General features: G+C 37.8%; 8 protein-coding genes across 14 annotated transcripts; 7 read left to right on the top strand and 1 right to left on the bottom strand.

Annotated features, from left to right (window-relative positions):
• Nucleotides 1–13,595: 13,595 nt before the first annotated feature.
• LOC110938240 (protein ALP1-like) lies at nucleotides 13,596–15,326 on the top strand. Its single transcript, XM_022180697.2, has one exon. It carries the CDS (start codon nucleotides 13,719–13,721, stop codon nucleotides 15,054–15,056), a length of 1,338 nt encoding a protein of 445 aa, XP_022036389.1. The 5' UTR covers nucleotides 13,596–13,718; the 3' UTR covers nucleotides 15,057–15,326.
• Nucleotides 15,327–17,325: 1,999 nt separating this feature from the next.
• On the top strand, nucleotides 17,326–18,019 carry LOC110938239 (40S ribosomal protein S16). The gene has a single exon (XM_022180696.2). It carries the CDS (start codon nucleotides 17,402–17,404, stop codon nucleotides 17,837–17,839), a length of 438 nt encoding a protein of 145 aa, XP_022036388.1. The 5' UTR covers nucleotides 17,326–17,401; the 3' UTR covers nucleotides 17,840–18,019.
• Nucleotides 18,020–22,718: 4,699 nt separating this feature from the next.
• On the top strand, nucleotides 22,719–33,339 carry LOC110938238 (O-acyltransferase WSD1). The gene is made up of 6 exons (XM_022180695.2): nucleotides 22,719–23,572; nucleotides 31,150–31,222; nucleotides 31,327–31,394; nucleotides 32,273–32,488; nucleotides 32,767–32,904; nucleotides 32,985–33,339. Exons 1-6 carry the CDS (start codon nucleotides 22,847–22,849, stop codon nucleotides 33,129–33,131), a joined length of 1,368 nt encoding a protein of 455 aa, XP_022036387.1. The 5' UTR covers nucleotides 22,719–22,846; the 3' UTR covers nucleotides 33,132–33,339.
• A 1,616-nt stretch (nucleotides 33,340–34,955) lies between these two features.
• Nucleotides 34,956–45,335, bottom strand: LOC110938237 (polyadenylate-binding protein 2). The gene is made up of 9 exons (XM_022180694.2): nucleotides 44,683–45,335; nucleotides 40,375–40,493; nucleotides 39,590–40,246; nucleotides 39,048–39,125; nucleotides 38,102–38,191; nucleotides 37,710–37,844; nucleotides 37,455–37,613; nucleotides 37,111–37,311; nucleotides 34,956–35,364 (listed from the first exon to the last, which is right to left on the bottom strand). The coding sequence occupies exons 1-9, from the start codon at nucleotides 44,918–44,920 to the stop codon at nucleotides 35,128–35,130; spliced, it is 1,914 nt and encodes a 637-aa protein (XP_022036386.1). The 5' UTR covers nucleotides 44,921–45,335; the 3' UTR covers nucleotides 34,956–35,127.
• Nucleotides 45,336–53,226: 7,891 nt separating this feature from the next.
• Nucleotides 53,227–63,247, top strand: LOC110938236 (phosphatidylinositol 3,4,5-trisphosphate 3-phosphatase and protein-tyrosine-phosphatase PTEN2A). Of its 4 annotated transcripts, none has more exons than XM_035988863.1 (14): nucleotides 53,264–53,471; nucleotides 54,204–54,310; nucleotides 55,684–56,108; nucleotides 57,001–57,102; nucleotides 57,210–57,266; nucleotides 57,993–58,058; nucleotides 59,181–59,357; nucleotides 59,436–59,522; nucleotides 59,614–59,678; nucleotides 59,834–59,910; nucleotides 61,452–61,498; nucleotides 61,677–61,807; nucleotides 62,367–62,436; nucleotides 62,514–63,247. In XM_035988863.1, the coding sequence occupies exons 3-14, from the start codon at nucleotides 55,701–55,703 to the stop codon at nucleotides 62,913–62,915; spliced, it is 1,689 nt and encodes a 562-aa protein (XP_035844756.1). In that variant the 5' UTR covers nucleotides 53,264–53,471; nucleotides 54,204–54,310; nucleotides 55,684–55,700; the 3' UTR covers nucleotides 62,916–63,247. The 4 variants fall into 4 exon arrangements, with proteins under 4 accessions (XP_022036383.1, XP_035844756.1, XP_022036385.1 ...); XM_022180693.2 differs by having other exon boundaries at nucleotides 53,264–53,430; XM_022180691.2 differs by lacking the exon at nucleotides 54,204–54,310 and having other exon boundaries at nucleotides 53,227–53,430.
• Nucleotides 63,248–79,778: 16,531 nt separating this feature from the next.
• Nucleotides 79,779–83,478, top strand: LOC110938235 (cyclin-D3-1). 4 transcript variants are annotated; one of them, XM_035988865.1, is made up of 7 exons: nucleotides 79,779–79,967; nucleotides 80,547–80,663; nucleotides 80,898–80,979; nucleotides 81,652–82,040; nucleotides 82,121–82,322; nucleotides 82,665–82,795; nucleotides 83,073–83,478. In XM_035988865.1, the coding sequence occupies exons 3-7, from the start codon at nucleotides 80,958–80,960 to the stop codon at nucleotides 83,223–83,225; spliced, it is 897 nt and encodes a 298-aa protein (XP_035844758.1). In that variant the 5' UTR covers nucleotides 79,779–79,967; nucleotides 80,547–80,663; nucleotides 80,898–80,957; the 3' UTR covers nucleotides 83,226–83,478. The 4 variants fall into 4 exon arrangements, with proteins under 4 accessions (XP_035844758.1, XP_035844757.1, XP_035844759.1 ...); XM_035988864.1 differs by having other exon boundaries at nucleotides 80,898–82,040; XM_035988866.1 differs by lacking the exon at nucleotides 80,547–80,663.
• Nucleotides 83,479–90,031: 6,553 nt separating this feature from the next.
• Nucleotides 90,032–95,754, top strand: LOC110938234 (sodium/proton antiporter 2). Its single transcript, XM_022180689.2, has 10 exons — nucleotides 90,032–90,450; nucleotides 90,917–91,090; nucleotides 91,850–91,978; nucleotides 92,186–92,362; nucleotides 93,255–93,361; nucleotides 93,454–93,574; nucleotides 93,712–93,773; nucleotides 94,511–94,813; nucleotides 94,900–95,194; nucleotides 95,472–95,754. The coding sequence occupies exons 1-10, from the start codon at nucleotides 90,178–90,180 to the stop codon at nucleotides 95,586–95,588; spliced, it is 1,758 nt and encodes a 585-aa protein (XP_022036381.1). The 5' UTR covers nucleotides 90,032–90,177; the 3' UTR covers nucleotides 95,589–95,754.
• A 2,347-nt stretch (nucleotides 95,755–98,101) lies between these two features.
• On the top strand, nucleotides 98,102–99,149 carry LOC110938233 (transcription factor MYB73). Its single transcript, XM_022180688.2, has one exon. It carries the CDS (start codon nucleotides 98,277–98,279, stop codon nucleotides 98,976–98,978), a length of 702 nt encoding a protein of 233 aa, XP_022036380.1. The 5' UTR covers nucleotides 98,102–98,276; the 3' UTR covers nucleotides 98,979–99,149.
• The last annotated feature ends 45,030 nt before the right edge of the window (nucleotides 99,150–144,179 follow it).

Genomic DNA, 144,179 nt, shown 5'->3' on the forward strand with positions numbered 1-144,179 from the left:
ACCCACGATCTACATATCATTTAGTTGGGTTTTGAAATCCTTAAAGGATTATTGTATAAGAATGACGTGCGTGATTATAACGAATCACATCTGCCATGAATGTTAACATGCGTACAGAGGTTAACAGGGAATCAGAATCTTTTCAGTTAGGTCGTACCATCTTGACTAGATCTTAACAGACCCCAAGCTAGGTTTCACCTTTTAAGATTCTTTATTTAGGCAGATCAATATAAAAGGAATGGTTTTGATTTATTTTTATATATATTAAAACAAAACTCATAACATACATTCCAAAATCTCAAATACAATTACATATTGCCCTAAACGGGTCTTTCAAATAATACATACCTCCATAGAGGTTTTAAAATAAGTGACAAGTCCACGCAGGGACTAATACAAGGTAGGTGTCCATGCAAGGACGAAAGATAAGTCCACGTAGGGACTGAAATACGATAAGTTGTCCACGCAGGGACTTATTTCAAAGTAGAAATTACAGTAGTACTACTATTAAGGGCTAGTGGTCACGTTTCTTCTTTTTGCCCTTTAGTAGATTCGCCAAGCCCTTGAGAAATCCTCGGTGGCTTTTCTTTTCTTCCTCGAACTCTCTCTCCACACGATCTAGTCGATGGAGTATTTCTTCCTGTTCAGGAGGAGAAAATCGTGGTTGTGGCGCTTGATGCGAAACTGGAGGTCTGGGAGGTATTGGATACCCATGAGCTGAGTAGTCCGGTGGTCCCATGTTTCCATGTGCTCCGTCAGGGTAGCGCGCATTATATCTAGCCGACACCACATATGGGTCGCGCTCATAGCCGTAGTTGTATTGTGCTTGTGACGGTTCAAACGGGTTGTAAGCCGTTGGACCCGTATAAGCAGGTATGGGTTGGTCATACCCAAATGGTGGCGAATTTCGTGCAGTAGGTGCGGAGTTCGCTTCTTGTATAGGACTTGAAGGTCCTTCTTCTTGTAGCGGCGGATAGTGGCTGCTACTAGAATGTCGAGGAGTGCTGAAGTGGTTACCCCCTCCTCCTCGTGTAGACATACGAGCATTGGTCCTCCTACGCCTCGGCGGATCAGGTATAACTGGTTGTGCCGGTGGCGGAGGTGGTGGCGTAACTGCCTCAAAGCGTGAATCCTCAGAGGGATCCTGTGGATGTCTCGGTTGCGATGTCTGATGAGATGGTGTGTTGTACCACTCATGTCGGTCAAACAAGGCCATAAAGCTGTCTGGGCCTTGGTACTGCGGACCATGATATGAAGATCCATCAGATACTTCTATCGGATGCGTGGGCGTACCACGAGCTGGTTCAGTTGGATCCTCATCTTCCTCCATGGGATCTTCCGAAAAATGGTCTTGTGGCCCTAGTGGAACAAAACCTGAAGGTTCCTGTATGTAGTCAGCCGGATTGAACTGACCTACGTAGTATGGACTAGGGTCATCGTAGTTTCGGTGCGATACCGAACGTTGTAGAGGTATAAAGGAAGGTTGTGGGTTGTTGGGATTATTTTCTGAATCTGGCCCAAAGGAGTGCCGGTAGGATGGCGTTGAGCTGTGCGAAGTGGAATGCCTCGCTGGTTCGTAAAGATCTCTTCGTCGTTGTGGCTCTTCGCTTCGTGTCATCGAAGGATGTCTTGTACCAGATGGTCCAGCTTCTTGATCGTGATGTGTCACGATTTCTCCTCGGCCTCTTCGTCCCCTTCCTCTTCCTCGGAATATAACAGGTGGCATTTTCCTGCTCCAAAACTTATTAAAAATCAAATTGAAAATAAAGACAAAAAGGAGTAAAATCCGAATTTTGTCCTAAGTTATTGTCTAGACTCAAGTATGTGCAATTGTGTCACTGAGATTAAACACAATAGGATAGTGTTTAATTCACTCAATGTTGGCTCTGATACCAACCTGTCACACCCCGATTTCCACGTGTCTCACCGGTGGGCCCGGTGGGGGATTACCGTGACGATGTTGGCAACAATATAGTCAAACCACACAATTATATAATGCACAGCGGAAGCATAATTTAAATATATAATTTCAACCTCTGATTGTAATATCAAAATGTATTACAGAAGTTGAATATCCACAGTGGATCGTAAATACAGATAAAGTATTGTTCCATCAGATACTGCAATCAAGCTTGCGAGGCTTATCCCGACGCTAGGGAGCTAATACCAGTCAATTACGTTTAGGTACCTGCACTTAATCTTTTTGGGGAAAATACGTCAGTTTACACTGGTAAATACATTCAACTGACACATTTGAAAATGTTTATTAAAATTGATTTGAATGCACAAGGCACAAACTCTTTTATAACTTGGGAAAATTCATAATGATCTTGTGAACGTTTTACATGTTCTTTTATGCGTTCAGTAGCCCGGGTCGTGCCGGGTTAAAGATTTATAGACACACCACGTTTGCGTAAAACCGTAGTACAGAAACCAACGGCTACGTCTTTTAGTTTTAATGTCGACACTTTATACCGGGTGTACGCCTACACCGGGATGTCGATGGTCGTGGCCATTTCGTAAAATGATGCCGAGGATATCCGGGACAACGGTCATTAAACCCCCCAAAGGCTTATAAGCAACAAAACTGTTTAAATGAGCCAATCATATTTAATCAATTAACCACCTAAGCGATGGAATTATATAATGCTCAATCAAGCGGTATTAATATACCGTAACCCAAGCCCATATAGGGGAAATAAGTTAAAGTATTTACCTTTGCAAGTATTAATCCTTAATTTAGATCAAGTCACCGATAGCTTTTACTGGGGCTCCTAATCTGGAACGAAGGTTTTAATTAACCTCTTAGAATCCTAACGGTCCTTATATTAGCCGTAGCTTAAACCGGTTGATTCCGATATATAGATATGGTTAATTCGCACGAAAAGGCGAAAACCGAGAATGGAGTATGATTTGGACCCAACAAGTTCAGAGACTTGTTTTATATGGGTTTATAGTTCATACTCTGGATTTTGGGGTTCAAATAATATAATTTGACCCATATCGGCTATTGCACGAAAACTAGTTTCATGAGCCGTACCGTGTGCGCAAATAGGCGAAACGGTTAATCATAAGAGTCGTACGCTTATTTCCTAAGTCAATATGCCTTAAAAGTATTTTGGTATCAGTAGGATACCTTCCGTGACGCCCGTAACGAGTTTAAATTTATATTATGCCCCGTAGGGGCTTTTCGGTCATTTTAAAGACTTTAAAAGGGCTTTTCGAGTTCTACAGGAAATCTGAGTTTCCCGAACAGCTTATAAAGCTTAAAATACTTTATTTATTATTTAAAACCAGTAGCAACTGGAATCGGGTCAAAAGACCTCGTAGAACTCCCGTTTTGGCCAAAAAGGGCATATTCAGTATTTACCGAACCGTAGCCATAACCGCAGGTTATGAGCAAGGTAAAAATTATTAAGATCTTTAAAATTCCCAAAATATTATTTTACCACAGTGGGTAAAAGTTTTGGTGACGAAAACTTGGGTTAGATGGGCGTTATGCTAATTGCGCCGTGAATTACAAAACTTTCTTAAAAGTGCGCCTTTTAGCATAACTCTCATTCTAGACCTCGGATTGACGTGAAACTTTAAGGACATGCTTATAATTTAACAAGCAAGGTTTTGGTCCGTTCACGTGTCCGAAATACTCGTTTTAATTTTAAAAGGCCGTTACGGTCAACTTTTAGGCGAATGACGGAAATACGTAAAAGACTCGGATAACTCATGAACCGACCACAGAGGCTTATACCAACATGTGACCTGGTCCTAAGAGAGTCCTAAGGTATATTCATACCTCACTAAAACGGGTCAGAACTGAAGTCAAAGTAAAAGTCAAACTTTTGCGACATTCGGCTCCGAACCGGTTCTATACAGTAAATGATCGATTCAAACGAGCGCAAACAGGTTTATATACTTATCATCAAGTTTTATGATTGTCAAAACAGGTTCCATAACATATACATTACAGATTATGCTTAAATTGCTAAAATGGCTTTCTGTTGACTTTTTAACCGCACGTTTGACTCGATAATTGACATAGTTAGAGTGGTGATCAGGGGGAACCATTTTAGAGGTTTAATACCCACATAAATACCAACTCATAACCATTTTTGGTTCGTCCTAAGACTGAATCATTAATGAGTTATTGTAAAGTCAAACCGTACTTACGACGGTTTGGTTTTTAGCTAAATACTAAGCATAAACTGAAGTATGAATGATCAAGGCAACTTACAGAAGTTAGGACTTGAATATGGAGCAGAGAAGAACACTTGGGAGCACTTAGAATGATCAGATGGAAGTTGTTTGAGTTGTGTGAATGTTGTAACTACAACATGGCTATTTATAGCCAAATGCCAAGCCATATTGATCATTGCAAGCACTACTATCAGACCAGAGGTGATGGTAGGTGTCCCCTAAGTGTTATGGGTTGAGCATAGGGTGCCCATGCCCCATAATTATGTGCATGATCGTTCACAAGCTCCAAAAGCCAAGTAGTTGCAAAGTTTCTGCATCTGGGCACTTTACGCGGCCCGCATGGGAGTTCCCATGCATTTTAATGCGGGTCGCCTAAAGTTCAAATAACAGACGCGAAATAGAGGAGGCTCGCGGCCCGCCTCAACTTATGTCCAAACCTTACGCGGGTCGCCTAAGGTTATATTTTCTGAATTTTTAAATCTTTTTGTAATTATTACAGAATCTGGCCATTAATAACGAAATCTTTCGTAATGATTCGCCTGACCTTTCGGTTTTGAAGGGATAACTTTGCGGTTTGGCCCTCGGTTATTTACCGATAGGGGCCTCGTGTTAATTACCCGCATTATTAAGTCCCCGGTTTATTTATTTAATTGTTCAGAAAGCCTTAACTTTCATGATTGACGCTTTTAACCCTTCTTCTACGAATTCGATCGTATCTTTCTCGTTTCATATCGAAACTTCACGAAATTTATATATATTATTCTAGTGAGGGTATAATACCGTTACAAAGTCTTTGGGACGTTAAAGGGTCACTCAGAGGTATTATTAAACATGTTGACACAGTTAACCCCTGTAGTTTGTAATCTCTCACTTTCTTCCGCGTTTTATATTTGTACGATCTATAATTTATTCGTTTGAAGGTTTAAGCATTATTTAGGGATACTATACAGTATATTTACCCTTGTTGACATTTATAACCCTCGAATTTATATACTTTCAAGGTTTGTCAAAATTAGTCCTTTATTTATTATAGATGCCACGTGTAAACAAATGACACGTGTTAACACATCATTGGACACAAAAATTCGAGGTGTTACAATTTTAGCTAAGGAATTTATGGCCAACACTCTACCCTCTCCTTCTCTAGCTTTCCCCACCCCCTCCACGCTTTTATCTTAAGTTTTAGACTTTTTAGAAACTCCATAAAAGCCTTGTCACATGTTTTGTGTGTCGTCTCAAACTGGACCGTGTCACGTACCAAATCATCGAATCCTTACAAATCCATGCAATAATTAAATAGTTTAAAAGGCGTTGGCCCAAAATTCGTTTGAGAACATGACAATACAATGGGGTTATGGTCAGATAACTCGCGATTAAGTGCTTTCAAAGCGGCACTTGGCCATCTCGCCATGAAATCCATACTCACCAAGACACGGTCAATCTTGCTAAATTTAGAACCGTTGTTTGTAACATGTGTGAAACGACTCCCACCCATCGGGTATTCCTCTAGCCCCGCCACACTAATAAAATGATTAAAAGCCAACGCCCCATTTTCATCAAACACACAATTAAGACGTTCGTTACTAGATCGCACCTCATTAAAATCCCCCAATAAAACGAACAGACCTTTAAGCTTTCACATATACCCCAAAATATCTTCCCAGACTTTTTTTCTTTTACATAAAGTTCGCGACGCATAAATATTGAAGACATTTAGCACATCTCCACTATCCATAACGCCACTAACAATTCAGAAATTACTCTGTTTGATAACCATCGTGTCTCGAAACTTATTTGGATCCCAAACGGCTATATGCCATCTCGACCTACCAATCGCGTCCACTGCACAACCAAGCGACTGAGTTCTACCCCCAAACTGAGAAATAAAAAGATACGACAAACATGACATTTGAGATTCTTGAATTGAAGTGAACTGAATCTAGGACTCACAGGATATCCTTCTAACCCAACTTGTTTTTTCTTCGTCACCGCCCCCTAATATTAATCGTCAAAAAATTCATTGGGCTGTTGTTTCCACCAATTCTCCCTCCACGGTTGCTCTAACAACTTCTGGAAAGTTCGACAAAACAACTCCAATCCCATAACCTACGAACACAGTGTCCGCCACCTCCTCTTCCAAATTAAAATTCGGGGTCACAGAAACCTTTTTCACCTCTCCTTTGGCCACTAACAGATCATTGCTAATTTTTAATCTTTTCACTAATTGATCTCCAGATAGGAAAGGGATGTCCTTTACCTTTTTCCTCTTCTTCGCAACTTTATTCTTTTCTCCTTCCCAGATAATTTTATCTAGGTCAAAGGGATTATTAGGCTTTAAATTGAGGTCTGTAGGTAGGCCATTAAATAACAGATCGGTATTATTACGGACACCTTTATGATAGGCTTTATACACCTTAGTGGATCTGGGTTTGTCCTTGTCAGTACTAGGGCCCACCTTTTGATCTTCCATATTGTTTCCAGAAGTAAACCAAAAGATGGGGTCCACCTCCTCTGCAGCAGACAATGGTGGCTGCCTGGGGAAACTCCCAGCTTCATGCACGTTACCCACCTCGACCTACTCACCCCTAGACTCCCCATGCACCTTAACGGTAACCTCCGCCTCTTCTGTAACACCCCGTGTTTTCGAATGTCAAAGTCAAAGTCCAAGTTAACTTTGACTTTCTTTGACTGTAGATAGTCTATTTTCAATTTTATTTGTATTATGTGGAGTAAGTGTTGTAATCAGAAAGAATCGAAGTAATCGAACGTTTTAACGCGAACCGATTTACGACTGTGAATGGTAAGAAGTAACAATGGATAAAGTTAACTAATCAGAAATCAAACCGATCTAACTATCATCGAACTCGAATCTCGAATTACGCGAACTTTGGGTGTTGTTATACGTGTGTGTGTGCCTTATGTGTTATATGTGCGTGTTTACCTTATGTTTTGTGCTTTGTATGGTGATCAATCGAAACTCGAATCGAAAACAATCGAAATCGAACTACGACAAATGGTAACGTTAGGATAAGGTGAATTATAGATGATTGTATGTTAGATATAATAGTTGGGACTGAAAGTAATTTGAATAGGAAACTCTATCGTACTCGTAACGCCTTTGATCGAAACCGAGATATCGAAAATCGTCGCCCGAACCCTCGAACCAGGCTGTTGATCGAACAGGCTATCAGCCGATCGAACAGCCCAGCCGATCGAACAGGCTGTTCGATCGAGCAGTAGGGGTGTTCAAAAAAATCCGAATCCGAAACCGAATCCGAAATATCCGAAATTCCGAATCCGAATTATCCGAAATTTCGGATATCCGAAAATTCGGATATCCGAATTTCGGATATCCGAAAATTCGGATTCGGATTCGGATATCGATTTTGATAATTTTCGGATATTTCGGATATCCGATATCCGAAATACTAAATAATACTATTTTTTTAATTTTTTAATTAGTAAATATAAATACCCATCTTTCCCCATTTCCTTGTAAACCCTAGACATAACTCAACGCCCCCTCTCCCAACTGACCCTTCAACGGCAAACTTCAATCAGAGATCTTCACAGCAGTGGTTATTCAATCGATCGTTCCTCTCCTTCTCGAGTCTCAACAACACTTAATCGGTCGTTCATCGTGAATCGGTCGTTATTCTCCATCGTTCCTTTGATAATCGCTCCATATAATCTTCTGCTTCAACGAGTTACATTGAACCCTCTGTATCGACTTTTGCAATACTCTTTAATCATTATTTAGCAGCCTTAGTTTGATTACACCAGCTTTGTATGAAATAATGAATATATCTTCTTAACATACTATGGCATTATTCACAGGACATTGGGATTTTGAGATGATGTTTTATTTATTCTATCATTTTTATGAATATTTTATTTTAAATTTGAATTTAAAAACATATTGCATACCTGCTGTACACTACTACACTTGGGCTTATTATTTTTTGATTCTATTTTCTTCAGGTGCTAGTTTGGAATTGTGTTTATTTGCCTTTTTATTGTTGATATCTTGGATTTTGAATGTTATGTTATAAAACTGGTTGTGTTAGAATTTTGATTCAAAAATCTTTTTTTTTTCTGAGTTTGGATATCCGATTCGCTATCCGAATGGATATCCGAAAATTCGGGTATCCGAATTTCGGATATCCGAAAAATCGGATACGGATTCGGATAGTAAAATTAGGTATCCGAAATTTTCGGATATCCGAAATTCGGATATCCGAATTTTCGGATATCCGGTTTTGAACACCCCTATCGAGCAGGCTGTCCGATCGGGGAAGCCTGGCCGATCGGCCAGCCCTTTCCTCTTTTGGAGCCTATAAATAGGGCTGTCATTGTCACTCTTTACCACTTTTGGAAAGTTCTGACCGACCAGCTCGTGCCACTCTTCTTTCCTCAGATTCCTTCCGATTTCGATAAGTTTCCAACCTAAATCTTGTACTTTCTTAATCAAAACATGCTCCTACACCTTTCTATCTTTCGATTTTTGATTTCTAACCGTGAAATCACCAAGATCTAGGCATTCTTGGGTGATGTCATCATGGTGTTCTTCAAGAACACCATGTTTTGGCTTCAATCCACCATGAATGGCTCGGATCTAGCCGATTTCCACATAAACAAGCTAAGATCTACCGAAGATCTAAAGATTTACGCGATGTGAAGGATTGAAAGGAGGAATTCCAACTTTCTTTCAACTCTTTTACACTCAATGCCTTAAAACCGATAGAAACGGAGCTTGAAACAACTCACTAATCATCTAACAGTGATGTAGTTCAAGATTCGGATTCTATCTACGAGGTTCACCGACTCTGGGTTAAACGTTAAGCTACCGATCCGAACAGTTCACCGGCCGGATTTGGGTGATTCCTGTCCGAACCAGTGAAGCAAGTAAGAACCCACGTCTATGGTTCAACTCGTTGTCAGAGTACCTCGAAATTATGTCAAAATAATCAAAACAGCCAAATGTTAGACGAAAGGCCGACCAGGTCAGAATGCTGACCGAACGGCTAGGTTGTTCGAATGAACAGCCCAGCCGATCGGACATGCCAGTCGATCGACCGGGCTAGCCGATCGGCTAGCACAGGGTCCCATATTTCACAACTTCATGAAGTATGGTATTGAACGAAGTGATGCCCGGTCGAACATGTTATTCGATTGGTAAACATTACTCTTCGGATCATGAGATACTATGCTTCAACACCGAATCGATTTTCAACTCGTTCGACGCATTGGAGTGCCACCCGATCGAACATGCTATCAGAACGAACAGGCTGTTCGATCGAATATGCTGCTCGATCGAGTGACACCCTGCTGAGAACTACTGCTGAAGTTCCTAACCGATCGGTTAAGTCGACCGATCGAACAGACCGTTCGATCGATCGACCTGAAAGGTAAGTACACTTCAGTGTTCTCAAATGCTACAACGAAAACTTCAAAAGTTTAAACCATCATACACAAACACATCCTACTCAAAAGGAAGAAACAATCCACTCGAACAGTCCAACCGATCGAGCCTACCGGCCGATCGAGCAGGCAGTCCGAACGGATTGTCCCGCCGAACGAACAACCCACTCGATCGAACCTGCCGTTCGATCGACCAGGCTGTTCGACCCACTTACACTTGTTTCCATTCTACGTGTATTCATCGTTATACTATCGAACTGTTCAGGCTAACCCTACTCTCAAGCGCTCCCTTCAATCCATCAATCAACCGCTGTGAGTATACTCGATCCTTTTTTGCTTTTAGCACTTTTTGGTGTTACATATGTTACTTATCAAAAACCACTATCAAACACACTACTCAATTGTTTGAACGCTAACCAAATTGCATGTATTACGTGAATAATGAATGCTCGTTGATTGTGTTTACACGTGGAATACTGTCTACCTGCCTTAACGACGTAGTACTACAGTTTGGACTCAGCACCCGTTCACACGGGGGTTGTTAAGGACAATTACTTGCATGGATTACGGTGGTAATCATGTATTGCGAACTGTCTCGGACAGTCAACCCGCAGTCACTGGTATTGATAGGTCCATGTCGATAATTAACATGCTTCGTTTTCCTCTGTGTACGTGCTGGTTATGCGTAAACTATTTCGAACTCTATATGCTATTATTAAACTTGTATGCTCACCTTTACATTGTATGTATTGCCTTTATTTTAACGTATGTGACAGACAATTAGGATGCTTACCTGCTAGGAAGGCGAGCTAGGAATAAGCGTCTAGAGCATAGTTGTCTGTAGATCTTGCAGACCGAGTCTCTAGAAGCATTTTGGACAATATTCATTTTATTAAAATCTGAGTTGTCGGAACAGAATTACTTGTTTGGATGTTATCTATAGTAATGTATTTGTTTATTCGGGATACGGTATGGGACGTATCTTTAAGTGGATTATATAAATAGTTGTTATGGAAACTTCTGAACAGTTTGTTTCGCTCAGTGCCATGCCCCGATGATTCCGCCATCGGTTGGGGTGTGACATCTTCGTTGCCCGAACCTCCCTATGGCGCCGATTCGAATTTCTCTGACGTTTGAGCAAACTCTGATTCTATTTCCGGCTCGCAATTGCTTTGCTGGACTTTTTGCTCCATCTAAACTACCGACTCCCGTTTCACAAAATTTGGGAACCACTCACCCTCTTCTTCATAAACCCAAACCCTGATCGATTTTCCTTTCCACACATGTTTTGTCATTGGCCCAAAAGTTGATGAGTTATGCACTTTATCTTTCAAAATCTTGTATGATATGCCTTTTGAGCTTAATTCAATTATTTTTTTGGTTGAATTTGGTCATGTGCATTGCACATAAGGGCATTCTTGTCATTTCATCTCTCTAAGGGCGATTGTGTAAAACGACTTATATTAAAGGACTATTGTGTAAAAAATAATAAAATTATGCATGGAACTTATATGGTTAAACAAGTAAGATGAGTAAGATGGTCATTAGAAATATGAGGTATATAAACGAGTATTTAGATGTTGTTCATTTATAAGAATAAATTATATAGTATCTGGACCTACTCTGTTTTTAATGAAATTTGGATCAAAATGTAGAGAAAAATGAGCTCGTTCTAATAATATGTTGATAACCTTACAAAACATTATATTTTAAAGGTTACGAGAGCAAAACGAGTGAAGTAGATAAATTAATTATAATATATGATAATAATAAACTTAAAACTTGTAAATTGTTCATGTATACGTATGATACTTAGCGCATATAAGTTATGTGACGAATAAGTATCTACATGGTTACACTTCATAAAATACATGTTGGACGTGTGTGTATGTGAAGTAACCTTTCTGATTAAGTAAATAAGGAATATACATATGAGGGTTGCAGTTATAAATAGAGGGTTCAGTTGTATATTTCAAAGTTAACGTGAACATAATATGAGGGTTCACTTGTAATTTCAAAGTTAAGTGTTGAATCAGTAAGAGGTCTGAACCATTAAGAGCTGAAACAAACAATCCCCTATACTTTTTTATCTTACTTTCTAGTTTTTGACCCATTTACTTCTACCGTGTAGTTTTAACATAGACAACTACATACGACTCGCTACAGCAATACTTACCCTGGTACTTACCATTACCTATACATTCTTACATGATTCCCTATATTCAAACATCAAACTTCATCTATAATGTAAGAAGTGACTTCGGGAAATACTTCCTTAAAGCGTCCATAGTCGTGCTTGTTTCCTTACCTCCCCTTGACCCTTTAGCCTCCCGTGCTCGAGTCATTTTGACATGTTGCCTATCCTTATATGTCATCACATTCTCAATCTTATCAGTATACGATGATCATACATATCAAATCATATTCAACTAATACCTTACATTGACCTTCATTAGTCATTTATAACAATCATAAGGCATAGATTAACAATGTACCATTCCAAACCACACAATTCTTCACATCATCAAGTTTAACACATAATAATCTATCATGCCTCACATTATTTTTCTAATCTTAAAATCATGTTAGAAAATCTAACCATATCGTTTCCCTCATTTGTTGACTTTTCAGAAAAGTCAACTATCGAGCATGCTAACTTCCCATTTAGGCACATACATTCATCCTAACATGCTAGAGCATAACCACCATACCATACACATCTCATACTCATGTTGTATGACTCATACAACCACATGATCAACTAGTTACACACATTATTCCGATTGGTAGCGTGTCCACGACAAACCGAATGTTAGATCTTCAAATCCCTAACTTTTTTTTGCCTTTGTTCTCGATCAACAACACTAAAACAACCCCATTTTCGCCTTCACATTCTTCTAACCTCTATATTTAGGGTTTACAGTCATCACCATCTATTTATTTATAGCGAGTTTTTTGGGTTTCGATCAGGGTATGGGTCGTACGCCAAAAGTGAGTATGAGTCGTACCCTTTTTAATTGGGCCGCCATTAGGATTTGGTCATCATTATGCTGGCGGCTAGGTACCAAGTGAGTACGGGTCGTACCCTGTTCATTTTCACTATCTTGCTAGGGTTTTGTTATTTTAGCTCGTTTTTACCCTTAGAATCCTTCATTTCCACTCGTGGGACTTGTAAATCATCAAAATACAAACAATTAACCTATTCAAGGCGAATATATGACAATACAACTACAAATATGGGGAATTTAGCATATGAAAACATATGTTGTTTCAAACACATCACATCCCCCCACAATTGCTTTCCTAGGTTACATGAGTTGGTTGTGCCATTGAAGCTAAATCTTTGAGACTTCAAGTCGAGTAGGTTAGGTTTCCCTATTGTTTCCTTTATAGCGACTTTAATCTCATTCTTCTAAACGACATATAAACTGACTTTTTGTTTAGGCCTTTCCTTTGGCATTTACATACCACAATAACAATTGCTAGTTCTATGTCGCCCTCACAAAATATTAAACAACATCGAAACACAAATGTATCTTATATGGGTAAACGTGAAATTTGATAATTTATAAGTGTACTAAAAGATCACAACCTCATATACATATACATGTATAGAATGTATAGATCAACTCAAATTATTTTATCAGTTATATGTATTGTATACCCTTGTAAGTTCATATTAACATAAATATCAAGAAAATACATCAATCATATAATCACAAGTCAATTATAAATGCTAACACACATGTTAAGCTTACAAAAAATCAACTAGTTTTAGGTGAACCAACATATAAGAACCATTATACATGGCAAATCAAGATTGAACTCTGACTTAAGTTCATTTTACCTACCACAAGAACTTCAAATAAATAAAAACGAAAAAAAAACATATAAAGAAAGCAAGACCACTTAATAAAACTACTTTATAAGTTTTGATATTAAATATTAAATATTAAATATTTATTTATGGTATAGTCTGTCTCTGACTCAACCCCCTCGTGTTGAAGATTCCATTGAGTTCAACCCTCCAATCATCACCCCCCAAATCTTCCTCAAAACCCTGACAACAAAATCATCCTCTGACAACAACAACAACAACAACAATGGATAACAGGGCCCTGTTGGCCCTACTGTCTTCCCTCTTGTCGGAGCTCCTCCTCCTCCTCTTGTTCGTCATCCCCTCTCCGGCCGCCGCTGACCACCGTTCTCCGGCTAACCCTTTCATCATCCACTTCCTCTCAATCTCACAAACCGCCGCCACCCTCTCCCTCCTCGCCAACAAGCGTAAGCGACGCCAATCACCCGAATCCGACTCAGCATCCGCAGCCGAAACCGGCCCATCCAAACTCCGGAGGCGAACCGGAGAACTCGACCCACCCGATGAACCCGGTTCGCCGATACCAAGAAGCCCGGATGAGTTTAAGTTATGTTTCAACATGAGTTTGTCAACGTTCGAGTGGCTGTCGTCCCTCCTCGAGCCGTTGCTCGAGTGTAGGGACCCGGTCAACTCACCTCTAAACCTCCCAGTCGAAACCCGGCTGGGAGTCGGGCTGTTCCGACTCGCCACGGGTTCCGACTACCCTGAGATATCTCGGCGGTTTAAAGTGTCGGAACCCGTGGCGAGATTCTGCGGCACCCAGCTATGCCGGGTGCTGTGTACGAATTTCAGGTTCTGGGTCGGGTTTCCGACCCAGAACGAGCTTGACCCGGTTAGGGAATCGTTTGAATCCCTAACCGGGTTGCCTAACTGCTGCGGGGTTTTGCATTGTACGAGATTTATGGTTTTGAAACCCGGATCGGGTGATGATCAGGAGCCCGTAGCAGTTCAAATTGTAGCGGATTCGTCATCGAAGATTCTCAGCGTTGTCGCAGGATTCAATGGCAAAAAGGGTAATCAGCTTATACTCAAATCATCCACTCTGTATAACGATATCGAATCGGGTAGTTTGCTAAACTCGCAGCCTATAGATATAAACGGTGTATCTATACCTCAATACTTGATTGGTGACAAAGGGTACCCTTGTCTTCCTTGGCTAATGGTTCCATTTGATCAGCCAGTGGAAGACCCGGTGCAGCACGAGGCTCCCGCATGCAAACTGAATTCATATGAAGAAAACTTCAATTCTGCACATGATTTAATGATGGTTTCTGTGTTTAGAACAGTTGATAGTTTGAAGAAATGGGGGGTTTTGAGTAAACCAATTAGGGAAGAGACTAAAACAATGGTGGCTTACATTGGCGCGTGTTCGATTCTGCATAACGCGTTGTTAACGAGGGAGGATTACTCGTGTTTATCTGATAAGTCGGATGATTATTTACGACTTTACCAGCGCCCCGAATATGATGTTGGTGTTGATATTAGTTTAAAAGACGAGTCACTTGAGCAAAAAGGTTTTGAAATTAGAAATGCATTGGCTACAAGAGCAAGAAGATGCCAGTAGCCATGAGGTCAATTTGCTTTTGATTAACATTCTTGAAATAGGTGTATTTTAATTTTGTTTTGTCACTTGATATTGTTTTCGGGTGTATGGTGCTTGGTATTTGATCTAGTTTGTTTAGTCGAGTCAATAAAACGATACACAAAAGGATTGATTGATTGATTACATATGATTGGGGTTGGGTTTGGATTGATTTTTCTTTGTAGAGTTGTGAAAGTAACCATCAATGTTAATGTAAAAGTGAGACTCTTAAAAATGTATGGATAATCTTAATGCAAATTCATTTATTTATGAGGACAAGGGGGTGGTTCGGTTTGGTTTGGTTTGGTTTGGTTTGGTTTTGAGCCCCCAACTGAAACCGAAAATTCTGATGATTTGAGTATGGGCTGGTTAACTGATAGGTTTCCCGTTTCTGCTGAGATTTTTGAAACTGTTTTTAAAACTTGGATGTTGAAATGGGTACATGAATTTGGGCTCACTATCTAAAATTGGGGTTTTGATTTGATTAATATCAGAAAATCTTCTCGTATTTAGGGCCTTGGTATTTTTCTTTTTTCATAACCTTGCAACGTGCTCTAAAAATAAGTATAAAATAATAATTTCAAAACACTTTTTTATTTATTTTTATATCTGTTAGACCATGTGTAGTAGGTCTTGAAACTAATGCCTCTCCCTTGGGCATGAATTGATATGTGACATATGAGGCATTATGGGCCTTGAAATTAAAAATGGGTGTAGTGATATAATGTCCAACAATAATTACCCAAATATTATCTTTTAAAAATATACAACAAATAATATTAGTTGGAAGCTTCTTATTGGATAAACAAAAGTGGAGGAGCGTGTTTAAAAAAACGCCAGACACATTTTTTGGACAAAAAACTCCCCAAGGGCGGTGTGCGGGCGTTTTATGACATTATTGGTGAAAAACACGCCCAAACTCTTACCACTACGGGTGGTCTTAGTGGTTTACAAGACCACATACTCCGAGAATGTGGTGGGGATGTTTTAGACTCCGATTACAGGAGTGCGTTGGACCTTTTGCATAGTTCTCTTCCCGACCTTGATATTGGCGGTTTCTACATTAAAGACACCGCCCCTCCTAAATCCTAGAAAATTCTGGCGAATGCCTTATATGGCGAAATTGTCAAGAGGTTTGAAGAGAAGTTTGTTTTATCCCCTTGGCAAAGAGCTGTGTTTGAATGTCTACGTGCCCCACATGCTCAGGATTTTCTGTCTGTCGCACCTATTGAAGGCTTGGGGCAACACATGCCGGCTGTGGAATACCGTGCTATCCTTAGATACCGACTGATGATTCCTTTGTTTCCAGTTGACGAGCCATGTCCGGTATGACGCAAAGCGTATTTGGATTCTTTCGGCGAGCACGCGATCCACTGTAAAGAGCTACCGGGGTTTAAATATCGGCATGATTGGGTGAGAGATGTGTTATGTGATGTTCTTAAGCGGGCCGGGATCTCTGCCAAAAAGGAGGCTCTAGTAAATTTCCTGACTGACCCCTTAGAGGGGAGGTCCACTTTACGCCCGGCGGACATCCTTGTGTTTGGATGGGAAGGGGGAAACACGCTTGTGTAGATCTAACTGGAGTCCCCCCCCTTGTCGGGCTCAATGACAAGGGCTTTGTCGTAGGGCAAGCGGTGCTCAAGGCAGAGGCAAGCAAAGTGGCAAAACATGAGAAAGCCTGCTAGGAGAATCAACATGTGTTCGTCCCGTTTGCGTTTGATACCTTTGGTGGTCTCGCTCCTGACGCTGTGCGACTTTTGAATCGGGTTTAAAAAGTCGTTAATAGTAATTCTTCGTCGCTAAAGGTTTCAAACTTTGTATTTAGTAGAATTGGTTTTTCTATTCAAAAGGGGGTGGCGGCGCAACTTGTTGCCCGACTACCTGCCATTGCTTTGTAATTGTCCTTTTTCATGTGGAATGATATTGTAGTATTTTCTTAAAAAAAATATTAAATTAATTTAAATTACTTCCATAAAGGTTGTATAACTTTCTATATATTGTATAAGTTGCAACGACAATATAACTTTAACTTTCTTTTTTATCAGTTTCTTTTATTTTAATACCAAACAAAATGTATGTGTTTGTTTGTTTCTAGGCCTAGCCTATACTCTTTGATAAAGTGGCATGTGTAATGTGAAGTTAATAAACGGGTTATAGCGGCCAGCCCAGTTAATTCGTAATGGGCTTTGGTTTAAAACTCAATAAAAAAGCCCATTAACCCAAACCTAAAAGCAAACGCCCAGCTTTAAGTTTCAAACTCCTCACAAACCCTAACCGCCATTCCTCTCATTTCTTCAATCACTCTCAAAAGCTAGGGTTTCAACAGCATGGCGGCAGCTCCACCAAACTCCGTGCAATGCTTCGGCCGGAAGAAGACGGCGGTGGCGGTGACACACTGCAAGGCCGGCCGCGGCCTCATCAAGATCAACGGCGTTCCGATCGAGCTCGTTCAGCCGGAGATCCTCCGCTACAAAGCCTTCGAACCGATCCTTCTTCTCGGTCGCCACAAGTTCGCCGGCGTCGACATGAGGATCCGCGTTAAAGGCGGAGGTCACACCTCTCAGATCTACGCCATCCGTCAGAGTATCTCCAAAGCGCTTGTTGCGTACTACCAGAAGTTTGTTGATGAAGAACAGAAGAAGGAGATTAAGGATATTTTGGTGAGGTATGATCGGACTCTGCTTGTTGCTGATCCGAGAAGGTGCGAGCCGAAGAAGTTTGGAGGTCGTGGTGCTCGTGCTAGGTTCCAGAAGTCCTACCGTTAAACACAGAGTATTCTTATTGTTCTTCGTTGAACTGTTTTTTATTTTCTTTTGTTGCGTTTGAAAGAGTAAGTTGCGACTTGATTATGATGTTTAATTTTGGTTGAATGTTGTTTTGGTTCTCTATGGAGACATATTTTGGTTTCATATGAGTTCTGGTAGTTTAAAGTTGGTTATGTTTAATAATGTTGCATTAATTAGGGATTTGCTTTTCTTACTTCCGTTCACATGTTATGTGCATACAATTATAGGTGTTAGTATAGCTGATTGTGTTTTTAGTTGATATATCTATTGTTTTTAATAGACTTAGTGATTTAGGAAGTGTGGATAGGTGCTTGCTTTCAAAGTATATAAGGATACTCGTTTCTAGCATACCTGAAAAGTATGATTCCATGGAGCTTTAGCTCGAACATAAGGTTTGGTTGAGATCATGGTTTTGAAAACGTGCCTGAACTGTACCTGGACTGTTGGACTTGCATTGGATTAACTCTACATTTGGTTTAGTTAGAACAATTTGGTATGCTATCTTAGATCTCAACAGTGATGGCATTATGTGTTTCAACATATCATTGTTGCTGTTTGTTAGTGGCGTCATCTAGTGTAGGATACTCTGGGTTTAAAAAGCCGTGCCTATGCGCGAGGCGCAAGCCTTGGCGCTCTAGGTAGCCCGAGGTGTGCTTTTTACAAAAAGCCCCAAATGCGCAAATTTTGAAGGTTTTTCCGGCCGGAGGCGCGCCCCTCATGTACATAGGGTGTTTTTATCATAGTCACATGGTTCACGGTTCGTTCCGGTACGGGAACGTGAAATGGGATCGCAATTCGCTAGATCCCTAAAATCCGGTTCGAGGGGGGGGGCTCATTTCGGATCGCTCTGGTACGATGTACCATATAATGTGGTACGATGTACCGGTTAAACTTTGTTCTATTTTTATAGATTTATAAGTTTAAGGAGAAAATGTAAACTAGTGAAAATAGAGAGAGTTATGTTATAAAACACAAACTAATTTTTCACTTTTTATGTAAAGTTTACAAGTTTTAGAGATTAAGTGTTAACTAGGAAAATATAAAGGGGTTAAGTGTTAAAACACCAAAAGGTAATTAAACCCTAGAAGGCTTAAACGCAGTAAAGCGCCGCTGCACTTCCTGGTCTCCGGCAAGCGGCAGAAATTGCCGCTCTCCTTGCTTTCCGCTCGTCTCCTCTAAATCAACAGGTAGGAATCGAATCGATTAGCTGTTCGGAACGCTAATTTTAATGCCGAATCCGCGATTTGTAGCTTTCCCGGAACACATTCGTACCGCAAATCGGTACGGACGATCCGGATCGTAGATCGTGGATATCCAGCGATTTATGTGACTATGGTTTTTATACTGTTACTAAGCATCAAACGGCTGTACAATATGATTTTTGGCTTGTACTTTTACGTAAAATCATATATAAACCTTTTTTATAGCTATATTATAAATAAGGGATGCTAAAATCCTATGGCTATATATAAAAAGTTATATAATCCCTTTGCGCCTTGGGTATGAAAAACCAGTGGCGGAGCTTGACCAAAAGTTCCGAGGGAGTGGAAAGTCATGTGACCCAATTTATATATTTTATAAATATTTAGGCAAAATAATTGGGGGACAATCCTTTATAATTTTAAAATTTTCGGACGAAAAATAGGAAATTTTACACTTCTAACCGAAACATTCAGGGGGCGGGTGCACCCCCCACTTTACACTAAGCTCCGTCATTGTGAAAAACCTGCCGGTTTTGCGCTTCGCGCCTCTGTTTTAGACCCCGTCGCCTTTGTGCGCCTCTCGCTTTTTAAAACCAAGAGGAAGCTAGTTGAGTTGGTGATTTAATGACCTGGAAAGGGAACTTATTTTAACGGTTAGCATGCCCTGCAGCATGTTCTTTATAACCCCATTCTGGCGAGAGGTGTATTAATCCTGTTTTTTTTTTTTTTTTTTTTCACATTTTATTGTCGAATGAAAGTAAACTCGCTAGCTTTATATGTTCTTGGACATCTGATGGACTATTCTGATTTTATCCACCTTTTCCTTGAAGTTTTTGAGACGCTCCAAAGCTTTTGGTTTCTCATGCAAATACTTACAGGTGTGCTTTACATCTATATAGTAATCAATAAATAGAATATAATGAATTACTTGGGGATCACAGTTTGATATTGATTACCAGTGAAACAATCAGTGCACGCTGTTTTGAAGCTTCCAGTTCTTTTAAGTACTTGTATCATCATAGATTGCAAATTTTTTAATCGTTTAATTGGTGTCAAAAGTTATTCTGCTAAAGTACACTTTCGTTTACAGTATAAACATTGATTTACATACCCTTTGTTGTGCAATTTGTCTGGTTTTTAATAGCACAAAACGCTCCCAAGTACCGGGACCGTCCCTGTACCATACCGAACATTTGTATAGCTACCCATATTGGTGATTTTTGGTACTGATACTGAGGTCATCCCTACTTCTGTTCTAATAAACTCTATTTTCACCTGGCGGATACACATTTAAACCAACCTCTATCTTATTATTCCTTGCAACAAAAACTCTCTTTTCAAGAAGTCAATAAGTTACAAGGAGGTAAAATAAACTCATTCAAACATGGCCTAAGTGTAGGGACATAGTAAACATCAACAAAGCTTATGTTACTAAGGCCAAGGGGTGTGGTATACCGCCCCTTGCCAAATCAGCAAAATTAATGCCCCAAAGTGCCCCTACCCATCCCCTGGGTGCCAAAAGGGGGCACCATCGATGCTCTGCCAGCCCAGTAACAAGCGCCAAACGGCTAGTTTTGGTGGTCCCCATGCTTTTTGACTCAAAAGGTGGACGATCTAGAAGGCACTGTTAGAAGGGTGAGAAGGAAGAACGTGCTCCTAAAACTATCGAGAAGTGGACGCCTACCGAAGAACTTGCATTGTCACAAGCATGGCTTGACGTGTCGAACGATCGAGAAGTGGACGCCTACTGAGAATCCGCACGCCAAGCGGGCAACGTCATGCCCAACGCTTAGCCAGTGTAGTGTAGCCAGCGTTAAATCCAAACCGCCGCCCAATCGACGCCTCACACCCCATAGTCTTGGCGTTTGAGTCATACACGAATTTCTAGCCAAAATACGCGAATAAAAAGTCTTAGATGCGGATGTCTTCTTTAATTGGGATAATATTTTGTAGGGGATGTATCTATGGCCTATAGATAAGCGTTGTGAATAACGTGAAACACGTGGCTTTGTCACTCGAAAGAAAAGCTCGAAATCAATAGAAGGTGAAGGAAGTTGAACATCATGCATCACATTAATTATTACAATTTTATCTTTTTTTTTTCTTTTTTAACGGCAAATGGAAATGTATCCAACAATCATCCAAACCTATATATCAGTTGTAACTTGTAAGGGTCTGTGGTTCGGGTAGGCCACTGAAAATCCTACTTTCCTCTTATGCAATGTTAAGACCTTGTCTTACGTGACCTTCAGGGCCGTCCCCGAGAATGATAAAATACTTTTGGGCCCCGTGCGAAACAAAAAAAATTGGGCCCCTCCCTATAATATAAACTCATCAATCATATATTATAAAACCACAATACGACTATGTTTGTTATAAAATAAACAAAATATGAGTAGCGTAGCAAAAAGAACTGAATATATGAAACATACCCATAAAAAAAATAGAACTAGATACTGAGTTCTTTTAAGTTTATTTTGTAAATGGTTAATCGAAAAATAAAAAACCTACAAGAAAACATGTAAAGTTTGTTACATAAATGATTAAATGAGAAGAAAAAATAAATGAACTTGCAATTTGTGGAGGCCCAAATATAGATGTGAAAAATCAAAATGAAAAACAAAAAGTGAAAAAAACAATAGGATTCGAACCTGGAATTCCAGCTTTAAAACCATTTGCTGCATCCACTGAGCCAACACACCAATATGCATAACCTTCCTACAGCATATTTATATATTAAATATATATTAACTTTTATATGATTTTGGGCCTCTAAATATTTTGGGCCCTGTGCCATGACACCTCTTGCACAGGCCCAAATCCGGCCCTGGTGACCTTTTAGAGGTATACCAAAACTCACCCACTAAAATGGTAGCTGACATCATAAACGGAGGCAATATAGGTGGTTTTATACCCGTTCTAAGTCTATAGCTTTGCACTTGTTTTGACTGATTTTTAGCGATTAATGAAGAAAGCAATACTCTAGTTTACTAAAAACGCCTGACCCATGTGTCTGGGTTATTACTTATTAGCAATTTAGCACCCATTGTAACATATCGACAACATCACTCCTACTTGTTCAATCATCGGCTCATACTAGTCATTCATAATATTAATAATTTTAAGTTTATAAATTATTATTTTTCAATGTAGATTTATTGTTTTTGAAAGCCCATTAAATAAAAAAACTTTGATGGATGTTTTTAAGGCCATCAAGTAAACAAATCAATGAAAATAACCCTCACAATTCATAAGAACATAAAACACAACCAATTTCTGTTTTAGTTTTCAAAACAAAAATACACATAAGTAGGGCTGTTAACGAATCGAACGAACACAGACAAGATTTTATGTTCACAAACTGTTAATGAACATTTACGGAACAAGATTTATGTTCGTGTTCGTTTGTTAAACTAATGAGCACAAATGATACTAATTAAACATTTTATTTGTCGCAATTTCAAAGATTTTAAATAAAATATAAAAATTACAAACACTAACTAAATATGGAACACAAATTAACATATTACCGAACATTCACGAATATAAATGAACAAACGCGATCTTTGTTCATATTTATTCATTTAACTAAAAGAACGAAATTTCTTATTCGTGTTCTTTGTAAAGAAACGAACATAAACGAACTTTCAATCACGGTTTATTCACTATTCCGTTTGGTTGATTTTGTAGCCCTACATGTACTTTTTCTACTTTAAAACCTATAATATTTTAAGAAGAAACAAACTTAAACCGTACAAACAAACCAACCACCCCAACCGAAATAATGAACGACGAACCATTATCACCGGCTGGGCGGTTATTCGTACAACCGGCGACTCACCAGATCATCAACTGCACTCTAGGCCTCGAACAACCGCTCAGTTTGGATGCCGCTAAACACGTCGTCTCCAACTCTCTCATGATCCAGCACCCTAGGTTTTCCAGCCTTTTGGTCACAGACAACAACGGCCGCGAGTACTGGCGGAAAACCGAACTCAACATCGATCGTCACATCATCCTCCGTCCAGATCCCATCGGAGAAGCTGTTTCCGATGAAGCAGCGATCAACGATTACGTTGCGGATCTCACGGTTTCATCGCCGTTGAGTTATGATAAACCGCTGTGGGAGATTCATCTGTTACCGGCGCATAAGTGTGTGGTGTTGCGTATTCACCACGCGCTCGGTGACGGAATTTCGCTCATGTCGTTGATGTTAACGCTAACGAGGAAATTAGATGATCCGGATCAAACGCCTGCGATCGAACCGTTAGTTTCCTCGAAACGAAAACGGAATGAAAACGAAACCCTAGGGGAGTTTATAAAGGTGTTGAAGATGATTTGCTTTAGTTTGATATATGTGATTGAGTTTATAATGAGGGGAGTGTGGGTCAACGACGGGAAGACGGTGGTCAGAGGCGGCGAAGGGGTGGAGATGTGGCCGAGAAAGCTTGTTACGGCGAGGTTTAGGGTGGAGGATATGAAGACGGTGAAGAACGCCGTTAGTGACGCGGTAAGTTTTTTTAAATATCTGTTACGGTTTCCGTTAAGTTTTGTTAAGCATGCGTTGGGAGTGTGTTGTGGTGTCCTGAAAAATCGTCATATTGGTTGGCCAACTAAACACCACAACGCATGTTATTTTTGGATTTTGGATACGGATATAATTTAGCAACTACGGTTTTATTGGAATTGATCATTTCCCCAAATTGGATTTTAAAAATCAAAACTATTGAATTGCGAGTTTAACTAGTGAAAATTTTTATTTCTACTGCTTAGATTCGGGCATGAAACAACTTTCATGCCCGAATCTAAGCAGTGGCGGGTCCAGAAATTATTTGCTGGGGGTGCGGATGAGTGGTTCAAGCATATTTTCAGAGGGTGCGGTCGGGTTTTTTGCCTAAAAAATACACTAATTTTTTTTTCAAGGGATGCGCCCGCCCACCCTGGGCTTCACCTAGGTCCGCCCATGAATCTAAGTAAGCCATCATGGCATCGGTATGTAAAAAAATGGGGGTGGATGGGACGTGAGTCTAGTCACGCGCATGGAGAGAATATGGTGAGTTTAGTTGATGTGGCTTGGTAAACAAGTTTAAATAAGCTCGGCTCGACTCGTTTACAGTAAGGCTTGATAAGCTCGACGAGCCTAACGAGCTTCACATGTGAGGCTCGAGCTCGGACTCGATAAACAAACGAGCTTTATTTTAGGCTCAAGCTCGGCTTGTGCTCGATAAGGCTCGGCTCGTTTCGGACTTTTTCTCGAGCCGATCTCGAATAGCTTGCAAACCGCTCGACTCGCTTGCACCCCTAATTATTATAAAGAAAATCACAAATCTTGTTAACTCTAGAAACATTATCATATCTTTATAATAATAAAGAACAAAATGTACCTATGGCCATAAAAGTCAAAAATATTTTGTGAGTTGTCAAAATATGAGAGAACATAACTTTTGGCCAACCTTTTGATGTGTATTCTACAAAATCATCTTTATCGTGAATTTCATTTCGGATCATATAGGTGGACTTTTTTTTCACGTTTTTCAGCTACAAAAATATATTTGTATTTTTCATAGTTATATATAACTAGAAGCCTTTGAGGGTTAAAATACTTAGGTAGCGTTCGTTTCATGGAATGGAATGGAATGGAATTAGGAAGTTTTTCTTTGTAAAATTGATCTTGGTTGGGGGAGGGAGGAATTTGAAATCCCATGAATTTCTTTAATCAATGAAATTTGTGACTATTTCAACATTCCATTCCATTCCTTCATTAGAGTGAAGGATTTCTAAGGAATGTTGAAATAGTCACAAATTTCATTGATTAAAGAAATTCATGGGATTTCAAATTCCTCCCTCCCCCAACCAAGATCAATTTTACAAAGAAAAACTTCCTAATTCCATTCCATTCCATTCCATGAAACGAACGCTACCTTAGGGTTAACGGGGCACTCCCCTCTTAGGAGAGTCCCATCTCTTACGCTCGGCAAATTAGCATGCGCCACGTCAACTCTCCTCTTAACTCCCCTCACACCCTCAATTTGATGGCGGCACTCCCCTCTTAGGGGGGAGGGGGTGGTCATCACTTGCAAAAATTCCATCACTCACAACATCCAATCAAATTACACAATGTCACCAATCATTATTTCATCACTCACAACCTTTTTAGTAGCAATGGTCATCACTCACAACACCCAACAATAAACCCTCACACCCCCTCACATCCATTTATCACTCAATACTCCATAACGCGTGAATTTTATCACGGCTTAAACATCATCACGCGTTATCATTTTGGTGGCGGTGGTCAAATGTATTCTCCACACGTTGAACATTGCTTTATCTCGGGAATAAAAGCTTCCACCCCCACTGCCCTTAGGGGACTTGTTTTTTTATTCAAAAAGAAAAAAAAAAGAAATGTTATGATTGGTTGAAAAAAGGGTGGCCCACCATCTCCCTCCCTCCTTCATTCGGTAACCTCTCACCGATTCCATTCACCTAATTGACTCCCCTCGTTGATGACGGCGGTGTTCCCTCTAGGAGACTTGGGTCACCGCATGCCTCCCCGCATGGTGCCACGTTCACCCTTAAAACAAAGCTCTCTTAGGCTGAAGTCTTAAAAAAGAAACATAGCCTTTCAAAAAAAGGTATATATATAATTAGCTCCTAATTACTAGCTATTTTATTTACTTTTATTGATAACGTTAAACCATTATCTTATTATAGGTGTAATATAATGTGTTTTTAGAGATGAAATTATGGCCACTTGGGTTATAGTCCAGTAGTAAGGGGCAACGCTGGTTTTTTTTTTTTTTTTTTTTTTTTGAAGAATACCCAAAGTAATTTAAGAGTAGTGTGATGAGTTTGTAGTGTTATTCTTAAAAAAACAGATGAAATCATGAAAGTAACTATTTTTAGTATATTGATAGAACCCATAACTCAAACAAAAGTAACTGATAGATTTAATTGCTGAAAACTGAAATATTACAAGATAAAAGACCCAATTCGAGATGGGTTAATCTCCCGAAACAAAGGTTTAGAACCCTAATTTTATATAAAACATCAACCTCCTAAAACTACCCCTATTCTGCCCTATTTAACATAAAATAAAAGAAGGGAATTAACTGCTAAAAAACTGCCCATTACTTGCTCCCAGAACTGTTCTCCCCAAACTAATTCCTGCTAATAATTAAATGGGTCAAATACCCATCTGGACCTGCCCATGAGAAGTGGGTCGACCGTAGGTTCGTATCAATACATCCCGCCCAGACAAACGACTTGACCTCAAGTCGAGAGGAAGGGAATTGGCCTGCTAAGTCCCTGCATTCCAAGTCGGCTTGTACATCTTTATTCCTAACATGAAATTCCTTCCAATTATCCATTGTTTTCTGTTTTTTAAGATTCGTAGCTTTTGATGACGATGATACATCCATATGTCCCTTCTCATGTAGTGGCAAACCATCCTTCTCATTTACATCAACATACATAATCTCTCTGTGATGCTCTGTTGATTCCTTCTCAAATTGATGCATCCACATTTTAGTTTCAGACCTCACCAGTACATCATCAGCAACATCAACAGCTAAAACCTCCTCTTGATGAACATTGGATCCTCTGTTTTGTCCCCTCTTTTGTCTATTGTTATACTGTTCTGTTTCTTCTTCCAGCTCTGGAATCCTTTTTTCTCTAACTTGTTGTAACCCTTTAACAGCATCATCAAACACGGTGTTTCTCGGGTTGTACCCACAATAATCCACTGATGAAAACGGGTGATGGAAGGTGATTGCTTTGGCGGTGGTAGAGTTGGTAGTTATGGCGGCCGTGATGACGGTAGTCCCGTGTTTCGATTCCACGGGGACATCCTCAGTTTCCTCGTCCTTGACCAGATCTGCCAATGGAGCTTGAGGTTCATCCTCGGTGTTATTTTCATCCATCCAAGCCATCCTGATCTCTGCGATATCCTTCCGTATAGAGTCTATGCTGGCTGCAATTGATGCTAATTGAGAAGCAAGCACAACCTGATCGCAGGAACTGTACCGGGTCTGCACCAGCTTCGAATTTCCCGGCAATGGAACCATTCGTAGAACCCATAACTCAAACAAAAGTAATTGATAGATTTAATTGCTGAAAACTGAAATATTACAAGATAAAAGACCCAATTCGAGATGGGTTAATCTCCAGAAACAAAGGTTTAGAACCCTAATTTTATATAAAACATCGACCTCCTAAAACTACCCCTATTCTGCCCTATTTAACATAAAATAAAAGAAGGGAATTAACTGCTAAAAAACTGCCCACTACTTGCTCCTAGAATTGTTCCCCCCAAACTAATTCCTGCTAATAATTAAATGGGTCAAATACCCATCTGGACCTGCCCATGAGAAGTGGGTCGACCGTAGGTTCGTATCATATATATTCAGGGCATTGAACATGGCCGACAGGTTTATATTGTATACCTCTATATGTCTACGGTCTACCTTATTCTTTTGCAAGCGTTCTACTATATATAAAATTGACCTGTTTTTATTCAAGAAAAGGAAGCTTACATGTAAAAATATAATAGTTGATACACAAATAAATAAATATATACACACACTTTAAAGTTTTTTTTTTTTTAACTATAGTTCATTATTATTTCATTTCAATCATCAGGGCAAATTACATAAGGATAGCGGGTAGACGAGCAACAAACTGCACCGCTATCCATTTCTGAATAGAAAACCCTAATCTACTTTAAAGTAAAAATGTGAAGAAAAAAATGAAAATAGATATAAAAAAGGTGAGTAAAGTATTATACTTTCGAAATATAACATTATTATACATGAAAACAGATGCATAGAATTCATAAAAGTTATTTTACATTTACACAAAAAAAAATTAAACAACAATTATTGGATTTTCTAAGATAGATAAACCACAACTAAAATAAAAGATCACTTAGAGTGGGCGTGATATATTGGCATGGAAGCCTCTCCACACAGGGCACCTCGGCCCACGTATCAGCGTATGGCATGGAGGGCGGCGCGATGATGGAGCCAAGTGAAATTTCACCGGCGTTGGGGCATTTGGGTGGTGAGGGGGCGGCTTTTAATTGGTTGGTCGAATTTGGTTGGTTTTGATTGGTTCTTGTTTATTTTTATTTTTTTATAAAAACACCACTTTCACGCCCTTCCTGCTCCGTGCTTTTTTTACTACACCCACTTGCTGATGTGATTATAACGTTTAATACCCCTCTTCATGCCCTCCAACTCCGTATAATCTAAACTTTTAACCATAACACACTATTTTACCACAAGGGATGTCCATTTGGAGACTTACATTTATACAGATGTATATAAAAGCACTATTTTACCACAAGAGATGTCCAATTGGAGACTTACATTTATACAAATGTATATAAAAGTTTAACTGCTATCGTTGTTAAATGCTTTGATATTTTTTTTTGAAAGGCAAACTTGGATCACTGACGGACCACTGGAGTATCATCGTGCCACCAGCGGAACCACCAGATCATATTCATATCCACTAGGCATAATGCCTATACACCAATTCAGGAGAAATCCAATAAATAATGGAAAAACCATCTTTATAGGAATCAAACCCATAAGGCTTATCGCACCTCTAAAATACCATTATGCTATGAAGACATGGATAAACGCTTTGACATAGCCTGTAGGTAATAGACCTTGATTGGTTCTTTTTTTTTTAAAGAGAGGGGTGTTCATGTTTATCAGCCCAAGGTGCATCAAATAGTGTGAAATTAATGGATGGGGTCATGTCATCTAATCGGGTGGTGTGATCAATCCCTTTAAGGCATTCATTAATGAGTACGTGAATGATAGTAGGATACCCAACTTGCGTTTACATGGTCCACCTTTCAACCATTACCCACGGGTACTTAGACCATAGGGTATGGTGGGGCTTGGCTTAGGACATTAGTTGACACGTGGAAATTCAAAATTCAAGTCTTCAACCCACTTTGAAGGGGGTATGGTGGGGCTTGGGTTCAGCTTTTTTTTTTTAAATATATATATATATATATATATATATATATATATATATATATATATATATATATATATATATATATATATATAGTGAAGGGTTCAAATGAGAAGAAATTCTTTGTAAGAAGAAAGAAGAAGAAATTTCAACCAATAGGAATGCTTCATTAGACTTCATTTAATATTTGTACTTAATGTAACTATAAGGGTATATTAGTAAATTTACATACATCATTAATTGGTAGTTTCATCTTTAATAACTAACTATATTAAATTTGTAACTTATTTTTAAGATATATATTTTTCACAAAAAATAAAAATAAAAATTCATTTATAATGTAGGATAAATACGAGGCGTGTAGGATAAATTATGAGTTGCGTAGGATAAATTTCAATATGTGTATGATAAATTTCAAAATGTGTAGGATAACTTTTGATGTGTGTAGGCAAAAATATTTAGTGTGGAGGATTATAGTATTAATGAATAATTAATTAGTCAAACATAATAATAAATGAGATGAGAAAAAAACTATTTAATGTTTTACAATTGTACCCTTTTATTCTTTTTCTTCTCAATAAAATTTTCTTCTCAAATGAACCTTCCCCTATATATATATATATATATATATATATATATATATTTATAACCATTCACAGCCCGTCATGTCAGCTTGCTTCCCCGTCCCACGCCCGGCTTGAAACTCAAGCCCCAAGGGCCACGCCCCAACCCAAGCCCACCCGGGGTGGTGGCTTGGGCGTTTTCCCCCAACCCAAGCCCCATACCCCATGGCTTTATCGTGGGCCTGGGTGAGTTTTCCCCTCAAGTTCGAGTCTTGGTGATAGGGGTTTCTCATTGAGGGGTTTAAATTGGGGATCTATTGTGCGAGGGGGCTCTCTAGCGCGGACCCGATTAAGACAACGTATGTTATACCACCCGATATTCGCGAATAATTAAAGTTTGGACTTGAGGATAGGTTGTCAAAATTCAAAAACATTAATTGAGGATAGGTTGTCAAAATTCAAAAACATTAATTGTTCTTATTGTAAAATGCAAGGATATGTTAAGTATCATGGTTTTTAATTTTTTTCCTAAGAATTTCGGTTGAGTCATGTTGCTACCAAATCTCGTGTAGCTCTGTTTCGATCTTGATAACAATGCGGGATCGGTGACCTTATGGAGCCGCTCTTCGTGTCTCAAACAGAGCTTCAAGATGTCAGCATCAAATATTTTGTTAAAAAATGACCGAGTTTAAAGTTTACGCTTAAGTCAACATCTTGCTCACGGATCTAAATGTGTGTATGTTGTTATATGTTTGTAGATTTAAACATTAGCATGTATGAGAGAGAAATAGGTGTGTTTTGTGTATGTATATGATACTATTGAGAGAAAACTCTTCCATTGTGGGGTAAAGTCCCCCAGTGGCGGATCCAGGATTTTTTCACCGGGTTTCTTTTGCAAGATTTTCATTAATTCTCACTATTTTTTTTTCTAAATCACATAAAATTTCCACTATTTTTTTTCAAATCGAGGAGGTTCCTGGGAACCCCAAAACACTCCTGGATCCGCCACTGAAGTCCCCTACATAAAGGAGTGATTCGTCCTTAATGGACAACATGTGGATAGGTCAATAATTGGTCTATCCCTGATGAGTTGACTAATGGGCTTAAGCCCAATTTCAGTGTATCATGTGTTTAGCATTTGGCCTGATTAGTTTGATACAACTTTGGATGCAACTCATGGCTGTGGTCTTGAAAGACGGCAAATAAACCGTCCGGCTTGGTTGTGTCAAACCAGGCGATGTGGTCCGGTTTGACAGTTTTAACCGCTTATAAAGATATAATCATTAGTTTGTGCTAAGTTTATAAAATGATAAAGAATAATTCATAAGTATTATAGACATGTATTAAATGCATTTTTCCAAAATATGAATAGATAAATAATGAAGGTAAACGCCTGATCCGGTTTGGTTTGTAATTTTCCGAAATCTTGTTAGCAGTTCGTGCTAGAGTTTTCGTTACACCACAACTAGATAAATGTAAATGTTGAAATATCAGAAGTTGAAAACGTATAAACGTAACATATTATTGAATGCAGACGATAAATGATGTACTTTTTGGCGTAATATCACTGGGACTATCAAAATATTTGGGCAAGCGATCGCCAGATTGTACGTTCTTTCTACATCTTATATTAAATTGTGATAAATCAAGATAAAATTTCTGGCTTGTTATTCAAATTTAAAAAGTTAATTACTTGTCTTTTGTATTGTAGCTCTTCAAGAAGGCCTTCGAATCACCGGTGTCGCTTTGGTTAATCTAAGACCATCACCCGGACTCCAGGTTACACATCTTAAACCATCAAACATCGTAGTGGTAGCTAGGGTTTGTCATACCATGAGCGTGTTCAGTTAGGAAACATAGAAAAACTTTGAGAACAAGACAACCAAACTATGACAAATTCATGTTTTCTTGTCATTGTATGTAATGCTCAATATGAGGCCAAAAACTTGAAATGCTGAAACTGCGAACTTGACCGTATAGTATAGTATAATATAGTATAGTATCGGTCCCCTAAAACAAATATGTCACTTAGAGCCGACTTAATAATTTTAGTTTTAACTTTCAATATATAACCGGTTATGTTCCAAAGGGAACTGAACTGAAACTTTTTGGTTGGTAATTCAAACCCAGATACTTACCTAAATGTTGTTTCGTTAAATGAAAGAAACGATCCGGATGTAGAATCCAACCATACTAGACCAATAACGGACTTTTTACTGGTCCGGTAACAGAATCAAAGCTTGTTACAACATATAAAAGGTCATCGCACTTTTGGTGAATCTTAATCAACTTTTTTATGTCTAAGATAAGAGTTAATTGCCCGGATAGTCCCCGTTGTTTCACTTTTTTCACATTTAGTCCCCACCTTTTGAAAACAGCAGGTATGCTCCCTATGGTTTGTTATTTTGTTACTCGGATAGTCCCCTGAGTAGATGTCAGTTAGTTTGGAAATAGCAGGTATGCTCCCTATGGTTTGTCATTTTGTTACTCGGATAGTCCACTGACATCTACTCAAGGGACTATCCGAGTAACAAAATAACAAACCATAGGGAGCATACCTGCTATTTTCAAAAGTTAGGGACTAAACGTGAAAAAATGTGAAACCACAGGGGCCATCCAGGCAATTAACTCTCTAAGATAATTTGTAATTTTGGCAGGATATAAAAGAATTAATGAAGAAAAATGCAGCAGGGACAGGGTGGGGAAATAAAATTGGTATCATCCTGCTACCAGTTTACTACCATAGAAATGGATCAGATCCACTTCAATATTTGAAGAGAGCCAAAACCATGCTTGATAGGAAGAAGCTCTCTTTGGAGGCTGTTCTATCACACCAGATAGGACACTTTGTTATGAAGTTTTTTGGAGCAAAGGTGACCATTTTTTATTTTTTAACTATCATATAATATCATTAAAAATTGTGTTTTTTAAAACTATAATAACAATATATTTTTTTTGTATATATCAAATTAAATGCATAAAAATTACACTATGAACAACATTTTGACTAGTTTTTTTTATCTGTTTCACTAGTAATTTATCTGTTTGACTCGTTATAGATGAAATATAACCAACTCATTTTGAGTCATTTATAAGTAAATGGTTCAAAATAATGGCCTCCATTTTCTAGCTAACAATCTTATATTTGTAGGTTGCGAGCATGCTTAATTACAGGGTAGTATGTAACACTAGTTTCACGATTTCGAATGTAGTGGGGCCAAGAGAAGATATCACTATTGCAGGCATCCCGGTTACGTATATGAGGACAACATCATCAGCTTTATCACACGTACGAATGTCTAAAGCCTATTAAGTAGAAATAAGTAATGAATTTGTGAGAAATTATGGTTATATTGAATTTGGATGCAGGCAATTACAATGCATATGCTGAGTTATTCTGGAAAAGCTGATATGCAGATTCTAGTAGCTAAAGACCTCATTCCTGACCCTGAAAATTTGGCTAAATGTTTTGAAGATGCACTACTCGAAATGAAAGAAGCCTCACTACAAATATGACCAAATTCTTTTCAAATTTCCATATAAAAAAAGTAGTCGACTGTGAAAGATCCAATATTCTTTGCTATATCCCTGTCAAAAAAGTTTGTGTAATATCCGAGGTTTGATTTTGGATGGGGGGTGTCTTATCATTTACGGATCGTCAACCTGTATAATGTTGGTTTGCGAATTTAAATAATACTAGTGACTTAGGCGGTGTTTGGATTAACGTATTTTGGAGCTCATTTTGACTTATTAACTTCTCGAAAGCTAAAAGGAATCCCAAACATCCCATGAGAAGGACTTTTAGGGTTAAAAGGAATCCCAAACATCTGCTTGAGAAGGACTTTTAGAGCTTGAATTGGCTTCAAAAAGGAGAAATTGAGAAGTTAGAAATTCTAACTTCTCACTTTTGAGAAGGACTTTTGATAAGTCAGAAGTAAAAAAAGAATCCCAAACACCCCCTTAGTAACAACTTAATTAACTAATAACACTAGCTCAAATGCAAGGCCGTCTATCAGAGGGTGCAGGAGGTGCCTGCGATCAGGGCCCAAATCATATATATATATATATATATATATATATATATATATATATATATATATATATATATAGGGTAAGGATAGTGTAAAAAGTGCTCAAAGTGTGAGAAGTGTAAGAAGTGTATTATAACACTATATATAATACTATATAACACCATATAAACACCGTATAACAATATGTAACACCATATAATACCATATAACACTATGTAACACTATATATCATTGTATAACAAATATAACACTATAGGTTGTCTGATAGCATGTCTATGATAGATGTATAGTGTTATATTTGTTATATAATGATATATAGTGTTACATAGTGTTATATGGTATTATATGGTGTTACATATTGTTATACGGTGTTTAAATGGTGTTATATAGTATTATATATAGTGTTATAATACACTTCTTACACTTCTCACACTTTGAACACTTTTTACAGGATCCTCTACCTATATATATATATATATATATTTAAAAAAAATTCTGGATGTTTGTATAATAAATTAGGGTCTGCTAAAAGACCCAATGTTTTTAAATAAGGGCTTGTTTAAAAATTTTTAAAAAATGGCCCAATTAACAAGCCCAAGTGACTGGTCTAAACAAAAATAAGTGTTTGCTAGAAGAACCACACTGTTCGCTTAGCAAGTAGGTTCGATAATTTGATCATTTTTTCCACCTATTTTTGATAATTTCTTTTTATCTATTTCATAACAATTATTGTAGTATTATGGGTTTTTAGTATTTATATATTTGATTAAATGATTGATCAGTTTATATTATATGAAGATTTGCGAATAGGGCCCAAATTTTTTATCTCAAACAGGGCCAAAAATTTTTTTGTGATTTTCGGAGACGGCCCTGCTCAAATGTATTATGTAATTGGCGTCTTAATTATTATATCTCATTCCCAGTCGATAAATTGGTTATACATATTTACTTCAATGTTAATGAAAATTTTCAATAAAGCTTCTCAATGAAGCGGTAACTAAATCGAATGAAATAGAAAATTACAAGTCAAAATAGAAAAATTTGAACACAATTCATCTCTAAAAATGTGATTGTTGGCCTTCTAAAAATATTAAACGAGTAACACACTTATTTAACGGGTCGTATTCAGGGTAACTCATTATGTTGGCCTGGTTAACAAACGTGTGGGCTAATCTGTTTTACAAGTCGTATCATGAATTGCTACACCTAGAAATAAATACGCCAATTGGCGTAGCTCTTCATAACTATTATGTCTTTTAAGTTTTGACTGACTTTGCAACGACATGTCAAAGTAGGACTGAAAGTAAAAAAATAAACAAACCAGCAGAATTTATATAAATCCCAAACAAAATAACCAACAATCTTCAAATCATAAAAATCCACCTAGCCAAACACCCAAACCAAATCAATTTAAATATCTTACTGCCATAACATACTACATAAAAAGTCATACCACAAACCATCCCAATAACAAGTCAAGATCATTCTATTGAGAGACCCGCCAATTGGTTAGCGGCACCACCAGCTGCCGCCTGCTGCTGTTGAGAAACATTCCTCAAAACCTCCTTAGCTTCTGCAACCTTTGCTTTGAGAGCATCAGGGGATTCCAGCAAGTGAAGAACTTCAGTTTGATCCATTTCCAGAAGCATCCCTGTTATCTTTGCTGCTGACTCCGGCTCCAGCTGTTCCACTAGTGGATATAGATTTTCTCCCAACATCTATATATAAATAATCCATCACTAACATATTGCAAGTGAACCCTAAACTGGGATTTTGATTTGTCTAAATTTGACTAACACCCTTAAAATGATGATACTTGCAATGACCTAGGTAGAACATACTAGGGATATCCTGGTCTTTTTTAGGTAAATGATCATAATACTCCTAAAATCATGATAATTACAAAAGTAAATTCCTTTTTGAGTCCCTTTATTTTAGTGGTTTTAACCACTTGAGTCCAAAATCCAAAATTTTAACTACCTGAATACCCATATTTTCATTTTGTAACGTTTTGAGCCCAAATTTTTAACCCCGTTAGAATATTATGTTAGTTTTTCATGAAAAGACTAAAATGCCCGTCTTTAAAAAAATATAAAAATAAAATAAGTAATATATAACCTTATCTCTCTCTCACACACACTCAACACCCCCTCCCCCTCCCTCTAAAGACAACCACCACCACCACCACCATACACCACCTCCTCGTAGCCACCACAACCACCTCACCTGCAACCATAACCACCACAACCATCACCTCAATACACCACCGCTGCCACCACCACTATGACAACTCCGGCCGTCAACACCACCACCACCACCACTACCACAGCTCCGGCCTCCCTCACCTCACCGGTCACCACCTCCAACTGGTACAGAAAAAAGTCAAATCCATAAACATAACCGCTTGTGCAACTCCACAACTCCAGATTCAACAATGTTTTTGTTCGATTGGTTCTACGGCATCCTTCCTTGCGTCACTCGCTCTATGGCAGAAGGGAGCGAAGATCTTGTTCCTTGGCTTCGGCAACGCTGGTAATACAACGTTGCTTCATATACTGAAAGATGAGGTTTGTTTTTGTTTGATTTGTGTTTGATGTTGTTGATCGAGTTGTTTTTGGTTTGATTTTGACCTAGATGTGTGATTTGATGTGAAATTGTGTGTTTTGATTTGGTTGATTTGTTTAGAGACTATTTCAACATCAACGGGGGTGGTTCAATTACACAGTGGTGTTTCGTTTCCGGTTCACGGTGGTGGTTGCTTGTGGTTCGTTTTTAAACTGGTGGTTTGTTTCCGGTTCACGAAGGTGGGAGCTCGTGGTTTGTAATCTTCGACATTGTTTGGAGGTTCACGGTTATGGTGGCTCTTGGTGGTGTTGTTTAGTTGACTGAGGTGAGAGAGAGAGAGGTGTAGGTTTGTGTGTGTATATAATAAAATGGGAAAAAAATTTTTGTAAAAACCTTATGCATTAAAGGGTTGTACCTAAGTGTAAAATGACTGAAATACCCTTTTAGTTAACTAGCTTGGTGGACGGAGGTAATTAATTTGGACTCAAATGGTTACAAAACGAAAAAAACAGATACTAAGGTAGTTAAAAAAAATTTTGGACTCATGTGGTTAAAACCAATAAAACACACGGACTCAAAAAGGAATTTACTCTAATTACAATGACCCAGGTAAATCCGAAATAACAAGTTTGAAAATGCCCATTTTAAACACGGACTATTCTTGGTATACTCAAAATTACAAGTTTACCCTTAAGGTGGAATAAGTTGTTATATCTTATAAAATAGTCTCGTTAAATAAACAATCCCAATTAAATCCCACAAATTTGGCCGTCTCAAACACACCAAGACGGCTGAGGGGCTGAGTGAAGCTACATTCATTTCCATACCAGTATACCACCCATGGTGATTCTTGACTACAAACCAAACGCTAAAAATGATCAGAGTATAGAAATGCATACCGTCCTCTGCTCAGATGGGGAAGCATTTGCAAGTGCAGAAGCTAAAGCACCGATAGGAATTGGTTGGGAGATTGCAGCGTCACGCAATGGAATGACTCCACTCATGTCATATGGAACAGACACCATGCCTGCACCACTCATGGAAGGATCAGGTGCATTGCGTCCTGGAGGGTACCGGTACACCCTTCCCCGTGGCATCATCTGGTTATAATTGTAAAGAACGGGAGCAACAATTAAACACACTTTCACATAAATAAAATACATATATTAATATGTCACTGAGATTTAACATTAATACACATATTTGGAGAGAAAATGGATATGATTGGAGAGGTGCAACAAACCTGCTGATGCATAAGGGGAACAGGCTGCTGGTTTTGCTGAGCAGGACGTCTGCCAGCTGGGCGTTGACCTTGCTGAACCATTGGCATAAAGAAGTTGGGGATTGGAGCCCCGCCAGGCCTCATACCTGGTACAAGTTGCTGCTGATACCCAAATCCAGGCTATCCAAAATAAAAAGGTGAAAACCTTTATTATATAGAGTGAACAAGATTTAATGCAGCATACAGACGAGATAAAATATGTAAGTGGGATTTTACTTGGGGAGGAATGAATGTAGGCTGTTGACCATAGAATATTTGTTGACCAAGACCTGGGCCACCAGGGGGGTACATTGGCATACGAGGAGCTACAGTAGGTGCCATAGCAATTGGCCGCATTTGTGAGAACTGTGCCTGCATAGAATAAGGTCAAAGTCAAACCACCATCAGCCTACATGAACATCGATCGTTTTTCATCACCCAGTTTCTTATGAAGCATATGCCTTTTAAAAGTGGATTTTCTTCTTTAAATCCAATGTTTATGTTAGAAAGTACATGTAGTAGCATGTAGGCCACCGAACAACCTAAGTCTTAGTTTTTTTATTAAAGCCAACCGTATATCAAAACAACTCTATAGGGCATACTGCATAAGAAAGATAGTGAAATCATACCTGCAACCTTGCCCGTCTATCTTCCTTGCGTTGTGCAAGTGCAACATAAAGAGGCTTGCTACCAACCATCTTTCCATTCATCTCAAAAAGCTATCACACCAAACAAATTTGCATTATACACTCAACTTAACAAAATATTAATAAAAAGAAAGCCATAATGAATAGGCAAATTGGAAAATAATAATCCCATCTTTTTGAAATTGGCCGATAATAATCCCAAGTCAGTTATTAGCCAATAACAATCCGACCTTGTCCAATTTTTTTTGTAAAATAGGCCGTTAAAATAGTTTAACGGAGTTAAGTGTTTTTCCGAATTACAAACCGATGTTTTAGAGCTTTTGATCAGAACGAGGATACGAGTTGATTGATATAAAACTTACCTCGAAATACTGCCCCCAACCCACGAAAACGGTGCTTCAATTCGGGTGTTTAACTTCCAATTAACAAAATTCAAGCCATTTCGAACACAATTTCGAGGTAAGTTTTATATCAATCGACTCGTATCCTTGTTCTGATCAAAAGCCCTAAAACATCAGTTTGTAATTCGGAAAAACACTCAACTCCGTTAAGCTTATTTTAACGGCAAACTATTTTACAAAAAAATTGGACGAGGTCGGATTATTATTGGCTAATAACTGACTTGGGATTATTATCGGCCAATTTCAGAAAGATGGGATTATTATTTTCCAATTTGCCTAATGAATATGAAGGCCATCCATGAAACTGCTTTATAGGCCACAAAATATACATAGTGTCTTTTGTCATTTTGCAATAATCCATGGCACATTTTTATCAACATTTGGTATAGAACAAACTGGATGCATACTTAGGTGGCCTATAGGGTAGTGTTAATATACATGTCTTCTTAATGAAGAAAAGTAGAATACTTGAGTGGCCATCATGTGCAATATACCCAATAAAGATTGTTCAAGTTTTGTTTACTTACTGCTCTAGATGCTTCTTCAGAAGTTGAAAATGCAACAAAACCTGATCCTTTGCTTGCTCCATTAGGATCTCGCATAACCTGTTAAAATTAAACAAACATATTGCGACCACAAATCAACATATCAATCACCAAATGTTAAGTGTGCCAAAATTCCCGACGCAACATGTCAATCACGGCTAACCTGTTTAACAACCGGCCAACGTTCGGGTTGAACTGACCAACATTTCAACCCATTTATAAATTACAATAAAAAACAGGCTGGATTTGAGTTCAACTGATCTTGATTCTAAATAATTATAAGCTAAACTGATTGAAAATAAGTGCTTATTTTGATCCTTTTAGTTATTATATAGTAACTCATTTTAATTGCATTATATTTCTGTAGTTGAACTATGGATATCTATGGGCTCTGGCACTAGTCAAACTAACAGGTCGGGTTAGGGTTAGAATACGTGAACTCACCAACCCGAACTGATAAGAATTGTCAGCCTACCAAATGCAAGGTATATGTAGGATAAAAGATGTTTTTGGGACGCACAAACCTTGCATGAAGTTATGGTACCAAAAGAAGAAAACAATTCCTTGAGGTTTTCATCATCAATCGTGTCATCTAAATTCTTTATGTACAGATTTAGCCCTTGTGATTTATCAACTGCCTCCTTCATACTCTGCTCAAATCTTTGCTTCAACTCTTGTTCCCTTTCATGTTTTTTCTGTGCTTTTCCCACATACCATTCTTTATTATCAAACTTTTGACCATTTAAAGCATCAACCGCTTTAGCAGCATCATCAGCATTCTCAAAATTAACGAATCCAAAACATTTGGAGTTCCCATCAGCATCTTTCATCACAACAGCACTGGTAACAGTTCCATATTCACTAAATATTTTGTTTAAATCCTCATCAGTTGTTGATTCTGACATATTTTTGACATAAATATTTGTGAACTTTGACTTGTCAACAGCCAATTCTCTTTCTTGCTTACGCAAAAAGGGCCCCACGTATACTTGTTTGTCATTTAGAAGCATGCCATTGAGCTTTTCAATAGCTTTTTGTGCAGCTTCTTCACTGTCATACTGCACAAAACCATAGCCCTTTGATTGACCAGCTGAATCTGTGGCTATCTTGCATGAGAGAATGTTTCCAAATGTAGAAAAGGTGTCATGTAGTGCTTTCTGGTCAATCGCCTTATCCAAATTCTATTTATTCAAAATAATTTAAAAAAAAAAAAAAAAAGCAAGTCAGTAAAGAAGACCATAAGTTTTCTTCTTTTCTTATTTTTCTTCTCATATAAAACTTGAAAAATACATTATGAGGATTTAGATACCTTGATAAATATGTTTCCAGAACTACTTTTGCGTACACTAGGATCCCGATGGGAATACATTATTCTGATTGGCTTTCCGTTCAGAGGTGTGAAGTTCAGCACCTCCATTGCCCTTGCAGCTGCCATCAACATAACAATAAAACAAATGACACTGCTTTCAACTTAAAGCATTATACCCAAAAAAAAGATTAATGAGCTTCAGCCAACAAATCAACAAATAATGTCGATGTGTTTTCGTCTCTCACCTAGGCTTTGTTACTAGCAACTAAACACAATGTAACTAAAAGTGACATGTTCTACTGCATTACTTTACCAAATGATGACATGGATTACTTTTTTGCCACTCGTAGAATTAATACTAGTGCAAAAGAACTTGAAGTTAAATCCAAAAATCTCATATACTTCCCACTTTTAAGAAAAATGCATCACAAACTTCACATTCGAAGCCATAAGTGTCTTCTTCGGGTGGTTCACTTTAGGTATACTTGCATTTTTTTTACCAACAAGAATATCAGTTACCCTTGCCTCAACTTTTACCTAGTTGCTACCTCTAAAACATCAAGGGTTCTTTATTAATACAATTTTGTACCTCACTTTAATTTAATGTCTTATTGTTTAGGCCTCAGGGTCATTCAGCCTTATGCACTTAAAATAAAAATAAAAAAAATATAAATAATTAGTGTAGGAAACAAAAATAAAACACTTATTGTAAGGAGAAGCAGAAATGCAACATAAAAGTTACGTCTACAAACTGAAATTAAAACTATAAGTGTTATCAGCTTTTGGATGCTTAACAAGAAGAAAAACAATGGCCCTCAATCCAAGTAAGTTAAGTAACCATTCTTAAAAACGACTAGAATCTAAAAATACCTAACAAGAAGCATGTACTATGTAAATTCAATTTATTTTATCAAAACAGCCCAAGGCCCTAGTTCTATTTTCCATATACACATCAAAGTAGCCTAAAATTTCGTTTATTCACCAAAACATCCCTACACGGCTAGGCCCTTGTTCCGTCTTCCAAATAGACATTAACATATACCATATCTAGCTTCTAGGTCCTTTAATCCTTAAATAGATTTCAAAGTAAACTATTGCAACTTGCAAGTTGTTCTTTCTAGCCAACTACCTAAATATACAAGCTATAACATTAATTCTCAATATTAATCAAAGACACGAGTTGGTCTGTAGAGCTTTAAGTTATGATTAGTACATACTTACATCACTGACAACACGTAAAAGACCCGACATTTATCATCAACATGTCAATGAAGCAAGTTTCAGCATCTCAAGCAAATCTACGATACCAAACACCCTAATAAGCAAGGCTGGCTTAAGGGTAGGTGTAATAAGGCAGTTGCTTTAGGCCACCAATCCTAAAAGGCCTCACTTTTATATATATATATATATATAGGGTAGGGATCCTAAGAGAAGTCCACCCTACTTGAGAAACTTGAGAAGCATTCTGGACCACACATTTCCCTAAGCTATCCGTAATATACGTATATGTATAGTTTAAACTTGACTATATACATATATGTATATTGATTTATACACATATGTATATAGTCAGTTTTAAACTATACATATATGTATATTACGAAAAGCTTTGAGAAAATGTGTGGTCCAGAATGCTTCTCAAGTTTCTCAATTAGCTTAGTGCTTCTCACATGATCCTAACCCTATATATATATATATATATATATATATATATATATATATATATATATATATATATATATATATATATATATATAGGGAAGGGTTTAAATGAGAACGCTAAATATTTGTGAGAACCGTGAGAACAAATGAAAAAACCATGAGAATTTGGTCAAAAACAATTCAAATTCAAAATTTTTTTCTACACTTATCATTATTATTCGAATACAATGTTAGAAATTCAATTTACACGTTTAAATTTACGTGAATTCATAAATAAAGAAAATTTACACATGTGTAAGTTTGCCATTTACACATGTGTAAATCTGCTATATTTACACATGTGTAAAAAATCTAAAAAGAATGATTTTGAAATGAGAAATGAATTATTTGATGTTATAAATTCTTGTTTTGATGTTGTATCTTAATTACAATGAGGTTTGTATAAAAAAAATTGGTTTTGATTGGTTTTTTCATTCGTTCTCACGGTTCTCGCAATATTTAGCGTTCTCAAGATAACCCTCCCCTATATATATATATATATATATATATATATATATAGGATAAGGATCATGTGAGAAGTGATAGGCTAGTTGAGAAACTTGAGAAGCATTCTGGACCACACATTTTTCTAAGCCTTTCGTAATATACACATATGTATAGTTTAAAATTGACTATATACATATATGTATATAGTCAATTTTAAACTATACATATGTGTATATTACGAAAGGCTTAGAAAAATGTGTGGTCCAGAATGCTTCTCAAGTTTCTCATATAGGGTGGACTTCTCTTAGGATCCCTACCCTATATATATATATATATATATATATATATATATATAGGGTAAGGTTCATGCGAGAACCACCTTTATTGCGAGAACCAATGTGAACACAACCTAAAATAGCTAAAAAAAACCTACCCCCCCCCCCCAAAAAAAAAAACCTAAACACCCCCCCCCCCCAAAAAAAAAACTAAACCCCCCTCCCCCCCCCAAAAAAAAAAAAAAAGCTAAAATGCTAAAAACTAAACCCCCAAAAAAACTTTAAAAATCTAAAAAAAATAAAAAATAATCTAAATTTTTTTTTTAATATTTTTTATGTTAAAATCGCTACTTTTAGTAGCCAAAAAAATAATAATAAAATAAAATTTTGCCTACTAAAAGTAGCGATTTTTTTATAAAAAATATTAAAAAAAAAATATTGTGTGTGTTTTTTAGCTATTTTTAGGCATTTTTGGTTGTGTTCACATTGGTTCTCGCGGTTCTCGCAATAAAGGTGGTTCCTAACGGATCTTTGTCCAATATTAACTTCTAAAAGGCTAAGTAGGGCATAAATTATTCCAACCGGGTAATCTTAATCAAAAGTGAAGCAATGAAGGCCACGCTTGATCACTCTTAAATACTTCCATGTTATTTCTGTATATTTATGTTTGCCTACATACCAATAATGCATTTGTTTAAAGTTAATAATAATCATTTTAAATGGGAAGGAGAAAAGCTTGGAACGTTTGAGTTTTTGCAGTTGTTGGTTAATGAATGATTACATAAAATACTAATGGCTATCATATTAGGAGGAGGTGTTAGCATATTCAAACCGTAAGGGGTTATTGCATATTAGGTGGGTTGGACAATTAGTAGAAATGGTCAAATTCTTTCGCTCAAAATATGTAAAATTTGTAGGATTGAGAACAATAAAATTTGAGAAGGCCTTATTTTTCGAGTTTGCTTTAGGCCTCCACAAAGGTTAAGCCAGACCTGGCCCTGCTAATAAGAACCAGAAAATTGATATATAAATAACGGAATATCAATTACAAGCTAGTGCCAAAATTCGAGAATGGGCAGGTCTCCGATTACAAGCATTAGAACCCTAATTCTGATAATAAAACAACTACCTAGAAACAAACCAGAAACAGGCTACTGATACTAAACCTAACCAGCAGTTATTGATAGACTCATAGACCCTCCCCACTAGTTTCCCCCTTGTGAATTTTATGGATTGATTTGAGTTGGACGGGAATCAATAGTGAGAATGGGAATTAAGTTGGGTTGGGTACATATCACAGTCATAAACTCGTACCATCTGATCCCTAAAGAGCAATTTTCTTCGTTCATTGAACACATAGTACCTAAAGTCATATAAGCATAATCTTTAATCTAATAAAAGCTATCCTAAAAGCCATCTAGCAATCAATATCATTTCCATCTAAAAGTCAACTACCACCTTATGAACATTAAATCATCATCATCATACTCGGTGAATCCCACCAATAGCAAAGCTAAGGTAGGGTCTCCTGGTAAGATGATGTAGATAGCCTTACCTCTAACCGTTTACCTCTACCCACAGGAATAGAATAGAGAGGCTATGGTAGCTTTGCATCAAGCCTTCGACATAAGGCACATAACATTTAGCAATCGGGACAAAGACCGAATAGTGCATGTAACCCCTTATCTATCGGCTATCAACGCCACCCCCAACGCCACCCCAACGCCACCCCAACGCCACCACATGATGCATGATTAAGCCGCTTTTTACATTATTTTCACGAAATTAGTAAAATAACTTTAAAATTGGTGCAATTTTAATTCTAATGTTTATCAACTCCTCAAATCTCAACACAACTAATAGTTAGAATATAAACAGAACTAACCATCTTGAGCATTGGCGTAGTTGACATAACCGTAACCAAGCGACCGCCTAGTGGACATATCCCTGCAAACTCGAACAGAAACCACCTGCCCTAACTGGTTAAACAGATCATACAGCTGCGAATCCGTCACATTCCACTCCAGATCCCCAACATACAACGACGTCGGCACAAACTGCTGACCACCACCACCACCACCAACCGCCTGAGCTTGAGCCTGAGCCTGAACCTGAGCAGCCATCTCAAAACCCTAGATAACAACTATTTTTCCCCAAACAATTTTTAAATATTTTTTTTGGATTTTTCAACTTCCCTCTCCCCTTATTGACGTAAATCCAGACTCAAAAATATAGATAAATAGACGAAATTTCAAGTCCGAACGAAGCGAACCCTAATTTTTTTCAATTTTGTGCTTTTTTTGTTGATAATGAAATTGAGATAGAGAGGAGAGGAGAGGGAAGGGTATAGTATAGGTAAGGATAACTACGTCGGAGATCCGACCGGAGAAGTGGTAGATCGCCGCCGATGTACGGCAGAATGAGGTGATAGGTGTGGGAGAGGTGAAGTTGTTTTTTTTTTTTTTTTTTTTTTTTTTTGAAAGATCAACAAAATTTATTCATACCATCTGGATAACCAACTGTTAGCCAGAAATGTATCACCAAAAGTTCATACACCCATGTAAACTATCATACCCCAAGACTAATTAAATCGAAATTACACCAGTTTTCCCATGAAATATTAGCGTTTTTAACTCTACTTTTCAGCCACATATACCCGAACATCTTGATTTCTTCCTTCATCCTATTAACATAGGGCTGCTTTCCTTCAAATACCGCCTCGTTTCGGCTTCTCCAGATCACCCATATGGTCGCTTGTGTTACCAAGTTAACCGTTTTTTTCCACCTATGTGATCCTCTGTTGCATTTATGTATATTTGCCAAGTCTTTCAACTCCAAAACAAGAACCTGTTTTATTCTGCACCACCGAGTTATGAACTCCCAAATTTGCTCCGCAATACGGCATGAGGCGAAAAGATGCAAAGCAGACTCTTCCTCATCACCGCACATTTTACAACGATTATCTTCTATTATGACATTTCTTCTATTCAAAGCCGCCTTGGTCGGAAGCTTATCTTGAATTAGTCTCCAAACTAAAAAATTTACCTTGATGGGGGACCAATTATTCCATTCAAAATCCAGCCGAAGATCTGAAAACATTAAACGGTGCGTCTTCTCCTTTACACTGCTCACCGAGAAGCTACCGGAGCTGTCCAAGATCCAAGCCCATTTGTCCGCACCCAAACCGAATTCATATCGAACAATAGCATCAGATAGGATGTTTAACTCGGATATCTCGGCAGCCACCGAAGGTAGCCTGATCCACAGAAACTTCAGCTCCAAACCATTTGGACCATCCACCACCCGCTCCTTGATTAAAACATTTTTGTATCTCTCCAACTGAAACAGGGCCGGGAACTTCTCGCATAAAGGCTCCTCAAACAACCATCTTTCTTTCCAGAAAAACATTTCCCTGTCGCTTCCCGGAGACCCACGAAACAGAGATTCCAAACAAAAACCCATTGCATTGAAATCAATTTTTAAATTGTGTATTTGTTTCCATGGGCCCGCCATTGACATTTTTGCTGGAATAAAGCTCCACGTTCTTGAATTGTTATGCACCTCCCATACCACTTTTTTCCAAAGACTATCTCTTTCCACCTTAAACCTCCACCACCACTTAGACAACATTGCTAAATTTACCGCTCGTAATGATCCAAACCCCATTCCCCCGAGGTCTTTTGGCGTCATCATACTCTTCCATGCAACCCACTTCATTTTTTCTTGTTCAGGATTCGATCCCCACAAAAAATCTCTACGTAATTTTTCTAACTTTTTTATCACCCCTAGTGGTGCCTTATATAAAGAAAAGTAATACGTAGGCAAGGCATTAAGAACGGAACTCACCAACGTAATTCGGCCACCCAAAGAAATCGTTTTTGCCTTCCAAAGTGACAACCTTTTTTGAAATGTTTCCACCACCGGATCCCAATTCTTGATCAAATTCATATTTGCCCCTACTTGTAACCCCAAATATTTGAAAGGGAACGTTCCTCTTGTGCATCCCAACATATTTGCCATCAATTGAACGTGAGAATCCTCAATTCCAACCCCATACAAACTGCTTTTTTTCAGGTTCACTTTTAAACCCGAGCTCAAATAAAAGCATCTAAGTATACGTTTCAAATTCAACAAGTTATTAAAGGACCACTTACCCACAAAAATCACATCGTCTGCGTAAAGAAAATGTGAGATTTGGCCTCCGGTTGGCGACAAGCTTAAACCTTGGATCACTCCGATATCACACGCCTTTTTCATTACTCCGGTAAGCGCTTCCATTGCAAGTACGAATAAAAAAGGGGATAGCGGGTCCCCCTGTCTTAATCCTCTCGAGCATGTAAATTCTTGTGTTGGAGAACCATTAACCAATACCGAAGCCCGAGCCGATGTTACAATAGACATAACCCACCTTCGCCACTTTACAGGAAAATTCATTTGACAAAGCATAGAATTAAGAAAATCCCAACTCAATGAATCATACGCTTTCTCAATATCGACTTTCAAAATCATACCTTCACTTTTATTCCTTTTCAGCCAAGGAATAATTTCATTCAAAATTATGACTCCATCGATAATACTCCTCCCTGCCAAAAAACCTGTCTGTTCCTCCGAGACTAATTTATGAATGACCGCCTTCAATCTATTGACAAGTACCTTTGATACTACTTTGTTTATACATCCAATTAAGCTGATCGGTCGATATTCGTGGAGTCCACCTGGGTCTGACCGCTTTGGGATGAGAGCTAAAAATGATGACATACACCCATTATTTAACTGTTCGGCCGAATAAAAATGCTGAAAAAGCCTCATGAAATCACCTTCAAGTTCGTCCCAAAATTTTTTAATAAATCTGAGATTTATTCCATCAGGGCCAGGAGCCCGGTCTCCATCACACTCCCAAACTGCACTTTTTATTTCATTTAAAGTAAAAGGACTTTCCAAAGCCTCGGCTTCCACGTTTGACACACTCGATAAAAATGGGCACTGTAACACCGGTCTTGAAACTAATGGTTCTTCAAATTTTTCAGCAAAGAACGAGAAAGCATGGTCTTTTACCAAGGGTGGACTTGTAACCCATACACCGTCGATATGTAAACCATGGATCCTATTGTTTGTTGTATTTGCGTTCATAACCCCATGAAAGTATTTCGTATTTTCGTCACCCTCCTTTGCCCAACGAACTCTTGATTTTTGTTGCATATCCATGGCTTTCAATCTATCCGTCTCTAATACCTGTGACTTACACTCTACCCTCTCCTCCAATTCCGCCTGATCTAGGGACCTTTGTTCCGCCGCCAATTCAAGTTCTTCTAACCTTTTTAATTTTGTATTGTATGAACTCTCCATATCCGCTTTCCTAACAAATACCCATTCCTTTAAACGCCTCTTTACCCACTTTAACTTTACATCCAAAGCCAAATCAGGTAGTCCTTCAAACTGAAATATCCCCAGCAAGTGAATCACCTGCTCGGTTGCCCCTGGAATTTCGAACCATGAGTTGAACATCCTAGACGGGATCTTGCCATAATCCGTCTGGGTTGTGGATAATAGAATTGGACAATGGTCAGAAGCTAATTTTGATAAAGCCATACACGAAGCCAAAGGCCACTTACTCATAAAATCTCGGCTCACAAGAAATCTATCCAACTTACTCATCTTAGTACCATTATCCGACATGTAGGTATATTGCCTTCCACCCATTTGGTACTCTACTAGGTCCGCCTCCGTTATGAAATGATTAAAAAATTGTGCATTTATAGCAATGAACTCAGAATTTAGCCTTTCTTCCGGACACCGTACATCATTAAAATCCCCCAAAAATACCCACATCCCACTGGTTGACCTTCTTAACTGTAACAGTTCAGTCCACAGATCACGTCTATCCCCCGGATCATTCTGCGCGTAAACATTAACTACGACAATTGTTTCCCCGGTCATTTCGATATTTCCCATTATTGCCAGATAATTTCTATTTTTAACTACCCCAGATCTAGTAAAAACCGACGGATCCCATATAGTCAGGAGACCCCCCGATCTACCCGACGACTCTACAGCTTCAAATTCTAGAATCGATCTACCCCAAAATCGATTAACCATAAACTTAATGTTACCTGGCATTTTTGTTTCCTGAATAGCTACGAGAGGTGAAGTTGTGATACGGTGGGGTGGATGATAACGGCAAGTTGAGTACGCGTGTGGTAATGGGTGGGCCCCGGGGTTGGGTGTCAAAGTGCAGAAAGAAAGATGAGGTGGAAGTTACGAGGCGGAGCTGAGATGTCCGCCGTTGGATCTTTTGACAGCTCGAGATGTGGCCCCACTTTGGTCAAACTTCAATGCTCTCTGTATATGTATAATTTTTTTAAAAAATTATCTATTAAGATTTAAGATTTTATATTGTGTGTATATACTTTCGGGAAAAAAAACCGAAACAAATCAAAAACAGGTGGGTCGGTTAATAGTTTTTTTGAAAACCGAAAGTTACGGTTGGTTATAGTAAACAATGTTTCCATATCCGCCAATGATCTCTATATCAAGTGGTGGAGGGCTTGCATTTCTCTTGAGAGATACAAGTTCAACTCTCACTTGGTGCAGAGTGAGGCACTGGTGGGCAATGATAGGAGACTCGTGGAAACCTGGGTTGAATCTTTGAGCCAAACGGGTTTTACCGGTAATTTCACTGTCATGCGTACGTGCGGGTGGGTTACCGGGTTTTCCTCGGAATTGGTGGTGGACTCGGGTTACTCTCGGAGTACTCCGTTTGTCCAGTGGGTGCCTCGAGAGTGCTCGGGATTGAGTTTGTTGGCCGTTCAAAAAAAAAATGTTTCCATATCCACCAAAAGCGAACCGAACCGACATGTAATAAATTTTTGTAGGAATGGACTTTTCTCCATTTTTTAATATTTGATGTTTTTGATTGAAGATTTTTGTATTTACGGGTTATTTCATATCATTTTGCGGTTTTTGGTTAAATGTTTATTTGAATTTATGGAATATATCATATCACTTTATTTGTATATTCGGTAATAATCGGTATTAATATTATAGATTATATATATTTTATAGTATTATGTAGTATACTAATATATACAAATGTGCAATAACAATTTATTCAATGTTAAAAAATTAACATATTTTTAGCTAGACTAAATACACGGTTAACCACCCACAACCGACCCACTATAACCATCAAAACCAATTAACCATAACCGCCATAACCGATCGGTTATGGTTATCCATTAATAGACATAGCGGTTATGGTTATAGTTTTAAGGCAAAACCGACTCATGCACACTCCTAGCCCCATCCCCCTGATAATTCAAGCCACAGGCATAACAATCATAAGAGTAAATTGTCATTTTAGTCCCTGTGGTTTGTCTAAATTCGTCATTATAGTCTAAATAGTTTTTGTTCTCCTCTGGGTCCCTGACTTTTTCATTTTATTGCCATTTTGATCACATACCCTAACTCCGTCCAAAAACTCCATTTTTTACCAGGGGTATTTTGGGGATTTTCAATTTAAATCTTTCCAGATGCCATTTTGATCCATTCTTTTCTTCTATTCCTGATTCGAAAAACCCTTTGATTATTAAAAAAACATAAAACAAAATATTAATAATTAATTAATATATATACACACACATAATTACACACATTCTCTCGCACTATTCCCCTGACCTCCCCTTCTCTACCTCTACTACTCTCTGCATCTCCCACCCAACACCACCGTGCACCACCACTCACAACCACAACCACAAACACCACCACTCACCACCGTTTCACAACCCCCACTCTTTCTCATGTCTCTCTCCCTCAACCACCACAACAATGACCACCACAACCATTGCTTAATCAAAACCCACCACCACCATCCTCGAATCAAACCCATCACCGCCCACCCTAAATCAATTCAATCCTCACCATTATCATCATCACCACCACCACATTCCTCAAATCAATCACGAAAAAAATCAATAAACGACACCACTAGATAGACGACGTAGATCTGTAAGGAAATAAAATCTGTAGCGTCGGAATATAAGGGCAATAGTATCGCTGGAATCTGGATGGACAACATAGATCCGAAGTCGACGTCGTACCTGCAATAGTATATTTGAAATTTGCCTATCCGACTCTTGTAAGGGGCTGAAGAAGGTTTTAAGAGGCTGCTTGTTCGCTGACTGTTTAGCCGACCCTATCGCTGACTGTTGTGGTGGTAAGAATCTGCCTAGTCCCTACTACCGTATCGCTATTTTTAGTCTCTGCAATAGTATCGTCAGAATCTGCCTAGTCCCTGCGGTGGAAGAGGCTGACGATGGTAGTGATGGTGGTGGGCGGTGATGGTCGTGGAGGTGGGGATAGGCTGACGAGGGTAGTGATGGTGGTGGGTGGTGATGGTCGTGGTAGTGGTAGTGGTGAGAAGCTAACGAGGGTAGTGACAGTGGTGGTAGTGGTGGATGGTGGTGATGGTTAGTGTTGGTGGTAGTGGTTAGTGTTTATGGTGGTGTTGGTGGAGATGTAAAGTGAGGTGAAGGTAGAAAGAGAGAGAGAGAGAGAGAGAGAGAGAGAGAGAGAGAGAGAGAGAGAGAGAGAGAGAGAGAAAGAGCGGGTTTGATGAAGAAGGGGAAAGTAGGGATGGGTCCCATTAATTAGATATTTTTATTTATTGTATTCAATATAAAATAAGTTTTGGACTAAGATGACAATTTGAAAATTTATAATGAAAATCCCATAAATACCCCTGGTTAAAACTGAGGTTTTAGACGGAGGTAGGCAATGTGATCAAAATGGCAAAAAAATGGAAAACTCAAGGACCCAGAGGAGAAAAAAATATTTGGACTAAAAGACAATTTTGGACAAACCTCAGGGACTAAATGATAATTTACTCAAATCATAACTTAAGGGCCAATGCATAATAAACATTAAAAGATAAAGGGTAAATTACACTTTGCGTACTTTATGTTTCTATCGAATTGCAGTGGATAGCCTTTAACTTCAATAATTACAGTCACAAACTTTTACTTAGAAAACTCATTACATCATTCGTCCTTTAGCACTAACTTGGTTAATTATAAACGTTGCGTCATATCATGTGCACCTCATGTGAGGGCATTTATGTCTTTTCACACTTTGTTACTTCCTCCCTTATGATTCCTCATTTATAACACCACTACACCATTCTCACTACCACCATACCAGACCGCCGCCACCAGCACACCAGACCGCCACCACCACCACACCATTGTCACCACCACCACCACCACATCAGACCGCTACCACCACACAAAAACTCCTGAAAGTGTCAAACTTTTTATGTTAAAAGTTAAGAAACAACTTCAAAACTTCATTTAACAAAGTGAAATTCATACAAGTACTTGTATTTATTCCCATTTCTTTTCCTTACTATGGGGCTGTTTGGCTAAGCTTATTTTAGTGACTTATTTACTTATTTACTTTTTGAAAAGTTAAAAGGTGTTTGGGTTAGCTTATTATGTGAGAGGAATAAGTAAATAAGTCATTCCATTATGACTTATTTGCTTTTCAAATAAGCAAATAAGTAAATAAGTCATTCCAATAAGCTTAGCCAAACAGCCCCTATATCTAAATAAAAAACTTGATAGAACAGATGGTAGTTCATGGATCAATTTCAACCCTACAGTTCCAAATAACCCCAAACAGTAACCCATAGTTCCAAACAACCCCAAACAATACATGTATTCTTGCAGATCTGAAACACGAAACCACCTATCTTCTCTCCCCACCCAATTTCACTCTCAATCCCCTCTAATCTCATTACAAGACCCACACGGTGGCCAAATACCATGGTCAACGCCACCGTCGGCGCTCAAAGACCATCACACCGCCGTCAAATCATTGAATAACAGGTCAATGGCGACTATTATTATTTCAACTAAGATCAAATCAACGCATCATTTTGGGGAACTCCGGTGCTGCTAATGATGGTTATGGTAATGGTGGTGACAACCTGTAAACAGGTTAGCGATGGCTTGAGATCTGTTTGAAAGGGTGGTGGTGGCAGCCTGTAAACAAGCCAACCTGATGATACCGATGCCGGTTTATGGTGTAGATGGAGGGATGTAGAGAGAGAGAGAGTACATGGGAGAGAGATCGGGTTCTAGAAGAGGGATGTAGAGCGAGAGAGAGAGAAAGAAAAAGAAAGGGGTTTTATGGATTTTTATTTAAGTTTTTTAATTTTGAAATTCTTGTTATGTTTGTATATTAAATGATTGTTTTGCCGTCATGTGCAAGAATATGCCATAGTTAACTAAAAATTTTTACCTGATTAATGTTAAAGGACGAAATGTGTAATGAGTTTTCCAAATAAAGGATTGTGACTGTAATTATTGAAGTTAGACTATCAACTGCAATTCGATACAAATATAAGGGACGGAATGTGTAATTTACCCAAAGATAAAAGGACTTTGAAACAAATACACAAAGTCCTCGTCCAGTCCACGTATTGTTTAAACTCATCATCGTCACTCCACGTCTCTCTCGCACATCGAATCACAAAACAAGCAAACGACTGCCATCAACGCTACCACCGGAAATCTCCAATCACAACCGTTCTCCGCTAGCAACTTCCAGATTTCAGCATCTGATGCTAGTTTATTCCGTATGTTTTGCTCTCCTTCGCTGTATACCTGTCTATTTCAGGTTACGATATCTGACTCTAGATGCCGATTTACTGTGTACTGAATTATGATTGTTCGACTCTATTCGTTCATTTTAAGTCGTCCAGGCTGTAGATCAGAAGAAAGTTCTAAGTAGAATTTGCGAGAAATAGGTTAGATCTGTAAATTGGGGGAAGTTTATCGGTGATCCTGTTATTAATTTGAACTACTGTAACTATTATCGCGTATAGTTATAGTTCTACGTGTAATAACCAATTGAGGAATTAGTTTTAATACACAGTTCAGTAATTTGGAATGTTAGGGTTTTGTTTGAGTGTTAGTATCATAGGTTTGACTTATTTTGACTTTCATAAGGCTTGAATTTCCACAATTTTTCACATTATAATATATACTACTGGAGTTTGGGATGTTACAATATAACGGGTGGTGAAACGGCATTAAGCGTTAGCTTTCTTCTCATAGTGCTTTGGAGGCTTAGGTAGATGCTGTTATAAGGAATTTTACTTTAAAACTTTATCAACCTTGTTTTTGTTGGCTCATGTCTTGATTTGCTAATAAAATAAGGTGAAATTGTTTATCCAACAAATATCACCATCTTATTGGATATGTATCTGGTTTCATTTATACCAATAATAGCTAACAACATGTGAGATGATGAACACGGCCTCTAAAAGTTTTGACAATACTAACAATACTTTTCATGAGATGCGAGCATGTTATAGATTGAAATTGTTGTCTTTTCTCGAAATTATAGGGTATTTCCGTCATCCAAGCATGTTTTTGGTCGGAATTGGTGGAATGAAACCTGGTCTTTAAAGTAGTTTCATTGTATGGTCGTCCTTAAATCCTTAATGAAATAAGGTGAATACTTGGGTGTCCTTCACATAGATTATCCCTTATATTATCTTTGTATGTATAAAAATAAGCGGGCTAACGTATAGTTGTAGACACAGGCCAACCAAGTATTCGAAAGCCAAAAATTAAACAATTTCAAAGGCCACCTAAGTATCAATTTGGTTGTGTTTATGTTGTTTCTGAAAAAAAATATCCTGAAAATTGTAAAATAAACTCCTAAGTTTGAATCTTTTTTCACATCTAAAGTTGTAAAATGATGAAAATTCTTATGAATTTACACACAAGAATCAACTATAGATGTTTTCTCAACACATAAATAGTTTCATTGGCGTTATCATTTTTCAAATTCTAGATGTAACATTGGCTTCACATATAAGGGCATTTTGTCATTCTACGGTTTTCTAGCAAAACGCTTGTCACAATACCAAATTGATACTTGGGCGCTGCTTAGAGTTTTTTCCCATAATAGTGTTGGTGGAAAAACTATTTACCAAAATAGTGTTGTTAGAAAAGTATTTACCAAAATAGTGTTTTTGAAGATTTTTTTTTTTATTCTCACTCCCAATTTAATTGGAAATATCTTTAAGTAATGTTATATAGTTTTAAAAATTATACTATACTGTTTTATTTATTGAAAATAAAATATTCGTCCACGGAAATATATCAACGACAGATTTGAGTGAATTTTCACTTTTTTGATTGAATAACTTAAACATGAATATGAGGGGGTAACTAAATGCCCTTTTGCTGACTATGCGGCCACGTATCGCTTCATGCTCAAGGGTGGGGCATTTGTTTCACTCACCACTACACAAAGGTAGGGTCTGAGGAGGGTAAGATGTAACAGCCTTACCTCTACCCCGTAGGAATAGAGAGGTTGCTTCCAGTGAGACCCCCGGCTCGATAGTAGTTTTGCATCAAGCCTTGGACATAAGGCACATAACATTCAACAATCGGGACAAAGACCAATTAGTGCAACACATGGTCTTAATAGATTAGGAGTGAGAAACAAAAAGAAAGTAATTTTCTTCTTAGATTCCAAAAAAAACATGATTAGATCAATAGTTATTTAATGAATAGGATTTATCCAATTAGATTAGGAGTGAGAAACAAAAAAATCTTTAAAAACACCATTTTGGTAAATACTTCTCTAAAAACACCAATTTGGTAAATGGTTTTTCCACCAACACTATTATGGGAAAAAGCTCGATGGCTTACTGCTTATGTATACATTATCCCAAAAGTAGAAGTTACAATGCAAGAAGTGATTTAAGGACAAATTTCTTCTATAAATCGAAAATAAAAGAAGTCGTTACAGCTTGTGCTTGAAAGAAAGATGCACTCAAATTTGCATGCTTACTTGTCTGCTTATGTTAAAGGGGCTAAAAAAGGCAAAATGGATGTCGAATCTGCGAAGCCAGAAGTGGATCTAGAAGCTTCTGTTGCTGTAGATAGCGGACATGATAATGTTGGACAAAATGCATCATCAAAGTTCTCTGCTTCTAGCCTAAGCACATGGGCCAAAAGTTTTAAACTTCCTCAATCTTTGAGCGGCACACAAGCTGAGTCGTCATCTGAAACTACTGGAAAATCATCTTTTGCGCGCTTGACTGGTGGGTTTGGGTTGCGGTTATCTCCAAAGGCTTCCCAACAAACTGATGATCCTGTTGAAGCTCCAAAATCACCACAAGCTGGCTTCATTGGGACCCTCACTAAAGGTTTTGTTGACACATCTAAAAGTGCAGCGAAGGCTGTGCAAGTAAAGGCTCGTCATGTTGTATCACAAAACAAGCGAAGATATCAGGTACTTTGTTTATGTTATCAAATTCTCATGAGTCAACTCTTTTAGTTATACTGACTTAGGTGCTAAATTAAGAAAATAGTAGACATGTCACCTAGCATTATTATATTATATATACATAAAAGTATAAAACTCCAGTGGGTCCACCTTAGTTAATTGGGAAGTAAACTTTACACCACCTCTTCTAGCCATAATAAACCACTAAATTGAATGTTTTGACTATTTTATCCTTCACCAATAAAAATCTTTCTTTAAAAGAAGTGGTGTGCCGTTTACTAATGATCTCATTAGTTAATTATATCGATTTAGGCTGTCAGAGGAAGATACAAAACATTTGCTATTCACTTTTTTGCAAAACTGATACAAAAGTAGATGAGTTTGATTTTTCAAACATATATAACCTCATTTTATATTATAAACTTTTGAAAAGATATATTTTAAAGAACCTTAATAATTTTTATCATTACACAACAAATAAGAAATTGGAAAAAGGGGAATTGTCTGAAAAGAAAATATTTTGGACATTTATTTTAATTTGTGACTAAAAAAAGATTTGAAAGAAAAGACAGGAAAAGAGCTTGTTGGGTCGTGTGTGACTGTGTTCTGGTAGGAGATAAAACGAAAAGTGCTGGAGGCTAAACCCCGGCCTCATTGATAGTTGATACTTTTAGACATATTTCTTAATACTAAAAGTGCTATTCATTTCAACCTTCATGTTATATAACTTATATTGATATAATGGTAGATTGGTAGATACATATATGATATACTCTTAGTGCTACTGATTCTAATAATGTGTGTATCATTTCCATAGATTACAATGGCATCATCTCATCAAAGAAGTATTGATTCTGGATTACCTATATAATTGATTTTACTTTATTTGTGGTTCCAGGAAGGAGGATTTGATCTGGATATGACATACATCACTGAGAATATAATTGCAATGGGATTCCCTGCAGGCGACATGAGTTCAGGTTTCTTTGGATACGTTGAGGTGAACATAAGCCATCTGTACTTTTGTGAAACATATGATTAGTATTACAACTGAAACTCCTTTTTTTCTATATAGTTTAGTTTAGACTTTTGATATTTTTTTTGTAGGGATTTTACCGTAATCACATGGAGGAAGTAATCAAGTTCTTTGAAACTAAGCACAAGGTAGCAAAATTTTCTTATGTTCTTTTTCTTGTAATGTTTGATCATATTATGGTTGCATAATGGCACAAGTATGGATAAGCCCAGATTTATGTAAATCTAGTAATATTTGGGCAAACTGCACGAAATAGAAACCAAACTTTAGACCTTTTTCTCAATTTTAGCAACCAACTTTAGGTTTTGCACAAAATAGAATCCAACATGCAATTTGTTACAAATGGTAAAAATCCACTTCATTTTAACCGATTTTGCCATGCAAATTGAAAGTAATTGGGCAAACAAGAAGAAATAGAAAGTTAGAAACAAACCCAGATTTTAGCAACCAACTATAAATTATGCGCAAAATAAAAACCAATGAACCTCATTTAACTGATTTTACTTGTAGATTTCTGATGTGGCACTGGTTGATAAGATCTTTGTCGCCATATCAGATTCCACATATGAAAAAAATGTTGTGTAAAAAGCTTTAAAATAATCTTTTTACATGTTCTTTTGAAATTGTAATTTAAAAAATAAATAACTGTAAATTCAGATTCCATATAAGCATCTACACATGCTTTTTGGAGAAAAAAAACAAGTAAAATGTTTGATATGGTTTTGGAAGGTTGCTATTAAGACTGAAATAGGCTTCGATGATCCAATGAACTATTAACTATAGTAGCTCACTTTCATGCTAAAAAGTTACCAGCTCGACATAAACTCCACTGATCAATAGCGCAATTATTTCAGGACAAGTACAAGGTGTACAATCTATGCTCTGAAAGGTTATATGATGCATCACTGTTTGAAGGAAAGGTATGTTCACAGGCTATTAACCTACATTGTTCATATGTTCATATTTTAACTTATGAAATCATGCCATTTTTTCAGTTTAAAATATCTGTTGCTAATATAGAACTGTAGTTGGTCAATTCACTAGCCTTTAACATAAATTTACTGATTTACTCACAGCCTCTATAGGTAGAAACTATTACCGGTTCAATTCTCGTGTTGTACCATTCTTTTACTAGAATAGCAAGTTTATTAAATCATGCTCTTTTGTCCATATTTTAATTTTATAGATGATTAATGTATTAGATGTCATTACAAATATTGTTCAAGCAAAAATAGTTGGAAGTCAATTCAACCTGTTTCATTTTTAGCCAAAATTTTGAACTTACCAGGAGACCCAAATCGATCCAGTTTTAGTTAAGTGAGTCATTATTGCCATCTCTATTCTTAAATTTTAGGACACTTTTTTTTTTATTATTAGTAGTAGAATTTCTCCACATCTCTGTCTCCAGGTTTCTAGAAATATTTTCTGTACTTCCTTCAGAAAACTATTGAAAATGTGCTAAAAAGAGTCAGAAAAATAAGTAATATACGGTATACCGCAATCAAGGGTGACGGTAGGTGGCGAAGTCGTCGGTGGATGATGATGGTGGGCACGGCTGCCGAAGAAGGTGGGCGGCAACAATCAAGACGGGCTTTGGTGGCGGTAGCCGAGGATGGTGACTCTGATTTGTGTGGTAGTGGGCTGAAAAAGTCGGAAAACTTTGGGAAACACTAACCAACTTTATGAAGGAAAAGTAACGAAAACAATGTTTCAATGCTTTCCAAACTGTAGTTGTGAAGTAGAATATGGGTTATTTATTTTACATGAAGTTTCTTTTGGAAAAAAAGCAATTTGAAAATGTTTTATGATTTTTCTGCTTTCCCTAAAATATATCCTGGAAAGCACCCTTAGATTTCTAGAACAGTTCTATTAAACACACCTTTAACTTTTCGTAATTTTCAATTGTGTAATGTGAGAGGATAAGTGGGGATGGGGCCTGCAGAACTGTGATGAGAAACGAAGTAGTTTGCCACTTTGGGTGATATTTGTGTGTCTAAATAGTCATATTTTGGGTGTCTAAATGTTTTATCTTTTAATCGCAGCTTGCTAGCTTCCCGTTTGATGACCATAATTGCCCTCCGATACAACTCATAATATCATTTTGCCATAGTGCCTACTCATGGTTAAAAGAGGACATAGATAACGTTGTGGTTGTTCATTGTAAGGCTGGAATGGCTAGAACAGGCTTAATGATCACAAGTCTGCTTCTATATCTGAAGGTATTGTTAAGTGTCTTTTTTCCTTTTTTTTCCTTTTTCAGGTATACATATAAAATGACGTGTTACGTTTTATTTCAGTTTTTCCCCACAGCTGAGGAATCTATAGATTATTACAATCAAAAAAGATGTATTGATGGGAAGGGACTTGTTCTTCCAAGTCAAATCGTAAGTTCAGTTTTGGAATTTCGATAATGTCTGAGATGGCGTTTAACGTTTTATTAGTTTATCTGAAAACCCACTGTTTTTTCCCATATAGAGGTATGTCAAATACTTTGAACGCGTTTTAACTCACTTCAATGGAGAAGATCAGCCTGGGCGCAGGTATGGCTTTTGGTTCATTTTTGAAATACGTTATATGAAGAAATATATAATGTTGACTTTAAAAGTCGTAAATCATAGAATAAATCTTTTGATTAAAAGTCAGTTTATGTTGTTCTTAATTGCTTATGAGTTTTATATTCTCTCACTGCTTGTAGGTGTATGCTCAGAGGAATCCGTCTTCATAGGTGCCCTTATTGGATTAGACCGGCAATTACCGTCTCAGATCATAATGGTATGCTATAATGTTAATGCAACCTTTTAGGTTTTACTTATGAGGTAAATTTAAAAAGAAAACCTAAAGGCTATAGACTTTCGTGAATTCACATTTCACATGAGTCTCTGGACTTTATGATTAAATCCAAAAAGTTATAAAACTTAACCAACAGGCCCTTTTATGCACAGACATACATTTTCTTTAAGTTCTTAATTTCTTATAAGGTTATGAACTTACATATGCGAAAGGGCATATTGATGTATATCAGAGAACGCAACGGCTAGAATTTGAATGAACGGTTCATCAACGGTCCAATGGGATACAGAATCACCACCCGATTCAAACCGAAGAGCGTCCTAAATTGAGTATTTGGGGTGCTAAACGGGTCGTGTTCGCAGGTTGGCGGGTTCAACCCGACCCGAACCCGAAAATTTTACACAAACCCGAACCCGACCCGAAAATCGTATCATACATAAGAACCCGAACACGACCCAAAGTTCCGTGGGTTGACCCGAACACGACCAGTTCAACCCGATTTTTTTTATTTTTTTTTTCTGAAATTAATATATTAAAATTAAGATTTACTTAGAAAACACAAATGTATATAATAATATCATATTTAAGTTATAAAATCTGTGTTAATTTCTCTTTTTAAGTTATAATCATTTCATAAAATACACACGCCATTTAATTTATGACATAAAATATATTTAAAAAAAATATATAATATAGTATAAATGTTTTAAACGGGTCAACCCGTTAACCTAAACGGGTTCATGGGTTCAACCTGAAACTGACCCGAACCCGTTTAGACTAAACCTAAACCCGCGAATTTCGTGTTAGGTTCGTGTCGGGTTTCCGGGTCGTGTCATAAATTCACGCCCCTATTGAGTATAATAGGATACAGAAAATCACCACCTCAACTCAAGTTTTAGGTTCCAAAGAATACCATCCAAGTACCTTGGATTTGCAATGGATATAAGCTTGTTAACTCGTAAAGGAGAAAACACAGCAACAAAATTGAATCATAAAACACCACCTCTCATTAATTAAAACAACCAGTACATATAAGAACAAATTCTACCTACGTCCTAATTCTAGGGAACATGAAAAAACTAACGTACAACTTTAAAAGCACAAAAAACAACTAGCCAAAGCTTAATGAAAATACATTAAATATAAAACTAAAAGTAGTGGGGATAACCCACACATGGTGGCGACGTGGGTACTGGTTGTATGATGAATCAATTTGAGCCCAACGCTCACTGGCCCATTCGTTCCACCTGGCCCATATATGGATGCTGACCCAGGCCCAATAAAATAAACGGCTAACTTGTTTAAATTGTTTTGGTTGTCCTTGCCGCTATCACATATCAGCTAGAAATAAAGTCTACGGGCCTTTTTTGTTGAGTTATTTTAAGTTTAGGGATTTATGTGCAAATCTAACAGAAGTCTGTAGAGTTCTTTTTTGAAATTTGCAGTTTTGCACTATAACTATGTGTGTTATTCTTCAACAAGATGCATGGTATTTTATACTAGTGATCTTTCTTTCCATGCAGGTGTTCTTTTTTCTACCAAGAAGCATTCTAGAACCAAGGATTTATCAGTATGTATCTTTAATGTTTCAATATGGATGTTTGTAAATTCTTTATGTTAATTCCTGATTTTATCATTCAGATGTTAAAGTCTGAATGCTATGAACTAAATTATCGACTATATAAGCACAGTGGCAATGATCAAGAATGCTAATTCTTAGGGTTTTACGATTTTGTTCAACTATGCAGCCAGAAGATTATTGGTTTGCTGCACCTAGAAAGGGTATAATGGTCTTTGCGCTACCTGGGGAGCCGGGCTTGACCGAATTATCTGGTGATTTTAAGATTCATTTTCATGACCGTCAAGGAGATTTCTACTGGTATGTCAAGTTAACTTTTCACTTGTCCCGTTTTAGTCCTTGTACTTTAGTATCATATGTAAAAAGCCAAACAAATTTATGATTACGACAGTAGTGAGTATTCACGCACACATGAATGTGAATAAAGCATAATACGAGCGTTAGAAACTACTTATCGTATCATCATCATCATCATACTCGGTAAATCCCACCAATAGCAAAGCTAAGTTAGGGTCTGAGGAGGGTAAGATGTAGACAACCTTACCTCTACTCCGTAGGAATAGAGAGGCTGCTTCCAGTGAGACCCCCCGGCTCGATAGTAGTTTTGCATCAAGCCTTGGACGTAAGGCACATAACACTCAACAATTGAGACAAAGGCCGATTAGTGCATGTACCCCCTTGTCTTTCAGCTATCAACGCCACCACACGATGCATGATTAATCATCTCCCTCTTTTAACGTTATTTTCACTTTTGCCCCCCGAGCGCCCACACATATATACATTATAGGCGCACTTTCACTTATCGTATATATTTACTATTTATTGCCATCTTCATTATTTTTTATTGTCGATTCTGTAGCTGGCTAAACACAACAATGATTGAGAACAGGACGATCCTAACCACCAATGATCTTGACGGATTTGATAAGGTACCCAATAACTGACCCGTTTACACCTTTTAAGTAGTTACACTTACATTTCGATCTTTCTATCGTGTTATCTGTAGAGGAAACTACCATCTCCAGGATTTCAAGTGGAGGTTGTGGTAGTCGACTACAACCCCGACGTTCAAGCAAAACCCCAAACTGAAAGTACAACTAAACCAGCTGAGGGTACAACACCAAATCCTCCCTCCGAAACCTCCTCAAGTATTCCTAAAGATGCTGGCAAAATTGAAAATTTGTCAAATGAGACCCAAAATCTCTCTCTAGATAATTCAGGGCCCAAACAGACTGATACCAAAACCAGTGAGCCCAAAGTGGGTAGTAAAACCGGTGGTGTAACATCGGGCTCGGGACTTGGTGGCCCAAGCCCAATTGGGGAGGTAAGTGATTTCAAGGCAATGGCTGCTGATGCATCTGTGTTCACTTTTGGAGATGATGAAGACTTCGAAAGTGATGGGGAGTAAGCGACTCCAAGATGTTGTACTTGTGGCTTTGATACTTGTACATAAGATGGACTTTAAAGAACTAAATTTGATGGTTTATTTGGTTCATTTAGAAACATCTAGCTCATCTACGGATTAGAAGTTATGCTAAGCAAATGCCACACAAATGTCCTGCGTGAGGCGGGGTTGTATGTGAAGAACATATACCAAACTGGACTCTTTGATATGTTTGTTCGTTTGATTTCACAGTTGAATAACATTGGAAGTGTTATGTTGCGAATGAACGTTTGTGTGTACTTTCGTTTTGTCATTTGATCTTTGATATGAATAATTCTGAAAAACTGGTTTCACAATTTTTTTGGTTTCATTGATTTTTCTGGTTGGTTCGTTTACGTTCAGTCCATTAGCTCGTAACCAACCAAAAAGATACTCCATTAGCTTGAAATTAGAGTTTTTTTTTGCAGTAATGGTGTTAAACTAATCCTGATTTTGAATACTGGTGTTGGAATGAAAAGTTTTGAAAAAATAAAAATAGGTATTATGCTTGTACCATAATCGTAATGTCAGAGTTGATGCCTAATGCGCTTGTATTACAAGGGCATTCCAATTAAACAAAATTCAATTTCGCCGGCGTAAGGTATATTCACCGGAGAAGACATTAAGACAGTCGCCAGAGACGGAACTTATCGCACAATCGCCGGAGAAGATATACAGTGACCGGAGAGATATAGTCGCCGGGGAGTTGATGTATGTGGGTTACGCTTGTTGAAGGTGATTATGACAACGCGTTTGTACGAAAAGCGACTCCTCTTTCCAAGGCTGAGTGTCTTTTGTTTTCTTGTGAAGGTTGAGTTTATTTTAAACATTGTATCGTAATATTTTGTTTTTTTTTATGCATGTGATGTATGATATTTGGAGGTTTCTCAATTTTTTTTATTTTAGTTTTTTTTACAATGTGCTTGTTAGTCAAACATAATCTATATGAATTGAGGACCATTTCTTTTTCTGTCCAAAAATGAAATCATAGCCTGTGTTTTTTTGAGAGATATTGTAGTCTTGCACATGGAATCAAGACATTTTTGAATATGGTCTCTGCACGGTATAGTGTTACTATTTTCATGAGATGACAAAAAATTAAATTGTGATATTAAAGAAATTAGACTCCAATAATTCTAAAGTCATTTTACTTATATATGTGCCTCCGTTATTAGCATTCATATTATCTTAGTGAAAGAAAACTTTTCAGTTCTTGTACCACCACATTTACCTATCATTGCAACTTTTCAATTCTTGTTTCATCTAGGCATGTGGAACTTTTTAAATTTTAGGACTTGTATTTGTATGGTCTTTTTAATTTATATATTTTGATTAGCCAGATCGTATTTACCTATTATTAGTTTGAAAAACCACCACCGGTGGCAATTTTTTGAAAGTTGAAATACTATCACCAGAAACAGCAAAAATGCTCGATGACCGGGTCATTACACCACACTCACGTAGTATATTCAAACAATAAGAACTAGCGGGCCGATCAAAGGTGTTACGACACACTAAATTACTCTCGAAAATCATCTTTTATACGTTTTTTTATTAAGTTAAACAACCAGGGGGCAACGTTGCGGCTCAATATCTCTCTACCAAACACAACAAGGTAAATGAGGGGGTCCTTACGTAGGCCTCACGTAATAGATTTAAGGGACTGACAAAACTGGCCCGATCAAAGGTGTTACGACGCACTAATTTGGCAATTTGCATTCAAAACTGGTTCCGCAAGCATATCACACAATCAATAATTATATTAAAAAAATAATACAAATTTTACTTTCTCCACCCACTTTCTTCTTCAAACAATTCTATTTTGAACTTTAGTCAACATGCTACCTGAACAAGCGTATCCCAAATAATAAATTGAACAAACGCTTTTCATACAAGCGTAACCAAAATATACAAGTTCTGGGTCTCCGTCGACTGTCTTGTCTTCTCCGTTGAATATACCTTACGCCGGCGAGATTGATTTTTATTTAATTGGGATGCGCTTGTACTACAAGTGCATTAGGCAACAAGTCTGACATTGCGCTCATGGTACAAACATAATACTTATTTTCAAAAACTTTTCATTCCTATATACCACCATCCAAAATCCAGATCAATTTAATGTTGGATCAGTTCTGTTTTAAACATAATGGAAAACATGAATAATACCTGTTACAGCAGATAACCCAGCAGAGAATCCAGTCAGGGATGCAGCCATCGAGTTAGTCATGATTGTTAGGATGATCTGGTTCCTCCTTAGGGTGTAAGTTATGATGGTGATGAAACCGAAACTAGGGTGAGAATCGGTTATGGGGAGAGAGACGATTTCTTTGATGTTATGAGGGTTGTGATTGTGTAATGTGTGTAACCTTTAAACTCTCTAATAAGCCCCTTATTTATACACCCAAGAGGAAACCCAATTAGTTAATAAGGGTAATATGGTCCATCAACAATTACCAACTAATTATTAATAGGTTAATAAATATATTTTGATCTAATATAATATAAATGATTATATAGGCTACAAGATTAAATATTACATTTATATATTTAATCTCACATTCTCCCACTTAGCCAAGTAATCATTTATCATGAGTATTAGGTAAGCCTGGCCAGGAGTTAACACTCATTTTAGCTTTAAACCAAGAACTATAGCAGAGAAATACAGCCGTTGAATCATCATTCGACTCAGGACCCCCATTAGTCATACTATAGCCTCAATTTAAAACCTAACAGTTACGATCAAAATATGTATAAGCCCTTTAGCGTCTGATTTGTATTTATATTTGTCTATATGTCATTACACCGGCAGAACATATGTTAGAGACATACAAAATCAAACTGAGGAAATTTTATTAATTAAAACATAAGGTAGTACAATATGCCATTAAACAAGGTCTTTAGTAAGTCCCATATTCGATACATGTTCTTCGAAAACTTTAGGTGGGAGACCTTTAGTCATCGGATCCGCTAGCATATCTTTAGTACTAATATACTCAATACAAAGATTATTTTCCTCAACTCGTTCACGTACGAACAAGTATTTTGTATCGAGATATAAACCAGCTCCAGTCGAACTGTTACTGTTCGAGAAACTAACGGCAGCTGAGTTATCACAGTAAAGCTTCAATGGTCTAGAAATGGAATTAACGATTTTGAGTCCAGTGATCAGATTTCTAAGCAACATTCCATGACAGGTTGCGTTGTAAACAGCAATGTATTCTGCCATCATTGTGGAAGTTGTAGTTAACTGTTGTTTATGACTCTTCCATGAGATAGGTCCGCCTGCTAACATAAAGATGTAGCCCGAAGTGGATTTCTTGTCATCTTTGCATTTGGCAAAGTCAGAATCAGAATAACCTACCACTTCTAAGTGATCACTTCTTCTATAAGTCAGTTTATAGTTTTTCGTCCCTTGCAGATATCTGAGGACCTTCTTAGCTGCTTTCCAGTGATCTAGGCCAGGATTAGTCTGATAACGGCCTAGCATTCCAGCAATATAAGCGATATCTGGGCGAGTACAGACTTGAGCATACATCAGGCTCCCGACTACTGACGCGTAAGGTATCTGGCTCATTTGCTCCTTTTCAACCTCTGTTGTCGGACACTGGAATGAACCGAAAACATCTCCCTTAACTACTGGAGCGACGGAGGGTTTGCACTGTTGCATGTTGTAACGTGTAAGGACACGATCTATGTAAGTCTTTTGAGAAAGTCCTAAGATCCCTTTGTGTCTATCTCGGTGAATTTCGATGCCAATGACGTAAGAAGCATCTCCGAGATCCTTCATGTCGAAGTTATGCGAAAGTAACCGCTTCGACTCATGCAACATGTCTAAACTATTACTTGCCAATAGAATGTCATCTACGTAAAGGACAAGTATAGTAAAGTTACTCCCACTCATCTTGAGGTAGGTGCATTGATCCACTTGATTCTTCATAAAACCTTGCCTCTTCATGACTTCATCAAACTTGAGATACCATTGACGTGATGCTTGTTTTAACCCATAAATGGATTTCTTCAACTTACAGACTAGATGCTCCTGACCTTCAGGTTTGAAGCCTTCAGGTTGTTTCATGTAAACATCTTCGTCTAAGTCTCCGTTAAGGAAAGCAGTTTTGACGTCCATCTGATGCAGCTCTAAATCAAAATGAGCTACTAGGGCCATAACGATCCTTAATGAATCTTTACGAGAGACAGGTGAAAACGTCTCTTGATAATCAATTCCCTCTTTCTGAGTGTAGCCCTTTGCAACCAATCTCGCTTTGTAGCGTTCAACGTTCCCATTCGGATCTAGTTTTGTTTTGAACACCCATTTACAACCTACAGGTTTGACACCGTTGGGTAATTCTACCAAATCCCAAACGTCATTTTTCTTCATGGATTCAAGCTCATCAATCATTGCTTTGTTCCATTCAGAAGACTGATCACTGCTAATGGCTTCATTATAAGAGATAGGATCATTGAGCTTTCCAGCATCCATTTCAGTCAGGTAGGTAATATAATCATCCCAATTAGTAGGCCGTTTTTGCCTAGATGACCTCCTGAGCTGATTTTCGGGTTGAGCGTTGTCTTGGTTTTGAGCGTTTGATGTGCCTTCGTTATGAGGTATAATGGGTTCTGGTTGTGGAGTTGGAGTTTGTGCAGTGGCTTCAGGTGCAGTTGCATGTGGTACAAGAGGAGTAAACGGAGTAATGGTAAGCGACGAGTCTCTCCCCCCCGCGTCTTGTACTTCTTGCAATTCTTCGTAAGGGTTAGTACTGCTCCCACTGACCTTGAAATCCTCCAGGAACGCAGCACGCTTGGTTTCAACAATACGGGTGACATGGGAAGGACAATAGAAACGATAACCCTTTGAATGATCAGGATACCCGATAAAGAAGCAGGTAACTGTTTTAGGGTCAAGTTTCCTTAGGAAAGGATTATATAATTTTGCTTCAGCAATGCAGCCCCATACTTTCATATATTTAAGACTCGGTTTCCTTCCTGTCCAAAGTTCATAAGGAGTTTTAGGGACAGACTTAGAAGGAACTCTATTGAGTATATGAACAGCTGCTTTTAACGCTTCAGTCCAGAGGAATAATGGTAAATTAGTGTTGGCTAACATACTGCGCACCATGTTCATAAGGGTACGATTTCTTCGTTCAGCGACACCATTCTGCTGAGGTGTACCAGGCATGGTGTATTGGTTCACAATCCCCTGGCCCTTACAAAACTCATAAAATGGACCAGGAGCTTGACCCACATCAGTATGTCTTCCATAATATTCACCGCCTCTGTCTGATCTCACAACTTTAATCTGACGATCTAATTGCTTTTCAACTTCAGCTTTATAATCTTTAAAAGTTGTAAGAGATTCAGACTTTTCCTTTATAAGATACAAGTACATGTAACGAGAATAATCATCAATGAAAGTGATAAATGAAGTATGTCCTGTGATGCCAGCGATTTGATAGGGACCACTAATGTCAGTGTGAATGAGTTCTAATAAATTAGAGCTCCTAGTGGCACCTTTCTTATTCGCTGATGTCATTTTGCCTTTAAGACATTTGACACATGTTCCAAAATCAGTGAAATCGAGAGGAGGTAAGACTTCATCCTTTACGAGACGATTTAATCGTTCTCTTGAGATGTGGCCTAAACGTTGATGCCACAACATAGATGAAGTCTCTAAGTCTCGAATTTGTTTCTTTTCCATCTTTGTGAGTGATTCATTAATATTATATGACAACAAAGATTTGGAAAAATTATCATCTAGTTCTAATCTATAGAGACCACCATCCAGAATGCCAGTACCATAAACAACGGAATCATAGAGAATAGAGAGTTTGCGATGACCATGAGAAACGACAAAACCGTCCATGTCTAACTTTGGTCCTGATACAAGGTTCCGAGTTACCTCAGGAACATATAAGGTATCATAAAGTTTAATACATAAACCAGTTTTCAAAAATAATTGTAATGTTCCTATGGCCTTCACTTCTAATTCCCGATCATCCCCAACTTTAAGTGTTCTTTGGTTTCTTCCCAGCTTCCGGATTGTAAGGAATCCCTGAAGTGAATTGGTTACATGAACCATAGAACCAGAATCAAACCACCAAGAATTAGCAGGAACATTTAAATTAAAGGACTCAAGTATCATGAAAAAATCGTTACCTTTCTTAGCCAGCCACTCCTTAAAGTCAGGGCATTCCTTTTGCTTATGTCCTGTTTTCTTACAGAACTTGCAATAGGGTTTGCCTAAGGAGTTCTTAGAGCTGGAAGGTGCACTTGTATTAGGATTTGGATTTGGCTTTTGAACCTTAGAAGCATCCTTTCTTTGATAAGAGTTCTTCCTCTTCTTTGAGCTGGAAGTGGTGAAGTTAGCAACATCAGTAGTGCGATCCATCTTCATACGCTCTTCCTCCTGCACGCACATAGCGATCAGCTCACTCATCGTCCATTTGTCCTTCTGAGTGTTGTAATTGATCTTGAAAGCTTCATAGGACGAAGGAAGCGAAGTGATGATGAAGTGAACGAGAAAACCATCACTGATTTCCATCTCTAGGCCCTTCAGCTTATTGGCCATATCATGCATCATCATGATGTGTTCGCGAATGCCGCTCCTCCCATCATACTTAGTTGTCACCAGCTTGAGGATAAGAGTGCTAGCGTGTGCTTTTGATGTTCCCTTGAATTGATCCTCCACAGAAGCCAGATAGGTTTTAGCATTTTCAGAATCAGGAATGGCCCCTCTGATTGAGTTATGAATGGATTGCTTCATGAACATGAGAGACATGCGGTTACACCTAGTCCATTTATCATGGACTATCTGCTCAGCAGCAGTACTTGTAGCGGTAAGGTCCGCTGGCTTATTCTCTCTTAGAGCATAATCAAAGTCTAGCAATCCTAGAGTAAGCATGAGGGCATCCTTCCATTCAGCAAAATTATCACCAGTCAAAGGTGGAATCCCGCAATTGGGTGCTGGTAGTGGAAATAAGATGAGAAAGTTATGATACAAAAGAAGAAATCCTAATGTGATCTAATGGGCTTGTTACACTAAGGCAGGCATAAATAATGACCATTATAATTATGAAGCTGTGATAATGTCCATTACTAACATCAAAATAATAGACTTAGTAAAATTCTACTTAAACGAAGACAAATCAGCTTTGGCCAGAAGTGTAATCATTTAAGTATGTGTGCAAAGCAATCATGACAAATCAGCTTTGGCCAGAAATGAGATAATCACTTTAGTTATGCACTTGTCAAGCATGCTAAACATAAATGAATTAAATCAGCTTTGGCCAGAATTAAGACATTTCACGTTTGTAATGCATACTTAACATAGCCTTTTATAATACTTGAACAATAAATAGATGTATTAAATCAGCTTTGGCCAGAATTAATACATCAGAAGCTCATTCAAGTAAAGCTATTTTGGTTTTGTAAAAATTATCTGATTCTGATTAGTTAATTAAGTGTTAACAAAACCAAGTATTTAATAGCAAACCACAAGTCTGACATTGCGCTCATGGTACAAACATAATACTTATTTTCAAAAACTTTTCATTCCTATATACCACCATCCAAAATCCAGATCAATTTAATGTTGGATCAGTTCTGTTTTAAACATAATGGAAAACATGAATAATACCTGTTACAGCAGATAACCCAGCAGAGAATCCAGTCAGGGATGCAGCCATCGAGTTAGTCATGATTGTTAGGATGATCTGGTTCCTCCTTAGGGTGTAAGTTATGATGGTGATGAAACCGAAACTAGGGTGAGAATCGGTTATGGGGAGAGAGACGATTTCTTTGATGTTATGAGGGTTGTGATTGTGTAATGTGTGTAACCTTTAAACTCTCTAATAAGCCCCTTATTTATACACCCAAGAGGAAACCCAATTAGTTAATAAGGGTAATATGGTCCATCAACAATTACCAACTAATTATTAATAGGTTAATAAATATATTTTGATCTAATATAATATAAATGATTATATAGGCTACAAGATTAAATATTACATTTATATATTTAATCTCACATTTAACACCATTCCTGCAAAAAAACTCATCAAAATTAACCAAGATGAGCGGTTAGTGTTTAATGAATTAAATGAAACCGGCCAGTATGGTTTGAATTTTTAATACATACCACAAAAATGATTGGCATATGTAAATATTATGTTACCAGAATCGGCGATATGTAAACTGTGTGGAGAACAAGAAGAGGATGCCGGCCATTTATTTACTGCTTGTTATGTTGCTTCGGTTCTTTGGCTTAAAGTGAGTGTGTGGTGTAAAATCCCACACATTTTCGCTTTTAATATGAAGGATCTCTTGGAATGTTATAAACAGAATAAAATTGAGGTGCGGAAAAGGAGGTATGTTAAAACGATTGTCATAACAACGTGCTGGATGATTTGAAAGGCAAGAAACGAGCTCATTTTCAACGGAACAAGGGCGAATATAGACGCGATATTCGGAGAAATGCAAGCAACAACATTCTCTTGGATCAAAAGCAGGGCAAAGAAAACAAATTGGGAGTGGAATAATTGGCTGGAATTCAATTTTGGGTAGATTTAGTTTTGATGTTAGTTTAAAACATAAATATGTAATCGGGTGTGTTGGTTTTTTCAGGTGGTTGGCTAGTCACTTGCTAACCATTTGAACATATGACTTTTGTAATATTTGGTGTTGAATGAAAGTATAATTTGACGTTCAAAATAAAAGAAAGTGAAAATCTTGTATTTGCTATAAATTATATAAACAAGCCAAAAAAATATAAAATCATTGACCCGGTATAATTCTCAAAAACTTTGTAAAATGCAAAGTCGTTTGGTTTGGTTTGATTTTAAAAAGAGTAAACTGCCATTTTGGTCCCTGAGGTTTGGTCATTTTTGTCACTTTAGTCCAAAACTCAAACCTTTTGCATCTGGGTCCCTGTGGTTTCAGTTTTATTGCCATTTTGGTCCAAAAGTGAAGTCAGGTCATATTTATCTTATAAAATTCTGCTATTTTGTCATTTTCCTTAGGGGCAAAATGCAGAGGGATTAACTGTTGATTTGGTTTTATATAAGTCAAAGATCGAATTTTATTTAAAATGATCATTTTGCCCCTGAGGAAAAGGACAAAATAGCAGGATTTAAGAAGACAAATATGACCCGACTTCACTTTTGGACCAAAATGGCAATAAAATTGAAACCATAGGGACTCAGATGCAAAAGATTTGAGTTTTGGACTAAAGTGGCAAAAGTGATCAAACATCAGGGACCAAAATGGCAGTTTACTCTTTTAAAAATAACGTCATACTCAAATCATCATACTCAGTATATACCATAAATAGCAAAACTAAGGTAAAGTCTGAGAAGGGTGAGATGTAGACAGCCTTATCTCTATCCCGTAGGAATAGAGATGCTGCTTCCAATGAAACCCCCAGCTCGATTGTAGTTTTACATCAAACCTTGGACATAAGGCACATAACACTCAGCAATTGAGACAAACGCCGATTAGTGCATGTACCCCCTTGTCTTTTCGCTATCAACGCCACCACATGATGCATGATTAACCATCCCCATCTTTTAACGTTATTTTCACGAAATTAGTAAAATAACTTTAAAATTAGTGCACTTTCACTTTTGCCCCCGAACGCCCACACATATATACATGATATGAGCATACCGCAAACGGGGCGTAGTCATACTCTAATCAGAGTTGGTGAAACATAACCTATTGATTTTCTTTTACATCATAATTAACTTTTTGTACACGTAATGATCAATATTCTTTAATCTATTTAGTTAAATAATTTTTTTTATGAGTAAAAACTTTTACCTTTTCCATGTTTTACCCATTCATAAGTATAAAACATTTACTTTCATGTTATTTTGAAAACCAGACCAAATCAGCAGATCGAAAATAGCTTGTGTCATTAGTTTCGTTGCAATGATTCATGCACAAGAACTAGAAAAAAGAAACTAGTTACATATGAAGCAAAACCAAATATATATAAAAACAAATATATAAAATATATAAAAACACTGTTTAATTAAACAACATTTAATTGAACATCTCTTAAGATTTGGCGTGACGAGTTCCTTGAGAAGGAAAACGAGCAGTTATTCTCGGCTATGGTTGAGTTGGAGAATCTTGAAGATGGAGGTTGGTGTTTGAAGCCGGCTAAAGTCAAAAAACATATTCTCTATGATCAACAGAAGGAAAGCGGTTAATAAGATACATGGTCTTAACATCGATGGAGCTTGGTGTTCGAAGCCGGCTAAAGTCAAAAAACATATTCTCGGTTTTTTTAGAGACAAATTTGGAGAATCTATTCCGGTTTCGCCCGGATCTGATTTGTGATAATTTCAAGCAGCTCAACGAGGTGGATAAGGAATTTTTTATTTCCCCTTTTTCAGAAGCCGAGATCAAGGATGCTGTGTTCGGATGCCATGATGATAGGGCTCCCGACCCTGATGGTATGAATTTTAAATTCATTAAATCTTTTTGGCCATTATTGAAGAGGATTTTCGGTCCCTTTTAGAGTCAGTTTTTCTGTCACGGTGTTTTCAATAATGGAAGCGGTTCGTCATTCATAACTTTAGTCCCAAAAGTCAAAGACCCGGTTTCAATTAATAACTATCGTCCTATCACCCTTGTGGGAGTAGTGAGCAAGGTCATTTCAAAAGCTTTGGCTAATCGGATGAAGGTTGTGCTTAGTAAGGTCATCTCTGGGTCCCAATCAGCGTTTATTAGTGGTAAATGCATCCTTGACGGGCCTCTCGTCATGAGTGAAATTTTATCTCCTTCTTTTTTAAAATAGATTTCGAAAAGGCATACGATAATGTTAACTGGAAGTTCGTTGACTCGATCCTTCGTCAAATAGGGTTTCCTAATCGATGGTGTCTATGGATTAAAGGAGTTATGGAATCTGCTAGATCTTCTGTCCTGCTTAACGGATCCCCTACTTTTCAGTTTCAGTGTCGTAAAGGGTTGAGACAGGGAGACCCGCTTTCTCCTTTCTTTTTTTAACGGTTATGGAAGCTTTGTCCTACATGATTGACAAGGCTGTTTTAGCGGGAAAGTTGAAAGGTATCAAGATGCCTAATAGAGGCCCGGTGGTTTCTCATTTGTTTTATGCGGACGACGCTATTATCCCCGGAGATTGGTCTAAGGAGGAGGTGTCTAATGTGTTAAGGATTCTTAGATGTTTCCACATTTGTTCTGGCCTCAAGATTAATATAGATAAATCAAATCTTTACGGGATTGGCGTATCTTGGAACGAGGTGTCTAGTGTGGCGTATGAGTTAGGATGTAATCCGGATAGCACCCCGTTCAAATATTTGGGTCTCGTGGTCAGCGCTAACATGAATCGAGTCAATAATTGGTCTCCGGTTTACGAGGTGTTTCGGAACCGTTTGGCTTTGTGGAAATCCAATACTCTCTTGATAGGTGGAAGGGTTACTCTAATTAAAGTGGTTCTTGAAAAGTTATTTTGGATTTGGAACGGATGATGAAAAAGTTTCTTTGGGGTGGCTCTTCGGAGGAAAGGAAGATGTACTGGGTAGCGTGGGATCGGGTTACTTTTCATAAAAAAAGGAGGCTTAGGTTTAAGTAAGCTTTCGGACCTAAATGTGGCTTTATTATCCAAATGGGGACGTCTCGTGTCCGCTATGTCACTTCGGCGATGAGTCAGTAGATCACTTGTTCACGGCATGTTGGGTAGCCTCTTCTATCTGGCAATTCGTGAGCTCTTGGTGCAAGATTCCGTTATTCTTTGCCTTCTCTTTCAAGCAGTGGCGGAGGTTACTTGGTGCCCGGGGGTGCACTCGCCCACCCTAATGTTTCGGGTAGAAGTGTATAGGTTCCGATTTTTTGTCCGGAAATTTTAAAAATTATATAGGATCGCCTCTCCCCAATTATTTTTCCTAATTATGTATACAATATATAAATTAAAGTAAAGTTTATTACCACTTTATATATCCTAGATATTTATACAATATATAAATTAAAGTAAAGTTTATTACCACTTTGTATACAAGTGATGGGAAGTTTTGTAAATATATTTTAACTCTTATTTGTTTAACCCTAGATTACCCACCACACAATAAACTTAATCGCAAGTTTTTATGTGTTAGAACGGATCCTTTGAATGAATGAAAATTTTTTGTTTTATTTGGAACTATTATTATTTGACCTTACCCGAATCGATAGCAGACCCGACCCGAAACATAACGATAGGAAAAAAAATTGGGTCCCATCACTTTATGCCCCCTCGAAATTTTTGGTCAAGCTCCGCCACTGCTTTCAAGGATATTCTCGAGATGCATCTCTCTGTCAATGTTTCGGATCAATGGAGGGCGGCCCTTCAAGGCATTTTGATTATTGGATGTTGGTGTATATGGAGGGCGAGGAATGATCTGAAGTTCTCTGGGAAGCCGGTTAGTGTTGAGAAAATATTAGTGAAATTAAGGCTTTAAGTTATTTTTGGTTTTCTAATAGATCGAAGTATAAGGATGTCTCGTGGGATAGATGGTGTAAATTTGTATAATGTAGTGTCTGTGTAGTCTGGTGCCGGCCTGGTTTTTGGTCGGTTGTTTCTAATGAAGTTCTCCTTTAAAAAAAAAGTTTGAATAATATTAAAACTTTCCTACAAAATATTTCATCAAATTCATAAAAGGACCCAACTTTTTTTTTTCATATTTTTTATTTTAAATCAAAATAAACATTCAATTTTTTTATCCTACAGGAACAAGTTAACACGGGACATAAAAACTAAAAACGGTGTAATTTTTTTAGATCACCCTCACAACATCATCGAGGAAAGATTAAGGATTAATCATTCTTAATAAGACCATTCCCACAAGAATAAACCCGCTGATTTAAATTTGGTGTTTCTTCAACCATGGATAGTGAGTCGTTTAATAAATCAGCTTTTTGCAATAAAGAACTACAATAACCATATACGAATTTATGCATGTTGTTCATAATTCATTAAATGTGTCCAATAATAACCTCGTATAGCAGTTATATATAGCCATGAAAATATTTTATGATTTACTTTATTATTTTTTAGATTTTTTAGAATTCTCTAGCTATTTTGTATTTTTTTAAACATAAACAGCACACAAGTATATGTAGAGTTATTACGTAAGACAAAGATTCGTTAATGACGTAATTATTAGGTAAACCATGTTTAATTAAGCATTTATGGATCTACGCGTTCACATTGCACACATTATGGCCCATTGCTTCCTATCTCATCATGTGGATCCTGGAATAAAAAGTTGTTAGCGTAATTATTAGGTAAACCATATTTAATTAAGCATTATAATATAATTTTGATCCACAACACTGTCAACATCTTTCTTATAATAATCCATATAAATACTAGGTTAGAACCCCGTGTATTACACGGGTTGAATAAATATAATTTTATACACTAAGTAAAAAAATAGTTACATCTTTTAAAAACTCGTGTATTGCACGATTTGAATAAACACACGTCTTACACGAATAATATAATCCGTTAAAACATTTAGTCATCAAGATGTGTTTTCTAACAAAAGAAACTTTGAGGTACTATTTACTTATTGTAACATCTCACTTTATTTTTTATTAGGTTAGAGAGTTGTGTACTATATGGTTTATAACATTTTACTTTGTTTTTTTATTTATTATTATGTTAGAAACTTACGTATTACCTGATGTTGGATAATCAGAAGAAAAAAAGAAAAGAAATATTTTAGTAAAAAATATTAAATATACAAGAGATAAGCTGGATATTATGATTTAATATTATTATTTCATTGGAGTGTAAAACGGGATAATGGGATCCTTTATTAGAAATAGGATTCTAAATATATCATGTATAAAAAATATATATGTTCTACATGTATTGAATCAATCCTTTTAACGAAAAGTTGATTAAAATAAATATTTTTATTTTAATATGTGATTATCAATTATCGTTGTCCTTATCATCAAAATATAAAAACAACTAAAACTACCAATTAAATAAAATCTTTATCTTTATAAATATTTAAAACGCTAATATATTTTTTAGATTTTAATAATTAATATATGATTATAATAATTAATATATTATTATCAGTTATCTTTGTCTTTATCACTAAAATCTCTTCTATAAATTTTAAATTTAATATTATTAATAATTGACTTTCCATAATAAATATTTAGAAAAATAATTAAGACTGTCTCATAGAACGCCATATGTCCTTAACATGGTTTCTTTTATTATATGTATAGATTGAAATATTTATTTATATTACATACAATATTCAATTAAGAGTTTGTAACTAGAGTCCAGATATATTATTTTGTTCATCATTACTCTTAGATTTATTATCAATAGTAGATTAAAAAAACAAGAATATTACTTATGTAGTGGGGCTTCAATAGTCCATTTGTTAACTAGCCCCAGTTCTTTACCATGGTTTAACTAAAGGTTAAAAAAAGAAAAAAAAAAAGAAAAAGAAAGAAATCTGATTGGTTGGAGTAAAGGTGGCCTGGCTCGCACATTGCCATATTTAACGTTCGTCATCATCTTGGCCAGACGACAGGGAAACTTCCATTGATGGTGCCCCCGACCGGTGTTACCGGCGCTATAAAGACGAGATGATGATTGGAACACTTGGCATAACTGCGCCAAGTCTATTTATTAAGTGCGCCTATGACACATTCCCACACAGAATTACATAGCGATGGTTACAAGTGTTGGTTTTACACCAACAAGTATAATTCAAGGAGATGATTACCTAACCAATATATTTTAGCTGTGACATTGGTATGGTACTCAACTTCTACATATTAGATCGTGAGATTGTTGCTTGGCTTTTATATAACCATGAGAGCAAGTTATTAACCGTGAAAACACAATAACATGATGTTGATCGACCAATATTGGGCAAATCAAATTAAGCTATCAGAATATAATTTAATACGAACGTGAACTCAACATGAGTAGTTAACAATGTCGTCCACAAAAACCAATATATTACCCGTATTTTTCATCTTTTACAACTTTTTTCGTTTTACGTTTCGTTCTAATTTTGTGAGTGAACACTTCGCAACGTGCGTGTGGGTTTCAACATTTTTTCGTCTATTTTTCCCGTTTGACAAGACTGTCACAACGCGTCTATTTTTCCATGTTTGACAGGTTCATCGCAATGCACGTGGTCTTAGATCAACTTAGTTATTCTTTTCTATTTTTATGTTTTAGTCTAATTTATTCGCATTATCATGCCGCAACCGGTATGCGTGATTCAACGATTTTACATACGCTTTTCGTTCGGTGTTATTTTTTCCTTTTTGTTTATTTTGTTTTTACGAGCTTTTTCGGTGTTGTTGGTCGCTAGTAGTTGTGTAGCATTAGTGCTACTTGGTACGGTTTATGCCCCCCGCCGCAACGCGGGGCACTTAATACTAGTTGAGACAAAAAATCAAGCTTATTAACTTGAAAGCTCTAGTCATGAAAATAAAATTCGGTTGAGTCACGACTCATCTAAAGCTTGAACCTTAGTTTGGCTTGTATAACATGGGCAAACCGTATAAGCTTGCTTGAGTTGTGTTGGTGATCATGTATCATCATGTCATTTTTGGTTAATTGAGATTTTTACTTAAAATCAAAGAGAACGTAGATTATAAATTGATACAAATTAAGAGGTATGGAGAACACGTACCTACGTAACTATTTTTATAATACTTGCAAGTTCTCACTCTACTTATAAATCTTTATATATAGTTGCAAATTGACGTGATTGATGTAGCCCATCTGACCTTTCAAGTTGCCGAATGAAAACGATGTTAGACCCGTACTTGACTCGTAGACTTAAACCAACCGGCTAGCACCCCGTTTGTTCATTATATCTTGTCTTGCCTAAACAAAAAGAAATAAAAGAACAAATTGGTTGGACAAACAAGACTTTGTCAAGTTTCTTTGTTTGTGAATGTTTTGGTTATGGGGTAAAACTGTAAAAGAAACAAGATGAAATGTCGTTGTCGTGGGGTCCGGTCTTCATGGAATGAAACGCACACTCAAAGTAAAGTAAAACCCACCCATTGAGTCTACTCCCATTTCACACTTCAAAAAATACAAGACATTTAAAATATCAATAAACTATTTTATAATGAGATATGTTGTACAACTATAATTTTGTAATATAAATTCAGGCAAAAGTAAAATTGTACTAATTTTAACGTTATTTTTAATAGTTTCGTGAAATAACGTTACAAGCGGTGGACGGTTAATTATGCGTCAAGTAATGACGTTGATAGTCGAAAGACAAAAGAGTATATGCACTAATCGGCTTTTTTCCCAATTGTTAAGTGTTATGTGCCTTATGTCCAAGGCTTGATTCATACAAAGTAGAGGTAAGACTGTCTACATCTTACCCTATTTAGACCATACCTTAGCTTTACTATTAATGAGATTTACTAAGGGGGTGTTTGGTTTTTGTGAAAAGCTCTTCAGGACCTCTTATGTCTCCCCACGCAGACCATGCGCAGACGTTTGAGTCTGCATTGTGTTTGTTTTCACGAATACCTTTCATTAAAAAAGATCTGTTATAGCTCTTTTTGGTGTAGACGTGGATCAATGTCTTCTTACCTTTTCTCCATTATTTTCCCCAGATGCAACAAACACACTGAAACCCTAGCTTTACTATTAGACCATACCTTAGCTTTACTATTAATGAGTTTACTAAGGGGGTGTTTGGTTTTTGTGAAAAGCTCTTCAGGACCTCTTATGTCTCCCCACGCAGACCATGCGCAGACGTTTGAGTCTGCATTGTGTTTGTTTTCTCGAAGACCTTTCATTAAAAAAGATCTGTTATAGCTCTTTTTGGTGTAGAAGTGGATCAATGTCTTCTTACCTTTTCTCCATTATTTTTCCCCAGATGCAACAAACACACTGAAACCCTAGTTCCTTATCCATCTCCTCCAACTCAGCTGCCAACCCTCCTCCTCCTACGGGTCGCCCGTCCTCCTCCTCCTCCTACGCCGCCGGTCATCCTCCTTCCTGCTCCACGTTACTGCTAACAGGTATGTTTAAGAATGATGTAGTATCTTTTACACTTATTTAAACATCGATTCTTTTGTTAGAAGATGTGCTTTGTTGAGTCTGGGGTGATCTTATTTCTTGTTATTTTTCTTATATTTGGGGAATGCTAAATCTTGAAAGAATAATTCATATGAGTTTTTGAATTAGGATGAAATCGATCTTTCATACTGTTTATTTGAATTTTTTACAATATGTTTACTTTGTTGTGGATTTGTATATCAATAAATATTGAATTTGTGTTAATTAGGTTTATGTTTAAATTCTGAATTTTGATTATGTGAATAACTTGATTATTGGTGTTTAAATTCTGAATTTTGATTATGTTAATAAGTTGATTATTGGTGTTTAAATTCTGAATTTTGATTATGTTAATAAGTTGATTATAGGTGTTTAAATTCTGAATTTTGACAATGTTAATAAGTTGATTATAGTTTTTTGTTTGTTTGATTATTGGAATATAGATGTTCATCTTTTAAGTTAAATAAAATCAGTTTATTTATATTCCAGTTTATTTCAGCAGCTTGCAAAAGTTAAAAAAACAAACAATCTTTTTTTTGCAGACTGCAGAGGTTAATCCACCTCTTCAGCTACAGATGTCTGCAGATGAGATCCGCAGACTGCAGATGGGATCCGCAGACTGCAGATGGTTTACCTCTGAAAAAACAAACAACACCTAAGTATGATGATTATTAGTGGTCGATTATCGAGTTGGTCTGACTAGATTTAAAACTGGATTATGTCATAACTAATTTAAAAATTAAGAATAAACATACATATATATGATTTTTTTTTAATTTGCAACGTTGACATAATATTGATGTTGGAATAAATAAATATGATATGAAACACTAAACCGGATTTTGAAATTAATATAATGTCCAAATACTAATTTAGTTCGCATTTTCAACCAGATGATGACATAACTGACGACGATAATTGAAAGTGGTTCAAGGATATTTAACCGAGCCATCATGACAACCTGCAAGTTCGTTGGTAACATGTTTAGTTAGTCTATGTGGTGTGGGTTAGTGGCCTTAGCCACATCAGCCCAATGGCGTCCCTCATGAGTGGTGTGGGGGGGGGGGGGGGGGGGAGGGCTCAATTTCTTTAATAACACCATATGCGTGTGGGGTCTATGTGCTTCTACCAATCAGATTTTTCCTTTTTATTTTCTATAGTGATTAAAGGGGATACTATCCAACACCATGCAAGTTGACGATAAAGTCTCTCGCTTATGTGACGCGTACGTGATGTTAATGTGCAACCTCTTTAACAAAAAAAAAAAAATCTATATTCCAAAATTGAAAAAAAAGGCCACGAGGTAAAAATAGGCAAAAAGAAGAGGAAAAGACTAACATATTATATTGTATTTATTCATATTTTCTTAAAAATATGTATATTTTCATATAATTTTAGATCATTAGATGGTTTTCGAATTCATATATCTTCTAATTATTATTAATAAAACAATTAACGAAACAAAACTTGTATATAATTAACATCTTTAACACTTTAATTAGTATAATATTCAGATTCTTGTATTGGTTTTAGCTTAACTTTCAGTATTTCTCGATCATATAATATGGGCTGTAACCGACAATCACCAATACCCAATGGCCATTTTATCACGATATTCATCTTCGAACACACTCTTCTGCATTGAAGAACAAGTTCATGAAGATGAAGATGAGTTAACACATCAAGATTCCTCTGCAATCCATCCATTAGACCTACAAGATTTGTGTTGGGAACATGAAGAACTTGTCTCTCTTTTCACAAAAGAAGAAGAACAACAAAAGCAAACCCCTTGGCCTTCTTCTTGTACTTTGTCTTTTCGTAAAGAGGCTGTGGATTGGATCCTTAAAGTCAAAGGTTGTCATGGATTCACACCTCTAACAGCCATTTTAGCCATCAATTATCTTGATCGGTTTCTGTCCAGTCTCCATTTTCAGAAAGCTAACACACCTTGGATGATTCACCTTGTTGCTGTTACTTGTCTTTCTTTGGCTGCTAAAATTCAAGAAACTCATGTGCCTTTGCTCTTAGATCTTCAGGTATGTATGTGTATATATAAACAACTTGTACCCCATTACCAAAAACCACATATTTACTATATGTTTTTTTCTTTTTGCAGCTAGAGGAGAGTAAGTTCTTGTTTGAGGCCAAGAACATACAAAAGATGGAGCTTTTGGTGATGTCAACACTGAAATGGAGGATGAACCTAGTGACACCAATCTCATTTCTTGATCACATTGTAAGAAGGCTTGGATTATCAAATCATCTTCATTGGGATTTCTTCAAGAAATGTGAAGCTATGATTCTTTACCTAGTGGCTGGTAATCTTATGTTGTGAAGATAGGTTGTGTAGCCTGGTAGTTAATTAGAAGTTTTTTTTTTAAAAAAAAACTTCTTGTACTTATTTCTAACTAGTTAGGTGGCGCTGAAGGGCACTACTTAACTAGTTTATCACTAAAACTCTATGGAGTCTACTTCAATCCAAACAAACTTGTCGAGTTTGCTTACATGGATAGCAAACATCACGGAAACTTTGAAAAAAAACACCTAGAATTTAAACCACCCACTAATACAAAAGATTTTTTTTTATGGATCTAGTTACATATTAAACTAGTTTCTTTTGGCTTTGCAACCCTAATCTTGTGGTGTTGTTTTGTTTCAAGATTCAAGATTTGTGTGCTATAAACCATCTGTGTTGGCAACCGCTACAATGCTTTGTGTTGTAGAGGAAATCGACCCGACCAATTCCATTGGCTACAAAAGTCAACTTCTGGATCTTCTCAAAACCACTAAGGTTTGTCTTCTTTGTCCTTTCCACTATCATTTGCTTCATGTACAACTCCCTTTGCTCTTGGAACAACATGTGATGCAACGAATGGGAGCAAAAGTACTTGCTATGTGCTGTTTTAAAGTTAAAACATGTGTTTTGTGCATGCACTGCATAATCCTCAAACATAAGGGTGACTTTGTCTTTATGCGTTTGCATAATATTTGGTCCAAGATTATGTTGTGCATTAGACAAAAATTGACAAAAGATCAAAATGTCCTACTTACACGCATAGTGTATGCAGGACCACATAAATGAGTGTTACAAGCTTGTTATGGATCTATCCTATGATAATCACAACAAAGGAAAGCGTGATGAAAACGAGAGAACAATTTATCCGGTTAGTCCAGCTGGTTTTATTGGTTTTATGTGCCACGAAAGTTCAAATGATTCATGATCCTCGCTCAAGAATTGATCAATAATTAGGGTTTGGCTCACTTGTAAGCTTTAAACCACTCGCAAGCACTCGTTATCCATAACCTATACAATCAGCAGAAGTTGCGCTAATAATAGACCCGTCGGTCCACCACTAGTTATGTTGTATGGTATGGTCTTTAATTTCTCTGTTGTTTTAGGTCGTTTTTAATGTGAGATAAGTTAAACTCGGTGATGTTATCATGTCTTATTCAAGCAATGAATTTATATATTTTACATTATTGTTGATATTGAAAATTAAATTTAATTGCAAATTTGTAATGTAACAAAGAGTGGAATAGCTTCTATCATTGATAAACTTATGTTAGTGTACTGTAGTTCTCATAATTGTATGGTCCACTGGCTGCTTTTTATGGCTCATGGGTGTCATGCATGCAGTGCACACCATGCACGACGCATTAGATGATGCCAAGTATAGTAAGTATCTTATTTTTCATGAGAGAGAGATTTGTAGGCCATAAAAAGTAACATAAAACTATTTATTAATGCACATGAGACATTTTTTATATTTTTTTTTATTATTTGTGATGCTTTTTTCATTTGTTTATTAAACAACATCAAGATAATTTAAGGAGTTAATTACACAGAAAGTTCTTTTGTTTGCAAATAACACCTTCAAGTAGGGGTGGTAATTGTGTCGGGTTGATGGGTTGGTGGGTTGACGGGTTGAAATGTTCAACCTGAACCCGACCCATATTATTATTCGGGTCAAAGATTTCAACCCTAACCCGACCCATATTAATTCGGGTCAACCCGAACCCGACCCGTTTAACCCATATTTTTAAATGAGTGATATAAGTTGACGATTTATAAACGAGTTGTTCGGTTTTAAGCGGGTTATCGATAACATGTTTAATGATAAGTATGGGTAGGATAAATAAATAATATAATGTGTCAAAGTTAACATTATTATAACTAACCATGTAAATTAGAAACCGAAAAACAAAAATATAAATTTTTTTTATCTAAATAGTTAAACGGGTTAATGGGTCAACCCGTTTTTATACGGGTCCACCCGAACCCGACCCGTTTTTAATACGGGTCAACCCGAACCTGGCCCTTTTTTTAAACGGGTCGTGTTAGTCGATCTAAACCTGTTTTTTTCGTGTCGGGTTAACGGGTCGTGTCAAGAATTGCCGCCCCTACCTTTAAGTAGTAACTTATTTTTTTAACAGGTTTAAGTTCTATAGTTTTGATTTTATAACACTTTTGAGTATTAAGGCTAACTACTGTCATTTTTTTTTAAATTGGTGTAAAATAACTAAAATGCCCTTATATAATTTTTTGTTAGTACTTAAAAATGTTAGATTCAATAAACCATAAGGATCATTGTGTAACTAATTCTAAAAAAAGTATAAAAACTCATTATATTTGTAAAAAAAAATATTATAAAATATGCTATATAAGAATATTAAATAATTATATTTCTAAAACTAATATACATACAATTACCAAACGTTTATTATAATATGCTATATAAGAAAACACCCAATCAGGGACAATGTTTAGATTTTTTTAATAACTATTTTCAAAAAGAAATATGATGAATTTAAAACTCATACATATCATCTCAAATATAATATACACACACGTTTATTTCTCTTTTATTATATTCGAACCAACAAATTTTTATTACGATTCTTTTTTTATTTAGTTGATATTATATTATATAAATACTATGTTATATTATGTTGTATTATATTATATTATACCATTTGATGTCATATTATCTAAACTAAAAAAGAATATAATATACAATATAATATAATAAGACATTATAATATAATATAATATAACACAACATATATATCATAACACAATATTGATATAATATAATATTAACTAAACTAAAAAATAATCGTAGTAAAAATTTGTACGTTCGAATATAGTAAAAGATTAAAAAAATGTGTGTGCTATATTATATTAAAGATAATAAGAATGAGTTTTATATTTATCATAATTCTTTTTTAATTTAGTTATATATAAAAAAAACTAAACATCGTCCCTACTACAATGTTTTCTCTAATAATACACATTTAGTAATTGTATGTAAAATAAATTTGACATATAATTAAATATTTTTATGTAGCGTATTTTATGGTTAGAGTTAATTACACAGATAGTCCTTGTGGTTTATTTATGGTAACACCTTTGAGTACTAAAAAAAATCTATAAGGATATTTTAGTCATTTTACAGTGATTTAACAGAAAAGTTAATGATAGTTAGCCTTAATACTCAAAGGTGTTACAAAATCGAAACCGCAGAACCTGAATATGTTAAAAAAAGAAGTTGGTACTCAAAGGTGTTATTTGCAATAAACCACAAGGACTATATATGTAATTAAAATCGAGTAATTGGGTATTAGGTTGGGTGTGGGACTACCTTTGCAATTTTCGACGGGTGTGGGAAATTTAGTGATATACCCGTTTACCTGATCGATTATAGATACCCATTTACCCTATTATATACCATATATATATATATATATATATATATATATATATATAGGGTAGGGATATGGTAAAAAGTGTCCAAAGTGTAAGAAGTGTTTTAAACCATTGGATCTTTGATCTAATGGTTGAGATCAAAAGGGTATTAAAATGTAAATTGTGTTTTAATTAGAAGGGGCTTTTGTAAAATTGAAGGGCAATAGTGTCTTTTCCATTCTTTCAAATATGGTAACCGTTTCAAACACAACCATCAAACTCCTAAAAATCAGCGAATTATATGTAACCGCCATCAATCTCCAAAAAAAAATCAGCGAATTTCTTCATACTTTAAAACATTCCCAGATTTTTAAAACGTAATCGCAGATTCAAGTCATGGTGTTTTATCTGGAGACATTGTTGATGGCGTGGTGTTTTATCTGGAGACATTGTTCGTGGCGTAGTGTTTTATAAATACAAAACATTCCCAGATTTTAAAACACCAAGACTAGGATTCAAGTCATGGTGTTTTATCTGGAGACCTTGTTCATAGTGTGGTGTTTTAAAACATCTATGATTCAAGTCATGGTGTTTTATCATGAGACATTATTCATGGCGTGGTGTTTTATCTGGAGACATTGTTCATATCGTGGTGTTTTATCTGGAGACATTGTTCATGGTGTGGTGTTTTATCTGCAGACATTATTCATGCCGTGGTGTTTTATCTGGAGACATTGTTCATGGCGTGGTGTTTTGTCTCCAGATGTTTAAAACACTATGCCATGAACAATGTCACCAGATAAAACACCACGCCATGATTCAAGTCATGGTGTTTTATCTGGAATCCCCAGCAACCTTCTATATAAAACACCATGACCAACATCATAGTCAATTTATCCAGTTGTTTTAAAACACCACGCCATGAATCTGATTATAGATCTATTTATGATAAAGTATGAAGAAATTCGTTGATTTTTTGGAGATTGATGACGGTTACCATATAATTCGCTGGTTACCATATAATTCGCTGATATTTGAATTAAATGACAAAATGTACAATTACAAAACTACCCTTTTGAATTAATTAAGAGGATGGACACTTGTCATTCCAGGAATATTTCTTACACTTCTTACAAATTAAGCACTTTGTACAGGATCCTAAACCTATATATATATATATATATATATATATGTAGGGTTGAGTTTATTTCAGAATTCTAAATAACTACAGAAATTTCAGAACTCATAATAAACAATCATTTTATATATAAGTTTTTGTATTTAGGATCTTTTTATCATCTATTATATGTATTTCTTTTATTGCATACATGTTAAAAGTAGTTTACATATGTGTAATTATAAAATTACATATAAAAAATGATCCTGGCCCTACATATATATATAGAGAGAGAGAGAGAGAGAAAGGTTAACATACAAAAAGGCTTATCGTACATTAACGTAGGCGACGCGCGTAACCGTTGGATCAATACCCTAATCACGCATAAGACACAAAAATAACGCATGGGATCCATTTTTTGGTGATAATTACGCATGGGGTGATAATCACGCATGGGAAAGTATAATAACGCACGTTATAAAGGTTAAAAAAAAATCACGCACGTTATCATGTTTGTCGCGTACGTTAATGTAGGTTAAGCCTTTTTGTACATTATACTTTCTATATATATATATATATATATATATATATATATATATATGTATGTATTTACAGAACTCCTAATAAACAATCTTTTTATTTATATATTTTTATGTTTAGGATAATTTTATCATTTATTATGTGTATTTTTACGATTACATACATGTTAAGAGTAATTTTATCATTTTTTATACGTAATTTTATAATTACACATATGTAAACTAGTTTTTTTACATATATGTAATTAGTTATGACACATATATATAATTTTGGCAATTAAGTATATGTAAACTACTTTTAACATGTATGTAATCAAAGAAATAAATATAATAGATGATAAAAAGACCCTAAATACAAAAACTTATATATAAAATAATTGTTTATTAGAAGTTTTGAAAGTTTTGTAGTTATTTAAAGTTTTGAAATGAACCCTATATATATATATATATATAGGGAGGGGCTCATGCGAGAACCACCCTTATTGTGAGAACCTTGAGAACCAATGTGAACACAACCTAAAATAGCTAAAAAAAACCTAAAAAAAACCTAAAAAAACCTAACCCCCACCCCCCCCCCCCAAAAAAAAAAAACCTAAACCCCCCCCCCCCTATCCCACCGTCCAAAAACCTAAACCCCCCCCCCCAAGCTAAAATGCTAAAAACTAAACCCCCAAAAAACCTAAAAAAATCTAAAAAAAATCTAATTTTTTTTTTTGAATTTTTTAATATTTTCATGTTAAAATCGCTACTTTTAGAAGCCAAAAAAAAATTTAAATTTTTTTTTTTGCTTCGAAAAGTAGCGATTTTTTTATAAAAAATATTAAAAAATTAAAAAAAAATTTTTGTGTGATTTTTAGCTATTTTTAGGCATTTTTGGTGTGTTCACATTGGTTCTCGCGGTTCTCACAATAAGAGGTGGCTCTCTCATGATCTTCTCCCTATATATATATATTATCTTCTTTAAGTTTAAATTCTCAAATCCCACAGTTCTCAGCTACCATCCCAATTCTCATGCCATTCCCAAAACTTGAAACATCCTTATTATAATAAATGATTACAAAGCATATGCATAATTTTAGGCAACCTTAGTTTTTATTTTCCCCCTAAACCATATACCCATTTAACTTACATGCGGATCCTTACCCCTTTAAAATTTACCCGATTTCCTTTTCAATATTAAATTTAATACATTCCTCATTTTGTTTTCATCAACCACACATATTTTCTTTATTTAAACTTTAGAATTTTCATAAAAAAGAAATTAATTCACTATTATTTTGTTTCTATTTTTCTAAATTTAAAGGTTGTGTTTCTCATTTTCCTTTTTTACCTTTTATGATCCCACATATTATACCACTATAAATAAGTAACAACATTCAGCTTAGAGTGATTGTACTCTTGGCTTTGGGTGTTTTTTTTAAAGGATTATGCGGTCCCGCTTCATACATGTGTCCAATCCCCACCATACAACCCTTTTTCTATCAAAAATATCTGGTGTCCCCTGTCTCTCTGAACATTCTCTCCGTCTTCCCATCTGAGCATTCTCTCTGAATCATCAGGTCATGTTTGAGTTGTTGTTTTAGGAATCGATTTATGGTTGAAGTGTCTTTGTGTTTAAGTATGATGTTTGTTAGACTTTCCAACTTGCTTTAGGGCTTGAGTTTAGCTAAAGATGAGAAATCAGCTTGAATAAGAGAAATAAAAATTAATGACGAATCAACTTAGCAACACTCTTATCTTGTCAATTTTACTGTTTTATCTTATTTTCTAGAGGAAACTGTTGATGAAGCTTCGATACACCTGTATTTTAGAGAGATAAATTGTGTCCAGAGAAAGATAGGTGAAGTTTTGGAGGTTTGAGAAGGTGAGAGTGAGAAAGCTGCAACCATAACCACTCTACACGCCGGAAATCTACCGGCCGACCATCAACGCCAGAATCACCACCACCATAGATCTAAAAATTTGGGTAGAAAGAAATAAGATGTGATGAACAAGATCTGGAGCCCCACGGTGGGCGCCAATGAAGAAACACGGAATCACCGCCAGGATGATTGGACTGCTTTCTCTGAGAGGATGAAGAATCGCACATTGTTCTTCCTCTTGAACCTAGATCTGCAACGGAGAATAGAGAAACATGGGGATGTAGAGATGGCCGGTAAGAGATGAATCTCTTATTTCCAGCAACAAAAGTGTGGCAGCTCCATATTTTGTGCCCTAATAATGAGGTGAACACCTCTTTATATAGGAGACATGGGCCTCCCCTAACCTCAATGGACCAGACCCAGTTAGAGGTTATCTCTACAAGTCCCCAGCCCAAAGTAGTGTAAACTACATCGTGTTGGGCCTCATGGTTGGGTTAGTAAGCAACAAAAATAAATATAAATAATTAGTATAAAAGTGACAAGTAATTACATGAATGTCCGACCGCTATTGTAGTATGTCGGGTTCTTCACCGGAATATCCTGGTAAAGCACAGAGACATGTCCCCTTGCAAGATATCATGGGATCTTTCTCATTTAATGTATGCTTCTTCACCAAGTAAACCTGCCATCTCTCGCATCTCTTACTTCCTTTTGACTAAATCCTTTCTGAGAAATGGTTTTGGGCTCAGGCCCAAGACTTATACTGAAAAGTGACAAGCCCAACCTGTTGTGAAAGAGTAAGTGAAAAAAACTAACGAGGAAGAAAGAGAGTGGCAAAACATGTGTCATGACATTTGACCAGGGATAGTTGACTTAGTTTTTTTAACATGCAATTGCTTTGCTATCAACAAGATTTTGTCTTAAATCTTGAATCTTACCGTACCACCACCACCACCGGCGTGAGTTGTGATGAACAGAATGTCTAGCAGCACCAGTACTCTGCTTCCATTTAGAAGTCAGTCGTTCCTAATAAATATAAACCCCCAACTCAGAAAACGATCCTACGTCGTATCGTTTCCTCCTCCGCCACCGCCTCTGTTAACTTCAAAGTTATTATTATTATCATATCAGAAGAAGAAGAGGAATGGAGGAGGGGTTTTAGCTCGTGCAGAAGAAGATGGTGGAGAACAAGGAAACTCATCTTCCGTTCAGCCTAAGCCTAATCCCGATAACCCCTTTCAGGTTTTCAGTAAATTTCTTAATCTAGATCTGTATTATCGTTTGTAATTTGTAATTGATCAGTTTATTTCATTAGTCGAGTAGCTTAAACTTGGATGATTACCTTAATTAGACTTATTGAACACAATATGATCTGGACTAGTTAGGGTTTCTTTGACTTATCCATGACTACATGGAAGAAATATGATGAAATGCCTGATAAGAAATCAAAGGATTAACAATTACTATCTCAGTTTTTGATGAATTTAGACACTTGAACCTTCAATGGGGTGGCTCCGTGGTAAGCTATCGAGTCTCTCTTACTGTGGTCTCGGGTTCTAATTCAGCTTCCACTGGTTTCTGCCTTTAACGTCACTACGATGCGTTTTATGACTTTATCTGATCTTGTTTTATTATAGTAGGATAATTACCAAAAATAAAACTTACACTTGTTTAGCAACTTCCTAAGATCTTTCATTTTCGATATTAGGATTCTCCGTCATCAGGAGCTTGTGATCCTTTATGTTCAGTGGATGAAACAAGCTCACTAGAATATGAAGCTACTTACCAGCCAAAAACCGATTTATTAAAAGCTCTCGCAATATTTGGAGCTGCGGCCACAGGGGCAGTTGCAATTAATCATTCCTGGGTGGCTGCAAACCAGGTAGGTGTTTTTCATAATCTCATTTAACTGATATTTAATTTAGGTTTAAATCATAGTTACCTAAATCGCTAGGGTAGCCACGATCCACGTATTGGATCGTGGTGTACCCAATTGGAAATCGTAAGTGTACCGGAACGACATGGTCCGGCGAACCGAGTTGCGTCGGTACGGTGTTCCTGATTGCGGAGGTACGACGATCCAAATTGACTTGGTTCACTGGTTCAGCGAACCAAATAGACAAGGTGGACGTTCCAAATCGATTGGGTACGGCGATCCATAACTGAATTCCGATGCCAGTGTTGTTTTCAGCCGGAAACCAGGAAGAAGGGGTAGAAGAAACAGCGGCTGCGTATGTTTTAGGTTTTTAGGGTTTAAAAAAGTTTAGTTATTACAACATTTAAGCCCCCTACTTTTACTAGTTTACATTTAAACCCTAAAAGTTTTTTACATAAAAGTGTGAAAGTAGTTTGTGTGTTTAAACATTTAACCCCCTCTATCTTCACTAGTTTACGTTTGGTCCTTAAACTTATAAATTTATACATAAAACCTATAAATTACACTCTGTTTTAATTTGTGTACGCCGAACTGGACTCCATGGTACATCGTACCGGTTCGTACCGAAATGAACCTACCCCCCTCCGTACCGAAAACGTCACCTCTAGCGAATTGCGTACCCGAACCGTGTACCCGTACCGGAGCGAACCGCGAATTAGGTAACTATGGTTTAAATCATTTTTATCATGCCTTGTGGTGGTGCAGGATCTTGCAATGGCACTGTTGTTTGGAATAGGGTATGCTGGCATAATTTTTGAAGAGTCACTTGCTTTTAATAAAAGCGGAGTAGGGTTACTAATGGCAGTAAGCTTGTGGGTTATTAGGAGCATTGGAGTAAGACATTAACTTCCTTAAATTTGGATTTTATTTCTTCTTTGTGCAAACTGTGATAGAAACAAACTTTACACTTTTTTCATGATTTTAGCAACCAACGTTAAACTAGGCGCAATCTAGAAATCAACTCACAAATATATATAGACACACACACACATATTGTAACTATTTACATTTGTAGCGCAAAATTACAAATGTGACATGCAGGCCCCGTCAACTGACATAGCTGTAGCAGAGTTAACACACGCATCAGCAGAAGTGAGTGAAATAGTTTTTTTCTTGCTTGGTGCAATGACGATAGTGGAAATAGTTGATGCTCATCAGGGATTCAAGTTGGTTACTGACAATATTACCACTCGCAAACCACGTACCCTCCTTTGGGTGGTTAGTAATCTATTTTATCATTTTTAGGGGGTGTTTGTTTTTGCTTAAAACATCTGCAAGGAGCCTATGTCTGCAGGCGGGCAAACATAAGGGCTTGAAGACTGTTTGTTTTTTTTTTTAAAAGAAGATCTGAAAATGACTTATTTTATCTTAAAATAAAAGCTATGAACCCTTGCTTCAATTGTCTTCACACAACTCCTTCAACACATCTCCAGCTCCCTCTCCTTCCACCCCCCTCTTCTTCTTCTCAATTCCCGGACCACCTCCAATGTCCTCATCATCCACCACAGAAAATCATCATCATCATCAGACCGCCGCCGTCGGAGACAGACCGCCGCCGTCGGAGACGGCTCCGGAAACCTCGTCGGAAGAAATACAGACCGCCGCCGTCGGAGACGGCTCCGGCTCTGCCGGTTCTCTCTCTTTCTCTGGTCCTTACGCCGCCGTCGGAGACGGCTCCGGCTCTGCCGATTTCTCTCCTCCTTTCCCGATTTCTCTCTCATCAGTCTCTCTCTCTCCTTGTTCTTCAGGGTGTCGGAGTGTGGGAGGGTGTTCGTGAGAAGGAGAGTTGTGAGGGTGTGGCCGGCCGATTAACCGGCTCCGATCAGTCATCGAGAGGAAGAAGCAGGGGTTGAGTTGATGTGAGTTGGATCATGGATATGTGGGATGTTGAATGTGTAGACGTTATCAGGTTATAAAACAAACAGTCTTATATTTTCAGCTTGCAGATCTTCAAACCACATCTTTAGTTGCAGATATAAAAACAGATGAAATCAGCTTGCAGACAATTTATGTCTGCAAAAACAAACAGCACCTTAAACAGTTATAATATTCATATCAATCAATAGCATTATTATGTTTTATTATGTATACACGTTGCCGACGATTTCAGGTTGGATTTGTGACTTTCTTCCTTAGCTCGGTGCTTGATAACCTCACATCTACAATAGTTATGGTTTCCTTATTGAGGAAATTGGTACCTCCGTCAGAATACCGAAAGTAAGTAATTGCAGCTAAATGATATATATATAATTAATACTATTGTTTGCAATGTTTCCACATGTAATCTGATAAGTGCAGTGTGTTAACAGGTTACTCGGTGCTGTAGTTGTAATAGCAGCGAATGCAGGCGGGGCATGGACTCCTATTGGTGATGTAACAACTACTATGCTTTGGATACATGGCCAAATATCCACATTGCCAACTATGACGGTCTACTTTTCTTAAACCTCTTTTTTTTTTTTTTTTTTTTTTTTTTTTTTTTTTTTTGTAGAATGTGTAATCAACTAGTTAATTAATGTACTTTCATACACAAACAACTAACCTTGGTTTTATTTCTGTTATTTCAGAGCCTGTTTGTGCCTAGTGTGGTTTCTCTCGCAGTGCCGTTGGCCCTCATGTCCTTCTCAAGGTACTTACCTTATAATTAAAAAAATGGTTTTTGTTAGATATTATTGTTATTATTATAATTATTAATATTATTATTATTATTATTATTATTATTATTATTATTATTATTATTGTTATTGTTATTATTATTACTATTACTATTACTATTACTACTAAAACACAAACCTTAGCTACAGAAGCTAAGGGTTTTGTCTTTTAGTGGATTTTATAATTACACCCCTTGTTTTTACTATATTTACTATACAACCCCTCAACATTACCTTTCCTAATATGCTTTAGTCCCTCTACTAAAGTTTTTTCCTTCATATTTTAACTTTGCTTATATACATGTTTGGACCCTCTACTTTAACTTTGCTAATATGTTTAGTCCCTCTACTTCTATTCCTTTTCATATTTTGTCTTTTAGTGTTTTTCCCTCGCTAACGTGACGAACCAAACCGACTCCAACCGAACAATATCGTTACCGGTATTTGTATTATCAGAACCGGTATTATTTTTTTTGCTTTTACTGTTTCGTCTTTTATTGATTTTTCCGAATACGTACGTTGACGTTCGATGTTCTTTTCCCCATGGTTTTACGTTATCTCTTTCGGTTGCTACATCTAGTGTCGGTACTGATAATCAAACTCCCGCCGCAATGCGCGGGGTAAAATTTCTTCTAGTTGGTTTCTAAAAGATAATGTGTTTGGATTATAACTCAACATTAATTGGCCAACTTTTTCCTTTTTTTTTCTTCAGTGAAGTAGATGGGAAGGGACAGAATACAGACGATGTTTTGGCTTCTGAACAGATGGCACCACGTGGACAACTTGTTTTCGCAGTGGGAATCGGGGCGTTAGTGTTTGTTCCAATTTTCAAATCTTTAACGGGCTTGCCTCCGTATTTGGGTATGCTGTTTGGGCTTGGAGTTCTTTGGATATTAACCGACGCTATCCACTACGGGGAATCAGAAAGACAACAGTTAAAAGTACCGCAGGCCTTATCACGTATCGATACTCAAGGAGTTCTTTTCTTCCTTGGAATCCTATTATCCGTCAGTAGGTATGCCGCAAGATCTTGTTTTGATAGAAATTTTGACTTTGACTTTGACTTTGTCTTATTTTTCATGGAAATTTTGAAACTTGAAGCTTGGAGGCAGCAGGGCTTCTGAGAGAAATAGCGAACTACCTTGATGCTCATATTCCGAGCAGCGAGTTGATTGCAAGTGCGATAGGGGTAGTTTCGGCAATCATAGATAATGTTCCACTGGTGGCGGCAGCCATGGGGATGTATGACCTTTCATCGTATCCCCAAGACTCCCAATTTTGGCAGTTAGTTGCATTTTGCGCCGGCACCGGTGGGTCCATGCTTGTTATCGGATCTGCTGCCGGTGTTGCTTTAATGGGAATGGAAAAAATCGACTTCTTTTGGTATTTAAGAAAGGTATGTTCTTCCAAAGCTTATTTAAATCCGTACAATCTTATATTCTTTGTAAAGGATAATGTATGTTAACGCCACTAACGTATTCAACCTTTTTATAAAAGCCATTTTTTATAAAGTAGTTCCAATATATGTTGATCTTAACGAAGAACGTTGAGATAGTTAACATATCAATTGTTTAGAAAACCTACAATCCCTGTCGTGTTGTTGCTTCTAATACCAGTATAAGTTTTAATCCTACGAAATGATAGAACACAAAATTTTGTGAAACGGGTTTCAGGCAAGTGGTTTCGCTTTTGCTGGTTACGCTGCGGGGATTGCTGCGTATTTAGCATCTCAAAACCTACATCTCTCGACAACCGTAGCCGCTAATCTTCCATTCATCTCTGGTTCATGAAGCAAGGTAGTTGAAAGAAGATGTTAGTAGAAATTGAGGTTTTAATAATATTGGCCCAATTGTATTAAGTTTTGTTGAATGTGTATTAGAATAATCCTTTTTGTATGTTTTAGTTGTTTTTCTATTTTGCCTAATAAAAGTTTCTACAGAAGGTAAAATAAGCTCAGATAAATGTGTTATTACAAAGGGTGAAAACTTGTAACAAATTTGCAAGTTTTCTTTAGTCTAAACGTATCACGGTCAGATCCTAGTTAGACCTGCGAACACGCTTAGATAAATGGATTGGGTTTGAGTTGATCTTGCGAGTTTGCGAGTTGACCTGCTTATTATATAATGTCACAACCTAAATTTGTTGGATGATAACGCGAAAACAAAAAATAAAAGAAATCCAATGGATCTAGTTGGATGGTCGCCCTTTATCCACCAGTAGAACGAGGGAACTATTCTCGCCCAGCGTTTTTGGTAATGCATGGCATCACCAGTAAAATGCGAGAACTATTCACGCTCATGGTTTTTGTTAATATAGGTAATGTTAATATAGGTAATTCCAGGGGTGTGCACGGTTAAGTTTTTGGGCAAACTAAAACCGAAACTAAAATGTCAGTTTTCGGGTTTTTTTTTTTCTGTTTCGGTTTTGTCAGTTTTTACACCGGTTCGGTTTTTCGGTTTTTACACCGGCTCGGTTCGGTTTTTCGGTTATTCCGGTTTTTGAAACTAAATTACGTAAAATTTAAAAAAAAATTAAATTAAAGAATCTTTCTTGTATGTTTACATTTAAGTTATTATATTTAACTTTTTTAATTAATATTGTTCATATAAACTTAACCTTCTAATTTATTTTTTTCTCCAAAGTTTTTATTAAAATATTTTCTTTTATAATACTTTAAAGATTATTTAATTTTTATATTAAATTTTGTTGTTTGTTGTAGGCAATAAATAAATCATTTCAATTATAAATAATCATAATAATGTTTTTATTATAAATACTTACCATTCAAGAAAATGTTTTTATTATAAATACTTATAATTCAAGAATAAAAGTAATAATTTCTACTAGCATGGGTTAAACACTTAAACTTAAACATAAAAATATATGGACTATGTGTAACTTATCGGTTCGATTTTTTTCGGGTATTGAAAATGGTTATTCGAAAATCGAACCAAATTTTTCAGTTTCTAAAAATCCGAAAACCGAACCTTCGGTTTTTGTTTCGGTTCGGTCTTTTCAGTTACGGTTCGGTAATTTCATTTTTTGATCACCCATAGGTAATACCAAACAAAATGATAATAATGTGAAAATAAAAAGGGAATAAAGTGTTATTTATAATTTTGAAATAAGATGTAGGATAGCAAAAAACGCCACACCACATTTAATTGATGGGATAAAACAAAACTAAAAGTTAAAGGGAGAGTGACCGGTAACCGGGTGAGGAAAAGGGTAGTTAGCCATACAGCTGGAGGTGCCAGAGTGTCAGTAATAATCCCTGCGACCATTTATTTGTCGTTTTCTTCCACCTCATCAACAAGAGTGCCTTCCAGCCTGGCCTCCCTCCCATAGTCAATATCTTCAATGCTTATCCTCCCTCCCCTTTTTTCATTTTCTCTTTTAGTTTTATCCTCACTTGTCTTATTCTAAACTTCAAAAACAAAAACAAAAACCAAATAATATGTTGTTTCAAAATATAAAACAACAAAATGTGTTGTTTGAATGATTTGACATGCTTGAGATTTATTTAATATTATAATAGTTAAATATGTACTTCTTTCATAAATTTAATTTTATGAGTTAATTAAGGATGGTTAATGGTGTGACGGAATTTGTTTTAACAAAATCATTTAAATCGTATTGTCAAGTACAATTTTATTTAATAAATGATAAACTATAACGGCCAAACTTTGGATGGTCGACAACATCGGTCAGTTACATTGTTTTACAATTTTATGGTTTGAGTTTTTATTGTAACAATGAAGTTTATATTAAAAAAAAATACTATGTATCAACTTTTTTGTTTTCATCTAAACAAAAATCTTATCTACCTAACTCTACATCATTCATTGCTCATCGCACGACTAGAACTCTTAACCTTCTAAAGGAAGGACACCGTTTTACACACATAGACACCGACCCTTTTTACTAATACGAATGTTCCAAATTACAAATATCATCGTCGTGAGATAACGACACCTAAAAGTGAGAAACCTTTCTCATACAAATTTAATTTAATTACTTTTACAAACAATATTACCTGTTATAGTAAATTGTAAATTAACACTTTAACTTCCGATGTTATCGTATTGTCAATAGTGTATATGATGCATGACTTTTTAAACCATTAAAACTTTTTTTTTTGAACTTTTTTTTAAATTTAAATTTGAAAATAGAATGCAAAAAATAAAATTAAAAATGAATAACTTCCAAAACCGTTAGGGTCAAAACAAGTAAGTTGAAAGTTAGGCGTCTAACTTCCCCCCGATAAGTTTACAAAACAAGCGAGATTTTCGTGACACAACCCACGCACTAATATCCTGCCACGTGTCAATTGACAGCTGTATCCCTCCTTCTTCAACCGCCTACTTCATAACCATAACGCCTTCTCACCTGTTCAAAACTTCCACCGCCTATTCCGGTTACCCACCATCCCTTTATAAACCAACCCTCACCATTCTCTTCCTGTTCATCTTTTACCAATGGATTCTTCCGATCGGATCAAAGGTCCATGGAGCAGTGAGGAAGATGAACTCTTAGCTCGCTTAGTGGATCGACACGGTGCACGCAACTGGACGCTCATTAGCAAGTCCATTCCAGGTAGATCTGGCAAATCCTGCCGCTTGCGGTGGTGCAACCAGCTCTCGCCGGAGGTGGAGCACCGCTCCTTCACGGCGGAGGAAGATAAGGTTATCGTGGAGGCGCACGCGCGGTTTGGTAACCGCTGGGCGACTATCGCGCGCTTGCTTAACGGCCGTACGGATAACGCCGTGAAAAACCACTGGAACTCGACGCTGAAGCGGAAGTGTGCTGTGGTGGTTGACGCCGGAGATGAGAGGCCGGCGAGTGTGCCGCGGCGGTCGGAGAACGATGTAACGGTTACTATGTCTGGCTCTCCGTCTGGATCTGACGTGTGCGATTCCGGCAACAATAATAACAACAACCACAACGGTTCGGTCCAGATTCCGATCGTCGGAACGGATCATGCAACGCCGCCGTCGACGGCGTTAACGCTGTCGTTACCTGGAACGAGTTCGTACGGTTACGAGCTTCGTGAGGAAGAAGCAAACGCGAAGGTTAATGCGACGTCGTTTGGTGCGGATATTATTTCGTTGATGCAAGAGATGATAAGGAAAGAGGTGAGGAAATACATGGAGAATGAAGAAGGTTTGATGCAGATGTGATGAATTATTAATTAATTAATTAATTTAAAAAGAAATGTGATTGTACAGAAGTAGCAATGAAGGGTTGAGGATTAGATGATTACAGTTTTGAATATCAGAGGATAAAGAATTATTCCGTTTTTAGTTTTTGAAATATTAAAAAACCGATCCGTTTGTTCATTGAGATCTAAACTGTGAGTTGGTTAATGAATGTTGACCTCTCATGTGATGTGGTGGTACGGATGGTACGTTTGGTTGTACTGAAGGCTGATTTGATTGTACCGTGCTTAGCTGTCACGTAAATGCACGGGACTCCAGGTTGGCCGTTTTCTTGGATTCTTTTTGACCTCTCCCCTAAATTCCGTCCACTAAATCTTTTTGTTTAAAATTGTTGCCTTTTAATATTCCATGTTGCATTATATATATTTTAAATTTAAATTTAAATTTAAATATGAAGTTTATTTAACTAGAAAGATAGTAATTTGGTACATCTAATTGCACAATGAACGGTCATGATTAAAATCAAATAAAAAACTCTCATTTAAACATGTTGTCCGGGCTTTCAAGAGTATTATCGTCAAACTCCAACAACAACAACCGCTCTTGAATATAAACAAAAAGCTTCGTAAAAAAAGTTCATTACGTTTTACACTTCGATTGAAAGAACACAAGATTGAAATTTGAGTTAATCAAACTCCGTTGAAGTTCACGGAATCATCGAGAGATAATTTGAAGGTTTACCTTCGAGTTACTGAAAAAAATCCATATCGCAAAACCCTAATTCAATAAAGAAGCAAAAAAACATCAGATGAAGAAAACATCGATCAAGGAAAACCCAAGCTTACATAATTGAGGATTTATAAAAACTTTTGCATTTTATACAAACAATGCAAATAAACTTTCATACAATGTTTCGGGTTAAATAAAAATATTCATAAGTGTTTAAAACACTTAAACACTTTAGCATATTAATATGTTCATAAAATATAAAACCCTTACAAAGTTCATAATTGATCCGGTCCGTAAAATAACGAAAATAAGCGGAAGCTTGAAATTCAGTTGTGTTCGGTTCATCCATTAAGCTTGATTTTCATCCATGAGGTCCTAGCTATCACCTATACACCAATAACAAATCATAAGTTAGTTATATGGTGCTTAGACTTGTATTTATAACCCATCAACAACAAATAAGCAATCAAAATTAGTTTTGGAAGGCTCGCCGTAGGCTACGGTTGGTGTACCGTAGCTTACGACACACAAAAACAACTTGGACAGCAGCTCTGAATCGTAGATTATGGTCTGGACCGTAGGTTACGCTGCAGCCTAGCTGCAGATTTTTCAGTTTTGGTCATTTTTACAAAGACGACCGTAACTTTCAAACCGTTTATCCGTTTGACCTCACGTTTCTTCCTACGTGATCGTAATTTGGTTCTCTATCATTTGGACTCAACATCCACCATTTGGATTAACAAAATTTTCATCTTATAGACCTTTGGCTTAATATCTATTTACGAAATTATTCGACCCGTTTCAAGATTTGAGCACTAAGCTCAAATCTCGCTTATTCTTCACTATGATTTTCATTTATCTTCCACCACAACTATATTTGTGGTGGATTTCATATGATAAAATCTTATTTTTCGAATTGTACTCTTTGGTTTGACAATTTACGAAAAAAGACCCATTACGAGGCATTAGACCAAAAAGGCTTATATCTTTCACTTTTACACTTGTCAAAATGGTCTACTAAAATATAAAACTCATTTTTAAACTACCCTTAAGGGTTGCCCGGTTTGCAAATTAAATGGGCATTTTGGTCAACTTTGGTCCTTTCTACGACGAAGGACTTTTTAAAAGTATATCATGACCAAGTGAGCACCTTTAATCAATGTTCTATTTAAAAATAGTTATGTTCCCAAAAACATAATATCTACGATTCAAATTAAAAGATTTACCTTACTCGAGGTAACCCAATGTCCACCCATGACTTGTTTTAACGCTCATTGGATCTTAAGTACTTATTGTTTTAACTCTCATTGGATCATAGCATTGACCCGTTTTATTACCTTGCACTATTAATTACTAATCAAATAGTGATGCAAGCCATAAGTTATTCTCCCTATGAGCACAAAACTCGACAAACAACTATTAGTCATTATTGTCAAATGGTGATATCATCACCTTTTGACCCGTTTGGTCTAAATGACCATTTTATCAATATGAGATGTATTTATTTGCATCTCATCCATGTAACCCATTTCGGTTGACACCGTACGATCATATTACTTAAAAATCATTTCTTAATTCTTTTGACCCATCATGGCTTACGCCATAGAGTGTCTTTTTCAAAAACTAATGTTTATCTGTTAACTCGTAACCAAATAACCATATTACCTTGTTTACTCATTATGGATTACACCATAAGGCAACTTAATCAAAACTCATTGTTTATTCGTCATCACATGACCAAATTACCGTTTTACCCCCTTTTACCATCAAATATGGTTTCTTATCATCTTCACTTGTTTCGACCCGTATTATTACACATCGGAACATCATATTTCAAATACTAATTTACCTTATTCATAACCAATACAATAAGTAGGTATTCTACTAAAAGGGTGTAAGCTTTACTTACCTTGCATCCGATTATGTTTTTCCCTCGTACTTGATCCGTTTGACCCGCTTCTTTCTCAAGTTTCCACCTAGCTTGTCAAGCGTCAAACTATCATTTATCACTCGCAAGTTGGTTAGAGTAGTCATCATTTATTACGACTATTCCATCTTATGGATTTTATATCAAAATTATCATTCGATCTTATTATAGGCCAGTTTGACTTTTAAAAGTTAACTGCCTATTAACACATTCAAACCCACAAATAAGTTCAACAACTCATTTATGTATTTCGTTAATTACCCGATAGGCACTACTTTTAGGCCACCATTATAACCACGTTCCCTAACTAAGTTCACGCGATTGTTAACATCAATTTAACATAACTTAAATCATTGTATGCTAATATATCAATCTCATACAAAAACTTGGGATTGTTTCATCACTATAAAACAACCCATTGCATCATATATATGGAATTTATCCAAACACCAAACTTAGTCAAATACTTTAAACATTCATAAACACTTAATGATTTCAAACATCATTTATCATGAATATATCATCTATTTCATAGTATCATACAAAAACCATTTTAAGTCATGTATGATTACTTACTCAAATCTCTAATTTGTTCAAGTATCATACACATGCATACAAGTATGATGATTATAAACACTCATATATCATCAATTCCACCATATAATCAAAACCCATTTCAAAGTCTACTTGTTAATCACTTACAAGTAACCATATATCAAACGTTTCATAATTTCCTTATGTTTAACAAAATTAAGCATACATTTATACCTAATTTCATCTTTGGATCATCATCCAACAATTTAATTGCAAGTAATCTACTTATCTCAATTTACAACTTTCACCAACGTTGTCACACCCCAACCGATGACGGAAACATCGGGCATGGCACTGAGCGAAACAGATTGTCAAGAGAAATTCCATAACAACTAAATTACCGGATAGTTAATATTATGTCCCATACCATAACCTACCAAGCAATCAAATTATTACAGACATTGATATCCTCAAAACAAAACATGTTCGACAACTCAGATTTAACTAAGTAAATAAATTGTCTTTGTTTATTTCTAGCTAGACTCCATCCTACTTGATTCCACAAAAGCAGGTAAGCACAGCATCCTAAGCACCTGTCACATACGTTAAAATAAAGTCAATACACATAATGTAAAGGTGAGCATACAAGTTTGATAATAGTTTTAGAGTTCGAAATCGTTTACACATAACCAGCATGTAACATGTACAAAGTGAAGGCAAGTAGGTTATCGGCAGAGAAATATGCACAGACGTGACTGCGAGTTGTAGAATGCACAACACATATCCCCACTTGGACACGTGAAGTAGAGCACTTAACAACCCCTGTCCATGACAGGTGTTGAGTCCAAACTATAGTACTATCGTTGCTAAGGTGTCAGGCAACAATCACTGTGTTAACATAATATACAAGCATTCATCGAATAACACGTAGCATGCAATAACGGTCAGCGTATAAATAGTGTTTGCGTTGTGTGTCAATTGTGATTTAGAATAAGTAACGTATGTAACACCCAAAAGTGCGTAAAGCAAAAAGGGTTCGAGTATACTCACAGATAGCGTTTACAAGTAAACACTCTCTTGGATTGAAGGGAGCGCTGAGAGATTAGCCTGAACAGTTAACGATAGCATAACGATAAGTGGTGCGTTAAACAGTGGAAAGTGATTAAGTGTCGAGTGACAACCCGATCGGATGTCCATTCGATTGGATTGACATTTGCTTGGTAAGGATGTGTTTGTGTATGATGGCTTTGAAGTTTTTGTTGTAGCATTTTGAAAACAGAGAAGTATCTCTACCTTTCAGGTCGATCGATCGAATGGTCGCTTGATCGGATAGCGATCCGATTGGCAGGATGTGACAACTCGAGTTTCCAAGATTCTGTTTCCGCATTAAATGCACGTTAATTGTTAAGTTGGTGGTTTATATGATTTGTTTGCTTTGTAACCGTACACGTTTGTGACATGATAAATGTATTGTGAGTATTGTGTTATGTGATTCAAGCTGGTAACCTGTTTGTTAATCTGTTTAGAAGTTAGAAACTTTAAACTGTTCACCCCAAACCATCTCGACGAAACACAAAGTGTTTCGCCATTAACAACCTCGATGAAACAGAAGTGTTTCGTCATCCACATCTCGACGAAACAAGTGGTTTCGCCGGCCCACAATTACGCCGAGGCCCAGTAAAGGCCCAGTTCGAGTATATAACATTATAGAGTAGTACTAGAATATGTTTTTCAGCTGATCTGCAAACCCTAGTGCTCTCCACCTTCATTCGACGGCAGTGCTCTCAATTTGATCAAACACCATTCTTCTATTACTCTTGTGCGAGATCTCAACCCTCTCGGTTAGTGTGATTAGTCCCGTGACTGTTCTTGTATGCATATGTTGATGATATTGTCCTTATAAATCTGATCAGGCAATCGAATAGAGTACTAATAACGATTATGTGTTAGGTTATTGTATTTAAGGATGATTTAGATTGTATGATGTTTGAGAACTGTCGTGTCTGAATGTGTAATTGTTTGACGTATACGAATCGGTGAACTGTTAGAGTTTTTGTGATTGAATTGGATGATGATATACTCCCTGTTCTATTCCATTGATGATTCTGTCATGGTTGTAAAACAAGGTTTCCAAGGCCGAGTATTCTCCGGGTAGTCGCTACAAGGTAGGCTGCCGAGGCGACTTTCTCTAACTCCGCCTTATTACTCGGAATCGATCAAACGTGATCAAACTCGGCCAAAATCGGATCTAGTAGGTCAATTCGGACCGAGTTTGACTTAAAAATAATAAAACATAATTTATATGAATATCATTTTCACTTATTTTGTTATATATAGTAGTAAATTTATGTTATTAGACATATATTTAATTTCCGAAAACTAATTTTTTTGTAATTTAACATGTCCGAGTACTACCCGAGTACTCTCTGCCTATGCCGAGTACTCTCAACTCCCCGGTCGACCGACTTGGGAGCGCCTAGCGACTTTTGCAACCATGGATTCTGTTGTGATGCATATGGATTAATGATTAGTAGCGTAAGGCCTATTATGTTTGAATGATGATTGCATGATTGCTGTATGATGAACTAATGATTAGGGTTCCTGAAATATGCATAACTGTTTATGACGATAACTGTTGACGACGTAACTGACATTGTAGACGAAACGCATATTATGACGAAACTGGCACGACGAAACAAATGGGTGTTTCGCCGAAAGGGAACACGACGAAACCAAGTGTCTCGTCGAAGGGGATTCATGACGAAACATAGGTGTTTCGTCGAGTGGGCAAACTGCACATTAACTCAGTTTAATTCTGTTAAGGATTAACTGAGTTACTTAACTGTTGTTAAATGATAGACATGACTTGCATGAGCTTGAATACGTGCTTTGTGTTATTCGTGATTGCTGATTCAATACCACTGTGATTGTATATGCATACGTGAACTTCGTGAATATAAACTGATTATGTACACGTGCATACCATAGGCCCGAACTGATTAATTGGAACCAAGTAGTTAATCAAACCGAGCAAACCAAGGTGAGTTCATACTTCCAAGGCATGGGATTCCCGGTGGGTTGGGAATGGGATTGAATGACTACCCGTACTTTCATCACTACTAGACTACTTACCACGTCCTCGGTTTGGGAAGGACGCCAGTGCTAAAACCTACGTAAAGCCTACGTACTATTGTCCTCGGTTTAGGAAGGACACCAGTGTCAGAACCTACATAAAACCTACGTACTATTATCCTCGGTTTGGGAAGGACACCAGCGCTAAACCTACGTACTCGCTACATACTGTCCTCGGTTAGGAAGGGCACTTACGTAAAACCTACGTAAACTCATACTTACCACTGTCCTCGGATTGGGAAGGACACTTATAGATACAACTAGTCTAGTACTTACAACATGGGAAGCCCCCACTTACTATTGTAAAGGTTTGGGAAACAAGGGTACTGGGTAACACATGATTATGAAGCGAACTTACGATTACTGAAGCGAACTCTTTAACTGAACAATCAACTGTGAACTCGCTCAACTTTGTTGTTGACTCTCTGTTACATGCCTTGCAGGACGTTAGGTACTTATGGAGCTTGCACTGGGAGGCGAAGTCGTTGTGGGACATGGACAGTGGATGCCATGTTAAAAACATTATGACATTTTGAACTTAATACTTATGTTGGGTTTTCATATTATGCTTCTGCTACTTAAACTATGTTTTGTTTGGACACCAATTGTATTGTGTTGGATTTCATGAACTACTTTTAATTATATGCTATGTTCAATATGATTGGTGGCTTGATCCTGGTCAGTCACGCCTCCAAGCGGTGATACTCCGCGTGTGGATTTTGGGGGTGTGACATAGGACACTTAGTGAGAACAAGTTCACAGCAGGATTGTTACTCGATCGGATAACAATCCGATCGGACAACAATCCGTTAGTTACTGATGATCTTTGAAAATTATGAAAATGATTAAGTATCGAAGTTCCAAAAGTCAAATGATCGGATGGTTGTTCGATCGGATGGTTATCCATCGAGCGACAATCCATTCGACCTTCAGATCTTTGATAGTTTGAATACAAAGTTTAAGTGTGGAACCAGGTGCAAGCCGATCGGACAGTCGTTCGATCGGATGGATATCCGATCGGGCGGCAATCCGTCCCAACGACCCTGATCGTCTTGAACTTGATTATTTTTGAAAGTTTTTGCAGTTGATTGAGACGGTATGATAACGCACTAAACAACGGAACCTCGTCAAGTCCCAAGTCGTTCAATCGAACAGGAATCACCCTAATCCGACCAGTTGACTGTTCTTTGACGGTTGTTCATGTTTGACCCGAAATCGGTTGTCTCTTTGATAGAAACCAGATCTTGAACCAACGGATCACTAAGAAAGAGTAGAAGGTCTGTTCAAGCTCCGATTCTATTGGTTTTGAATGCATTGAGTGTAAAAGAGTTGAAAGAAAGTTAGAAAACCATTTTTCAATCCTTTTAACCATGAATATGTGTAGATCTATGCGAGAACTTTGTTTAATCATGTGGAAATCTTTCAGATCTAAGTTATTCTTGGTGGAATGAGATCAAGACTTGAAGTTCATAAGAACTCCATGATGACATCACCCTAGAACACCTCAAATCTGTTAATTTCACGGTTAAAAGTTGAGATTCAAAAGAGAAAATGATGAAGAAGTGTGTGTAGATCATAGAAGTACAAGATTTAGGTTGAAAACTTACAAGAATCGCGAGAAATCGAGAGAAAGAAGGCTTGGAACGCTGCTGGTCGAATGGGGGAGCTGTCACATCAAGTGATGTGACAGGAGGGGTATTTATAGGTTGGCAAAAAGGGTAAGTGCAAAGGTGTCGAACAACACTTCGATCAGATGGCTACCCAATCGGATGGTCGGTCATCCGATCGATTGGCCACTCAATCGAGGTAGTTTGGTAAGTTGAGTTTCGGCGTTCCGTTTCGCATGTTGAGCGTTACAATGCGTTTGAACGAGTATCGATTAAGCGATGCGATAGAATAATAAACACACAAATACTATATCTAACAAACAATCACTATAAATAACTTGCGTTTAGCGTTTGCGATTAAGTTGCGATGCGATAGAGTTGCGATTACGTTTCGATTAATCACCATAAACATAAACATAAATAAACATGCACAAGTAACACATAAATAGCACACACACGTAAAACAATATTCAGAATCTATCAATCAAGGCGCGAATGCGATTTCGGTGCGATTAGCGATAAAGCGATAAAACACGCGATAAACATCGATTAAATCTCGATTATTAATAAATACTACACATAATACAACTAAAGCGATAAAATTAAAGATTCGATTACAAGTCAAAGAAGTCAAAACAATAGTTGAGCAAGGAGTGACAGATCGCAGTTAGTAATCTTTTCTTCCTTTGACTTCAATCTTGACTTGGACTTTGACTTTCGTAACACTGGGTGTTACAAACCTAGGTTTTAAGACATACTTCATGTTCCCCTTGTGTAGGTGACCGTTAATTCATGTTCATTCATGAGTTTGAGCTCCAATTCAACCTTCAATTAAATGATATTGGATGAATAAGGGTTTGCCCCCTGATAATCGACACACTAAACACACACTATGTGTGTGTAGTGTTTTTAATTCTTGTGTTTTAAAACACAAGTTGTCTTTTTGGCAGCTTTGGTCCCTCAAGTGTAGTTTTGATTAAATAAGGCTACAACTCATTGTTTATCACATATTTACGTATTACTAACTAGGTTAATTTATTCCTAATTATTTTGTTTACGGGTTAACTTTACCACCAAATGGTATTTTTACCTGCTTATCTTCGGTTAATTTGGTTTAATTAATAATCCCATTTTTGGGGTGTTACAAAATTAGCGAAAAATCAACAATGAAAGAAAAAACTAGTAGAAAACGAAAAGAGATTGCTGACAATGGTAATTTGATATATTTTTGCTTTTTAAACTGTATTCAGATTACATTTTATGAAGTAGAATAGTACCTAATATACCGTATTCCCTAATATTGTTAATGAGTTTTATCTTATCATTGTATTTGCTTTGCTTAGTTAGGTTTGTTAGTAACGATTGCGTTTTATCTTAAAATTGTGACATAATGTTTTTTATATTAATATTGTGAATTAATGCGTTTTGTCTTAAAAATAGTAGAAAAAGGAGATTTATGATAATGGTAATGGTAATCTTACACACTGCGTTTTATTTTATCTTTGTATTTGCTTAGTTAGATATGTTTTTAAATATTGTGTTTTATTTTAAAACTGTGACCTAATGCTTTTTATATTAATATTGTGAACTAATGCGTTTTATATTAAAATAAAAGTAGAAAACAAAGAGAGATTTATGATAATGGTAATAGTAATTTTACATATTGCGTTTTATCTTATATTTGTATTTGCTTAATTAGATATGTTGTTAACTATTGCATTTTATCTTAAAACCGTGACATATGCTTTTTATCTTAAAATTGTTGACTAATGTGTTTTATCTTAAAATATAGTAGACAACAAAAGGAGATTTATGATAATGGTAATGGTAATTTTACACAACGTGTTTTATCTTATCTTTGTATTTGCTTAGTTAGATATGTTGTTAATTGTAACTGTCACACCCCAACCGATGGCGGAATCATCGGCGCGCGGCACTGAGCGAAACAGATTGTCCAGAAGTTTCCATAACAATTATCGTTACTATTCAATTTAAAATAACATGTCCCATACCATGTCTTAAACAGTAAACAAATTATTATAGACAAAATCTAGGCAAATAGTTCTATTCCGACAACTCAGATTTAAATAGACCAATTGTTTATCTGCTTCTAGAGACGCCCGATTACATTAGTACAGACAACTATTTGTTGCCCTCTAGAAACTTATTATAGCCTCGCTTCCCTAGCAGCTAAGCATCCTAAATACCTTTCACATAAGTTAAAATAAAAGTCAATACACATAGTGTAAAGACGAGTATACACGTTTGATAATAGCATATAGAGTTCGAAATTGTTTACGCATAACCAGCACGTACACAGAGGAAAACGAAGCATGTTAATTATCGACATGGATCTATCGATACCAATGACTGCGGGTTGACTGCCCAAGGCAGTTCGTAATACATGATCACCACCGTAATTCATGCAAATAATTGTCTTTAACAACCCCCGTGTGAACGGGTGCTGAGTCCAAACTATAGTACTATCGTCGTTAAGGCAGGTAGACAACATTCCACGTGTAAACATAACAACAAGCATTCATTTAGTCACGTAATACATGCAGTAACGGTTAGCGTTTAAAGTATTGCGTAGTGTGTTCGATTATGATTTTTGTATAAGTAACGTACGTAACACCCAAAGGTGCATAAAGCAAAAAGGGATCGAGTATACTCACAGCGGTTGGATGGATTGAAGGGAGCGCTTGAGAGTAAGATTAGCCTGAATAGTTTGATAGAATAACGATAAGTGACGCGTAAAACGAGGATAAGTGTTGATGGGTCGAATGGTAGTTCGGTCGGATGGTAATCCGATCGGACGGCCAATTCGTGCGGACGATAATCCGTTCGGATGGTTATCCTGTCAGATGACTATTCGAGTGGATTGCTTCTTCCTATGAGAAGGATGTGTTTGTGTATGATGGTTTGACTTTTGAAGTTTTTGTTGTAGAATTTGAAAACTTTGAAGTATCTCTACCTTTCAGGTCGGTCGACCGGACGGTAGTCCGATCGGACGGTAATCCGATAGGTTGACACTTCAGTGAGAACAAGTTCACAGCAGGTTGTCACTCGATCGGACAGCAGTCCGGTCGGGTGGCATCACTAGTGCATTGAACATGTTGGAAAATCGATTAAGTGTTAAAGTCAAGTAGCTCATGATCCGAAGAGTAATTCGGTTGGATGGTAGTTCGACCTGTAACACCTCGAAATTTTGTGTCCAATAATGTATTGACACGTGTCTTGAGTTTACACGTGGCATTTAATATTAAATAAAGGACTAAAGTTGACAAACCTTGAAAGTATGTAAATTCGAGGGTTATAAATGTCAAACAAGGGTAAGTATACTGTATAGTAACCCTAAACGATGCTCGTACCTTCAAACGAATAAATCATGGATCGTACGGAAACGAAACGCGGAAGAAAGTGAGAGATTACAAGCTGCAGGGGTTAACTGTGTCAACATGTTTAATTATACCTCTGAGTAACCCTTTGACGTACCCGAGGCTTTGTGTTCCGTTTTACGAGAAAGTTATGATCAAATTCGTATGAGAGGGGTTAAAAGCGTCAACAATGAAAGTTAAGGCTTTCCGGATAACTAACAAACTACCGGGGACGTAACAATGCGGGTAAATAACACGAGGCCCTTAGTTGTAAATAAGCAAGGGCCAAATCGCAAAGTTACCCCTTCAAAACCGAAAGGTCAGGTTATTAATTACAAAGATTTCGTTAATGATTATAAAAGATTTAGAAATCTTGAAAATCAGACCTAATGCGGGCCGCGTAAAGGTTTTACATAAGTTAACGCGGGCCGCGAGCCTCCTGCATATACGCGTGCTGACATGAAGATTCAGGCGACCCGCGTAAAAGGTGCATGATCTCTCATGCGGGCCGCGTGAACCACACAGATGCAGAAAGCATGGGCAGATTCAATGATTTGGCTTGTAAACGAACTTGTGAGCAATCAATGAAGCATGGGCGCCCTCTACTCGACCCCTAGCACCTTAGGACACCTCCTGATCATCCATGAGCAATGTAGGATGTGTTGTGATGATCTTGTGCACCAAACTTTGCTATAAAAGGCCATGCTTAGTTCACAAATGAAACACACCTCAAAACACATCTTCTGATCATTCCTGGAGCTCCAAAGCTTTCTTCTATCATCCTAAGTCGTGCACTAAGCCTCTGTAAGTATGCCAAACCTTCTATGGCTTTGTTTTTGCTTAGTTTAGCTTAAAAGTCAATCCGTCGTAATTAACGATTGACTTTGCGATAAATCACGAATGGTCCAGTGATTTGTCGAATCAAAGATAGTTATGTGTTGGTATTTATGTGGGTAATAAACCCCAAAAAGGGTTCCCTCTGATCGCCACTCTAACTAGTTCAAATAACGAGTCAAACATGCTTAGAAAAAGTCAACAGAAAGCTATTTTGCGATTTTACATATAATCTGTAATGTAGATGGTATGCAACCTGTTTGAACACTCATAAAACATGATAATAAGTATATTAACACGTCTAAGCTTGTTTGATCCAGCCATTTGCTATATTGACCCGGTTCGGAGCCGAATGTCGCAAAAGTTTGACTTTTGCTTTGACTTCAGTTCTGACCCGTCAAAGTGAGATTTAGATATGCCTTAGGACTCTCTTAGGACCAGGTTACATGAGGATATAAACCTCTGTGACCGGTTCGTTGTTTGTCCGAGTCTTTTACGCATTTCCGTTAATTGCTTAAAAGTTGACCGTAACGCCCTTTTTAAATTAAAACGAGGATTTCGGACATATGAAGGGATCATAACCTTGGTTACTGATTTCTAAGCATGTCCCTAAAATTTCATGTCAATCCGAGGTCCAGAATAGGAGTTATGCTAAATAGCGCAAATTGCGAAACTTTAATAATTAAATAGCGCAATTAGCATAACGCCTATCTAAACCCGGATTTCGACACCAAACCATTTACTCACTGTTGTAAAATAATATTTTGGGATTTTTAACGATTTTTAATTATTTTTAACCTGCTCATAACCTGCGGTTATGGCTACGGTTCGGTAAATACCGAATATGCCCTTTTCGGCCATAACTCGAGTTCTATAAGGTCTTTTGACCCGATTCCAGTTGCTACTGATTTTAAATAATAAATAAAGTATTTTTAACTTTATAAACTGATCGGGAAGCTCAGATTCCCTGTAGAACTCTAAAACCTCTTTAGTAATCTTTAAAAAGACCAAAATACCCCTACGGGGCATAATATCAACTTAAACTCGTTACGGGCATTATGGAAGGTATCCTACTGATACCACAACCTCTTTAAAGCATATTGACTTAGGAAACAAGTGTAGGACTCTTACGGTTACCCGTTGCGCCTATTGCGCGCACGGTTCGGCTTATGTAACTAGTTTACATAAATTAGCCGATACGGGTCAAACCATATTATTTTGACCCCAAAATCCAGAGTGTGAATATTAAACCCATATAAAACAAGCCTTCAAACTTGTTGGGTCGGAATCACATTCCATTCCCGGTTTTCGCCTTTCACGCGATTAAACCGTACCTATCCTTTGAAACTGACCGGTCTAGGCTACGGCTAATATAAAGACCCGTTAGGATTCTAATAGGTTATTTTAAAACCTTCGTTTCAGAATAGGAGCCCAGTAAAAGATATCTGTGATTTAATCAATTAAGGACTGTACTTGCAAAGGTAAATACTTTTAACTTATTTTCCGTTATACGAGCTTGGGTTACGGTATCTAAAATACCGCTTGGTCGGCAATTGACTCCAACTCATTAGTAGTTGGGTATTATCAATGTGACCCGTTTAAAAATTGTTTTGTTAACATTAAAGCCTTTGGGGGCTTAATGACCATGTCCCGGATATCCTCGGCAACATTCACGAAATGGCCACGACCTTGACATTCGGGTGTAGGCGTACACCCGACATTATGTCCGCAATTATAAAGGCATAGCCGTTGGTTACCCGCCACGGTGTTATATGCTAAGTGGTGTGTCTATTAATCTTTAACCCGGACTAGATCCGGGCTACCAGACGCATAGTAACATGTAATTCTTTACAAGATTTAATTATAAATTATCCCAAGTTATAAAAGAGTTTGTGCCTTGTGCATTCAAATCAATTTTAATAAACATTTTACAAAAGTGTCGGTGGAACGTATTTACCAGTGTAAACTGACGTATTTTCCCAAAAAGACTAAATGCAGGTACTAGACGAAATCGGCTGGCTATAGCTCCTTAGCATCTTTAAGAGTCTCGCAAGCTTTTGATGCCTTGTCTGTTGAACAATATTTTTATTATTTTGATCCCCCTGTGGATACCATTCAACTATTTGTGATACATTCGATATTACAATCAATGGTTGAATTATATTTATCTTTATGCTTCCGCTGTGCATTCATATATATTGTGTGGTTTGACTATAATGTTGCCAACTACGTCACGGTAATCCCCCACCGGGCCCACCGAGACACGTGGAAATCGGGGTGTGACAGGTTGGTATCAGAGCCAACATTGAGTTAATTAAACACTATCCTAATGTGTTTAATCTCAGTGACACAATTGCACATACTTGAGTCTAGACAAGAACCTAGGACAAATTCGAATTGTTATTCCAAGTTGTCTTTTTATTATCAGTGTTATTTAAAGTTTTGAAAGCAGGAAATATGCCACCTGTAATTTTCTGAGGAAGAGGAAGAGGAAGAAGAGGCAGAGGAGAGATCATTACTCACCATGATCACGAAGCTGGACCTTCGAATACGCGAGCTCCTTCGACCACAAGGAGTGAAGAACGACAAAGACGGAGAGACCTTTTTGAACCTGCGAGGCATTCTACCTCGCATAGCTCGACGCCATCGTACCGTCACTCGTTCGGGCCAAATTCCAAAAATGATCCCAATAACCCTCAACCCTCCTACATACCTCTGCAGCGTTCGGTATCGCACCGTGATTTTGACGATCCCACTCCTTACTTCAGGAGCCAGTTTAACCCAGCAGATTACATTCAGGAACCTGCAGGCTTTGTCCCGTTAGGACCACAGGATCACTTCTCAGAAGACCATATGGATGAGGACACTGATCCAATCGAACCTTCTCGTGGTACGCCCACACATCCTATCGAGATCTCTGATGGATCTTCTTTTCATGGCACACCTTATCAAGGGCTAGATAGCTTTCAAGCGCTGTTCAACCAGCACGAGTGGTACTTCACACCCTCCCATCAGACATCGCAACACGAGCAGCAACAACAACAAGATCCCTCTGAGGATCCACGTTTCGTGGCAGTTAAGCCACCACCACCGCCACCGGTTCAACCAGTAGTTCCTGATCCGCCAAGGCGTAGAAGATCGGGTGCTCGTATGTCCACCCGAGGAGGGGAATTCCACTTCAGCACCCCTCGACACTCTAGTAGTAGCCACTACCCGCCACTACAAGAAGAAGGACCTTCAAGTCCAGTACAGGAGGCGAACTCCGCACCAGTTGCACCATCTTCGCCACCATTTGGGTATGACCACCCAATACCTGCGTACATGGGTCCAACGGCATACAACCCGTTCGAACCGTCGTCGCACGCACATTACAATTACAACTGTGAGCGCGACCCATATGTGGTAGCGGCTAGGTATAATGCCCGCTATCCCGACGGAGCTTTTGGAAACATGGGGATACCGGACTACTCAGCTCATGGGTATCCAGCACCTCCTAGACCTACAGTTCCGCAACCGGCGCCACAACCACGTTTTTCTCCGCCCGAACAAGAAGAAATCCTCCACCGCTTAACTCGTGTGGAACGGGATTTCGAGGAAGAACGAAAGAACAACAGGGGATTCCTTAAGGGCCTAGCGAACCTGTTGAAGGGCAAGAAGAAGAAACGAGACCACTAGTCTCCTTATGTAATATTGTATTTGCAATTTAGTCCCTGCGTGGACATTTATCGTATTTCAGTCCCTACGTGGACTTATCATTATAGTCCCTGTGCGGACACTTATCTAGTATTGGTCCCTGCGTGGACTTGTCTCTTTATTAACCTCTATGCAGGTACGTGCTTGTTTAAAAAGTCCCGTTTAGGGCAGTGTGTAATCGTATTTGAAGTTATGGAATGTTATGTTATAATTTCATTTTGTTTTTACTATATATGAAATAAATCAAAATCATTCCTTTTAATTTGATCTGCCTAAATAAAGAATCTTAAGAGTAAAACCTAGCCAGGTGTCTTTTAAGATCCGGCCAAGATGGTAAGACCTAATTAAAAGATTCAGATTCCCTGTTAACCTCTGTGAACATGTTAACATTCATGGCAGATGTGATTCACTAAAATTGCACACACCATTCTTATGCAAGAGTCCTCTAAAAGGATTCCAGAGCCCAAATTAATGATTTGTAAATCATGGGTTAAATCATCAATAAAGGTAATCACTTGTTAAACATCCATTAGCGATATAGTGCCTACGGGCCTACTTTATTAAACATCCATTAGAGATGTAGTGCCTACGGGCCATAATTATTGTCAAATAAGACAAAAGACAGTGGTGGTCTGCGACTCCCTGTCAGAAAGGGTAAAAGAAACTACGGTTCAAACCTTCATACATAGATTCTCTATAATCTCGGCTAATATTATAATAATGTCCTCGTGACTAGGCTTTATGCCACTAGCAATATTATTTGTAATTAGGATAAGTATGTTCAAATCCTAAATAAAAAGTGAGTAACAAATTAACCGAATATGGTCTTCGTTACCATGGTTAAGGAATTGCCATAAAAGACAATTCAATAATAAACTCCTAAATAGAATTTTCATTATCTTCTGCAGCAGATACAAGCTACTATGGCTGATCCTAATGGAGAAAATAGTCATACGAGTGAAGAAGAATATGATAACGCCCAAGTGCATTTAACGAGCGCTCAATTAAAAGCTCTTGTCGACAACGCTGTTCAGGCAGCTCTAGATCGACAATATACCGAATCTCGGAGCAGAACTGTATCCAAACCACTCTCCAAGCCGAAAACACACTCAAAATCCCACAGCAAACCACTATCCAAGCCCAAAAAGGACGACGATAATCACTCGTCCAATGAAAACAGTGTTCGTCGTGAAAGGGAGTATACTGATGCGTCCCGTACTAGGGGCTGCACCTACAAGTACTTTGTGTCTTGTAAACCCCGAGACTTCACGGGGGAGAAAGGCGCCGTAGACTGTATGACGTGGCTGGATGAGATGGACACCCTGGTGGACATCAGTGGCTGTACGGAAAGGGATGTGGTAAAGTATGTGTCACAGTCATTCAAGGGCGAGGCCCTGGCTTGGTGGAGGGCGCTGGTTCAGGCCTCGGGAAAAGCTGTGCTATACAGCATGACATGGGAGGAATTCATTTCTCTCATCAAAGAAAATTACTGCCCTCAACATGAGGTGGAAAAGATAGAATCCGATTTTGTGTCATTGGTGATGACAAACCTCGATTGCCAAGCTTACCTAACGAGCTTCAACACGATGTCTCGGTTGGTTCCATATCTGGTAACCCCGGAGCCAAGGAGAATCGCTCGTTTCATCGGTGGGTTAGCCCCCGAGATTAAGGCAAGCGTGAAGGCCTCTCGGCCAAAGACCTTCAGATTCGTGACCGACTTATCTTTGTCCCTCACTCAGGATGCGGTTCGGCAACGGTCGCTGAGGAACAAAGAGGCCGAGAAGAGGAAGCGTGAGGATGATACCTCACGAAGGTCGGGCAAGAAACACCGTGGGAACGGTGATAACAAGAGAGGGTCATAGTCAAGGAAAGATGGGCAACAATCTGGAGAGAAGCCCAAGTGCAAAAACTGCCAGAAGTATCACTTTGGGAAATGTAGGCTTGGGTCAAACACACAGTCCCAGTCGAGGTCGTATACTTGTGGGCTGTGCAAGTCCAAGGACCACAAGACTGTGGACTGCAAGAAGATAAAAGATGCGACCTGCTATAACTGCAATGAGAAGGGGCACATTAAAAGCAACTACCCCAAATACGCCAAGAAGCCGGAAGAAGCCAAAAAGAATAATGCAAGAGTCTTCAAGATGGATGTGAAGGAAGCTTTGCAAGACGATAACGTAATCACAGGTACTTTTCTCGTAAATAATATCTTTGCAAGAGTACTTTTTGATTCAGGCGCTGATAAGTCCTTCGTAGACCAAAAATTTTGCAAATTGCTGAATATGCCTGTCAAAACCTTAAATGTGAAATACGAGGTAGAGCTAGCAGATGGTACAGTAGAAACCGTCTCCACTATACTAGAGGGATGTGTGATATCCATTAAGAACTACTCTTTTCCACTATCTCTACTTCCCTTCAAACTGGCTGGTTTTGACATAGTTCTGGGTATGGACTGGTTATCCCACAACCAGGCCCAGATCGTCTGCAACAGAAAACATGTAGTGCTAAAGACTCCGACTGGTGAATCGCTTACCATTCGAGGAGATACGCAGTACGGATTGCCCGAGAACGTAACTATGCTCAAGGCTTCTAGATGCTTAAAAAGAGGCTGTGTCATCTACATGGCACAGGTGATTATTGAAGAGCCCAAGCCAAAGATAGAAGACATTCCCATCATTTCGGAGTATCCAGAAGTTTTCCCCGAAGATCTACCTGGGTTGCCACCAGATAGGCAAGTGGAATTTAGAATCGACATCATCCCTGGAGCGGCTCCTATTGCTAGGGCACCGTACAGGCTAGCACCAACCGAAATGAAGGAGTTGAGGACCCAGCTGGATGAACTGTTAGCAAAAGGTTTCATCAAGCCTAGTTCATCTCCCTGGGGAGCACCTGTCCTGTTTGTTAAGAAGAAGGACGGATCGATGCGTCTGTGCATCGATTATCGCGAACTTAATAAGGTCACGATAAAGAATAGATATCCCTTGCCGAGGATCGATGATTTGTTCGATCAGTTGCAAGGGGCTAGTTATTTCTCGAAGATCGACTTGAGGTCGGGCTACCATCAACTGAAAGTCAGAGATGAAGACGTACATAAAACAGCATTTAGGACTCGTTACGGTCACTACGAGTTCCTAGTGATGCCTTTTGGGCTCACAAATGCACCGGCTGCGTTCATGGATCTCATGAATCGCGTCTGCAAGCCGTACTTAGACAAATTCGTCATCGTGTTCATCGACGACATTCTTATCTACTCAAAGAACAAAGCTGGCCATGAGAAACACCTTCGTTGTATTCTCAAACTACTGCATCGCGAGAAACTATATGCCAAATTCTCTAAATGCGAATTTTGGCTTCGAGAAGTCCAATTTCTGGGACATGTCGTCAGCGAGCGTGGTATCCAGGTGGATCCCGCTAAGGTAGAGGCGGTCATGAATTGGCAAGAGCCAAAGACGCCTACCGAAATTCGTAGTTTCCTGGGATTGGCAGGATACTACAGGAGATTTATTGAAAATTTCTCAAGGATTGCTGCGCCCTTAACTTCTCTAACCAAGAAGAAGATAAAATTTGCTTGGGGGCCTAAGCAGCAAGAATCCTTTGATATTCTGAAGCAAAGGTTGCGCAACGCTCCTGTGTTGACACTACCGGAAGGTACAGAAGAGTTCGTAGTTTACTGCGACGCATCACACACTGGCATGGGGTGTGTGCTCATGCAAAAAGGCAAAGTTATTGCCTATGCTTCAAGACAGTTAAAGGTGCACGAGAAGAATTACACCACCCATGACCTGGAGCTGGGTGCCGTTGTATTCGCACTAAAACTGTGGAGGCATTATCTGTACGGAATCAAGTTTGTGATCTATTCAGATCACAAGAGCCTTCAACATTTGTTTAATCAGAAGGAGCTAAACATGAGGCAACGTCGTTGGATGGAGACTTTAAATGATTATGACTGTGAGATCAGATACCATCCCGGCAAGGCGAATGTAGTCGCTGGCGCCCTGAGCCGGAAAGAAAGGGTGAAACCCGTCCGAATCAATGCTAAGAGCATTGAAGTAAAGAATAATCTGATTGAAAGGGTGTTAGTTGCACAGAGAGAAGCTGTGTTGGAAGCTAACTATCCTAAGGAGAAGCTGGGAGTAACTGAGGAGCAGTTAACTCTTAGCAAGGATGGAATTTTGAGATTGAATGGGCGAATATGGGTTCCTATTTATGGAGGACTACGAGATGTTATCCTCCAGGAAGCCCATAGTTCCAAATATTCTGTCCATCCTGGAGCAGATAAAATGTATCAGGATCTAAAGGCAAATTATTGGTGGATAGGCTTGAAAAAGTCTATAGCCGCTTATGTAGCTAAATGCTTAACTTGTGCGCAAGTCAAGGCTGAGCATCAAAAGCCATCTGGCTTGCTACAACAGCCTGAACTTCCTGAATGGAAGTGGGAATGTGTAACTATGGATTTTATCACCAAGTTACCCAAGACGAGCAAAGGAAATGACACAATATGGGTTATAGTCTATAGACTGACTAAGTCAGCTCATTTCTTACCCATTAAGGAGACTTATAGCTCCGACACATTAGCCCAGTTATATGTTGATAAGATTGTAGCCTTACATGGCATACCTGTGTCTATTATCTCCGATCGAGATACTAGGTACACGTCTCATTTCTGGAAAAGCTTCCAGCAATCTTTGGGCACACGCTTGAATTTTAGTACGGCTTACCATCCTCAGACAGACGGTCCGAGTGAGCGTACTATTCAAACGTTAGAAGACATGCTGCGTGCATGTGCTATCGATTTAGGTGGTAGTTGGGATAAGAACCTACCACTAATCGAATTCTCCTACAACAATAGCTACCATACCAGCATAAAGGCTGCGCCTTTCGAGGCATTATACGGTAGAAAGTGTAGATCGCCTGTTTGTTGGGCGGAAGTTGGAGAGGTCCAATTATCAGGACCAGAGATAGTCTTCGAAACAACGGACAAGATTGTCCAGATTCGAGAGCGTCTCAAGGTTGCCCGAGATAGGTAGAAAAGTTACCCTGATCCAAAGCGTAAGGATTTTCACTTCGAGGTAGGTGAAAAAGGGTTACTAAAAGTATCACCCTGGAAGGGGGTGATGCGCTTCGGTAAGAAGGGCAAACTGAGCCCGAGATACATAGGACCTTTCGAGGTTATCGAACGTATCGGGTCCGTTGCCTATAAGCTAAACTTACCGGAGGAGCTCAATGGAATTCACAATGTGTTCCACATCTGCAATCTAAAGAAGTGCTTCGCTGATGAATCATTGGTGATCCCACACACAGATGTGCATATAGATGAGAGCTTGAAGTTTGTGGAGAAACCTTTGTCGATTGAAGACCGACAGGTGAAAAAACTTCGAAGAAAGCATGTACCTATAGTCAAGGTTCAATGGGATGCCCGGAGAGGTCCCGAATTCACGTGGGAAGTTGAATCCACGATGAAAGAGAAATACCCTTATTTGTTTGAGTAAATCTCGGGTCGAGATTTATTTTAAGGGGGTGAGGATGTAACACCTCGAAATTTTGTGTCCAATAATGTATTGACACGTGTCTTGAGTTTACACGTGGCATTTAATATTAAATAAAGGACTAAAGTTGACAAACCTTGAAAGTATGTAAAATCGAGGGTTATAAATGTCAAACAAGGGTAAGTATACTGTATAGTAACCCTAAACGATGCTCGTACCTTCAAACGAATAAATCATGGATCGTACGGAAGCGAAACGCGGAAGAAAGTGAGAGATTACAAGCTGCAGGGGTTAACTGTGTCAACATGTTTAATTATACCTCTGAGTGACCCTTTGACGTACCCGAGGCTTTGTAACAGTAAAATACGCTCACTAGAATGTACTATATAAATTTCGCGAAGTTCCGTTTTAAAACGAGAAAGTTATGATCAAATTCGTATGTGAGGGGTTAAAAGCGTCAACAATGAAAGTTAAGGCTTTCCGGATAACTAACAAACTAACCGGGGACGTAACAATGCGGGTAAATAACACGAGGCCCTTAGTTGTAAATAAGCAAGGGCCAAATTGCAAAGTTACCCCTTCAAAACCGAAAGGTCAGGTTATTAATTACAAAGATTTCGTTAATGATTATAAAAGATTTAGAAATCTTGAAAATCAGACCTAATGCGGGCTGCGTAAAGGTTTTACATAAGTTAACGCGGGCCGCGAGCCTCCTGCATATACGCGTGCTGACATGAAGATTCAGGCGACCCGCGTAAAAGGTGCCTGATCTCTCATGCGGGCCGCGTGAACCACACAGATGCAGAAAGCATGGGCAGATTCAATGATTTGGCTTGTAAACGAACTTGTGAGCAATCAATGAAGCATGGGCGCCCTCTACTCGACACCTAGCATCTTAGGACACCTGCTGATCATCCATGAGCAATGTAGGATGTGTTGTGATGATCTTGTGCATCAAACTTTGCTATAAAAGGCCATGCTTAGTTCACAAATGAAACACACCTCAAAACACATCTTCTGATCATTCCTGGAGCTCCAAAGCTTTCTTCTATCATCCTAAGTAGTGCACTAAGCCTCTGTAAGTATGCCAAACCTTCTATGGCTTTGTTTTTGCTTAGTTTAGCTTAAAAGTCAATCCGTCGTAATTAACGATTGACTTTGCGATAAATCACGAATGGTCCAGTGATTTGTCGAATCAAAGATAGTTATGTGTTGGTATTTATGTGGGTAATAAACCCCAAAAAGGGTTCCTTCTGATCGCCACTCTAACTAGTTCAAATAACGAGTCAAACATGCTTAGAAAAAGTCAACAGAAAGCTATTTTGCGATTTTACATATAATCTGTAATGTAGATGGTATGCAACCTGTTTGAACACTCATAAAACATGATAATAAGTATATTAACACGTCTAAGCTTGTTTGATCCGGCCATTTGCTATATTGACCCGGTTCGGAGCCGAATGTCGCAAAAGTTTGACTTTTGCTTTGACTTCAGTTCTGACCCGTCAAAGTGAGATTTAGATATGCCTTAGGACTCTCTTAGGACCAGGTTACATGAGGATATAAACCTCTGTGACCGGTTCGTTGTTTGTCCAAGTCTTTTACGCATTTCCGTTAATTGCTTAAAAGTTGACCGTAACGCCCTTTTTAAATTAAAACGAGGATTTCGGACATATGAAGGGATCATAACCTTGGTTATTGATTTCTAAGCATGTCCCTAAAATTTCATGTTAATCCGAGGTCCAGAATAGGAGTTATGCTAAATAGCGCAAATTGCGAAACTTTAATAATTAAATAGCGCAATTAGCATAACGCCTATCTAAACCCGGATTTCGACACCAAACCATTTACTCACTGTTGTAAAATAATATTTTGGGATTTTTAAGGATTTTAATTATTTTTAACCTGCTTATAACCTGCGGTTATGGCTACGGTTCGGTAAATACCCGAATATGCCCTTTTCGGCCATAACTCGAGTTCTATAAGGTCTTTTGACCCGATTCCAGTTGCTACTGATTTTAAATAATAAATAAAGTATTTTTAACTTTATAAACTGATCGGGAAGCTCAGATTCCCTGTAGAACTCTAAAACCTCTTTAATAATCTTTAAAAAGACCAAAATACCCCTACGGGGCATAATATCAACTTAAACTCGTTACGGGCATTATGGAAGGTATCCTACTGATACCACAACCTCTTTAAAGCATATTGACTTAGGAAACAAGTGTAGGACTCTTATGGTTACCCGTTGCGCCTATTGCGCGCACGGTTCGGCTTATGTAACTAGTTTACATAAATTAGCCGATACGGGTCAAACCATATTATTTTGACCCCAAAATCCAGAGTGTGAATATTAAACCCATATAAAACAAGCCTTTAAGCTTGTTGGGTCGGAATCACATTCCATTCCCGGTTTTCGCCTTTCACGCGATTAAACCGTACCTATCCTTTGAAACTGACCGGTCTAGGCTACGGCTAATATAAAGACCCGTTAGGATTCTAATAGGTTATTTTAAAACCTTCGTTCCAGAATAGGAGCCCAGTAAAAGATATCTGTGATTTAATCAATTAAGGACTGTACTTGCAAAGGTAAATACTTTTAACTTATTTTCCGTTATACGGGCTTGGGTTACGGTATCTAAAATACCGCTTGGTCGGGCAATTGACTCCAACTCATTAGTAGTTGGGTATTATCAATGTGACCCGTTTAAAAATTGTTTTGTTAACATTAAAGCCTTTGGGGGCTTAATGACCATGTCCCGGATATCCTCGGCAGCATTCACGAAATGGCCACGACCTTGACATTCGGGTGTAGGCGTACACCCGACATTATGTCCGCAATTATAAAGGCATAGCCGTTGGTTACCCGACACGGTGTTATATGCTAAGTGGTGTGTCTATTAATCTTTAACCCGGACTAGATCCGGGCTACCAGACGCATAGTAACATGTAATTCTTTACAAGATTTAATTATAAATTATCCCAAGTTATAAAAGAGTTTGTGCCTTGTGCATTCAAATCAATTTTAATAAACATTTTACAAAAGTGTCGGTGGAACGTATTTACCAGTGTAAACTGACGTATTTTCCCAAAAAGACTAAATGCAGGTACTAGACGAAATCGGCTGGCTATAGCTCCTTAGCATCTTTAAGAGTCTCGCAAGCTTTTGATGCCTTGTCTGTTGAACAATATTTTTATTATTTTGATCCCCCTGTGGATACCATTCAACTATTTGTGATACATTCGATATTACAATCAATGGTTGAATTATATTTATCTTTATGCTTCCGCTGTGCATTCATATGTATTGTGTGGTTTGACTATAATGTTGCCAACTACGTCACGTTAATCCCCCACCGGGTCCACCGGTGAGACACGTGGAAATCGGGGTGTGACAACCGGATAGCAACTCATTCAATACTCAACTTTATATGAGGTTGATTAAGTGTGGGGCCCAAAGTGTCGGTCGTTCGGGCGACCGGTCGCTCAGATGGCTGTTCGGTCGGACAGTTGTCCGGTCAGATAGCACTCCGTGCTGGTCGTTCCATTCGTCCTTCACTTGGTTGTTTTGATCGTTTGTAGTTTTATCGAGACGTTTTGACAACGTGTCAATCAACAGAACCCCGTCTTGAACCTGGTAACCTGACCGAACAGGAATCACCCAATGTTTAATCAGTTAACCGGTTCACGTCGGTCGTTCTTGATTAACCCGAAATCGGTGGCCTCGTGGATAGAATCCAGATCTTGAGCCAACATATCACTAAGAACGAGTAGGGGTTAGAACTAGATCCGATTATATCGGTTTTGAGTGCATTGAGTGTAAAAGAGTTGAAAGAAAGTTAGAACCCATCTTTCAATCCTTTTTCACCGTGAATATGTTTAGATCTACGAAAGATCTTTGTTTACTTATGTGGAAATCGGTTAGATTCAAGTTGTTCTTGAAGGATTGAAGCCAAAACATGAAGTTCTTCAAGAACACATGATGACATCATCCTAGAACCCTTGAATCTTGGTGATTTCGTGGTTAAAAGTGAAGATTTAAAAGATAGAAAGGTGTAGGAGTGCGTGTAGATCAAGAAAGTACAAGATTTAGGATGAGATCTTACCGGATTTGAGAGAAATCAGAGAAAAGGTGAAGAACACGTGCTGCTCGGACAGATGATTTCCAAAAGTAGAAAGTATGAAAGTGACATGGGTATTTATAGGATTCCAAAAGAGGAAATGGTGGGTCGGTCGGATGACACCACACCTGGATGATAGGTCGGTCGGGTGGCAGCCCGGTCGGATGACAATCCGGCTGGCTGGCACTTGGTTCGAGTGCCCGGCACGACGATTTTAGATATTTCGATTTCGATTGCGAGTGATGCGAATGCGATAGAGTTTCCTATTCAAATTTCTTTTAATCCCAACCACTCATATCTCGCACTATCTCCTCTCCACCAATTATTATACTATATTAACATACAATCATCCTTCGTTCGTATTCGATTTGCGATTGCGATTCGATTGCGATAGGTTCGATTTCGATTCGATTGATTACCACATAACGTAAATAAACATGCACAAGTAACATATAAGGCACACACACACGTATAATAAACACCAAAATGTGTATTTCGAGTTTGCGAGCGCGATCTTGATTAGATTAGTTCGATTGGCGTTTAATTGACTTTATTGCATTGTTACTTCCTATTATTCACAGTCGTAAAGCGATTCGTAGTGATAAATATACTTCGATTACTGCGATTATAATTACTTACTCCACATAATACAACTAACGTAAGCATAAAATAGACTATCTACAGCCAAAACAGGAATTGAGCAGGAAGAGAGGCAAATTGCAATTAAAATCTTTTCTTCCTTTGACTTCAATCTTGACTTTGACTTTGACTTTCGAAACACTGGGGTGTTACAGCCTCCCCTTGTTTAGGGAATTTCGTCCCGAAATTAGGCCGAAGCCGTAACAAACAACTGCGGGTACTTCGCCTTCATGTCGCTTTCGAGTTCCCAAGTGAACTCCGCGCCTCGTTTGCCTTCCCATCGGACTTTTACAATAGGAATGCGCGAGCGTCTGAGCTGCTTGGTTTGGCAATCCATGATTTCGACAGGCTTCTCCACGAAGTGTAGTGTTTCGTTTATTTGAAGGTCATCGTGAGGTACAATTAAATCATGCTCAGCCAGACACTTTCGGAGGTTTGAGACGTGGAAAGTCGGGTGGATGTTACTAAGTTCCTTCGGTAGTTCGAGTCTGTAGGCGACTTTTCCGATCCTTTCCAGAATCTTAAAAGGTCCAATGTATCGAGGCGCTAGTTTCCCTTTCTTGCTGAATCTGACCACACCTTTCCAAGGTGATGCCTTTAGGAGTACGTAGTCGCCAACGTCAAATTTAAGGGGCTTGCGTCGTCTATTGGCGTAACTTTTCTGTCGACTTCGAGCTTTCAACAAGTTGTATCGAATTTGGAGGACTTTGTCAGTCGTTTCCTGCAATACCCCAGGACCGATTAATTGCGAGTGATCGATCTCATGCTGATGTGTGTAAAATGCAACATATAAAACACATCAATTAAGGCATAAAACTAACCCTTTTTAAGTACTAATGTTGGAAAAAGAGTGTTTTTGTCTTCCTTTTGTATTTTCAGGATGAAATGAGCTCAAAATCACAAAAGAAGCAAAAAGACCACTAATTCTACCATAAATACAAGAAAAGAGACAAAAGTAAACTGCCCGGACCCTCAACGGCACCTCCCAAGACAAAGAGAAGAGAACAGAAGTCTGAACACGCCCCGTGTCCAGTGAACACGGGGGCGTGCCCAGGAAGCAGCAGAAAAGACAAACCAGTAGAAGCTTCCATTGCTCACCACGGGGCCGTGCCCAGCGGACACGGGGGCGTGTTGAAAGTACAGCAGGCGCATTAATTGTAATTCGCAATTACAATTAATGAAGAGAGAGAATGTCAGACGGGCACGGGGCCGTGTCCAGCGGACACGGGGCCGTGTCCAGCGTTCTGTTCAGCCTATAAATAGAGGAGCTTGGTTTCATTCTCTCTCATCCCTTGGCACACCACCTCTCTCACACTTCATCCACCACCCATCACCACCATAACACCATCATCCACCACCATCATCCATTGTCCATCATAGAGTGTGTGAGTCGTCTCGGGATCCAAGATTGATCGTAAGAGTTCTTGACAATCAAGGCCATGTTTGCCTAAGTCTCTTACATCACTTGGTGAAGACAAGTGTTTAGTATAATACTTTTTATTTTTAATCTTTTGCACTTTTTATTTGGTTTTGTATTAATGACTTTAATAACTAGTTACTTATGTTGAAGGTGATCTTTCCTTATCGTTTGTCCGTGGTGTCTTGGCATTATTTTACTGTCTATATAAAATAAAAGATTTTCACCATTCATATCTCCACGGTCTATATGGAGGTATGTTGGCTACCTGGTCGGGGGTTAAGGGAACGGTTTGGTAAAGGTCTTGCCCTTGTTCAGCGTTTAGAGGTCCTGCTTGGGACCTGGGTCAAATTTAGTAGGATCTCCTTCAATGCCCATAGGTATTGGATGGCGGAGATCCAAACTCTTTGACCCCCTCATAAGCTAACTACTATTAATACTATAACCCGGCTATTTAGGACTGTATCCCTGCTGACTCAGACTACTTAGCCGAGGGTAACGTCACCGCCGAAAGCGGGGCCTACCATAATTTGCATTAATAACTTAATTCATTATCTTTCAATAATCCGACCCTTTAGGATTGTATCCTTGCTGACTCAAACTACTGGGTTGAGGGTAACGTCGCCTTCGAAAAAGGGGCCTACTACAATAACTAAGATAATCTCTTAAACAAGTGCAAAAGTGCGAAAATAATCAAAGGTTATACTAATACACGTGTCGGATCCAAGTGATTCATCTTGTCTATCTGTTTTTATTTTATTTTTATTTTTCAGCATTTAGTTAGTTTTTATTTTTTTTAGTTTAAAACATTTTTCTAACTTTTTGATTTGATTAGACGTTGAGGATAAACCGGTATTAAAAGCTCTTGTGTCCTTGGACGACCTCGGTATCTTACCAACACTATACTACGTTCACGATGGGTGCACTTGCCCATATGTGTGCTTAGTGTTAGTAAATATCGTGTTTTATAAATTTAAAACTTGGCTAAAAGTGTAAAAAGGGCTTAAATAAACATCTAAAAACATATATACACTAACACGCATCACATGCCATACAATAGGCGATCGACATCTTCTTCCATATAAAGCCTCGAATGGTGCCATTTGGATGCTGGTATGATAACTATTGTTATACGAGAATTCGACTAATGGTAGGTATTTGTCCCAATTACCACCGAAGTCTATTACACACAAACGGAGCATGTCTTCAAGAGTACGAATCGTTCTTTCAGTTTGACCGTCGGTTTGAGGGTGGAATGCGGTACTCAAATTAAGCGTGGTGCCAAGAGTAGCTTGAAACGTTTCCCACAATCGCGAGGTAAACCGAGCATCACGGTCAGAGATGATGTCGCGAGGCGTACCATGATTACAAATGATCTCATCGGTGTAGATTCGGGCTAATCGTTCCACCTTGTAGTCTTCCCGTATTGGCAAAAAGTGGGCAGATTTGGTCAAACGGTCAACGACAACCCAAATGCTGTCGTGACCTGATGACGTGTGCGGAAGCTTTGTCACGAAGTCCATAGCTATACTCTCCCACTTCCACATAGGGATTGGGGGTTGTTCGAGTAAGCCAGAGGGCCTTTGATGTTCAGCCTTGGCCCTTGCAGAAGTCAGGCACTTCCCAACTTAGAGAGCGATATCCCTTTTCATACCCGGCCACCAGTACTTGTAGCGAAGATCCTGGTACATTTTATCGGCACCGGGATGAATAGAATACCAAGATTTGTGGGCTTCGTCCATCAAAATCTTTCGCAATTCGGTCCGCTTTGGGATCCAAATTCGGTCTAGAAAGTGGAATATCCCATTCGACTTATTTACCAGTTGAGCTACATCGTGATAGATTCGCTCCATCTTCAGAGTGCGTTCATTAAAACAGGCATGCTGGGCTTCGCGGATGAGCTTCGAGATCGCGTTGGGCTTGGGTATTGCGGATGCTGAGCAGATAACTCCGTCTGCTGAGCGTGTCGGCAACGACATTTGATTTGCCTGGGTGATAATGAATCTCACAGTCGTAATCGTTGAGTAGTTCTACCCATCGGCGTTGACGCATATTAAGTTTTTTTTGATCAAAGATGTGTTGTAAACTCATGTGATCGGTGAAGATCGTACACTTGGTACCGTACAGGTAGTGTCGCCATATCTTTAACGCAAAAACAACTGCTCCTAGCTCGAGATCATGGCTTGTATAATTCTTCTCGTGGATTTTGAGCTGTCGAGATGCGTAAGCTATGACCTTGTCCCGCTGCATAAGGACACAACAGAGACCAAGGTTGGAAGCATCATAGTAGACAATGAAACCGTCGTTTCCGTCGGGCAATGTGAGAATAGGAGCATTGCAGAGCATGCGCTTGAGGGTTTGGAAAGCAGACTCTTGTTCAGTTCCCCAAACAAAAGACCTGTCTTTATGCGTAAGAGCGGTAAGCGGCACAACAAATCTTTGAGAATCCTTCGATAAATCGTCGATAATAGCCCGCTAGTCCAAGAAAAGAACGAACTTCTGACGGGTTCTTTGGCGTAATCCAACTCTTAACTGCTTCAATCTTCGCAGGGTCGACATGAATACCCTGACTATTGACAATGTGACCCAGAAACTGAACCTCCTCTAACCAGAATTCGCACTTGGAGAACTTGGCATAGAGTTGATTCCCCTGGAGTAGTTCGAGAACCAAACATAGATGTTGCGCGTGTTCGGCTTTCGATTTGGAATAGATCAAGACATCGTCGATAAATACGATGAAGAAACGGTCGAGGTATGGCTTACACACGCGATTCATCGGATCCATGAAAACCGCGGGTGCATTAGTTAAACCAAAAGGCATAACAACGAACTCATAGGGGCCGTAACGAGTGCGAAAAGCGGTTTTGGGTATATCGTCCTCTTGAATATGTAGCTGGTGATAGCCTGAGCGTAGATCGATCTTCGAGAAACACATAGCACCTTGCAGCTGATCAAACAAATCATCGATGCAGGGCAGGGGATAGCGATTCTTGATGGTTAGCTTATTCAATTCCCGATAGTCGATGCACATCCTGTACGATCCATCCTTCTTTTTGACGAAGAGAACTGGCGCGCCCCAAGGAGAGGTGCTTGGGCGAATAAAGCCTTTCTCAAGTAATTCCTGGAGTTGATTCGAGAGTTCACGCATTTCGGACGGTGCAAGTCGGTAAGGGGCCTTGGCAACAGGGTTGGCTCTAGGAATGAGGTCGATACGGAAGTCGATATCACGGCTTGGCGGAAGTCCAGGAAGATCATCAGGGAACACCTGAGGAAATTCACGGACCACAGGAACGTCTTTTACTTCTATCTTCCTTTTCTTTTCCTTCTCCGCTACTACAATGTTAGCCAAGAAAGCCCTGTATTCCTTGCGGAGATACTTGCTAGCTTGGATGCATGACATGATTTGAGACCCTTCGAAGCAGTTTCGCCATAGACACATAATAAATCACCATTCGCGAGCGAGAATCGAATCATCTTGTCGAAGCACACAACTTCAGCATGGTTTTCGTGAAGAAAGTCCATGCCTACTATGACGTCGAAACTTCCGAGTTGCATCGGAATAAGGTCGATTGGGAAGATGTGATTGTTGAGTTCAAGAGTACAATCACGAAGAATAGAGTTAACGGCGACAGTTCTTCCAGTGGCGACTTCAACATCGAATGTCGAGGAGAGATAAGAGCACTTACGACTAAGGAGCTTCTCAAATTCGAACGACACAAAGCAATTATCGGCTCCAGTATCAAACAAACATGATGCATAAATACCATTCAAAAGTAACGTACCATTGACCACGTTGTTGTCGGTCTAGGCTTGGCGTACGTTGATGTTGAAAGTTCTGGCGCGTGCGGCTTGTTGCTGCTGCTGAGGCTGTTGTTGCTGGTGTTGCTAGGGCTCCTGCTTCACGACCCTGTTGGGGCACGTGTTCGCAAAGTGGTTGGGGTCACCACATGCGAAGCAAACTCGGGCATTGACCGCGGGTGCCTGAGTTGCTTGATGGCTTTGCGGAGCCGGGAGCAGAGCTTGATAAGCAGTGGCTTGAGCTGCGGTGTTGCGGGGACCAGTACGACAATTAGCAGTAAAGTGGCCGTACATGTTGCAGTGAGCGCAGAAACGACAGGCAAGACCCACTGGATGATATGAGCATGTTGGGCAAACCGTGTGGGGGCCTGTGTATGCACGCTTCGCAGGTGGTGCATAAGTAGTTGGCGCTGGGCGGTGATGGTGCTGCTGCTGGGCCGGTATGGCCTGGAGAGAAGCAGCAGTTGTAACAACTGTCACAAAAAGCAATAATTAGGATGATAATTAGCCACTAAGAAAACCCTAATTGAGACACCCAATTAATTCTGCACTAGCCCTAAAATTTTCAGGACAATCGGAATCAGAATCAGGACCCCTAAAACTCAAGGGGGGCAAACCCTAGTTGAATAATTATCTAAATTTAAACGTTGCTATGTTCTGATTGGCCAATTTATTGAATCACCAAAGCTAGTCCCGAGCCTAGGCAGCCTATGAATTAGACTGCTTAGCTTACGGACCGCAAGGGAAAGGGCTTACGGTCCATAAGCAGGTCCCAAAAATTACTATAAATAGGAGACATTGGGACATGAACAGAGAAGTTGAAACGACGCACAAATCTTCTGTGTACGTCGAGTTAAGGCTGTTATATCACAATTAAACACACACGATCACGAGGTGCTGCTACAATCAGGGTAATAACTCGATCGCTATTACGATTCAACATCCGATCGATTATAACTATCCAACGATTGTCCGAGTGCTGCTCAAATTGAGCTTCTACTTTGATTATTCGTCGTGATTTCGACTTGAATATTTGAGTACTGTTCGAATTCGGACTATGCTCTGTTATTCGTTGTGAATCCGATTGAATTATTAAGTATTGCACTTGTTAATCATTGTGAGGGTTTAATCTCGTGAATTGACGTAACTGCTGTATTAAGTTACTAACCTATTGTGTGTGCATTATTATCAAATTAGGTTTAATCAAGGCTAATCAGTAGGCTTATACCATGCCCGTTAAATCTGCAATGTGAGTCATTCTCTTTTCTCACAGTTTGTGAGTCATTCTCTTTTTCATCAACTGTTTTACAATACTCCAAGTTATTTTCAAAATGTTATAATTACAGGGATTAAGTCATGGTTATCTTAACCGCTGGTTAGTGAGGTATTGTGCACATTACTAATTTCTCACGGTTAGGCAATAAGCCCTAACATGGGTTAGGCTAATAAGACCTAATAGTGACAAAACGTCACTAATTGGGTGACTGGACCCAATAGTGGTATGACCATCGTCACACGGGTGGCAAGACCAGATATTAATTAAGATACTGCCATAGTAATCGCCCTTATGCTGTAATTTATAACTATGTGTCATTTTATCAAAATGAATGATTCACTCAGTATTTCCCCGCTGACAAAACCTTTTTACAACATGTTTCAGGTGACCTACTGAATTAAGTACACGTGCTACGGAGCACTATCAAGCTTGAAGTGGTGGCTCAAATAAATAAATAAACATGTTTGTAAAATAATGAAATTATGATATTTACGGGGTTTATCCCGAAATGTAAATAAATAAATACTCGGGCATTTTTCAAATTTAAAACGATCCTGTTAAGACTTCCGCTGTAAACATGAATACCACGGGTTTTCTGTCCCGCGGCTCCTGGACCAGGTCAAACCAGGTACGGGGGCCGTGACAGAAAAAGGTGGTATCAGAGCCACTGATTTAAGCTTACTATTGATTTTAGCCTATTAAAGTAATTGAGAAATACTTAGGAATTTCTAATCGTTATTTGGAGATTATGTGTTTTATTATCTGACTAATTGTATACAGTATAGGGCAGATCTTTATATGCTAGCCAATATAACCATTAATGCAATTTTTTAGATAAATTAGACCAAAGTTTTAGTACCTTTATTATCCACAGTCTAGAAGCTTTATTCAGTAAATAAATAAACTTACAAATAAAACCTAGGGTGTTTTAAATTTCAGTTATTTTGGTAGTTAGACAGTATGAAATAGTATTTCAAAATTTTCTATCAAATTTGATATAAATTCTGACTTAGTAAATTGTGTGCATTTTGTTAAACAGCATGAGTAACTTGTCTAACGCCCTTCAGAATTTAAATCTCTATCCAGTAAGACTAGAGGTTTCCAGAGATTTCAATAGATATATCGCAGATAGAGAAGAACCTATAGAATTCAACGCTTTACCTCTCGAAAAACCCACACCTAAGAAAATAGAAATCGGGGAAAGCTCTAGGCAAATTGAGGGATTACCATCCCAGGAAGAATTAGATTTTACATTGACAGATTATAATTCTATCAAGTCTGTTAATGACAATCAACTATTAATAAACGTAGAACCAGCTATTCCAAACCCTTCGATCCACTCGCAACCCTTGGGAATAGACGAATGGTTGACTAATGAAATACAGATCCAAAACAATCCCTATAAGCTTTTTCCTCAGTACAACATAGAACCTCTACCAAATCCATCGATGAGTAACGAGAATATAGCTAGACTCCGCCACTTTGACCAAGGATTAATGAATACTGGGAATAGGATCCAAGAAATTGGGGAACAGATCTCCTGGAATTACGATGAGAGGGAACACTGTTACTAGAATATCATCTATAGAAGAATAGGGGATTTATGGAACAGGGATTGTATAATAATAATAATAATAGTCAAAATCAGTCTGTAAAATAACTACAAATAAAATTTTGTAAAATAAAGGTGTATATTAAGACATAATATAAAAAGGAATCGAGAAATCAATAGTTTTGGCTATAGGAAATCATATAATAATTTTGTGTATACTTGTTATTTATATGATACTAATACAATTATATATATATATATACATACAATTAATTATCAGATGGAGAACGCAAATAATGAACCAGTTAATGAGGTTAGTCAATCTGAGCAACAACCTGGGGAACAATATATGACTAGACAGGATATAGAAAATATCGTTGCTCAAGGGATAGCTAACACTATTCCAACAATAATTGCTCAAGGGATAGCCAACGCTATTCCAGCAATCGTCGCGGCTGTTAAAAATCCAATAGAACCACAGCAAGTCGTTCCTAGCAAACGTATTTCTGAAGATAACTTCAGTAATAGCGTAAACGGAGGCAATGATCATATTAATCATGATAAGGAACTAGGACAAGCTCCGCTCCCTAAGAAAAGGAAAGCTGCAACGCCTGGTTGCACTTACAAGGAGTTCCTTGCCTGTAAACCTGTGGAGTTCGCAGGCAATGAAGGGGCAACTGTGGCACTGCGCTGGTTAGAGAAAACCGAGGCAGTGATCAGAATAAGTAAATGTGTTGAGGAAGATGAGGTTATGTATGCTTCGCACCTTTTCAAGGAAGAAGCATTAGAATGGTGGAATACAGTGTTACAAGCTAAAGGAAGTGACGTAGCCTATGCCATGAGTTGGGGAGAATTTAAGCAAATAATAGAAAGAAAATTCTGTCCCGAATATGAGAAAGAGCAAATGACAAATAAGTTTTTAAGTCACCGAATGGTAGATGTAGATTGTCGAGGGTATACTTCAAAATTCCTTGAATATGCCAGAATTGTACCTACTCTGGCTTCGCCGGAACCGGTACTTATCTCTCGCTATATCTGGGGTTTAATTAGTGATATTCGTGACATTGTCAAAGCTGCGAGACCCCGCACAATTGATGATGCGGTAGAATTAGCTAACACTCTAACTGACGGATTGGTACGCACTCGGGAAGAAAATAGGAGGAAGGATTTAGCCCGGAAAATTTCCCAAGAATTTCATATGGGTAATAGTAGCAATTTCGGAAAAAGAGGAACCGGGCGATTTTCCACTATTCCATTTTGCAATACCTGCAAGGGAAAGCATTTTGGAAAATGCAGAGGATGCTGCAATTACTGCAAAATTCCAGGATATCGAGAAGAAGATTGCAGGAAAAAGAAGGCAATAACCTGCTACAATTGTGGAGAAACCGGACATTTCATAATAAACTGCCCGAAATTAGGCAACCCAGCGAACGAAAAGACGAAACCTGCAGAAGGGACTACCAAGAAAAACACAAGAGCTTTTCAATTAACTACTCAGGAAGCTGAACTAATTCCTGACATCATAGTTGGTACGTTTTAGTTCACAAACGTTTATGCAAGTATTATTTGACTCTGGTGCAAACCAAAGTTTTATAAATACTTCATTCTGTCAAACTCTTAATTTACCCTTAACCAACCTTAGGCAGACTTTTACAGTTGAAACGGCAGATGGAAACTCCGTTAGAACAAATAAGATTTTGCGAGAAGCAAAGATAAAATTTGACATAAATTTTCTGCAAAACTTGTTACTAATAAAGTTAGACGGATTCAATGTTGTATTAGGAATCGATACCCATTACCTAGGATTGATGATCTATTTGATCAACTTTAGGAAGCTAGGTATTTTCTACGATAGATTTGCATTCTAGATATCATCAAATGGAAGGCCCCGCAATCAGCAGCTGAAATTAGGAAGTTATTCAGGGTTAGCTGGATATTATAGGTGTTTTATTAAAAGATAGCCGTACCTTTAACTAAGCTAACATGTAAAACAGTTAAGTAGGAATTTAGAAGAAGCCTTTAGGATTCTAAAGCAAAGATTAACCAATACTCCAATCTTAGAAGAAACCGAATATTTTGAAGTATATTGTGATGCTTCAAAATTAGGATTTGGATATGTGCTAATGCAACGCAAGAAGGTAATTGCGTATGCTTCTAGGCAATTGAAAAAGCATAAGGAAAACTATACGACTCATGATTTAGAATTAGGAGCAGTAATTCTTGCCCTTAAAGATTTGGAGACATTATCTGTAGAAAAGTAAAAACTCAAGTACATAGTAGGCAAAAAGAAGTGAACATGAGACAAGAAAGATAGATAGAAACTCTAAGTGATTACGACTGTGATATTCAATATCACCAGGAAAAGGCAAATGTAATGCAGGTGCCTTAAGTCATAAATATCACGAAAAGAAAAAGCAAATTTGTGCCCTTAGATTAAATCTACAGTTAGAACAATTAAAGAGTGTTCAAAACAACAGCAATCAAGGATGATGCTGAAGGAATGAAAAAAAAACGAACAAAAGAATTAGAACAAGGAAGTGATGGAATTTAGAGATTCCACAAGAAAAGAAGTTGAGTACCAGAAATAAGATTTTAAGGGAAGCCCATAAATCTAGGTATACCATGCACTCCGAAAACAATAAAGATTTAAGAAACAAATTCTGGTGGATAAGAATGAAAAAGGATATAGCTAGTTATGTATCTAAGTATCTTACTTGTTCACAAGTTAGGGTAGACCACCAGAAGCCTTCAGGACTACTACAACAATGAGAAATCCCTATATGGAAATGGGGACTCATAACAATGGATTTTGTTACCAAGTTACCCAAAACCAGAAAAGCTATGCAAACAATCGTCGCAAGCCGTTAGAATTTCAAATCGAAAATAAAGTACTTTTAAAAAGTTTCTCCTTGGAAAGGAGTAGTATGATTTGGTAAGAAAGGAAAGCTGAGTCTAAGATACGTAGGACCATTTCTAGTAATTCAACGAATAGGACCAGTAGCTTATCGTTTACGACTACCAGAAGAGTTAGCTGGAGTACATGATGTATTTCATGTATCCAATCTCAAGAAATGTCTATCAGACGAATCCCTGATAGTACCTCTCCAAGATATAGAGGTAAATAAAAAGCTAAAATTCATAGAGAAACCCCTACAAATAGAAGACCAGAAGATCAACTTTCCCAAACACAAGCGACTAGTATTAGTAAAAGTCAATTGGGAATCCAGGAGAAGACCAGAGTATACCTGGGAACTGGAATCAGAAATAAGTCGAAAATACCCTCATCTATTTCAGTAAATCTCGAGGACGAGATTTTTCTCAAGGTGGGGAGGATGTAACAACTGTCACAAAAAGCAATAATTAGGATGATAATTAGCCACTAAGAAAACCCTAATTGAGACACCCAATTAATTCTGCACTAGCCCTAAAATTTTCAGGACAATCGGAATCAGAATCAGGACCCCTAAAACTCAAGGGGGGCAAACCCTAGTTGAATAATTATCTAAATTTAAACGTTGCTATGTTCTGATTGGCCAATTTATTGAATCACCAAAGCTAGTCCCGAGCCTAGGCAGCCTATGAATTAGACTGCTTAGCTTACGGACCGCAAGGGAAAGGGCTTACGGTCCGTAAGCAGGTCCCAAAAATTACTATAAATAGCAGACATTGGGACATGAACAGAGAAGTTGAAACGACGCACAAATCTTCTGTGTACGTCGAGTTAAGGCTGTTATATCACAATTAAACACACACGATCACGAGGTGCTGCTACAATCAGGGTAATAACTCGATCGCTATTACGATTCAACGTCCGATCGATTATAACTATCCAACGATTGTCCGAGTGCTGCTCAAATTGAGCTTCTACTTTGATTATTCGTCGTGATTTCGACTTGAATATTTGAGTACTGTTCGAATTCGGACTATGCTCTGTTATTCGTTGTGAAACCGATTGAATTATTAAGTATTGCACTTGTTAATCATTGTGAGGGTTTAATCTCGTGAATTGACGTAACTGCTGTATTAAGTTACTAACCTATTGTGTGTGCATTATTATCAAATTAGGTTTAATCAAGGCTAATCAGTAGGCTTATACCTTGCCCGTTAAATCTGCAATGTGAGTCATTCTCTTTTCTCACAGTTTGTGAGTCATTCTCTTTTTCATCAACTGTTTTACAATACTCCAAGTTATTTTCAAAATGTTATAATTACAGGGATTAAGTCGTGGTTATCTTAACCGCTGGTTAGTGGGGTATTGTGCACATTACTAATTTCTCACGGTTAGGCAATAAGCCCTAACATGGGTTAGGCTAATAAGACCTAATAGTGACAAAACGTCACTAATTGGGTGACTGGACCCAATAGTGGTATGACCATCGTCACACGGGTGGCAAGACCAGATATTAATTAAGATACTGCCATAGTAATCGCTCTTATGCTGTAATTTATAACTATGTGTCATTTTATCAAAATGAATGATTCACTCAGTATTTCCTCGCTGACAAAACCTTTTTACAACATGTTTCAGGTGACCTACTGAATTAAGTACACGTGCTACGGAGCACTATCAAGCTTGAAGTGGTGGCTCAAATAAATAAATAAACATGTTTGTAAAATAATGAAATTATGATATTTACGGGGTTTATCCCGAAATGTAAATAAATAAATACTCGGGCATTTTTCAAATTTAAAATGATCCTGTTAAGACTTCCGCTGTAAACATGAATACCACGGGTTTTCTGCCCCGCGGCTCCTGGACCAGGTCAAACCAGGTACGGGGGCCGTGACAGCAGTGGTAGTGACTGCGCAGTTCTTGTTGCTGGAGCTGCTGTTGTTGTTCTTCTTCTTTCGGCGTGAGGACTTCGACGGTTGAGCAGCGACGGTTTCGGCAGTTGGAGCGGCGGCGGTAGCTTGATGCAGGTGCTTCGAAGTTTTATCCCAAACACCAGCCTTGACCCGCTCGTCGTTGATTTCAGCGGCCAGTAAGTAAGTCTCCTCGATCGTCTTAGTCTTAGCCGCATGCACGAAATCTGCAACACAGTCAGGTAGGGCTCGAATATACTTCTTAATTGCCATGTCAGAAGTCTTTACTTGATCCGGGCAAATTGTAACACCTCGAATTTTTGTGTCCAATGATGTGTTAACACGTGTCATTTGATTACACGTGGCATCCATAATAAATAAAGGACCAATTTTGACAAACCTTGAAAGTATATAAATTCGAGGGTTATAAATGTCAACAAGGGTAAATATACTGTATAATAACCCTGAATAAAGGCAAATTATTGGTGGATAGGCTTGAAAAAGTCTGTAGCCGCCCATGTAGCAAAGTGCTTGACTTGTGCTCAAGTCAAAGCCGAGCACCAAAAGCCGTCTGGCTTGCTACAACAGCCTGAGCTTCCCGAATGGAAGTGGGAATGCGTAACTATGGACTTCATAACCAAGTTACCCAAAACCAGGAAAGGAAACGATATAATATGGGTCATAGTCGATAGGCTGACTAAATCAGCTCATTTTCTACCCATCAAGGAGACGTATAGCTCCGATATGTTAGCCCAACTTTATGTTGATAAGATTGTAGCCTTACACGGCATACCTGTGTCTATTATCTCCGACAGGGATACTAGATACACATCACACTTCTGGAAGAGTTTCCAGCAATCTTTGGGCACGCGTCTAAACTTTAGTACGGCTTACCATCCACAGACGGACGGTCAAAGTGAGCGTACTATCCAAACGCTAGAAGACATGCTTCGTGCATGTGCGATCGATTTAGGTGGTAACTGGGATAAGAACCTACCCCTGATCGAATTCTCCTACAATAATAGCTACCACACCAGCATAAAGGCTGCGCCTTTCGAGGCATTATATGGTAGGAAATGCAGATCGCCTGTTTGTTGGGCGGAAGTAGGAGAGGTCCAATTATCAGGACCAGAGATAGTTTTCCAGACGACGGACAAGATTGTCTAGATCCGGGAGCGTCTCAAGGCTGCCCGCGATAGGCAGAAGAGCTACGCTGATCCAAAGCGTAAGGATTTTCACTTCGAAGTGGGTGAAAAGGTATTACTAAAGGTGTCACCCTGGAAGGGGGTGATCCGTTTCGGCAAGAAAGGCAAACTGAGTCCGAGATACATAGGACCTTTTGAGGTCATTGAACGGGTCGGGTCAGTCGCCTATAAGTTGAACTTGCCTGAAGAGCTCAATGGAATTCACAATGTGTTCCACATCTGCAATCTCAAAAAGTGCTTCGCTGATGAATCGTTGGTGATTCCACACACAGATGTGCATATAGACGAGAGCTTAAAGTTTATAGAAAAACCTTTGTCGATTGAAGATCGACAGGTGAAGAAACTTCGAAGAAAGCACGTACCGATTGTAAAGGTAAAATGGGATGCTCGTAGAGGTCCCGAATATACGTGGGAAGTCGAAGAAACAATGAAAGAAAAGTACCCCTATTTATTTGAGTAAATCTCGGGTCGAGATTTATTTTAAGGGGGTGAGGATGTAACACCTCGAATTTTTGTGTCCAATGATGTGTTAACACGTGTCATTTGATTACACGTGGCATCCATAATAAATAAAGGACCAATTTTGACAAACCTTGAAAGTATATAAATTCGAGGGTTATAAATGTCAACAAGGGTAAATATACTGTATAATAACCCTGAATAAATGCTTGTACCTTCAAACGAATAAATCATAAATCGTACGGAAGCAAAACGCGGAAGAAAGTGAGAGATTACGAACTACAGGGGTTAACTGTGTCAACATGTTTAATTATACCTCTGAGTGACCCTTTAACGTTCCCAAGGCTTCGTAACAGTATTATACGCTCACTAGAATATACTGTATAAATTCCGCGAAGTTCCGTCTTAAAACGAAAGAGTTATACTCGAATTCGTATGAGAAGGGTTAAAAGCGTCAACAGTGAAAGTTAAGGCTTTCCAAATAATTAATAAACTAACCGGGGACTTTATAATGCGGGTAAATAACACGAGGCCCCTATCGGTAAATAACCGAGGGCCAAACCGCAAAGTTACCCCTTCAAACCCGAAAGGTCAGGTAAATCATTACGAAAGATTTCGTTATTAATTACCGGATTCTGATAATCATTACAAAAGATTTTAAAAATCTGAAAAACAGACCCCTCGCGACCCGCGTGAAGGTTAAGATTAAGTTGAGGCGGGCCGCGAGCCACCTCAATTACGCGTCTGATTTCCTAAACTCAGGCGACCCGCGTTAAAGTGCATGGGAACTCCCATGCGGGTCGCGTAGAACACCCAGATGCAGAATACTTGTAACTACATGCCTTTTGGAGCCTTTAAACGACCAACAACCAATTAATGGAGCATGGGCGCCCCCTACTCGACCCATAGCCCTCAGGGACACTGTCACACCCCAACCAATGGCGGAAACATCGGGATGAGACGAAGTGTGAAGATTGCTAGAGACATCATAACGCTATTTGTGACAATATTTAGAAATTCCAAATTTCATTTCATTTCATAACTTCAAATAGTCAACATTACAAGAAATTCAAATACAACAAGTTTAACATAACAACATGATAACATAACAAAATTTGATACAACATATTAAACCCTAACGTCTATATGTGTATCTAGGCATCAACGCTACTTCTTTTCTTAGCATCGTCCTCATCAACCTGTAACATGTTTAAAATAAAGTTCAATGCAAAAGCAAAGGCGAGTATACAAGTTTGATACGTACATAGCAAAAGATAAGTTTGAACAATTCCTCATAGCAAGCATGTGATTCAAGATAAACATTTAAACATGGCATGCGTCTAACATATCAAACCAAGAAAACGCAACTTGCTCATGACATAACCAAAGTTTCAGTAGAGGCGGGTCGTTAATCCTATAGCGCTACATATGTCAAGGTTTGGCTCGTACGAAGTTAATGATAAGTTCAACACATAAGAATCACCCAAATTTAAAGTATCAAGTCATCACATATACAAGCATGTTATAGGAATGTTCATGTGTTTAGACAAAAGTTCATGTGTAAGTTTCAATAGGTAAACATGTTACACCCCAAAAGTAGTAAAAGTAAAAAGGGGAAAAGTACGAGTATACTCACAAAGTTTGCATATGTTTTCCGATTATCCAATTGTTGACGAGTAGAGATTTAGAGTCCGAATGTATAAGGGTTAAGGTTCAAGTATGTTTAGAGTCGAGATTCGGTGTTTAAAACAACATAAAAATAAGATATGAGAATAACATGGAAAATAATCATTTAGTACATATGATGCTTGTTCTTGACACTAGGAAACTCGAAGGAGTTTAGATGTTTTCATGGAACAAGGTTCCATTAGAATCGTGACAAGTTATCATAGTCTAGGATGATGTAATCTAGTACCCCGACATATGAACACTAGTTCATCATCAAAGATTCGATTATTCGAATAATATATTTAGGTTATATAATATATGTCCAATAGTTCAAGCATGAGGTAGAAGATTAAAATCTTCATTTTGGTACCTCTAAATGTCATAGAAGTCATGTAGGAGGTAGGAAGATCAAGTCTTCCATTTAGGCACCTCTATGTGTTCACCACTACACTTGATGTAAAAAAAACAACCAAGGAGGGTCATGAACATACAATAAAGAATAAGAAATATACACACTAACTAAGAGAAATCATCAAATCATGTGAGGATTGTATGTTTGGACAACCCAAGTTGTTCCATAATCACTCATGTATCAAAGACAAAGTTTGACATGACTTGTGGGTTAAAAACCGTAAACAAAACACCAAGTTTATGAGGTTTAATCCTCTGATTTTAAATGTCTCAACCTTGTTTTTAAGCTTAACCAACCATGGGATAAGTTGTAAGCATTAGGACATAGGTATGAGATGTGTTAGACACAAGTTGCATAGGTTTAAACAAGTTTTTGATGAACACAAAAACAAACAGAAAGTTTATGGACTATTTCGGGGCATTTCCAGGTCTGATTTCTCCAAGGAGAAGTCTAGGAATCGAACCCCATGATTATACAAGCAAGTAGGAAAAAGAATCGAGTGAATCGGATAAGAATTGAGTGAGTTATGCTCATTTTCGTGAAGGGGTGTCAATCTACTCGAACCCTTGCTTTCAGCTACGGTTTGGTGGATGTTTTGTGAGTTTTTAGGGTTGCAAAAGTGGTAGGGAGGCTGGTTATAAGTTGTATTTATAGGGGGAAGGATTAGGGTTTCAATGGGTTGGGCTTTGGAAGTGTTTAGAAGGGGTTACACCTTGAAACTAGCCCACAAAACCCAACTATATGGGGCTGAATTTTGCTGAATTGGGCTGCCATATTTCTTTATTTTTTTTTTATTTTTTAAAACATTATAATGAGTAATTTTGTTAATTAAGTTGTGTAATAATGTGCAACAATGCTTCCCCTAACTTGTAACAAGGTGAAATATGAAATAAAACATGATTTAACTAGGTAAAAAGTGTAATGTACAAGTTTTATTTACGTAGCAAGTTCCGTATTTTACAACGGTTACAATGAAAGAATGGTTATAAGAACACAAGATTTCCAAAGTTAGAATTTCACGTAAGGTTTCTAAATGTAGGAAGTTTGAAAACGCAGGGCGTTACAGTGAAAGTTAAGGCTTTCCAAATAATTAATAAACTAACCGGGGACTTTATAATGCGGGTAAATAACACGAGGCCCCTATCGGTAAATAACCGAGGGCCAAACCGCAAAGTTACCCCTTCAAACCCGAAAGGTCAGGTAAATCATTACGAAAGATTTCGTTATTAATTACCGGATTCTGATAATCATTACAAAAGATTTTAAAAATCTGAAAAACAGACCCCTCGCGACCCGCGTGAAGGTTAAGATTAAGTTGAGGCGGGCCGCGAGCCACCTCAATTACGCGTCTGATTTCCTAAACTCAGGCGACCCGCGTTAAAGTGCATGGGAACTCCCATGCGGGTCGCGTAGAACACCCAGATGCAGAATACTTGTAACTACATGCCTTTTGGAGCCTTTGAACGACCAACAACCAATTAATGGAGCATGGGCGCCCCCTACTCGACCCATAGCCCTCAGGGACACCTACCCATCATCTCTGGACTGTTGTGAGTGTTTGTAATGATCATAGATGCTTGGCATTGGCTATAAATAGCCACATTATGCACATAACATTCACAATACCAAAAACACACATCTCTGGTCATTGCAAGAGCTCTCAAGTCCTTTTCTCTGCTCTATAAGCAAGAACACACTTCTGTAAGTCGTTCACAACCAATTTTGGTCATACATTTCCATAGTTTTAGCCTATAAACACAACCGTCGTAACTAACGGTTGTCATTACAATAACTTGCAAATGGTTCAGTCTTATGACGAATCAAAAGTGGTTATGAGATGGTATTTATGTGGGTAATAAACCTCTAAAAAGGTTCCCCCTGATCACCAATCTAACTATGTCAAATATCGAGTCAAACGTGCGGTTAAAAAGTCAACAGAAAGCTATTTTAGCGATTTATGCACAATCTGTAATGTATATGTTATGAAACCTGTTTTGACACTTATAAAACATGATATTAAGTATATAAACTTGTTTGCGCTCGTTTGAATCGATCATTTGCTATATTGACCCGGTTCGGAGCCGAATGTCGCAAAAGTTTGACTTTTGCATTGACTTCAGTTCTGACCCGTTTTAGTGAGGTATAGATATGCCTTAGGACTCTCTTAGGACCAGGTCACATGTTGGTATAAACCTCTGTGATCGGTTCATGAGTTATCCGAGTCTTTTACGCATTTCCGTTAATCGCCTAAAAGTTGACCGTAACGCCATTTTGAAAATAAAACGAGTATTTCGGACACGTGAACGGACCAGAACCATGCTTATTAAATTATAAGCGTGTCCTTAAAGTTTCACGTCAATCCGAGGTCTAGAATGAGAGTTATGCTAAATGGCGCATTTAAAAGTAAACTTTCGTAATTAACGGCGCAATTAGCATAACACCTATCTAAACCAAGATTTCGTCACCAAAACTTTTACCCACTGTATTAAAATAATATTTTGGGAATTTTAAGGATTTTTAATAATTTTTACCTCGCTCATAACCTGCGGTTATGAC

The sequence above is a fragment of the Helianthus annuus genome, chromosome 4 (genome assembly GCF_002127325.2).
Source record: "Helianthus annuus cultivar XRQ/B chromosome 4, HanXRQr2.0-SUNRISE, whole genome shotgun sequence".
Lineage (NCBI taxonomy): Eukaryota > Viridiplantae > Streptophyta > Magnoliopsida > Asterales > Asteraceae > Helianthus > Helianthus annuus.

Bases quoted from the DNA above. Each gene is read 5' to 3' on its own strand.
- LOC110938234 (XM_022180689.2), top strand. From the start codon at position 90,178: ATGAACAGAATGTCTAGCAGCACCAGTACTCTGCTTCCATTTAGAAGT. The intron at 94,814-94,899 runs GTATGCCGCAAG...TGAAACTTGAAG, and splicing joins ATCCTATTATCCGTCAGTAG to CTTGGAGGCAGCAGGGCTTC. The intron at 95,195-95,471 runs GTATGTTCTTCC...AACGGGTTTCAG, and splicing joins TCTTTTGGTATTTAAGAAAG to GCAAGTGGTTTCGCTTTTGC.
- LOC110938233 (XM_022180688.2), top strand. From the start codon at position 98,277: ATGGATTCTTCCGATCGGATCAAAGGTCCATGGAGCAGTGAGGAAGAT.
- LOC110938238 (XM_022180695.2), top strand. From the start codon at position 22,847: ATGAACGACGAACCATTATCACCGGCTGGGCGGTTATTCGTACAACCG. The intron at 31,223-31,326 runs GTACGTTCTTTC...TTTGTATTGTAG, and splicing joins GGGCAAGCGATCGCCAGATT to CTCTTCAAGAAGGCCTTCGA. The intron at 32,489-32,766 runs GTGACCATTTTT...TTATATTTGTAG, and splicing joins TGAAGTTTTTTGGAGCAAAG to GTTGCGAGCATGCTTAATTA.
- LOC110938237 (XM_022180694.2), bottom strand. From the start codon at position 44,920: ATGGCTGCTCAGGTTCAGGCTCAGGCTCAAGCTCAGGCGGTTGGTGGT. The intron at 40,247-40,374 runs GTATCTAAATCC...TTGAATAAATAG, and splicing joins CTGGAAACATATTTATCAAG to AATTTGGATAAGGCGATTGA. The intron at 38,192-39,047 runs GTAAGTAAACAA...TTGGTGTGATAG, and splicing joins CTGAAGAAGCATCTAGAGCA to CTTTTTGAGATGAATGGAAA.
- LOC110938240 (XM_022180697.2), top strand. From the start codon at position 13,719: ATGGATAACAGGGCCCTGTTGGCCCTACTGTCTTCCCTCTTGTCGGAG.
- LOC110938235 (XM_035988864.1), top strand. From the start codon at position 81,600: ATGGCCATTTTATCACGATATTCATCTTCGAACACACTCTTCTGCATT. The intron at 82,323-82,664 runs GTAATCTTATGT...TTTTGTTTCAAG, and splicing joins GATTCTTTACCTAGTGGCTG to ATTCAAGATTTGTGTGCTAT. The intron at 82,796-83,072 runs GTTTGTCTTCTT...TAGTGTATGCAG, and splicing joins ATCTTCTCAAAACCACTAAG to GACCACATAAATGAGTGTTA.
- LOC110938236 (XM_022180691.2), top strand. From the start codon at position 55,701: ATGGATGTCGAATCTGCGAAGCCAGAAGTGGATCTAGAAGCTTCTGTT. The intron at 57,267-57,992 runs GTAGCAAAATTT...CAATTATTTCAG, and splicing joins TCTTTGAAACTAAGCACAAG to GACAAGTACAAGGTGTACAA. The intron at 61,499-61,676 runs GTATGTATCTTT...TCAACTATGCAG, and splicing joins CTAGAACCAAGGATTTATCA to CCAGAAGATTATTGGTTTGC.
- LOC110938239 (XM_022180696.2), top strand. From the start codon at position 17,402: ATGGCGGCAGCTCCACCAAACTCCGTGCAATGCTTCGGCCGGAAGAAG.